Source organism: Ictalurus furcatus, chromosome 17 (assembly GCF_023375685.1).
Source record: "Ictalurus furcatus strain D&B chromosome 17, Billie_1.0, whole genome shotgun sequence".
Lineage (NCBI taxonomy): Eukaryota > Metazoa > Chordata > Actinopteri > Siluriformes > Ictaluridae > Ictalurus > Ictalurus furcatus.
Genome location: NC_071271.1, coordinates 25750478 through 25875807, shown reverse-complemented (window position 1 = coordinate 25875807; position 125330 = coordinate 25750478). Strand labels below are relative to the sequence as shown.

General features: G+C 39.9%; 12 protein-coding genes and 1 pseudogene across 12 annotated transcripts; 5 read left to right on the top strand and 8 right to left on the bottom strand.

The window, feature by feature from the left end:
• Positions 1 to 5278: 5278 nt before the first annotated feature.
• LOC128621216 (E3 ubiquitin/ISG15 ligase TRIM25-like) lies at positions 5279 to 14376 on the top strand. Its single transcript, XM_053646819.1, has 6 exons — positions 5279 to 5932; positions 6974 to 7069; positions 9601 to 9834; positions 10023 to 10182; positions 10565 to 10624; positions 10709 to 14376. The coding sequence occupies exons 1-6, from the start codon at positions 5333 to 5335 to the stop codon at positions 11233 to 11235; spliced, it is 1677 nt and encodes a 558-aa protein (XP_053502794.1). The 5' UTR covers positions 5279 to 5332; the 3' UTR covers positions 11236 to 14376.
• A 5634-nt stretch (positions 14377 to 20010) lies between these two features.
• On the bottom strand, positions 20011 to 21932 carry LOC128621079 (zona pellucida sperm-binding protein 4). Its single transcript, XM_053646558.1, has 8 exons — positions 21539 to 21932; positions 21271 to 21458; positions 21090 to 21187; positions 20862 to 21019; positions 20581 to 20773; positions 20353 to 20500; positions 20196 to 20271; positions 20011 to 20123 (listed from the first exon to the last, which is right to left on the bottom strand). The coding sequence occupies exons 1-8, from the start codon at positions 21816 to 21818 to the stop codon at positions 20011 to 20013; spliced, it is 1254 nt and encodes a 417-aa protein (XP_053502533.1). The 5' UTR covers positions 21819 to 21932.
• Positions 21933 to 26482: 4550 nt separating this feature from the next.
• LOC128621215 (tripartite motif-containing protein 16-like) lies at positions 26483 to 30562 on the top strand. Its single transcript, XM_053646818.1, has 6 exons — positions 26483 to 27155; positions 28525 to 28620; positions 28721 to 28954; positions 29143 to 29302; positions 29685 to 29744; positions 29855 to 30562. The coding sequence occupies exons 1-6, from the start codon at positions 26556 to 26558 to the stop codon at positions 30382 to 30384; spliced, it is 1680 nt and encodes a 559-aa protein (XP_053502793.1). The 5' UTR covers positions 26483 to 26555; the 3' UTR covers positions 30385 to 30562.
• Positions 30563 to 38437: 7875 nt separating this feature from the next.
• LOC128621078 (zona pellucida sperm-binding protein 4-like) lies at positions 38438 to 39903 on the bottom strand. The gene is given in 7 exon segments (XM_053646557.1): positions 38438 to 38521; positions 38605 to 38752; positions 38833 to 39025; positions 39114 to 39220; positions 39320 to 39425; positions 39509 to 39688; positions 39768 to 39903. Coding segments are annotated over 7 exon segments (954 nt in total).
• A 1970-nt stretch (positions 39904 to 41873) lies between these two features.
• Positions 41874 to 64718, top strand: LOC128621077 (uncharacterized). The gene is made up of 13 exons (XM_053646556.1): positions 41874 to 42527; positions 43581 to 43676; positions 43854 to 44087; positions 44276 to 44435; positions 44818 to 44877; positions 44974 to 45492; positions 50486 to 50616; positions 57490 to 58254; positions 59305 to 59400; positions 59606 to 59839; positions 60028 to 60187; positions 60570 to 60629; positions 60754 to 64718. The coding sequence occupies exons 1-13, from the start codon at positions 41937 to 41939 to the stop codon at positions 61278 to 61280; spliced, it is 3633 nt and encodes a 1210-aa protein (XP_053502531.1). The 5' UTR covers positions 41874 to 41936; the 3' UTR covers positions 61281 to 64718.
• A 321-nt stretch (positions 64719 to 65039) lies between these two features.
• Positions 65040 to 68710, bottom strand: LOC128621824 (zona pellucida sperm-binding protein 4-like). The gene is made up of 8 exons (XM_053647817.1): positions 68294 to 68710; positions 68026 to 68213; positions 67843 to 67940; positions 67617 to 67774; positions 67333 to 67525; positions 67105 to 67252; positions 66945 to 67020; positions 65040 to 66875 (listed from the first exon to the last, which is right to left on the bottom strand). Exons 1-8 carry the CDS (start codon positions 68571 to 68573, stop codon positions 66778 to 66780), a joined length of 1239 nt encoding a protein of 412 aa, XP_053503792.1. The 5' UTR covers positions 68574 to 68710; the 3' UTR covers positions 65040 to 66777.
• A 10980-nt stretch (positions 68711 to 79690) lies between these two features.
• LOC128621827 (olfactory receptor 1361-like) lies at positions 79691 to 81183 on the top strand. Its single transcript, XM_053647820.1, has one exon. It carries the CDS (start codon positions 80078 to 80080, stop codon positions 81077 to 81079), a length of 1002 nt encoding a protein of 333 aa, XP_053503795.1. The 5' UTR covers positions 79691 to 80077; the 3' UTR covers positions 81080 to 81183.
• Positions 81184 to 87138: 5955 nt separating this feature from the next.
• On the top strand, positions 87139 to 88173 carry LOC128621828 (olfactory receptor 52K1-like). The gene has a single exon (XM_053647821.1). The coding sequence runs from the start codon at positions 87182 to 87184 to the stop codon at positions 88157 to 88159; it is 978 nt and encodes a 325-aa protein (XP_053503796.1). The 5' UTR covers positions 87139 to 87181; the 3' UTR covers positions 88160 to 88173.
• Positions 88174 to 91578: 3405 nt separating this feature from the next.
• Positions 91579 to 92785, bottom strand: LOC128621826 (olfactory receptor 10A2-like). Its single transcript, XM_053647819.1, has one exon. The coding sequence runs from the start codon at positions 92639 to 92641 to the stop codon at positions 91604 to 91606; it is 1038 nt and encodes a 345-aa protein (XP_053503794.1). The 5' UTR covers positions 92642 to 92785; the 3' UTR covers positions 91579 to 91603.
• Positions 92786 to 96196: 3411 nt separating this feature from the next.
• On the bottom strand, positions 96197 to 97396 carry LOC128621825 (olfactory receptor 7A5-like). The gene has a single exon (XM_053647818.1). It carries the CDS (start codon positions 97394 to 97396, stop codon positions 96320 to 96322), a length of 1077 nt encoding a protein of 358 aa, XP_053503793.1. The 3' UTR covers positions 96197 to 96319.
• Positions 97397 to 108552: 11156 nt separating this feature from the next.
• On the bottom strand, positions 108553 to 109630 carry LOC128621514 (olfactory receptor 1M1-like). Its single transcript, XM_053647329.1, has one exon. It carries the CDS (start codon positions 109537 to 109539, stop codon positions 108553 to 108555), a length of 987 nt encoding a protein of 328 aa, XP_053503304.1. The 5' UTR covers positions 109540 to 109630.
• A 10133-nt stretch (positions 109631 to 119763) lies between these two features.
• On the bottom strand, positions 119764 to 120985 carry LOC128621689 (olfactory receptor 1M1-like). The gene has a single exon (XM_053647640.1). The coding sequence runs from the start codon at positions 120877 to 120879 to the stop codon at positions 119764 to 119766; it is 1116 nt and encodes a 371-aa protein (XP_053503615.1). The 5' UTR covers positions 120880 to 120985.
• A 2982-nt stretch (positions 120986 to 123967) lies between these two features.
• On the bottom strand, positions 123968 to 125288 carry LOC128621690 (olfactory receptor 52E4-like; annotated as a pseudogene).
• Positions 125289 to 125330: the final 42 nt, after the last annotated feature.

The following is a 125330-nucleotide window of genomic DNA, read 5'->3' as shown; positions in this document are numbered from 1 at the left end:
AGACTCGAGTGTAGAAATGTTTATAGCAATTGCAGTCCTAAATCCATCATCCCATAACTGTTCATATGAATTAAGGTCCAAAGCCATCTTTATTGTTTTTAAGAGGTACCATCCTCAGTAATCTCAATGATCTAAAAGTAAAACCCGCTCTGGCTGTGTTCGGGATGAACCACTTCCTGTACAGCCGAGAGGAAATGTCCTCGTGGAGCACGTGTGCGGTTTCCCCCACTCCTGAAAGTGGACGGTTCCTCTGAACTGGGGAAAAACTTCAAGCTAAATTAAAGCAGATCTGAATTCTCTCCATCCGTTTCTGTCCCCGAACTGCCGGTAAAACTGACCAGTGACAGAGCGCGTGAACGCTGCAGCAATAACCGACACCTACTTCCGGTTACAGATTTTAAACTAAAAGTGACGGTTACACTGGGATTTTAAAAAATGACAGCTCATGACATCTGTGCAAAAGTTTGTACACCTTTACATGAAAAGAACAAAGAAATGTATACCCTATAAAAGGAATCTATCATTATCACATCTAACAAAAATCATTAAACAGCGTGTGTTAAGTAAGTAAGTAAAATTTATTTGTATAGCACGTTTCACACAGCAACGCTGGCCAAAGTGCTGAACAAAGTACAGAAAGGAAAATAGAAACAGAATTAGACCAAATAAAAGCAGACAATAGACAATAGAAAAAAATCAATAAAAAAATTGTTTAAACAATTAAAAATTTGATCAAAAAGCCTGGTAGAAGAGATAAGTTTAAAGCCTATTTTTAAAAGTGGTAATAGAAGGTGCAAGGCGGATGTCCAGTGGCGGTTGATTCCATAGACAGGGGGCAGCAACAGAAAAAGCTCTATCCCCCTTTGTTTTTAACCGGGAACGAGGGACATGCAAAAGAAACCTATCAGAAGATCTTAGACATCTGTTTGATGAACGTGGATTAAGAAGATCCTGAAGATACGGAGGAGCTTGATTAAAAACAAACACCAGAACCTTAAACTGAATCCCAAAACGAACTGGGAGCCAGTGAAGCGATGCTAAAATTGGGGTGACACGATCAAACTTCTTTGCCCTGGTCAACAGCCTTGCAGCTGCATTCTGAACCATCTGAAGACGAGCCAGAGATGACTGAGGAAGACCCAAGTATAATGAATTACAGTAATCTAAGCGCGATGTGATAAAAGCATGAATAACCTTCTCCAAATCCTGGAAAGACAAAAATGTTTTGAGTTTTGAAATAATCCGTAGTTGATAAAAACTAGTCTTAACGGCCAAATTTATCTGCTTGGCTAAGCTTAATTCTGAGTCCAGAATGAAGCCAAGGTTCCGAACCTGGGAAGAAATTGAGGGAAAGTGTTTATGGAGCTCGTTAATGAGACCATCTCTCAATCTCAGGGGGCCAAAAACAATTATTTCAGTTTTGTCTTCATTAAGTCAGAGGAAATTATTTGTCAACCATTTTTTAATGTCATCCAGACAGTCCAACAATGGCTGAATGGAGTCACCAGCTTTCAAAGGAATGTACAACTGGGTATCATCAGCATATAAATGAAAAGAGACATTGTGAGCCCTAATAATATTCCCCAACGGCCGCATATATAAATTAAAAAGAAGCGGGCCCAGAATGGAGCCTTGAGGAACACCACTAGTAATAGGACTAGAAGAAGAGCAGAAATTACCCAACGCTACCGAGAAAGACCTGTCCTTAAGATATGAGCTGAGCCATTGTAGGGCAGTGCCCTTGATACTAAACAGATGCTCTAAGCACCAGAGAAGTATGTTATGGTCTACAGTATCAAAGGCAGCTGTAAGATCTAGTAGCATCAACACAGTATTTTTACCAGCATCCACTGTTAGTAAAATGTCATTGGACACTTTTAACAAAGCAGACTCCGTGCTATGAAAAGCAGTGAAACCAGATTGTAAAGGTTCAAATAACATAGCTGAGTTTAAAAACAGGAGTAATTGAGATTGCACCACTTTCTCAAGCAGCTTTGACAGAAACGGTAGCTTAGAGACAGGCCGATAATTATTAAGGCAACCTTCATCCAAACCCTGTTTCTTAAGCAAACGCTGAACAATAGCATTCTTAAAACAATTTGGGACCACCCCTGCATCCAAAGAAGAATTTATCAACACTTGGATACTGGGGCCAATTTCAGAAAAGCTTGCTTTCATAAGCACAGCGGGAACAACATCAAGTGGCATGGATGATATTTTCATCAGGTTAACCAGATCACACAGTTCCTTTAGAGAAACGTGTTCAAATTGATCAAATGAAACCGGTAAAGCCGGTGAATTCAGGGACAGGTCTGACAAATGCAAAGTGAAGGAAGAACGAACAGTAATTACTTTATCAGCAAAAAACTTTAAAATCTTCTCACAAAGTTCAGCCGAGGGTTCCCCATGGAATTGGCAACTTGGATTAATAATTGAATTTATCGTGGTGAATAAGATCTTTGGTCTATGACAGTGTGTAGCAATTAAGTCAGAGAAATACCTAGACCTAGCTGACTTTGCTGCACTCTGAAACTTAAACAAACAATCTTTAAAAATCTGGAAGGACACAGTTAACTGATCATGCTTCCATCTCCACTCAGCTCTACGACAAGCCTGTCTGAGAGAACGAGTATTATCGTCCAGCCAGTAATAAGATTTACGATTTGGTTGCTTCAGCTTAAAAGGGGCAATGGAGTCTAAAATATTGGAGCAAAATGTATAAAATAAGGCAATCAAATCATCAGGGCCAGAAGAAGACTCTGCAGCACTCAAGATAGATGTTTCAACAGCATTAGCTAGAAAACTTTCACTAAACTGAGAGGCAGTGAGTGAATTAATACAATGAGAATAATATCCTGAAGGCCTAGTCATAACGGCAGAGCTGGCAGCAGGGACATTAAAAACAATGGGCTTGTGATCAGAGAAGGAAGCATCTTCAATATTAACATCATCAACAGCGGTTCCATATGATAATATAAGGTCTAGTGTATGACCAAGGACATGAGTTGCCTGATTTATGTGTTGAATAAAACCAAAGGAATCCAAGATTTTACAAAATTCAGTAACCAAGGGTCGACCAGGGCAGCAGACATGCACATTAAAATCACCCAATAATAACAAACGATCATACAATGGAACAATAGAAGTTAAAAAATCACAAAAATCACTTAAAAAGGCATTGTCCGGGTTAGGTGGCCTATAGATCAAAGCACAGAACAGCGTGGACGAGGTCGACTCTAACACAACACACTGTACCTCAAACGACGAGTAACTCCCAACAGAAACTCTCCGAATGTTCAGTAACTGTTTAAAAACCATAGCAACCCCACCGCCCTTACCAGAAGGCCTTGGAGTACTAATAAAACAACAGTTCGGTGGACAGAGTTCCTCGAAGACGGTTGACTCACCAGGACTAACCCAGGTCTCCGTCAGGAATAAAATATCCAGGTTATGTCTGGTAGAAAAGTCATTTAAAATGAAAGTTTTGTTGCACACGGACCGAGCGTTAACCAGGGCCATCTTCATAGGAGACTGAGGTAGCGAGGTCCGATCCGGTGAAAGGAATTCCAGTTGTCGGAGATTTAAACAGTTCACTCTTCTCTGACGAATCCGTAATCGTGGAGGAGCAGAACAATTAGACGAGTGTAGGAAGTCCGGGAAAATAGGCAGATGAAAAACATATCTGTAATCCCATGACCGTCGTGTCAAGTGGAGCCCTTCCAAGCTTAAGGGAAACTCAATCGATTGTCTGGAGGAAGCGATTGTCCGTCTGATTCTCACCCGAACACCAGGACGATTCCCTCTCTTCCTGCGGCGCTTCCTAAGAGGAGGAAAGCAGCAAGGTAGCCGGCGAGCGCACTCCACCGCGGGTTGGCTGGACGAGGATTGAAAATGAGAATACAGAGTAGGACAACATCGCAGATGAGCTCCCATACAGCTTCTGATGTTAAGCAAAGCTTGACGATTGTAGGTCAATACTGAATCTACATGATACCAGTGTGACACGATACACAGTAAAAATAGCAGAGATGCCAGACGAACAGACAAAACAGATAGAACAAACTGTAATAGACGGGAAAGATAACAGAGACGGCATGCCGACAGGTACACTGGCGCCATCTTGGGAAAAAAAACGTTTTTTTAAGAAAAAAGTTAAGATAAAAGCAGTGAAACAAAAAATAAATTATATTAATGAACAGTTTAAATCTTCGTTTCTGGATTGTCTGCTTTAAATTTGTTGGCTTTGTACCTCAGTCTATCTATCTATCTATCTATCTATATATCTGGAATATTTGTAACTAAGCAGTGCTCATCACATGGCCAATTCCGTGTCTACTATGAAGCTTGGTGGTGATAGTATCCGTAATAAGATTAGAGATACAGGATGTGTGTGCTTAAATTTAGCATGCATTTTGTTTGAGTTAATCTAAAAATCATTGACTAAGTCCATGTGGGATGTGGAGTCACAACACAGGCAGGTAACATCAAACAAGGATAATCTACAGTATAATCTAGGAGAACAATGAAGAACACAAGACAGGGTGCAGAAAAGACATGACTCAAAATAAAATGCTCTGCTGGGATTCATGACAGGATCATGTTGTGGGGATGTTTTCCAGCAGCAGAGACTCTGAGACTTGTCAGGATTGAGGAAAAGATAAACAGGTCAAAGTTAAGAGATATGCTTGAGGAAAAATGCCCCAAAGCACCCAGGACCTCAGATTGGAGTGCATTTTTACCTTCCAACATGACAATGACCCAAAACACAACCAATACAATGTGCTGATATACAGTAGGTGTGTGAATGTTCTTGAGTGGCCTAGCCAGAGCCTGGATATGAATTCAAATGAACATCTCTGGTGAGACCTGAAAACAGCAGTACAGCGACACTCCCAAACCCACATGACAGATGTTGAAAGGCGCTGCAGACATCAAACAGAGAAGATCCTTTAATCCAGGTGTGCCAAGCTTGTAGCATCACACCTACAAAAACATAATGTACTGAGTAAAGGGTCTGAGTGCTGAAAATGTAATATTTCAGTGACTATATAAAACTACATTCAAATACACAACAAAATCAAATCAGATTTCAATGAATTGAAAGTTTAAATCAGAAAGAATCTCCGGCTATAAGGCTACACTTTTCCTTAAAAGCCTAAACTCTCTCTTTAAAGCCACGCCCACTCTGTCTGTCTGCCCATTCTCTCACGCCCACTCTGTCTGTCGCTCTATAACACACAGAACCAGGAAGTTCATTTCAGAGAAAACGAAACTCAGAGTCTCTCTCTCTCTCTCTCTCTCTCTCTCTCTCTCAGTGTGTGAGTGCAGGAAAATGGCAGAATCCAGTATTTCAGTAGCTCAGCTTTCAGTAGATCAGTTCAGCTGTCCAGTGTGTCTGGATCTCCTGAAGGATCCAGTGACTACTCCCTGTGGACACAGTTTCTGTAAGGTGTGTATTAATGGCTGCTGGGATCAGGAGGATGTGAAGGGCGTCTACAGCTGTCCCCAGTGTAGAGAGACTTTCACTCCAAGGCCTGTTCTACGCAGGAACAACATGCTGGCTGAAGTGGTGGAGAAACTGAAGAAGACTGAACTCCACGCTGCTTCTCCTGCTCACTGTTACGCTGGACCTGGAGATGTGGCGTGTGATTCCTGCACCGGGAGAAAATGCAAAGCTGTCAAGTCCTGTCTGGTGTGTCAGGCCTCCTTTTGTGAAGATCATCTTAAACCTCACTTTCAGTCTCCTGCCTTTAAGAAGCACAAGTTAGTGGAAGCCTGTGCAGAGCTCCAAGAGAAGATCTGCTCTCAGCACGACAAACTGATCGAGATCTTCTGTCGTACTGACCAAAGCTTCATCTGTTACTTGTGTTCGATGGATGAACATAAAGGTCATGATACGGTTTCAACTAAAGCAGAAAGAATGAAAAAACAGGTAAGACCTAGACATCATTATTCCCCAAACAACCTTCTCACAGCATTTTACAGCTAAAGTGCACACCTGAGTGTGTTAAAGCTCTGTAACTGGACATCATGGTGTTGAGGGTTACATTATTTACACTTTTCATTTGAGCAGAATTGTTTATTTTAGGTTTGTTAGTTACTGACCCATTTTAATTTAGACATGTTTATGTCTAGATTATATTTACACACACACACACACACACACACACTATATATATATATATATATATATATATATATATATATATACACATAGTGACTAAGGGATAAAGATAAACAGCTCTCATTTACAGAGGGTGCCAATATTAATGGAGGCCGCTGTACATTCATTCTAAACCTGGTGATAACTTGGGAGTCACCTTTCTTTCACATTGTATTTCTGTGCTAAAAATATGGATGGTTTAAAATGTTCTTGGTCCTAACAGTAATGAGACTGAAGTAATGCTCACTGGCCTCACCAGCTTCGTAAAACTGGCTCTTTAACCTGAACCTCGGATGGCTCCAGGACAAGTGGAGCACATACAAGGCTTTTAACCCATTACACCCCAAAACATGATCTCCGTTCCTCCAATTCCGGTCTCTTAACTGTCCCTCAGACTCGTTTACATACGATGGGAGATGAGGCATTTTCTTCTTATGCTCCAAAACTGTGGAACTCGCTCCCATCCGATCTTAGAGAAGTCCAGTCTTTTAGTCTATTTAAATCTTCTCTCCAAACTTATTTCTTTAGGATTGCTTTTACTTGATGACTTTGTTTTTTGTTATTAAACTATTAGTATTTCTGTTATTGTTAACAGTAAAGCGCCTTGAGAGGCCTTTTAAAGGCACTATATCAAATAAAGTTTATTATTATTATATTATTAGTGGTGAAAAAATGTGAACATAGAATTACTTTGCTTTGGGTCTCTTTATTTTAGTTAGTTCTAGAAGCACTATGTCTAGTTTTCATTTGAAATGTTTTTTATTTCCTTTTTTTGTAGATCATGATTAAATGTATTTTATTTGGTCTCAGAATGAGCTACAGGAGGAGCAGATGAAATCCGAGCAGAGGATCCAGGAGAAGCAGGAGAAGGTGCAGGAGCTGAAACAGACTGTGGACACTATTAAGGTGAAGAGTGAACACACACACACACATACACACATACACATACACACACACACACACACACACATACAGACACACATACAGACACACATACACACACACACACATACACACATACAGACACACATACAGACACACATACACACACACACACATACACACACATACACACATACATACACACACATACACACACATACACACACATACAGTGAGGGAAAAAAGTATTTGATCCCCTGCTGATTTTGTACGTTTGCCCACTGACAAAGAAATGATCAGTCTATAATTTTAATGGTAGTTGTATTTGAACAGTGAGAGACAGAATAACAACAAAAAAATCCAGAAAAACGCATGTCAAAAATTTTATAAATTAATTTGCATTTTAATGAGGGAAAAAAGTATTTGACCCCCTCTCAATCAGAAAGATTTCTGGCTCCCAGGTGTCTTTTATACAGGTAACGAGCTGAGATTAGGAGCACACTCTTAAAGGGAGTGCTCCTAATATCAGTTTGTTACCTGTATAAAAGACACCTGTCCACAGAAGCAATCAATCAGTCATATTCCAAACTCTCCACCATGGCCAAGACCAAAGAGCTCTCCAAGGATGTCAGGGACAAGACTGTAGACCTACACAAGTCTGGAATGGGCTACAAGACCATTGCAAAGCAGCTTGGTGAGAAGGGGACAACAGTTGGTGCGATTATTCGCAAATGGAAGAAGCACAAAAGAACTGTCAATCTCCCTCGGCCTGGGGTTCCATGCAAGATCTCACCTCGTGGAGTTGCATTGATCATGAGAACAGTGAGGAATCAGCCCAGAACTATACGGGACGATCTTGTCAATGATCTCAAGGCAGCTGGGACCATAGTCACCAAGAAAACAATTGGTAACACACTACGCCGTGAAGGACTGAAATCCTGCAGCGCGCGCAAGGTCCGCTGCTCAAGAAAACACATATACATGCCCGTCTGAGGTTTGCCAATGAACATCTGAATGATTCTGAGGACAACTGGGTGAAAGCGTTGAGGTCAGATGAGACCAAAATGGAGCTCTTTGGCATCAACTCAACTCGCCGTGTTTGGAGGAGGAGGAATGCTGCCTATGACCCCTGGAACACCATCCCCACCGTCAAACATGGAGGTGGAAACATTATGCTTTGGGGTTTTTTTTCTGCTAAGGGGACAGGACAACTTCACCGCATCAAAGGGACGATGGACGGGGCCATGTACCGTCAAATCTTGGGTGAAAACCTCCTTCCCTCAGACAGGGCATTGAAAATGGGTCGTGGATGGATATTCCAGCATGACAATGACCCAAAACACATGGCCAAGGCAACAAAGGAGTGGCTCAAGAAGAAGCACATTAAGGTCCTGGAGTGACCTAGCCAGTCTCCAGACCTTAATCCCATAGAAAATCTGTGGAGAGAGCTGAAGGTTCGAGTTGCCAAACGTCAGCCTCGAAACCTTAATGATTTGGAGAAGATCTGCAAAGAGGAGTGGGACAAAATCCCTCCTGAGATGTGTGCAAACCTGGTGGCCAACTACAAGAAACGTCTGACCTCTGTGATTGCCAACAAGGGTTTTTAAACCAAGTACTAAGTCATGTTTTGCAGAGGGGTCAAATACTTATTTCCCTCATTAAAATGCAAATCAATTTATAACATTTTTGATGTGCGTTTTTCTGGATTTTTTTGTTGTTATTCTGTCTCTCACTGTTCAAATAAATCTACCATTAAAGTTATAGACTGATCATTTCTTTGTCAGTGGGTAAACATACAAAATCAGCAGGGGATCAAATACTTTTTTCCCTCACTGTACACACACATACACACACATACACACACATACACACACATACACACACATACACACACACACACACACACACACACACATACACACACATACACACACACATACACACATACAGACACACCTACACACATACACACACACACACACACACACACATACAGACACACATACAGACACACATATACACACACATACACACACATACACACACATACACACACATACACACACACACACACATACACACACATACACACATACAGACACACACACACACACCTACACACATACACACATACACACATACACACATACACACATACACACATACACACACACATACACACACACACACATACACACACACACACACACACATACACACATACACACATACAGACACACACACACACACACACACACACACACACACACACATACACACACACACACACACACACACACACACACACATACACACACACACACACACACACACACACACACACACACACATACACACACACACACACACACACACATACATACACACACATACACACACATACACACACACATACACACACACATACACACACACACACACACACACACACACACACACTAAATGGATGTCTGCAGGGAGACTCGTTGTACTCTTTATTAAGGATAATTCAATCTCTGATTGTGTGTGTGTGTGTGTGTGTGTGTGTGTAACAGATGCGTTCACAGGCAGCAGTAGATGAGAGTGAGAGGATCTTTACTGAGATGATCAGCTCCATGGAGAAAAAGCGCTCGGAGGTGAAGGAGCTGATCAGAGCTCAGGAGAAAGCTGATCTGAGTCGAGCTGAACGACTCCTGAAGCAACTGGAGCAGGAGATTGCTGATCTTAAGAGGAGAGTCACTGAGCTGGAGCAGCTTTCACACACACACGATCACATCCACTTCCTCCAGGTAACACTCACTGTCTGATCTACAGAGGGCGCTGTTCCTCACAAAGTTTCCTCCTAAAAGCTCATTACTGCAACAATAAATGTTCCTGTCTGAGATCACAAGTGTGTGTTTGGTCTGATTCAGTCTGAGATTCATTCGTTCCTCTCCTTCACTTTTCTCCTTCTCTATTATGTGTTTCCTCTCTGTAGAGTTTCCCGTCTCTCTGTGTTTCTCCTGGATCTGAGGATTCACCCAGCTTCACTGTCCATCAACATCTCTCATTTGATGGAGTGAGGAAATCTCTCTCAGATCTGAAAAAACGAGTGGAGGAAATCTGTGAGGTGGAATTCAACAAAATCCGTCCACAAGGTAAACAAGCAAACATTTGTCATAACAAATATTATGAAGATTAGATAAGAACTGAGGCCTTAATTCCTACATAAAGTCCATGAGAAAATAAAACACACATATTGTCAGAGCTTCACCTGGGAAAAGTGTTTGCTTGTTCTCGTGGTTTAAGGTTTTGAGGTGTCGCTGATTCTTACATTCAAACGCTGCACAGTGTTGGGACATTTTTGACCAATAACTTGATGAAGCTCTAAATCCAGTAGAACTCCATGGAGACGTGTCTGACTAGGAGCAACGAAGTCTAATCTAATCTAATTTCAATTAAATCTCATTTTTCATTTTCATGCTTTAAACTGTTTCCACCTCATTTTCCCGTCTCCATTTTGTCTCTGTGTCTCCACAGCTGCAGCAGTTCAGATGATTTTACTCTCAGCACCAGAATACAGAGAAGATTTTCTGCAGTGTAGGTGTAACACACACACACACACACACACACATTATAAATCCTGTGATTAATATCTAACCTGTGGACATTTTATTGTTTTAGATTTCTGTTATCTGACTCTGGATCCCAACACAGTACATCATCACCTCATTCTGTCTGAGAAGAACAGAGTGGTGAAGCGCAGTGGGAGAAAACAGCGATACTCTGATCATCCAGAGAGATTTGACCCCTTGTATCAGGTGTTGTGTAAGGAGAGTGTGTGTGGACGCTGTTACTGGGAGGTGGAGTGGAGCCATGGTGTGTACATATCAGTCTCATATAAAGAGATCAGCAGGAAAGGACGGGGTGATGAGTGTGGGTTTGGACTCAACAGTCAGTCCTGGAGTCTGTGGTGTTCTTCTTCCTCTGTCTCTTTCTTCCACAACGACATTGAGACTGATCTCCGAGGTCCAGCGTCCTCCAGAATAGGAGTGTATGTGGATCACAGTGCAGGAACTCTGTCCTTCTACAGCGTCTCTGACACGATGAAGCTCCTCCACAGAGTCCACACCACATTCACTCAGCCTCTATACACTGGGTTTGGTATGTGGAGTTCTGACTCGACTGTGAGGTTCTGTGATCTGAAATGAAATGTTGGTAAAAGTTTTTAGCAAAATTATAACTGAGGTGATAGATTTATTTTCTCCCCGAGTTAGAATGGCACTTTTGTGTGCAGAAACTGTAACAGTGCTACATTATTATTATTATTATTATTATTATTATTATTATATTATTAAAATGTTTTGGATAAATAATTAATACATTATGACGGCGGTAAATCTATCTATCTCTATATCTAAAAGTATTGGAAAACTCTAAATCTCTAAAGCTATAAATTCATGCTAGCAACATACAAAATCATGCTAGCAACATGCTATTTCATGTGAGCAATATGCTAATTCATGCTAGCAACGTGCTAGCTACATGCTAAATCATGCTAGCAACATGCTAACATGTTAGCAACATGCTAATTCATGCTAGCAACATGCTAAATCATGTTAGCAACATGCTACTTCATGGTAGCGACATGCTAAATCATGCTAGCAACATGCTAGCAACATGCTAAATCATGTTAGCAACATGCAAATTCTTGCTAGCAAGAGGCTAATTGATGCTAGCAATGTACTAAACCACCCAGAACACCCTAGCAACTGCTTTGCAACACCCTAGTAACCAGCCAAAACACCCTAGCAACCACCTATAACACTCTAGCAACCACCAATCTGTCTGTCTATCTATATAATCAACTCTATAATGATGGTCACTCTGTCTATATTTCAGTCTCTCTTTCTCAAGCCAACATCAAAGTTTGTCGTGATGAACTTCACCTATCTAGTTTTATTTTATATCTTTAACCATTTTCTAGTCAGGAGTCAGGAAACACACAGTGCACTCAGAGCATAAACAACAATTTCGGAAGTTTTAAAAAATATATTAATAAGTAACTACTATATCTCATTGACACACAAGAATTCAGAGCCTTTACTGAGACACTTGAAACTGAGCTCAGGTGCATCCTGTGATCATCTTAGAGATGTTTCTACAACTTGATTAAAGTTCTCCTGTGGTAAATTCAGTTGACTGGTGTAGGGGAAATGGGTCTGTTTATACAGGAAGCACTAGAAATGTGGGGTACAGTCAGGTCCGTAAATATTTGGACATTGACAAAGTTATTGTTAATTTTAGCTGTCTACTACAGTGTATTGGAGATGAAATTAAAGAATGAATGTGAGCTCAAAGTGCAGACTTTCATCTTTAATTTGAGGATATTTACATCCAAATCAGGTGTAGGAATTACAGCACTTTTTATTATTCCCTCATTATTCCCTCATTCTTTCACTTACAAGTAAGCAGATAAAAGTGTAGAGTTGATTTCAGGTGTGGCGTTTGCATTTGGAATCTGTTCTTGTTAACTCTCAATATGAAGTCCAAAGAGCTGTCACTGCCAGTGAAGCGAGCCATCATTAGGCTGAAAAATCGAAACAAACCCAAAAACATTAGGTGTGGCCAAATCAACTATTCAGTACGTTCTTACAAAAAGAAAGAATGTATGTTTTGCATGTACAGAGGTCACATTTTCTCCAGGAATCTGTTCATCAGTGGCTCAAACCCCTCCTGCACTCTTAAAAAAAGTGCCACAAAGAACCAAACAGGGTGTTTCATAGCGAGGCCATAGAAGAACCTTTTTCGGTTCCACAAAGAACCTTTTAGTGGATGGTTCATTTAAGAACCATTTTTCCTTAATGCCACAAAAAATCTTTTCAGGTTCTACAAAGAACCAGTCAAAAAAAAAAAATGTTCTTTATGGCACCAATAGATCCAAAACTGCTTAAAATTAACTAGGATTTTTTCTGCAATGAAACAAATTTTCTCATATACATTGTTTAAAAAGAACTAGAGTAACAAGATTTGAAAAGATGATTATTTATTGAATTACAAGTCGATCTGTGTGTGTGTGTGTGAGAGAGAGAGAGAGAGAGAGAGAGAGAGAGAGAGAGAGAGAGTGTGAGTGAGTGAGTGAGTGTATATTAATACATAACATTTGTCTCAATTGTGACAATTTTAAGAACAATTTTAAATAATGCAGCAGATCTTTTTCTTGGCATCACATACTTATGTCAACCTTGAAATGCATTTCATTCTTTACAAATCAAGCCTAGTGGCCCTGTATTAAAAGAAACTGCTGAAATGTGACTACAACTTATTACCAGTCTGAAATGTTATTACAAGTTATCTTTCTTTCAGATTCTATTTATTATGGAACCATTACAGAAACTCTTAAAATTCTGTTTTTGTGATGAAGAGGTTTAAAATTAAATTACAAAGCTGACATAAACAGCAGCAACAAAGGACAAGATCAATAGTTTTAAGCAACTACAGAGAATTAAAAACCCTTTGTACAGGGACAGGTCCACTCCTTTTAAAGACTAAGGCCTGTTAATGTGAACACTGGAAAACACCTTCCATCCCATATTACTGAGCAATACATGCCTGTTTTGCGTGTCCCAGTGACACTTCATCAAGCCACTGGCAAACTTCTGCGACTGTCCAGTGCTCAGTCATGCCTGTAAAGCAGAACAAAGACATTCATGTTATAAAATGCACAATGTTAGTAAGTTGGATCTGCAATTTTACAACTGCACTTTAAAATTTGACACAGCTAGCTTGGCATGAATATTAACAATATTTTTTACTTTATATTAATTCAACAAACATCAAATTTAACTTAAAATAATATCCACACTGCAGTAAATTAATTTAAGATCATTTGAAAGTAATTCCATATGGTTTAGGATCTTCTCTGTTCTCATGATTCATTCCCCATTCAATTGTGTCTTCTGGTCCTACAAGTGGTCTCTCAGAGAGAGATTGGTTCATTTTTGTGACCACACAAACACATCATCCTTTCGGTCATGAAGGAAATGACTTGGGAGATGAACTAATCAATTCTGTTTCCTGTTCGTACAAGAGTCAGAATTGATTAGTGAATCTCCCGAGTCAGAACGAATCACTCTCGGTCTGTGTCCGAAATGGCGGACTACCCTACTACACAGTAGTACTTTGGTTTCATTAATTTATATGTTTAATTATTTATGAATTGATAATATTTGTGAAGTTCATTTTTTTGTTTCGCATTTATTTTTTATTTCATTTATTTATTTAGCTTAATGGTATTATCTTAGTATGGTTAGAAAAAATGACAATGCTGATGAATAAATGCTATAAATGTGTTGCTGATTGTTGCTTGATGTTACCTGAGGCACAGGTGTGTCTTATGAGAACGTTTTTGAGATGATGGGTCGAATAGAAATTCCACAACAAACACCATTATAATTGCATTGTTTTAATTGCTTCCATCAAAACTAATACATTTCCCATTACAAACATTACAATTTGAAGGCAGGGAATGAAAGTCAGTCCTATATGGGTTTCAAAGTAAACAAATTCACTTGCTGTCCATAAAGGAATGGCTCAAGAATCGCATATCCACCCCTGACCAAATGAGTGAGAGATGTTAGAAATAAAGGTGGAGTTGAGGTGAAGAATTGTCACGGGAGACAGGTAAGCAGCTGCTCATATATTCTTCAATTGTGATTGAAAGGATTAAATGATCAGACTCCTGGCAATGGTCGTTGGGACGTACTCGCTACGTTCCAGCAATGTACTATAAGCTATAACGTCACCATGACAAATATGGGATTCACAAGGTTACACAGCTGGACCGTTATTTGGTACGTCACTGTGACTAATATGGTCTGATCCGGGTACCGCTTTACAACATACCAGTTTAGTCGTTGGAACAAACACGCCACATTCCAACAATGTACAACTATAGCTCTTTAATGTTTTGGGGCTGCTTTTCTGCCAGAGGACCTGGACATTTTGTTAGGATACATGGCATCATGGACTCTATCAAATATCAACAGATATTAAATGAAAACCTGACTGCCTCTGCCAGAAAGCTTCAAATTGGCCGTGGTTGGATCTTCCTGCAGGACAATGATCCAAAACATACTTCAAAATCAACACAAAAATGGTTTACTGACCACAAAATCAAGGTCCTGGCATGACCATCCCAGTCCCCTGACCTGAACCCCATAGAAAACCTGTGGGGTGAACTGAAGAGGAGAGTCCACCAGAGTAGACCTCGAAATGTGAAGGATCTGGAGAGATTCTGTATGGAGGAACGGTCTCAGATCCCTCGCCATGTATTCTCCAACCTCATCAGGCATTATAGGAGAAGACTCAGAGCTGTTATCTTGGCAAAGGGAGGTAGCACAAAGTATTGACTAAAAGGGTGGCAATATTTGTTGCACACCTATATTTAACAAACTTGTTTTGTTTTGTTTGTAACTGTTTGATATCCATGAGAGCAGAGTATTTTTGTAATTTTTAAAAAACAAAATATCAAAAGGTTAAACAAAAAAGAACATTTTCACAGCCTTATTTGCCCATATTTACCACCAAGGGTGCCAAAATTAGTGGAGGGCACTTTATAAAGATAACCTAGGATATATACTATACATCTACAATTATATAGAGGGTATACAAAATACACAGTATAGAATAGAGCTACGGGATGATTACAGGCAGTAAAACATCAGTGGCCTGAAGGTGTAGTGTAGAGTTCAGCAGGGTGGTGGTTGTGAGGAAGAAGCTGGTTCTGGTGTGAATGTTCCTGTATCTTCTCCTGGAGGGAAGGAGGTTGAACAGTTTCTGACCAGGCTGAGAGGAGTCCCTGATGATTTTGCGTGCTCTACTCAGACATCTACTGTGAAGATGTTCACTGGCTGGCAGTTGTCACCAATTATGTGTCAGGCATTTTTCACTACCCTTTACAGGGCTTTGCACTCCTGTGTTGGTTTTAATGTCCATAATGCACAATGTGAATTTGGTGAAGATCTGAGAACATGACTCTTTTCCCTGCAAAAATTGTGAGGGGCCTTTGTGTTTTTGGGGCGAATCAAATCGGTGTTCTCCAATTTTCCCCAAATTCATACCGTGCATTAGGGAGGTCAAGACTGATACAGTAGTGCACTTAGTTTAGTCCTATCATGCTCCAGAGCTGACATCTGAGACTTATTTCCAATGTTACTCTCAATACATCAGTTAACGGACACATACGACTGGATGGAAATATATTATATACAGTATAAAATCATTTCGTATTTCAGTCCTCTCTGAGCTTCACCGTTTATGGATTTTTTTCATAATTCTTTTGGCTTTTAAAGAATAAGAGTTAAAGCTCAAAAATGTTTATAAACTGCTTGAATGTCTTACACCGTGTTACAGACATATTGAAATAGAAATTTAAATGGTAAATGTGATCATTTTTTGGTATCTGGTACCTTTTTGCTGGGTTTTAGTGAACGTTTCATGATGCTACACAAGCTTCAGAAGTGCAAGGGCACTTCCCACAGCGTTCAGCTAATGCAAAGTGGAGTTCCCTTTGAAAGGGAAAATTCTTAAATCCTTTTGCCTTTACTTATGGCTCTGCTTTCCTGTGATTGCTTCTGCAACTGTAATGTGTCTGTGAATGTATAGCTCACCAGTCTGAGTGCTTGTCCCCCGAAAACGCTGCTTGCAGCTTTAATTATTATTTTATTCATTACAAATGAATGTTGGAGCAACTGTTCTTTTTTTTTTTTTATTTCCCCCCACATTTTCCCCCCATATTCAGGGCCAATTCCCACCCATCGGGCAGCTCTCCCCATCACACAACAGCTACCAACCAGGGAGAATGTTTGATGTTTAGAGGAAAAAAGTGGTGACAGAAACATTTTCATCTGCATGTACTATTTAACAATGAAAGGGACTGAGCACACAGAGAGAAGGGCTTTAGACAAGGAGGTGACCAAGAAACTGAAGGTCCCTCTGAGGACAAGTACATCAGAGTCTCTAGTTTGAGAAGCAGATGTCTCACAGGTCCTCAACTGGCAGCTTCATTGAATAGTCTGAGACTGGCTAATAAAAGGAAGAGATTAAAAACACAGACATCGAACAAAGGAAGACTGGAAAAAGGTGTTATGGACAGATGAATCTAAGTTTAGGGAGATTCACACCTCAAAGAACAACATTTGTGAGACACAGAGAAACCACCATCTGTCAAGCACGGTGGAGGAAAGTTGATGGTCTGTTGGTGCTTTGCTGGTGCTAAAGTGGGAGATTTATACATGATAAAAGGGATCTTGAACAAGGAAGGCTATCAGTCCATTGTGCAAAGCCATGTCATACCTAATTCGAACCCTAACCCACGACAGAACAATGACCCAAGTCCAATCTACGCAAGAACTATTTAGAGAAGAAGTGTTCACCAATCTGTGATAGGTGCTTCAAGATGCATGGGGTGAAATGCCCTCAGATTACCTCAACACTACTGTACTACAGTACTGTTCTGTACTCCGCTACTCTGTCATACAACTGATAGAGCTTATAGAATTACTTCCTCTTACCTTACTCAGGAAGTTAAGCCTTCGTGCCTCTGGGCTCGAGAACCTTTGAAGTCCTTTCTCTTTCTCTGAAGATGTTGATAACAAAGGATTCTTACTAGGGATGCACCGAAATGAAAATTCTTGGCGCAGCCGAAACCGAATATAATGAAAAACTTGTCCGAAAGCCGAAGGCCGAATAGCGAACACGTTTTTTTTTTCGCATTTTTCCCATTTATTTTGCCATTTTTTTCACCATTGCATAAATTAAATAGTCAAAATGTACTTTTTACTATTTTGTCTTGCTTTTCAAAGAAAAAAATCAATTACAAAAACTACAATTTCAAAATATTTAACACTGAACATTTTTTTTCATTCCAGCAGGCATAGGCTACCAACAAGGCACAATGTAACTTTAAATAAATAAATGAGTAAAATAAAAATATAGTTATAGTTGTCAACATCCGAAGAGCTCCGAACGCGCTGCCGGAAGTGGCGGTCGTGACATTCGTGCGTCTCACTCTGGTTGCTAGGCTATTTGGCGAGTCATTAAACACGTCGTTGTTCGGTCAAATTTATTTGGCCTTTTCACTTAGCTGCGCTACTGAGAGCGTAACGAGTGTTTAACGAGTGTGAGTGGAAAAAGTTCAGAAAATGGTGCAAGGAATTTGACTACATGATTAGAATGGACTTCTTTTCCCCGGATGCGTACAGGCATAAATGGAGCAGTACATCTCTGCAATGCAAATACCGCATCAGAGCAACAAATTTCTGCAAGAACCAGGTTTCGCTGCACTGTGTTTCGGTATTAACCGGTGACGACACACCCCATCACAAAGAGATCATAATTATTGCTGCATGTTCTTTACCATATAGCTTTCCCATGAATACCAACCCAACCCACTATCCCCCCTCATCAGGTTGTTGGCTGTTTTCCCTGAGTCAGGCCTAGGTCAAAAAGGTCTATGATAATTATTGACACACACACACACGAACCTGTCTATAAAAGCGAACACTTCGTTAGTTGGAAAAATCAGCAAAGAGTCGAATAGTTCGAAGGGATCGAAAGAATTTCCAGACTTTATCCTTCAAAACATCCAAACACCATGGATTTCTCAGCAGGTAAGATGTATTTTAAACAATTGAAATAGTTAATTATAAATTGAAATACAATGTTTATTTAATTATCCATTTGATAGTGATAAATCTAAAACTATTCTTTCTGAATACAACAATCATCCTTATCTTGTCATTAGGTAAACAGGTACGATAGTATATCTAAATTTAATGTTCAATACACGTTCAACAACAACAAAAAAAATCAGCTTTACTTAAAATAAATGATTTTCTCAAATCATCATCCCAAGACCATTACTTTTCATTTGTTACCTTTTAATGCAAATACTTAATATCTTTATCCCAACATTTCACTGTTATACACATGCATTATAATGTGTTAAAGTGCACACACACACCATAGCTTTTGAAACAGAGCATTAACTTCCAAAGACATTTATTATTCTCATAGTCTCTTATTCCACTGGACATCAGACTATACATCTCTTCTCTACAACACACCAAAATGCTGCCCTGTTGAGTTACTGCTTTTTGTACAAAAGTACCGTTATAAAGTATGTTTAGCTTATTTTCGTTTGAATTTGTATGTCAGTTGTCAAAAAAATTAAGATTATCCTTCACACATGCTGAGAATGCCCATTTTGACCACTAGATGGTAGCAGATGTTTATCCACCTCACACATTGAAGGGTATACAACCTGTTTAAATCTGGTTTTATGAGCAGCTACCACACCCAACAGCTCAGGGACTTTAGGGACTTTCAGGGAATTATATTCTGATAATTGTTAGAATATATGAGAAATAAAACTTTCGGGGAGGGGGGGGGGGGGGGGGGAGAGAAGTGTGCTGAAGCAGGATTACTGTTACCACCCCACAGCCGATAATTTTTCTTTAACAGCACATCCCCATGCTAAACAAGTTCATGCCTGTTCTCACTTACATTATAGCAGCTATAAACAGGAGTTCTTCTCTTTCAGTTCTGGCCATTTTATCATTTATATGACACAAAGCCAGGCAGTAGAAGTTTACATTAGTCAGTCATCCTATGCATAGATGTACTTTTTATCCCCCTGCCCCCTCTATTTAACCAGGAAGGTTCCATTGAGGTTGTACTCTTCATGATCAAGCGAGCAACAGATTTGAGTTTCACAGTAAAAATTCACCCCCCGCAGCTGTAATCCAGCATGGCTTGCAGATATGAGTAAGCACCATGTGTAAGCCAGCACACTGAAATTACATGTAAATCATGAGTGTTACTCCAGTGATCACAACTCTGAACCCACCATACATGGTTATGCTAGACTCAGCTTGTGCACAACACATTTGAGTCAGACAGCCAGATTGAAAGTGAAAGATGCTTTATTCTCCATAGCTGTAAGCAAACTGAGGGGAGGAGCTTTGGGTAAAGATCACTCCTCCACTAGACACTATTCCTGAGGTGTGAGGAGAGCCTTCTGCGGCAGCATCTCTTCCTAATGAGGGAAGAAGAAAGTCCATAAGCCAGCCAAATGAAAAAGCAAACAGCGTTAAGGTGGTCTACCTACTTCTCCTGGCACATGTGGGTTCACAGGAGTCTTGTGCAGTTGGAAGACATACAGCTGTACTGCAGTGGATGTAGAGCTGAAGAAAGAAATTTAGTAGTCGAACCCATTTCATGTACAGAAGCATGTGCAAGAGCATATAGAGAACCCGAGCCTTTACCGTCTCATGCATTGGAGCCATAGAGTCTGGATCCACAAATGTGAACATCTTCAGGACAAAGCGTCTGTAATGGGTAGGGTATGCAAGTCCAGACATCACATTAACTGGCATCAGCTTGGTCAAATACCGATCATCCTTGTATGGACACCTTTGGATTACACAAGGGCATCACTTCCTGTTCAATACAGTCACTGGATTACACAAGGAGAAGACCTGTGAAGAGCTTACCCATTCACCAGGAGGTCCCACTGGGGAAGGCTGTAGGGGTTAGGGGAAGCAGTCGCCCAGCAGCCTCCCAAAACCAGGACAATATTTGGATCAGTTCTTCCCACAATGTGCACTTCAACATACACTGGTTCCCTCAGAACCTTAGTCACAGGGTAGTCAGCAGCACTGTAGTATGAGGTATAGGCTACTTCATCTGTAGTGTGGCAGAGGGGGGAATCAAATCCTGTTCAGACCATTCACAACTCAGACTACATGCTAATATCCAGACAGGAGTTTCTCACCTTCCACACACCCCTTTGCAACACAGTGACCATTTCCTAGTCTTAGTTCTACTTGGAGTGGTCCAGAAGCAACAATGGAAGGAGGATCAGCATTGGCTGAAGGGTCAATAGCCAGAGTGGCTAAGCTAACACCTGAATATTTACACTGGAAGTAAAGCCTACAAAGGAAACACAGTAGATCAGTAAAAGCCTTAAAGAAACCCCTGCCATGAGTTTTAGTTATCTTACTCATAGTGAGTGTCTCTGGTGATTGCGCCTCGGGGTCCAACACCAACTTCATAGGAAGAGAGCATCCTGTTTTCATAGACCACATAACCACCTTGGATCTGGACAGAGTGGAATAGTAGAGAGCACACCTTCCAGACATCTTAAAAATGAAAACCAGCTATTTGGGAACAATTAAACAAACCATCATGGTTGTCCCACAAGCAGTTACAGGAAACTGGTATATAGCAAAGGCTGTATTCGAGTCAACAGGACCACAGGGTCCAGTGTTTCCTCCCAACATGCTGATGGACTCCAGGCTTATCCTGGGAATTGTTGTATCTCTGGCCACCACCAGCACAAACTGGCCATCAAGGGTACACTGGACGGTCACTGGCAATACCAAAGAAAAGAAAGGTGTCAGTGAACAATTTTTAATCACAATAAAAGATCAGATAGGACTCCAATCTTACCCATTTTCCCATAATAGCACTGTTGACCATCAAAACAGCAGTTTATAGTGGTGCACTGATCACCATTGATGCCAGGTCCTCCACAAGGAACCCTTTCATAATCTTGCACTTGGCATTTTGCAACCTGGCCAGGTATCTGTGGCTGTAAAGTGGGCTTCCCAGGAATCTGAGGAGCTTGAGGTGGCATTTTCACAGCTTGTGGGGATGGAGGTGTACTGCTCACATAGTTGAAGACCAGAAAAAGCCACACAAGTGCTAAACTTACCCTTGTATTTGCCATTGCTCCCAAACTGCACACACCAATATTGAGACAGTTAGCAACAGTGGCCTTTTATTGTGTCTTTCTCCTAATTGTCTCTGGAGTCTCCTCCTACTCAACTAGTCATTAATAGTGTTCCAGCCGTGTCTCACCATTAACTGCTTTAATCACTGGGTTCATGTTAATGGCGGTCATTTTGAGAGGTGTTTGAAATAGATATTTGTTCAGTTACTGGTCACGTTAATTGTCTTTGAGAGTAATGTAATGCTAACACATGCAAACCTTAGTTATATAAATTAGATGGCAGCTAATCAACAGAAAAATTACACCCATTGTTTTAATGTATACATTTAAATTAAAAATACTTTTTTGTCTAAAGTTGAAATCAGTATTGTGAAAAGTTGCATAAGCTGAACACAAAATTGTAACATTAACCACAAACACTTCACATTTTAATTACTTCTAATGTTAAAAGTGCTGTGGTTTTAAAATGGCTAGTGCATTATTTATGCACTAGACGCTAGACATTATTTATTTCCCTCAATATTCACAACCACAATATTATTTTTTAGTCTTGATAGTGAAGATCTGATTGTAGCTTATGTTACTTTTATTTTGACTGAGTTTTGTTTCCTTGTAGGGTGTCAGTGTGAAGCTACAATCACAAAGATGAAGCCAGACAAAAATACAAAATAAAAGTTGCCCTGAACCACAAACCTCACTCAAAAGTTAAATCTATAATATGAATCCTCAAATTGCCTTTTCATGTTGGTTAGAAAATGAAATATCATGATTATAAATATATTTTATTAGATTATTAATAGCAATGATAATATTTAATCTATGTGACTATTAGTAAACATGTACTAATGCCTCCATTTACCAACTTTAGAATGTGTTACGGGTTCAACGTGATGGTTGTTTTATTTATATAGTTTATTTATAGATTTCTACCCAAGTAAACCGAGGGTTTTTCCTTAGTTCCATTTGGCCAAACTACGTATTATTTTACTCAGTGTGACGGTTCTTCCCTGCTAGCAGAAGACTCTCCTCACTCCCAACTCCCAGAATATTCAGGGTTCTTTGAGTGAAGCTTAAGGTTCTCAGAGAGCTCAGTGTTATTCTGCCCAAGCTGAGGGTCCTTCTGCACAAACCAAGGGTTTTCACATCCATGCTAAAGGTCCATCTTCCAAACTGTGGGTCCTTCTGATCAAACTGGGCGTTCTTCTGCCCAAAATGAGGGTTCTTTCACCCAGTCTGAAGGTGCCTAAACCATAGCTAAGGACAGTCTCAGTATAAATCAGGGTTCTTTCTGTGAAACTTTTTCCATCATGGGTTCTTTCACCCAAACTCAGGGTTGTACCATCCAAAATGTGTGTCCTTAGAGGGTTCTTCTGCCCAAAACGGGGGTCCAGTGAGTGTTTCTAAACTACTTCACTTTAAGGTTAAACACTGATGTACTTTTGATTAAGGATTAGTTATGGGATCACATTCATTTATATATTATGTAATTTTTCTCAATTCTCAAAATCTGAGGAGGAATGAATAAAAATATAAACTTATAAAAATATAAACTTACAATATATAAACTTGTAATATAAAGCAAAAAGAAATATATCACAAAACTTCAACAGTAAGATTTGCTAAAAAAGTGGTTGAAAAAAAATGTAAATCATTATTTTAAAAAATGTTTACAAGAATATAATTTATTACGATACAGTGTTGTCATATTTACCACTGTGATTCACTTTACAGTTAAACAATAATGTTATTAAATTATTAAAATGATTTAAAACATTTTTACTGAAACTCAACAATTGTTTTTCAAAACTATAGTTTACTTGAGTTACCCCGGTTCTCTGCTAGCATTAAGTGAGGTGTCTCACTATGGGATACGCCCCTTCTGCATATTCCTCAGAATCGTATCGTATCGTAACCGTATCGGCTGGCAGGCATGATGCTTGTGCCAGTATTTTAAAATCAACTTTGTCCAGCGGTTCAAAGGGAAACTCCAAAAGCGCTTCAAGTACCTAAATTAAATCCCATTCGAGACTGGCAAATCTCGCCGCACCCCTTCATAAAGCGGCATACTAACGGGTGCTGTCCCACTCTCTTACCATCAAAGCCTATGTGGCATGCCAAACTAGCATCCAGAAACACTTTTATGATTGAAAACACTTTCCGATGAACTATCAAATCTTGCAGAAAACAAAGTATCACTGCCACCGAACATGGAAAGGGGATCTCATGCTTAGCTTGACAAAAGGTCTGTGTAGCGGAAGAGACCACGACTCCTCGTAGAGAATATATATGATCTCCGCCAGCCAGTATTTCCCTGACCAACGTGGAATCATTAGTATTATATCAATCCCTCCTCTCTCACTATGTGGAGATAGAAGATATAAGCCATATATGACTTAATGACTTTTCTGGCCTGAACAAGACCCATGGGTACCATTGAGTCAAAAAGAATGGGCATCTCCACTGGCGCAGTGCCAGCACTGCTGTTGACGTCACTCTTACTCTCCTCCGAGAGTGCCCTAATGGGTCTAGTCTCAGAGACGCTACCCAGTGTTGGACTTCTCTCATGAATAACTGACCTTGGGGAATGACTATCAGTGCTGAAACCATCAGCCCTAACAGCCTGAGGCATGTGTGGAAGGAAACGCTGTTTTCCCTCCGAAACTCAGCCAGGCACTGAGAATTTTTCTCACTCTCTCCTCTGACAATCGTGCTCTGAATATCACCGAATTCAGTGACAGTCCCAGATATGATATTAACTGTGTGGGGATCAACACACTCTTTTCGGGGTTTAATTCTAAACCCAGTGTCTGCATGTGCCCCAAGAGCATCATGCTGCTCTCTCGCTTGTGCTCTGACTGAGCTCTCAATAGCCAGTCGTCTATATATGTAGCGATGTCTTTTTCTCTGAGTGGAGATAGAGCCGCTTCTGTGCACTTGATGAACACTCTCGGGCTGAGGGACAAGCTGAAAGGAAGAACTAGGAGTGGTCAGGAGTGAGCAGAGAGATTCAACACACACACACACACACACACACACACACACACACTAAACAGTTTCTCTATGTGAGTCTGTGCGTGCGTGTGTGTGTGCGTGTGTGTGCGCGTGCGCGGGGTTCAGTCCTGCTCGCCGATACAACTCATCTTCTACCGCTCTCACGTCCTGAAAGTCACAAACACACAAAACACAGCGGTCAGCACACATCTGATTTCATGTCTGAGTGGAAAAGTGTTTTTGGTACTTTAAAGCAGATCTGAATTCTCTCCATCCGTTTCTGTCCCCGAACTGCCGGTAAAACTGACCAGTCACAGAGCGCGTGAACGCTGCAGCAATAACCGGCACCTACTTCCGGTTACAGATTTGAAACTAAAAGTGACGGTTACACTGGGATTTTAAAGAATGACAGCTCATGACATCTCTCTGTGCAAAAGTTTGTACACGTTTACATGAAAAGAACAAAGAGATGTATAATCTATGAAAGGAATCTATCATTATCACATCTAACAAAAATCATTAAACAGCGTGTGTTAAGATAAAAGCAGTGAAACAAAAAATAAATTATATTAATGAACAGTTTAAATCTTCGTTTCTTGATTGTCTGCTTTAAATTTGTTGGCTTTGTACCTCAGTCTATCTATCTATCTATCTATCTATCTATCTATATATCTGGAATATTTGTAACTAAGCAGTGCTCATCACATGGCCAATTCCGTGTCTACTATGATGTTTGGTGGTGATAGTATCCGTAATAAGATTAGAGATACAGGAAGTGTGTGCTTAAATTTAGCATGCATTTTGTTTGAGTTAATCTAAAAATCATTGACTAAGTCCATGTGGCATGTGGAGTCACAACACAGGCAGGTAACATCAAACAAGGATAATCTACAGTATAATCTAGGAGAACAATGAAGGACACAAGACAGGGTGCAGAAAAGACATGACTCAAAATAAAATGCTCTGCTGGGATTCATGACAGGATCATGTTGTGGGGATGTTTTCCACCAGCAGAGACTCTGAGACTTGTCAGGATTGAGGAAAAGATAAACAGGTCAAAGTTAAGAGATATGCTTGAGGAAAAATGCTTAAAAGCACCCAGGACCTCAGATTGGAGTGCATTTTTACCTTCCAACATGACAATGACCCAAAACACAACCAATACAATGTGCTGATATACAGTAAGTGTGTGAATGTTCTTGAGTGGCCTAGCCAGAGCCTGGATATGAATCCAAATGAACATCTCTGGTGAGACCTGAAAACAGCAGTACAGCGACACTCCCAAACCCACATGACAGATGTTGAAAGGCACTGCAGACATCAAACAGAGAAGATCCTTTAATCCAGGTGTGCCAAGCTTGTAGCATCACACCTACAAAAACATAACGTACTGAGTAAAGGGTCAGAATGCTGAAAATGTAATATTTCAGTGATTATATAAAACTACATTCAAATACACAACAAAATCAAATCAGATTTCAATGAATTGAAAGTTTAAATCAGAAAGAATCTCCTGCTGTAAGGCTACACTTTTCCTTAAAAGCCTAAACTCTCTCTTTAAAGCCACGCCCACTCTGTCTGTCTGCCCATTCTCTCACGCCCACTCTGTCTGTCGCTCTATACACACACAGGACCAGGAAGTTCATTTCAGAGAAAACGAAAGTTAGAAAGCTCGGAGTCTCTCTCTCTCTCTCTCTCTCTCTCTCTCTCTCTCACTCACTCTGAGTGTGTGTGTGCAGGAAAATGGCAGAATCCAGTATTTCAGTAGATCAGCTTTCAGTAGATCAGTTCAGCTGTCCAGTGTGTCTGGATCTGCTGAAGGATCCAGTAGCTATTCCCTGTGGGCACAGTTACTGTAAGGTGTGTATTAATGGCTGCTGGGATCAGGAGGATGTGAAGGACGTCTACAGCTGTCCCCAGTGTAGAGAGACTTTCACTCCAAGGCCTGTTCTACGCAGGAACAACATGCTGGCTGAAGTGGTGGAGAAACTGATGAAGACTGAACTCCACGCTGCTTCTCCTGCTCACTGTTACACTGGACCTGGAGATGTGGAGTGTGATTCCTGCACCGGGAGAAAACGCAAAGCCGCCAAGTCCTGTCTGGTGTGCCTGGCCTCCTATTGTGAAGCTCATCTTAAACCTCACTATCAGTCTCCTGCCTTTAAGAAGCACAAGTTAGTTGAAGCCTGTGCAGAGCTCCAAGAGAAGATCTGCTCTCAGCACGACAAACTGATCGAGATCTTCTGTCGTACTGACCAAAGCTTCATCTGTTACTTGTGTTCGATGGATGAACATAAAGGTCATGATACGGTTTCAACTAAAGCAGAAAGAACTGAAAAACAGGTGAGAACTGGGCATCATTATTCTTTTAAAAGTCTGAATATATCTTCATAATCTAATTTCTATTTAGTTGATTTAATTGTTTATATGACTGTCATTCACTTTTATTAAAAGTCAGTGTTGTTGGTAAGGAAGTATTAAATAGATCAGACCATGCAGTGTACTTCAAACAACCAACAGCCAACCATCTTCTTACAGCATTTTACAGATAAAGTGCACAATGACCAAGTTACAACTCCATAAAAGTGTTATTATGGTGTTGGTGTTTAAATCATTTTAAATTATTTATTGTGTGTGTGTGTGTGTGTGTGTGTGTGTGTGTGTGTGTGAGAGAGAGAGAGAGAGAGAGAGAGAGAGAGAGCGAGACTACATACTGTGTAACATGACTGGAAAATGCAAAACGTTTTCGAAGTCTCATTTGTCATTTGTGAGTACACACCCTCAACTAAATGACATGAAGCGTGATTGTGGAATTGTAAAACGTGGGGAGAACTCTGGGAACTTGAGCTGGACCTCTGGGTGGCTTCTGCTTCGTGCTAAATAACCAGGACCCAAAGAGCTCCAAGTAAACTCATGTATTTTAGGATTCATTTCCAAAACCCTGTATCTGTTGTTCTGGATGTAGGAGTCCTGATCAGGGTTGAGGTGGATCTGGAACTTCTCCTAGTAACACCAGGCACAAAGCAGGAGAAGTCACCCTGTAGGCCACCCTGGAGCACAATGCATACACATTCTCACACTCATTCACACCTAGGGGCAATTTAATATAGCCAGTTCACATATCTGCATGTTTTGTGGGAAGTAGGAGGAAACCAGAGAACCCAGAGGAAACCCACACAACCATGGGGAGGACACACAGACAGTAACCCAAGCCCAGTATTGAACCCAGGACCCTAGAGCTGTGTAGCTGTACTGCCACCTACTGCATCAGTTGGGAATAACTAGGGTTCAGGCATGATGTTTATCACAACTTTTAGTTATTTCATAACCCCAATTCAATTTTCTGCAGGTAAAAAAGAGACCTTAATCTGCCTGAATGTGAGTGGATTCATGGTGTAGTTCAGTACAGTGAATACTGCTGAATTCTGTTAATGTTTCTGTAACAAAAACAACATTATTTCTGCAGCTGCCATTTTCACACAAAACTAAGCTTATTATGTAATAAGTGCTGAAGAAAATATGAACATAGAAGTGACTTTGTTTTGGGTCTCTATTTTAGTCAATGTAATATTTCTAGTTTTAATTTAATTTCTAGCACTAATGCTTTTTTACACAATTTATTTAGTATTTTTATATATATTCTTGTACTATAATCATGTAGAACATGAGCTCCTGATGCAGAAATAATGAAATGTATTTTATTTGGTCTCAGAATGAGCTACAGGAGGAGCAGATGAAATCGCAGCAGAGGATCCAGGAGAAGCAGGAGAAGGTGCAGGAGCTGAAACAGACTGTGGACACTATTAAGGTGAGGAGTGAACACACACACACACACTAAATGGATGTCTAGAAGGAGACTCTTTCTAAACATTTTCGTCTGTGTGTGTGTGTGTGTGTGTGTGTAACAGATGCGTTCACAGGCAGCAGTAGATGAGAGTGAGAAGATCTTTACTGAGATGATCAGCTCCATGGAGAAAAAGCGCTCGGAGGTGAAGGAGCTGATCAGAGCTCAGGAGAAAGCTGATCTGAGTCGAGCTGAACGACTCCTGAAGCAACTGGAGCAGGAGATTGCTGATCTTAAGAGGAGAGTCACTGAGCTGGAGCAGCTTTCACACACACACGATCACATCCACTTCCTCCAGGTAACACTCACTGTCTGATCCACAGAGGGCGCTGTTCCTCACAAAGTTTCCTCCTAAAAGCTCATTACTGCAACAATAAATGTTTCTGTCTGAGATCACAAGTGTGTGTTTGGTCTGATTCAGTCTGAGATTCATTCGTTCCTCTCCTACACTTTGCTCCTTCTCTATTATGTGTTTCCTCTCTGTAGAGTTTCCCGTCTCTCTGTGTTTCTCCTGGATCTGAGGACTCACCCAGCTTCACTGTCCATCAACATCTCTCATTTGATGGAGTGAGGAAATCTCTCTCAGATCTGAAAAAACGAGTGGAGGAAATCTGTGAGGAGGAATTCAACAAAATCCGTCCACAAGGTAAACAAGCAAACATTTGTCATAACAAATATTATGAAGATTAGATAAGAACTGAGGCCTTAATTCCTACATAAAATCCATGAGAAAATAAAACACACATATTGTCAGAGCTTCACCTGGGAAAAGTGTTTGCTTGTTCTCGTGGTTTAAGGTTTTGAGGTGTCGCTGATTCTTACATTCAAACGCTGCACAGTGTTGGGACATTTTTGACCAATAACTTGATGAAGCTCTAAATCCAGTAGAACTCCATGGAGATGTGTCTGACTAGGAGCAACGAAGTCTAATCTAATCTAATTTCAATTAAATCTCATTTTTCATTTTCATGCTTTAAACTGTTTCCACCTCATTTTCCCATCTCCATTTTGTCTCTGTGTCTCCACAGCTGCAGCAGTTCAGATGATTTTACTCTTAGAACCAGAGAGCAGAGAAGATTTTTTGCAGTGTACGTGTAACACACACACACACACACACACACACACACACACACACACACACACACACATTATAAATCCTGTGATTAATATCTAACCTGTGGACATTTTATTGTTTTAGATTTCTGTTATCTGACTCTGGATCCCAACACAGTAAATCATCACCTCATTCTGTCTGAGAAGAACAGAGCGGTGAAGCGCAGTGAGAGAAAACAGCGATACTCTGATCATCCAAAGAGATTTAACACCTGGCCTCAGGTGTTGTGTAAGGAGAGTGTGTGTGGACGCTGTTACTGGGAGGTGGAGTGGAGCAGTGAGAGCTGGCTGTACATTTCAGTCTCATATAAAGAGATCAGCAGGAAAGGACGGAGTGATGCGTGTTTGTTTGGACACAACATTCAGTCCTGGAGTCTGTGGTGTTCTTCTTCCTCTGTCTCTTTCTGGCACAATGACATTCAGACTGATCTCCGAGGTCCAGCGTCCTCCAGAATAGGAGTGTATGTGGATCACAGTGCAGGAACTCTGTCCTTCTACAGCGTCTCTGACACGATGAAGCTCCTCCACAGAGTCCACACCACATTCACTCAGCCTCTATACGCTGGGTTCTGGATGTATTATAACTCGACTGTGAGGTTCTGTGATCTGAAATGAAATGTTGGAAAAAGTTTTTATTAAAATTATAACTGAGGTGTTAGATTTATTTTCTCCCCGAGTTAGAATGGCACTTTTGTGTGCAGAAACTGTAACAGTGCTACATTATTATTATTATTATTATTATTATTATTATATTTTTGGATAAATAATTATATACATTATGACTGTGACATAGTGCCACGAAAAAAAAAAGAAAAAAAGAAGGTTAGGAGAACAAAGTGGTAATATTTTGAGAATAAAGCAAAAATGACACGGCGGTAAAGTTGGTTTTATATATGTATATATATATATATATATATATATATATATATATATATATATATATATGGACTAATACATGTTTTAACACACTGCTAGCATGAATTAAATATATAACTATCTGTCTATATCTATCTATTCAGGTATAAAAGTATTGGAATGCTGTCTAGCTCCAAAAGTATAAATTCAAGCTAGCAACTTGCTAAATTATGCAAGGAACTAGTTAGTTCATGCTAGCAACATGCTAATCCATGCTAGCAAGGTGCTGAAACATGCTAGCAAAAACGCTAATTCATGTTAACACGTTAGTGTGTTAAAACATGCTCATTCATGTAAGCAACATGCTCAACCATGCTAGCAACATGCTATTCCATGCTAAACCACCCAGAACACCCTAGCAACAGTCTAGCAACCACCCAGAACACTCTAGCAACCACCAATCTATCTATCTATCTATCTATCTATCTATCTATCTATCTATCTAATGAACTCTATAATGATTGTCACTCTGTCTATATTTCAGACTCTTTCTCAAGCCAACATCAAAGTTTGTCGTGATGAACTTTACCTATCTAGTTTTATTTTATATCTTTAACCATTTTCTGGTCAGGAGTCAGGAAACACACAGTGCACTCTGAGAGCATAAACAACAATTTCAGAAGTTTTAAAAATATATTAAAAAGTAACTACTATATCTCATTGACACACAAGAATTCAGAGCCTTTTCTGAGACACTTGAAACTGAGCTCAGGTGCATCCTGTGATCATCTTAGAGATGTTTCTACAACTTGATTAAAGTTCTCCTGTGGTAAATTCAGTTGACTGGTGTAGAGGAAATGGGTCTGTTTATACAGGAAGCACTAGTAATGTGGGGTATAGTAAGGTCCATAAATATTTGGACATTGACAAAGTTATTGTTAATTTTAGCTGTCTACTACAGTGTATTGGAGATGAAATTAAAGAATGAATATGAGCTCAAAGTGCAGACTTTCCTCTTTAATTTGAGGATATTTACATCCAAATCAGGTGTAGGAATTACAGCACTTTTTATAATTCCCTCATTATTCCCTCATTCTTTCACTTACAAGTACGCAGATAAAAGTGTAGAGTTGATTTCAGGTGTGGCGTTTGCATTTGGAATCTGTTCTTGTTAACTCTCAATATGAAGTCCAAAGAGCTGTCACTGCCAGTGAAGCGAGCCATCATTAGGCTGAAAAATCTAAACAAACCCAAAAACATTAGGTGTGGCCAAATCAACTATTCAGTACGTTCTTACAAAAAGAAAGAATGTGTGTTGTGCATGTACAGAGGTCACATTTTCTCCAGGAATCTGTTCATCAGTGGCTCAAACCCCTCCTGCACTCTTAAAAAAAGTGCCACAAAGAACCAAACAGGGTGTTTCACAGCGAGGCCATAGAAGAACCTTTTTCGGGTTCCACAAAGAACCTTTTAGTGGATGGTTCATTGAAGAACCATTTTTCCTTAGTGCCACAAAAATCTTTTCAGGTTCTACAAAGAACCCATTTCAAAGGTTCTTTAAAGAACCAGTCAAAAAAATACATTTTCTTTATGGCACCAATAGATCCAAAACTGCTTAAAATTAACTAGGATTTTTTCTGCAATGAAACAAATTTTCTCATATACATTGTTTAAAAAGAACTAGAGTAACAAGATTTGAAAAGATGATTATTTATTGAATTACAAGTCGATCTGTGTGTGTGTGTGTGTGTGTGTGTGTGTGTGTGTGTGTGAGAGAGAGAGAGAGAGAGAGAGAGAGAGAGAGTGAGAGAGTGTATATTAATACATAACATTTAACTCAATTGTGACAATTTTAAGAACAATTTTAAACAATGCAGCAGATCTTTTTCTTGGCATCACATACTTATGTCAACCTTAAAATGCATTTCATTCTTTACAAATCAAGCCTAGTGGCTCTGTATTAAAAGAAACTGCTGAAATGTGACTACAACTTATTACCAGTCTGAAATGTTATTACAAGTTAACTTTCCTTCAGATTCCATTTATTATGGAACCATTACAGAAACTCTTAAAATTCTGTTTTTGTGATGGAGGTTTAAAATTAAATTACAAAGCTGACATAAACAGCAGCAACAAAGGACAAGATCAATAGTTTTAAGCAACTACAGAGAATTAAAAACCTTTTGTACAGGGACAGGTCCACTCCTTTTAAAGACAAAGGCCTGTTAATGTGAACACTGGAAAACACCTTCCATCCCATATTACTGAGCAATACATGCCTGTTTTGTGTGTCCCAGTGACACTTCATCAAGCCACTGGCAAACTTCTGCGACTGTCCAATGCTCAGTCATGCCTGTAAAGCAGAACAAAGACATTCATGTTATAAAATGCGCAATGTTAGTAAGTTGGATCTGCAATTTTACAACTGCACTTTAAAATTTGACACAGCTAGCTTGGCATGAAAATTAACAATATGTTTTACTTTATATTAATTCAACAAACATCAAATTTAACTTAAAATAATATCCACACTGCAGTAAATTCATTTAAGATCATTTGAATGTAATTCCACAGCATTTCTACCAAATGTTCCTTTAGTCAAGCCAAGAAAGTTGGACGTTGAAAAATATATCCCGTATTTAATTGAATTAGCTATTTATAGTTTTATGAATTCACACTTACTGCTCACTTTTAGTCAGACCCTCAGAAAAAAAGGACTCTCAATCAGCAGGTGCAGAAATTAAAGTGAGAAGAAAAGACTCCAAACTACATCTGTTTACAAAAGAGAATTAAATTAGCTAATTTTTTTATCAGTTTAAAGAAAAGAAAACAACACGATGCACTGCCTGGCCAAAGAACACAAATATTTTACTGGACCAGCTTTATGTATGATTTAGGTAGGCATGCATTCATCATGAAATTGTTTCCACAAACTTATGGAACATCACAACATTTATTTCCATCAACAGCTGCATTCATTTCTGACCAAGATCTTGTATTGATGTTTCCAGATGTGGAGGGAGGAACATAGGATGGAAGTAGACGCCAACCCGAATTTTCAAGGTGTAAAAGTCACATTTAGCCAGAATAGTAATCCATATCGAACAATCATATAAAAATCCAACTAACATCGATACCAAGATTACATTTTCACAAGCGCAACGCGTTTTAAACTAGATTTTTATAAGCATTTTTAACACTTTAAAAAAACCTGAACATTGTACCACTTGCTAGTCATCCTGGATTTCATTAACATTTATTGGAATCTGTTATAAATATCCATCACGTTTTGAATCAATACATGTATTATTTGGATCTCTAGAATAATTTATGGTTTAGGATCTTCTCTGTTCAACCCGTTTGTGTAATGTGAGACAGCGCTTTCATTAAAAGCTTCAAGCAATCAGACTCTATTACATTCATTCCTAATCAGTGTGAAATACTATAGATATATTTTTATCATCCTGGGGAGGGTCTCTGGTTGCACAGTGGAAGAATCACAGTGGTTGCAGTCGAGAGGTGCAGGTCAGGCTACAGTGTAGGCTAGAGGACTGCATTGGGATTGGGATCCCGTGCGTCCCGCGAGACCCAACGCAAATCTTGCGGGAACAGGCGGTTTTACCTTTGCTGCGGGTAGGAGTGGGCGGTCAAAAAATATAGCGCGGGTCCTGGGATTTGGCACGTAACAAGAATGGAGTCAACAAATGAAGTTGAGAAGAAAATTAAAGCGGCCATTTACTTCACAAAAACAAAGCAAGGCAATGTCCAACATTTAGAAAAATTTTCAGTTACTGATAGAAATGGAAAAGAATTGAACTTTGTAAGTTGCAATAAATGTGCAAAAGTATTTGTTTACAACAGGCACAAATCTGGCACCTCTGGGTTGAGGCGACATATCCGCTCCGTTCTCCAGGGTGCATCCTTCGTTTCAGCACCAAAGCCCGTCAATGCTGAAATAGCCGAATATCTCAGCACCTGACTCACGGACAATCCAGATCCAGACAGTGTGTTTGAATGGTGGAAGTTCAACAGAGAGCGCTTTCCTGCGGTTTCAGTTTGAGTATCCCTGCATCCAGTATGCAGTCAGAGAGGGCATTTAGTGTGTGGATGTTGGAAGAAAGACACACAAGTCTGGGACCGCAGTCGAACAGTAACATTCTCTTTCTCCATAGCAATCTGGAGTAGGTTAGGCCAAGTCATTCATAATTTCATTCATTCCTTCAATAGCCTACGTTTAATGTTTTATAGTATTATTTATTTTATTTTTGCTATATGTTAATTAGCTACATAAACACCTGATATTTTATATTTTTATTTCCTATTTATTTTACTTTTTATTTTATTTGTTTTATATTTAATTTGTTTCATATTTATTTAGGCTATTTTATAAGTAATTCAATTAAATATTGTGCCTTGTTGGGTTACCAGAGTTTAACTATTAGGCTATTGTTAGGTGTGTGTGTTATGCATACGTTTAAATATTTAAATAAGTTTTTAGGCTCTGCTAGTTATGATGTTATAAAAGTTGATAGAGTTTTATAAGGCTAATAAAAAATTGGCCCAATGTGTTTGTCCTGTGTGGTGCTTTACTTGTGCTTTGTACTTGTGGTCAGTTTAATTAAACGCAATGTTTAATGTCTGTTATTCTGAACGTTTAGCATAGCCCTAACGTTTGTGTAAAATTTTCACATCTACAAGCTGTGACAGAATGTTTGCGGGAACGGGCGGTAATGGTCAGAAATTCAGCGGGAGTGGGATTAAGAAATCCGTCCCGCGCAGGGCTAGTGTAGGCTACTCCATAACCGCTGTAGACATGCAGAGTTTACGGAGTAGGTCTGACACAGAAGTTAGTGATGGAAAGATCAGATCGTTTAAATGACTTGGACCTTTGAATCTCTTTCATCAAAATGAAATGAACGAATCTTTATTTAGTTTTCAAATGAACGAAATGATGAATAAATTTGTAATAAACCTTTCTCTCTAATATATATATATATATATATATATATATATATATATATATATATATATATATATAAGATGTCTACCAGGACTTTATGGAATAATATTACTTTATTAACAATTGTATTAAAAAAAAAATAGAGCCATTAAAACATTCAAGGAAGTTCAAACATTTACTCTGTACGCCCTCACTAGGCCAAACGTCCATACACAAATAAAATGCTAACTCTGCACAGCACTGCCCTCTGGTGGTTATTACACGGCACAATAGAAATTGTGTTCAAACCCTAAACAGTGTAAAATAAAATAACAATTAAATAAAAAAGGAATCAGCCGCCAGATCAGTGCTCCAGAGAAAACATGCACTTTTCTTCAATTTGTTTCTGGTCATGAGTCCTCTTTGTGCATACAGTCCTTTTCAAACGCTCCTGGAAAATACAACCAGCGCTCCTAAATACCCCTAAATACCCCCCACCCTTATCTAACTATCTTCGCTGCCGGACAAACCCTAATGGTCTCGAACAACACAAAGCTTCCCAATCTTCCCCTGAGCGCAAAAAAACAGTCACGTTCCTCCCTCGAGCCCGTCTCCTCTCACCTCTTATCTCTCAATGATCCTCCACTCCAGGTGAGTCTAAATCATTCCTGCCTTCAGTCAATGGGAAGAGAACATGCTGTGGAAAGGTTCAGAGAGGCGGAGCCAATGCCAAACAAAGAGAAACCCCCAGTGTTCATCAGAAACTGTACCATTTTCAATAGCTGAATTCCAAAACATCTACTCACCATAGTTTCTATCATATTCCAATTAGGAAATCATGACAGAAATTATTAATTCCCCATTCAATTGTGTCTTCTGGTCCTACAAGTGGTCTCTCAGAGAGAGATTGGTTCATTTTTGTGACCACACAAACACAACATCCTTTCGGTCATGAATGAAATGACTTGGGAGATGAACTAATCAATTCTGTTTCCTGTTCGTACAAGAGTCAGAATTGATTAGTGAATCTCCCGAGTCAGAACGAATCACTCTCTGTCTGTGTCCGAAATGGCGGACTACCCTACTACACAGTAGGCAAAAAGCAGTACGTCAGAGGGGTGGTATGTCCGAATTCTCAGTAGGAGAGAAACACCCGGATGACGGACTGCTTCCGGTCAGATTTTGCAGCGCGCGAGTTAAAAAAAAAAAAAATGTCGGAAGACAGCGTCGGCTCTTTTTAAGTATTAAAGCGTGGTTAAACAGGACTTGTTGAACAATATCTGAATAAATCATTAACTTGTTGAAGATTTAAACAAGAAAACAGTTGTCACAGCGTTTGAAACATTTTTTATGATCTCCATCATGACTTAGCGGCCAAGCTAACGGTAACAAATTCACCTCAGCCCGTTAACCCCGCCCACATTACATCACTAATTCACTTCACTTTCCTGATGTTACTTTGGTTACATTAATTTATAAGCTTAATTATTTATGAATTGATAATATTTGTGAAGTTAATTTTTTTGTTCCATATTCATTTTATTTCATTTCTTAGGCTTCATGGTATTATCTTAGTACTTGTAGAAAAAAATGACAATGCTGATGAATAAATGCTATAAATGTGTTGCTGATTGTTGCTTGATGTTCCTTGAGGCACAGGTGTGTCTTATGAGTACATTTTTGAGATGATGGGTCAGATAGAAATTCCACAAGCACCATTATATTTGCATTATTTTAATTGCTTCCATCAAAACTAATACAATTTCCATTAAAAACATTTGAATTTTGAAACTGAACATAACTGCCAAAGACAATCTTCATTTTAAATTATTTTATCTTTTATTCCACTTGAAATCAGACTGTACAACTCTTCTATAAAACACACCAACATGCGGCCCTGTTGAGTTACTGATTTTTGTACATGTACCATTATAAAGAATATTTGTTTATTTCCTTGTGAATTTGTATGTCAGTTGTTAAAAGATAAATAGAACAATATTTTTCCTCACATGCTGAAAATGCTCATTTTGACCATTAGATATTTTTCATCCACCTCACACACTGAAGGGAATAAAATCTGTTTAAATGAGTAGCTACTACACCTGCATGACAGTCCATGGACTTTAGGACTGTATTCTCATAGTTAGTTGGATAGGAAGAAAACACTTCTATTGTAAAGTCATCTACACAGGGCAGTGGGCTGAAGCAGGATTACTGCTGCCACCCCAAAGCTGATTATTTTCCTTTAACAGCCTGTCCCCATGCTAAACAAGTTAGCTCCTGTTCTCACTTACATTATAGCAGCTATAAACAGTCACCCCCCTCTTCTCTTGCACAAAAGCTTGTCATGCTACTCTTTATGATGCAAAGTCAATCAATAGGTTTACATTAGTCAGTCATCCTATGCACAGATGTGCTTGTTATTCCCCCCTTTATTTAACCAGGAAGGTTCCATTGAAACTGTACTCTCCTAAATCCTGAGCAAGGCAGCAACACATTCAAGTTTCACAATAAAAGTCACCCCCCCCTGCAACTCATGCTGGATTAGAGCTACAAGTAAGCACCATGTGTAAACCAAAACATACTAAGTGACAAGATCACTAGAGTAAATGTTACTTCAGTGATCACAACTCCGAACCTAGACTCAGCTTGTGCACAAGACATCTGAATCAAACAGCCAGATTGAAAGTAAAAAAAATGCTTTATTCTCCATAGCTTTAAACAAACTGAGGTGAGGAGCTTTGGGTAAAGATCACTCCTCCACTAGACACTATTCCTGAGGTGTGAGGAGTCTTCTGCAGCATCTCTTCCTAATGAGGGAAAAAGGAAATCCATAATCCAGTCAAATGAAGAAGCAAACAGCGTTAAGGTGGTCTACCTACTTCTTCTGGCACATGACAGTTCACAAGAGTCTTGTGCAGTTGGAAGACATACAGCTGTACTGCAGTGGATGTAGAGCTGAGGAAAGAAAAATTAAGCAGTCAAACCCATTTCATGTACAGAAGCATGTGCAAGAGCATAACGAGAATTCACACTTTTACCATCTCATGCATTGGAGCCATGGAACCTGGATCCACGAACGTGAACATCTTCAGAACAAAGCATCTGTAATGGGTAGGGTATGCAAGTCCAGACATCCCATTAACTGGGATCAGCTTGGTCAAATAGCGGTCATCCTTGTATGGACACCTTTGAAGTAGACAAGGTCATCACTTCCTGTTCAATACGGTCACTGCTCTACACGAGCAGGAGACCTGTGAAGAGCTTACCCATTCACCAGAAGGTCCCACTGGGGAAGGCTGTAGGGGTTAGGCGAAGCAGTCGCCCAGCAGCCTCCCAAAACCGGGACAATATTTGGATCAGTTCTTCCCACAATGTGCACTTCAACATACACTGGTTCCCTCAGAACCTTAATCACAGGGTAGTCAGCAGCACTGTAGTACAAAGTATAGGCTACTTTGTCTGTTGGGTGGAAAAGGTTTGAATCAAATCCTGTTCAAACCATTGACAATTCAGACTGCAAGGTAATATCCAGACAGAAGTTTCTCACCTTCCACACACCCCTTTCCTAGTCTTAGTTCTACTTGGAGTGGTCCAGAAGTAACAATGGATGGAGGATCAGCATTGTCTGAAGGGTCAATAGCCAGAGTGGCTAAGCTAACACCTGAATATTTACACTGGAAGTACAGCTGACAAAGGAAATACAATAGATCAGTAAAAGCCTTAAACCCCTGGTATGAGTTTTAGTTATCTTACTCATAGTGAGTGTCTCTGGTGATTGCCCCTCGGGGTCCAACTCCAACTTCCTAGGAAGAGAGCATCCTGTTTTCATAGACCACATAACCACCTTGTACCAGGACAGCGTGGAATAGTAGAGAGCACACCTTCCAAACATCTTAAAATTGAAGACCATCTATTTGGGAACAATTAAACAAACCATCATGGTTGTCCCACAAGCAGTTACAGGAAACTGGTATATAGCAAAGGCTGTATTCGAGTCAACAGGACTACAGGGTCCACTGTTTCCTCCCAACATGCTGATGGACTCCAGGCTTATCCTGGGAACTGTTGGATCTCTGGCCACCACCAACACAAACTGGCCATCAAGGGTACACTGGACAGTCACTGGCAATACCAAAGAAGAGAAAGGAGTCAGTTAATCATTTTTACCACTATCAAAAATCAGATAGGACTCCAATCTTACTCGTTTTCCTATAATAGCACTGTTGGCCATCAAAACAGCAGTTTATAGTGATACACTGATCACCACTGATGCCAGGTTCTCCACAAGGAACCCTTTCATAGTCTTGCACTTGACATTTTGCAACCTGACCAGGCATCTGTGGCTACAAAGTGGGCTTCCCAAGAAGCTGAGTAACTTGGAGTGGCATTTTTATAGCTCGTGAGGATGCAGGAGTACTGCTCACATAGTTGAAGACCAGAAAAATCCACACAAGTGTTCAACTTTCCCGGGGAGTTACCATTGTTCCCAAACAACACACACCACTATGGAGAGAAGTAGCAACAGTGGCCTTTAATAGTGTCTTTCTTCCTAATTGTATCTGGAGTCTCCTCCTACTCAACTAGTCATTAATAGTGTTCCAGCCGTGTCTCACCATTAACTGCTTTAATCACTGCGTTCATGTTAATGGCGGTCATTTTGAGAGGTGTTTGAAATAGATATTTGTTCAGTTACTGGTCACGTTAATTGTCTTTGAGAGTAATGTAATGCTAACACATGCAAACCTTAGTTATATAAATTAGATGGCAGCTAATCAACAGAAAAATTTAACCCATCGTTTTAATATATACATTTAAATTAAAAATACATTTTTGTCTAAAGTTCAAATCAGTATTTGGAAAAGTTGCATAAGCTGAACACAAAATTGTAACATTAACCACAAACACTTCACATTTTAATTACTTCTAATGTTAAAAGTGCCGTGGTTTTAAAATGGCTAGTGCACACGTTATTTATTTCGCCAAATATTCACATCCACAATATAATTTTTTTTACTCTTGACAGTGAAGATTTGCTTGTAGCTTAGGTTACTTTTATTTTATTTATTTATTTATTTATTTTTTAATGAGTTTTGTTTCCTTGTAGGAAGCTACAATCACAAAAATTAAGCCAGAAAAAAATACAAAATAAAAGTTTCCCTGAACCACAAACCTCACTCAAAAGTTAAATCTATAATATGAATCCTCAAAGTGCCTTTTCATGTTGGCTAGAAAATGAAATATCATGATTATAAATATACTTTAGTATATTATTAATAACATTGATAATACTTCCATGTAACTATTAGTAAACATGTACTAATGCCTCCATTTACCAACTTTAGAATGTGTTACGGGTTAAATGTGATGGTTGTTTTATTTATATAGTTTATTGATAGATTTCTACCCAAGTAAACCGCTGCATTTTGTTTGAGTTAATCTAAAAATCATTGACTAAGTCCATGTGGGATGTGGAGTCACAACACAGGCAGGTAACATCAAACAAGGATAATCTACAGTATAATCTAGGAGAACAATGAAGAACACAAGACAGGGTGCAGAAAAGACATGACTCAAAATAAAATGCTCTGCTGGGATTCATGACAGGATCATGCTGTGGGGATGTTTTCCAGCAGCAGAGACTCTGAGACTTGTCAGGATTGAGGAAAAGATAAACAGGTCAAAGTTAAGCGATATGCTTGAGGAAAAATGCTGAAAAGCACCAGGACCTCAGATTGGAGTGCATTTTTACCTTCCAACATGACAGTGACCCAAAACACAACCAATACAATGTGCTGATATACAGTAAGTGTGTGAATGTTCTTGAGTGGCCTAGCCAGAGCCTGGATATGAATCCAAATGAACATCTCTGGTGAGACCTGAAAACAGCAGTACAGCGACACTCCTAAACCCACATGACAGATGTTGAAAGGCACAGCAGACAACAAACAGAGTAGATCCTTTAATCCAGGTGTGCCAAGCTTGTAGCATCACACCTACCAAAACATAATGTACTGAGTAAAGGGTCTGAATGCTGAAAATGTAATATTTCAGTGATTATATAAAACTACATTCAAATACACAACAAAATCACATCAGATTTCAATGAATCAGACAGTTTAAATCAGAAAGAATCTCCTGCTGTAAGGCTACACTTTTCCTTAAAAGCCTAAACTCTCTCTTTAAAGCCACGCCCACTCTGTCTGTCTGCCCGTTCTCTCACACCCACTCTGTCTGTCGCTCTATAACACACAGAACCAGGAAATTAATTTCAGAGAAAACGAAAGTTAGAAAGCTCGGAGTCTCTCTCTCTCTCTCTCTCTCTCTCTCTCTCTCTCTCTCTCTCTCTCTCTCAGTGTGTGAGTGCAGGAAAATGGCAGAATCCAGTATTTCAGTAGATCAGAATCATTTCAGCTGTCCAGTGTGTCTGGATCTCCTGAAGGATCCAGTAGTTACTCCCTGTGGACACAGTTACTGTAAGGTGTGTATTAATGGCTGCTGGGATCAGGAGGATGTGAAGGGCGTCTACAGCTGTCCCCAGTGTAGAGAGACTTTCACTCCAAGGCCTGTTCTACGCAGGAACAACATGCTGGCTGAAGTGGTGGAGAAACTGAAGAAGACTGAACTCCACGCTGCTTCTCCTGCTCACTGTTACGCTGGACCTGGAGATGTGGCGTGTGATTTCTGCACCGGGAGAAAACACAAAGCTGTCAAGTCCTGTCTGGTGTGTCTGGCCTCCTTTTGTGAAGATCATCTTAAACCTCACTTTCAGTCTCCTGCCTTTAAGAAGCACAACTTAGTTGAAGCCTGTGCAGAGCTCCAAGAGAAGATCTGCTCTCAGCACGACAAACTGATCGAGATCTTCTGTCGCACTGACCAAAGCTTCATCTGTTATTTGTGTTCGATGGATGAACATAAAGGTCATGATACGGTTGCAGCTAAAGCAGAAAGAATGAAAAAACAGGTAAGACCTGGACATCTTTTTTCCCCAAACAACCTTCTTACAGCATTTTACAGCTAAAGTGCACACCTGAGTGTGTTAAAGCTCTGTAACTGGACATCATGGTGTTGAGGGTTACGTTATTTACAGTTTTCATTTGAGCAGAATTGTTTATTTTAGGTTTGTTAGTTACTGACCCATTTAATTTACACATGTTTATGTCTAGATTATATTTACACACACACACTATATATATATATATATATATATATATATATATATATACATACACATAGTGACTAAGGGATAAAGATAAACAATAAAGACAATTTTTCACAGCCTTCTTTGCTCTTATTTACAGAGGGTGCCAATATTAATGGAGGGCGCTGTACATTCATTCTAAACCTGGTGATAACTTGGGAGTCACCTTTCTTTCACATTGTATTTCTGTGCTAAAAATATGGATGGTTTAAAATGTTCTTGGTCCTAACAGTAATGAGACTGAAGTAATGCTCACTGGCCTCACCAGCTTCGTAAAACTGGCTCTTTAACCTGAACCTCGGATGGCTCCAGGACAAGTGGAGCACATACAAGGCTTTTAACCCATTACACCCCAAAACATGATCTCCGTTCCTCCAATTCCGGTCTCTTAACTGTCCCTCAGACTCCTTTACATACTATGGGAGATGAGGCATTTTCTTCTTATGCTCCAAAACTGTGGAACTCGCTCCCATCCGATCTTAGAGAAATCCAGTCTTTTAGTCTATTTAAATCTTCTCTCCAAACTTATTTCTTTAGGATTGCTTTTACTTGATGACTTTGTTTTTTGCTATTAAACTATTATTATATCTGTTATTGTTAACAGTAAAGCGCCTTGAGAGGCCTTTTAAAGGCACTATATCAAATAAAGTTTATTATTATTATATTATTAGTGGTGAAAAAATGTGAACATAGAATTACTTTGCTTTGGGTCTCTTTATTTTAGTTAGTTCTAGAAGCACTATGTCTAGTTTTCATTTGAAATGTTTATTTCCTTTTTTTGTAGATCATGATTAAATGTATTTTATTTGGTCTCAGAATGAGCTACAGGAGGAGCAGATGAAATCCCAGCAGAGGATCCAGGAGAAGCAGGAGAAGGTGCAGGAGCTGAAACAGACTGTGGACACTATTAAGGTGAAGAGTGAACACACACACACACACACACACACACACATACACACACACACACACACACACACACACTAAATGGATGTCTAAAGGGAGTCTCTTTATACTCTTTATAAAGGAGAATCTATCTCTCTTTGTGTGTGTGTGTGTGTGTGTGTGTGTGTGTGTGTGTGTGTGTAACAGATGCGTTCACAGGCAGCAGTAGATGAGAGTGAGAAGATCTTTACTGAGATGATCAGCTCCATGGAGAAAAAGCGCTCGGAGGTGAAGGAGCTGATCAGAGCTCAGGAGAAAGCTGAACTGAGTCTAGCTGAACGACGCCTGAAGCAACTGGAGCAGGAGATTGCTGATCTTAAGAGGAGAGTCACTGAGCTGGAGCAGCTTTCACACACACACGATCACATCCACTTCCTCCAGGTAACACTCACTGTCTGATCCACAGAGGGCGCTGTTCCTCACAAAGTTTCCTCCTAAAAGCTCATTACTGCAACAATAAATGTTCCTGTCTGAGATCACAAGTGTGTGTTTGGTCTGATTCAGTCTGAGATTCATTCGTTCCTCTCCTACACTTTTCTCCTTCTCTATTATGTGTTTCCTCTCTGTAGAGTTTCCCGTCTCTCTGTGTTTCTCCTGGATCTGAGGACTCACCCAGCTTCACTGTCCATCAACATCTCTCATTTGATGGAGTGACGAAATCTCTCTCAGATCTGAAAAAACGAGTGGAGGAAATCTGTGAGGTGGAATTCAACAAAATCCGTCCACAAGGTAAACAAGCAAACATTTGTCATAACAAATATTGTGAAGATTGGATAAGAACTGAGGCCTTAATTCCTCCATAAAGTCCATGAGAAAATAAAACACACATATTGTCAGAGCTTCACCTGGGAAAAGTGTTTGCTTGTTCTCATGGTTTAAGGTTTTGAGGTGTCGCTGATTCTTACATTCAAATGCTGAACAGTGTTGGGACATTTTTGACCAATAACTTGATGAAGCTCTAAATCCAGTAGAAGTCCATGGAGACGTGTCTGACTAGGAGCAATGAAGTCTAATCTAATCTAATTAAAATTCAATCTCATTTTTCATTTCCATGCTTTAAACTGTTTCCACCTCATTTTTCTGTCTCCATTTTGTCTCTGTGTCTCCACAGCTGCAGCAGTTCAGATAATTTTACTCTCAGAACCAGAGAGCAGAGAAGATTTTCTGCAGTGTAGGTGTAACACACACACACACACACACACACACACACACACACATTATAAATCCTGTGATTAATATCTAACCTGTGGACATTTTATTGTTTTAGATTTCTGTTATCTGACTCTGGATCCCAACACAGTAAATCATGACCTCATTCTGTCTGAGAAGAACAGAGCGGTGAAGCGCAAGGGGAGAAATCAGCGATACTCTGATCATCCAGAGAGATTTGACTTCTGGCCTCAGGTGTTGTGTAAGGAGAGTGTGTGTGGACGCTGTTACTGGGAGGTGCAGTGGAACGGTGTTGGTGTGTTCATATCAGTCTCATATAAAGAGATCAGCAGGGAAGGACGGGGTGATGAGTGCAAGTTTGGACTCAACAGTCAGTCCTGGAGTCTGTGTTGTGCTTCTACTTCTTCTGTCTCTTTCCAGCACAATGGGATTAGGACTGCGCTCCGAGGTCCAGCGTCCTCCAGAATAGGAGTGTATGTGGATCACAGTGCAGGAACTCTGTCCTTCTACAGCGTCTCTGACACGATGAAGCTCCTCCACAGAGTCCACACCACATTCACTCAGCCTCTATACGCTGGGTTCTGGCTACCTTTTCATAACTCAACTATCATGTTTTGTGATCCAAGATGAAATGTTCAGTGATTCAATCAGTAGGGTAGGGTTCATAAATGAAATTTGTTTTGGCCTGAGAGAGCCTGTTAAAATGCTTAAAGAGCTGATTAAACAATACTACAATGTACCGATTGTCAGTACGTGCTGTGACTCTCCATATGCTTAACAGCTCCCGGTACGAACAGTGCTGCTTCTGTGCGTTTGAGTTCCTGTCATGATGTGATATTTTTTGAATCTTGCTAAACATTATTGTATTATTATTGGTTGCTCTCCTATTGTGTCATGATTGTGTGCACCTGTTTTGAATAGATTCCTGGTTAATTTGATGGCTTTAATGCCTTAAAGCCATTAAATTCATAGCAATGTTTCCAATCATGCTTTTCTTGTGTTTCTAGTTGGATATTTCCTAGTTCCATGTTTTCCGCATGTTCTAGTTTGACTTCTCTCTTTTTAAAATAATCTCTGCCTGTTTATTTGATTTATGATTATGGATTGTTCATGTGTGACACTGCCTGCCTACCCCTATGGATTATGATTATCATTTGTGGATTACCCCAATAAAAAAATATGATGAGTTTATGTCTACTTGCGTCGTGCCTTCTTGATTACATACAGTGATTCAGTGTTATTGGTGATAAAATATTAAAACATTGAGCAGTTAAAATGTTTCACTGCTGAAAGGTTATGATAAAATGTTAAAACGACGAAACCATCTGGTTGAAGGTTAAAACTAGAGCTTAATTGACACATATTGATATCAGGTATTGGCCTTACGCAGAGCCCGTTTAGACGCATGTGTGTTCCCGAATGATGCCCTGATGGTGGCACCTGATACGAGATATTATGTGAAGTGAGACTAGTGCATGCTGCAACACTAATGAACAGGTGACATGAAATGACAGTGATCGGGATGTGACAGAACTATCAAAGAACAGGATGTTGGCTCTATCAAATCAACAATCTGTCATTAGCCATAAATTATGATGCTAATTGTAAGTGTTACAGTAAAGTACATCTGTTCCATAGGTTAATGGGTTACATACAAATATAACTGGACAATGGTGTTTAGAGGAAAAAAGAAGGGGTTTAGTCAAGGAGGTGACCAAGAAACTGACAAATTTTTTTTAAAATTCTCATATCTTTTATTCCACTGGACATCAGACTGTACAACTCTCCTCTAAGAGATAAAACACACCAAAGTGCTGCCCTGCTGTTGAGTTAGTGCTTTTTGTACATGTAACTTTATAAAGAATATTTCTGTTTTGCTCATTGTCTTTTGGATTTGTCCAATAAATAGAAAGATCTTTTTTCTTCTCACATGTGAAAATGCTCATTCTGACAACTAGATGGGAACAGATGTTTCCCATCCCCCTCACACAGGAATAAAATCTGTTTAAATCTGGTTTGATAAGAAGCTACTACACCTACATTCTGTATTCTGACAGTAGGATCTATGAGGAATAAAACACTTATTGTAAAATCATCCACAACAGGGCAGTGGGATGAAGCAGGATTACTGCTACCACCCCAAAGAGGATCATTTTCCTTTAACAGCCTGTCCCAATGCTAAACAAGCTAGTTCCTGTTCTCACTTACATTATAGCAGCTATAAACAGTCATCCCTCTCTTCTCACAAAAAAAAAAGCTTGTCATGTTACCATTTATGATAAAAAGCCAATCAATAGAGGTTTACATTAGGCAGTCATCCTATGCATAGATGTACTTATCCCCCTTTATTTAACCAGGAAGGTTCCATTGAGATTGTGCTCTTAAATCCTGATCAAAACAGCAACACATTCAAGTTTCACACTAAGATTCACACCCCAGCCATCATCTCTATGTCACACTGGATTAGAGTAAGCACCATGTATAAGCCAACATATACTGAAATTACATGCAAAATATCACAAAAATGTTACTCCAGTGATCACAACTCTGAAACCATCATAGATGGATGTGATGGACTCAGCTTGTGCACCAGACATGTGAATCGAACAGCCAGATTGAAAGTAAAAAACGCTTTATTCTCCATAGCTTTAAACAAACTCAGGGGAGGAGCTTTGGGTAAAGATCACTCCCCCACTAGACACTAATCCTGAGGCATGAGGAGAGCCTTCTGCAGCAGCATCTCTTCCTAATGAGGGAAAAAGAAAATCCATAAGCCAGCCAAGTGAAAAAGCAAGCAGTGTTAAGGTGGTCTACCTACTTCTTCTGGCACATGTGGGTTCACAAGAGCCTTGTGCAGTTGGAAGACACACAGCTGTACTGCAGTGGATGTAGAGCTAAGGAAAGAAATTTAGTAGTCGAACCCATTTCATGTACAGAAGCATGTGCAAGAGCATAAAGAGAACTCAAGCCTTTACCGTCTCATGCATTGGAGCCATAGAGTCTGGATCCACAAACGTGAACATCTTCAGGACAAAGCGTCTGTAATGGGTAGGGTATGCAAGTCCAGACATCCCATTAACTGGCATCAGTTTGGTCAGATAGCGGTCATCCTTGTATGGACACCTTTGGAAAACACAAGGTCGTCACTTCCTGTTCAATACAGTCACTGGTTTACACAAGCAGAAGACCTGTGAAGAGCTTACCCATTCACCAGAAGGTCCCACTGGGGAAGGCTGTAGGGGTTAGGGGAAGCAGTCACCCAGCAGCCTCCCAAAACCAGGACAACATTTGGATCAGTTCTTCCCACGATGTGCACTTCAACATACACTGGTTCCCTCAGAACCTTAGTCACAGGGTAGTCAGCAGCACTGTAGTATGAGGTATAGGCTACTTCATCTGTTGGGTGGCAGAGGGGGAAATCAAATCCTGTTCAAACCATTGCCAAGTGAGACTGCATGCTAATATCCAGACAGAAGTTTCTCACCTTCCACACATCCCTTTGCAACACAGTGACCATTTCCTAGTCTTAGTTCTACTTGGAGTGGTCCAGAAACAACAATGGAAGGAGTATCAGCATTGGCTGAAGGGTCAATAGCCAGAGTGGCTAAGCTAACCCCTGAATATTTACACTGGAAGTAAAGCCTCCAAAGGAAACAATAGATCAGTAAAAACCTTAAAGAATCCTCTGCCATTAGTTTTAGTTAACTTCCTCATAGTGAGTGTCTCTGGTGATTGCACCTTGGGGTCCAACACCAACTTCATAGGAAGAGAGCATCCTGTTTTCATAGACCACATAGCCACCTTGTACCTGGACAGAGTGGAATACTGGAGAGCACACCTTCCAGACATCTTAAAATTGAAGACCATCTATTTGGAAACAATTAAACAAACCATCATGGTTGTCCCACAAGCAGTTACAGGAAACTGGTATATAGCAAAGGCTGTATTGGAGTCAACAGGACTACAGGGTCCAGTGTTTCCTCCCAACATGCTGATGGACTCCAGGCTTATCCTGGGAACTGTGGCATCTCTGGCCACCACCAGCACAAACTGGCCATCAAGGGTACACTGGACAGTCACTGGCAATACCAAAAGAAGAGAAAGGGGTCAGTTAACAATTTATCACAATGAAAGATCAGATAGGACTCCAATCTTACCCATTTTCCCATAATAACACTGTTGGCTATCAAAACAGCAGTTTATAGTGGTGCACTGATCACCATTGATGCCAGGTTCTCCACAAGGAACCCTTTCATAGTCTTGAACTTGGCATTTCACAACCTGGCCAGGCATCTGTGGCTGTAAAGTGGGCTTCCCAGGAAGCTGAGGAGCTTGAGGTGGCATTTTTACAGCTTGTGGAGATGCAGGTGTACTACTCACATAGTTGAAGACCAGAAAAAGCCCCACAAGTGCTAAACTTACCCTTGTAGTTGCCATTGATCACAAACTACACAATATTAAAAACACTACCAATATTAAAACAATCAGCAACAGTGGCCTTTTATTGTGTCTTTCTTCCTAATTGTATCTGGAGTCTCCTCCTACTCAACTAGTCATTAATAGTGTTCCAGCCGTGTCTCACCATTAACTGCTTTAATCACTGTGTTCATGTTAATGGCGATCATTTTGAGAGGTGTTTGAAATAGATATTTGTTCAGTTACTGGTCACGTTAATTGTCTGTGAGAGTAATATAATGCTAACACATGCAAGCCTTAGTTATATAAATTAGATGGCAGCTAATCAACAGAAAAATTTAACCCATTGTTTTAATATATACATTTAAATTAAAAATAAATTTTTGTCTAAAGTTGAAATCAGTATTGTGAAAAGTTGCATAAGCTGAACACAAAATTGTAACATTAACCACAAACACTTTTTATATTAAACATTTTAATTACTTCTAATGTTAAAAGTGCCGTGGTTTTAAAATGGCTAGTTCAGACATTATTTCTTTCCCTCAATATTCACAGCCACAATATTATTTTTGAGTCTTGATAGTGAAGATCTGATTGTAGCTTAGGTTACTTTTATTTTGACAGCGTTTTGTTTCCTTGTAGGGTGTCAGTGTGAAGCTACAATCACAAAGATGAAGCCAGACAAAAATACAAAATACAAGTTGCCCTGAACCACAAACCTCACTCAACAGTTAAATCTATAATCTCTCTCTCTCTCTCTCTCTCTCTCTCTCTCTCTCTCTCTCTATATATATATATATATATATGAATCCTCAAAGTGCCTTTTCATGTTGGTCAGAAAATGAAATATCATGATTATGAATATATTTTATTATATTATTAATAGCAATGATAATATTTAATCTATGTGACTATTAGTAAACATGTACTAATGCCTCCATTTACCAACTTTAGAATGTGTTACGAGTTCAATGTGATGGTTGTTTTATTTATATAGTTTATTTATAGATTTCTACCCAAGTAAACCGAGGGTTTTTCCTTAGTTCCATTTGGCCAAACTACAGGTTATTTTAGTCAGTGTGACGGTTCTTCCATGCTAGCAGAAGACTCTCCTCACTCCCAACTCCCCGAATAATCAGGGTTCTTTTGTGAAGTTTAAGGTTCTCAGAGAGCTCAGTGTTATTCTGCCCAAGCTGAGGGTCCTTCTGCACAAACCAAGGGTTTTCACATCCATGCTAAAGGTCCATCTTCCAAACTGTGGGACCTTCAGATCAAACTGGGCGTTCTTCTGCCCAAAATGAGGGTTCTTTCACCCAGTCTGAAGGTGCCTAAACCATAGCTAAGGACAGTCTCAGTATAAATCAGGGTTCTTTCTGTGAAGCTTTTTCCATCATGGGTTCTTTCACCCAAACTCAGGGTTGTACCATCCGAAATGTGTGTCCTTAGAGGGTTTTTCTGCCCAAAACGGGGGTCCAGTGAGTGTTTCTAAACTACTTCACTTTAAAGTTAAACACTGATGTACTTTTGATTAAGGATTAGTTATGGGATCACATTCATTTATATATTATGTAATTTTTCTCAATTCTCAAAATCTGAGGAGGAATGAATAAAAATATAAACTTATAAAAATATAAACTTACAATATATAAACTTGTAATATAAAGCAAAAAGAAATATATCACAAAATTTGAACAGATTTTAGTAAGATTTGCTAACAAATGTCACGATTCCCCCTTGAAGCAGCATGCTCTAAGCGCGAATGCGCGAGCACCTGCTTTTCCGTTGTTGACCGTAGTGACATCTGGACACGTGTGTTTTGTTTATGTTTCTGTCATGTCTCCTCCCTGTTCTGTCATTGGCTGGGATTTCACGTGGGTCTGTATTGCTCTCAGCTGCTAGCAGTTTAGACGCTGATTATGTCCGCATATATACCGCGCGCCTCCCAGCACACAGCGCGGAAGATTAATAATACTTTAGAGTTAGTTTAGTTCGTAGCGTATTCATAGTCACGGTCCATGTTTAGAGTTAGTTTCGTTTGGATCATAGTCATAGTCACGGTCCATGTTTAGAGTTAGTTCGCGCTGGATTATCCGCTTCCAGTCCCTCGTCATAGTTCGTTTCTTGTTTTGTTTATCGACCTAGATTCCTGCCTTGCCCCGTGTATGCCTGTTTGCCAATCGCCTGACCTCTTGCATGTTTGTGGATTACGTTTTGGATCACGTTTTGGATTTGTCTGCCTGTCTCTCTTTCTAATAAACAACTGTTCATCCAGCACTTGCATCCGTCCTATCTCTGCTCCGTCACGATTCGTGACAGAATCTTCCGCCAAAACATGGATGCAGCAGGAGAACGGAGGAGACGCAGAACCCGGAAGTCGACACCAACCGTCCCCGCTATGGACTCCGTCCACTTCCCACAATGGACATTTATGGAGCTTCCTGATCCATTTGACGGATTTTTTGGTGCCCCTGAATATTTTCTGGTAGACTGTCAATACTATTTCGCCAGCCTGTTAGACCCTAAGCCAGAGGAGAAGCAATGGCTCCGATTCATGTGGTCCCGGTTCTTTGGACCGGCCTGTCAATGGGTGCAGCTCAAACTGGATAAGCACTGTAGGAACCTGGACGGTGTAGAACAGTTTGTGGGGGAATTCATGGTGCGATTCGGGAGTCCGGAGGCGAAGGACGAGCTAGAACAACTTCTCAGGGGGGTAAGTCTGGCAGGCGAACCTGCCCTGCCGTTTACCTACTACTACAGGCAACTTCATGCAGAGCTCAACTCTGAAATCCAAGTCAAGTCTCAAGTCCCTGAGATCCAAGTCAAGTCTCAAGTCCCTGAGATCCAAGTCAAGTCTCAAGTCCCTGAGATCCAAGTCAAGTCTCAAGTCCCTGAGATCCAAGTCAAGCCTCCAGTCCCTGAGATCCAGGTCAAGCCTCCAGTCCCTGAGATCCAGGTCAAGCCTCCAGTCTCTGAAATCCAAGTCAAGTCTCAAGTCCCTAAGGTCCAAGTCCAAGTCAAGCCTCCAGTCCCTGAGATCCAAGTCAAGCCTCCAGTCCCTGAGATCCAGGTCAAGCCCCCAGTCGCTGAGATCCAGGTCAAGCCCCCAGTCCCTGAGGTCCAAGTCAAGCCCCCAGTCCCTGAGGTCCAAGTCAAGCCCCCAGTCCCTGAGGTCCAAGTCAAGCCCCCTGTCCCTGAAGTCCAAGTCAAGCCTCCAGGCTCTGAAGTCCAAGTCAAGCCTCCAGGCTCTGAAGTCCAAGTCAGGTCTCAAGTCCCTGAGATCCAAGTCAGGTCTCCAGTCTCTGACGTCCGAGCCAAGCCTCCCATCCCTGAGGTCCGAGCCAAGCCTCCCGTCCCTGAGCTCACGTCCAAGCCTGCTGATCCAGTTGACCAAGCTCTGCTAATATCTCAGCCTAATGACCAAATGCTGCTCATGCCCAAGTCTACCGACCCGGTCGCCCAAGTTCAGCCCACGCCCAAGACTACTGACACGCACAGTCAATTTCTGCTCACGCCCCAGTCTGCGGACACGCACAGCCAAGTTCTGCTCGTGCCCCAGTCTGCGGACACGCACAGCCAAGTTCCGCTCGCGCCCCAGTCTGCTGACACGGCCAGCCAAGCTCCGCCCGCGCCCGAGTCTGCTGACACGGCCAGCCAAGCTCCGCCCATGCCCAAGGTTCACCTGGTGATCTCAGAGCCTCAGCCTCCCTGTTCAGCTGTGGACGTCGCTCAGCCTCCCTGTTCAGCTGAGGACGTCGCTCAGCCTCCCTGTTCAGCTGAGGACGTCGCTCAGCCCGCCTGTTCAGCTGAGGTCGTCGCTCAGCCCGCCTGTTCAGCTGAGGTCGTCGCTCAGCCCGCCTGTTCAGCTGAGGTCGTCGCTCAGCCCGCCTGTTCAGCTGAGGTCGTCGCTCAGCCCCCCTGTTCAGCTGTGGTCGTCGCTCAGCCCCCCTGTTCAGCTGAGGTCGTCGCTCAGCCCGCCTGTTCAGCTGAGGTCGTCGCTCAGCCCGCCTGTTCAGCTGAGGTCGTCTCTCAGCCCGCCTGTTCAGCTGAGGTCGTCGCTCAGCCTCCCTGTTCAGCTGTGGTCATCGCTCAGCCCCCCTGTTCAGTTGAGGTCGTCGCTCAGCCTTCCGGCTCCATGGCAAACGTCGTTCCCCCCTACTGCTTCGAGGAGACCCACGCTCCTCTCCCTGGCCGCACGGAGACCCACGCTCCTCTCCCTGGCCTTACAGGGGACTTCGCTCTGCCTTCCAGTTCAGCTGGGGTCGTCGCTCCGCTTTCATGCTCCGCCGAGGACTTCGCTCAGTCTGCCTGCCCTGCTGTGGTCGTCGCTCTGCCTTCATGCTCCGCCGAGGACTTCGCTCAGCCTGCCTGCCCGGCTGTGGACGTCGCTCTGCCTTCATGCTCCGCCGAGGACGTCGCTCTGCCTTCATGCTCCGCCGAGGACTTCGCTCAGCCCGCCTGCCCTGCTGTGGTCGTCGCTCTGCCTTCATGCTCCGCCGAGGACTTTGCTCAGCCTGCCTGCCCGGCTGTGGATGTCGCTCTGCTTCCCTGCTACACCAAGGACGTCGCTCCGCTTCCCTGCACCGCCAAGAACACCGTGCAGTTTCCTGGCTCTGCCTGGGACATTCAGTCCAGGGGGCCGGGTCCGCCAATTAAATGGGAGGACTCATGGCACTCCGGGAGGAGTGCCTTTGGGGGGGGGTTCTGTCACGATTCCCCCTTGAAACAGCGTGCTCTAAGCGCGAATGCGCAAGCACCTGCTTTTCCGTTGTTGACCGTAGTGACATCTGGACACGTGTGTTTTGTTTATGTTTCTGTCATGTCTCCTCCCTGTTCTGTCATTGGCTGGGATTTCACGTGGGTCTGTATTGCTCTCAGCTGCTAGCAGTTTAGACGCTGATTATGTCCGCATATATACCGCGCGCCTCCCAGCACACAGCGTGGAAGATTAATAATACTTTAGAGTTAGTTTAGTTCGTAGCGTATTCATAGTCACGGTCCATGTTTAGAGTTAGTTTCGTTTGGATCATAGTCATAGTCAAGGTCCATGTTTAGAGTTAGTTCGCGCTGGATTATCCGCTTCCAGTCCCTCGTCATAGTTCGTTTCTTGTTTTGTTTATCGATCTAGATTCCTGCCTTGCCCCGTGTATGCCTGTTTGCCAATTGCCTGACCTCTTGCATGTTTGTGGATTACGTTTTGGATCACGTTTTGGATTTGTCTGCCTGTCTCTCTTTCTAATAAACAACTGTTCATCCGGCACTTGCATCCGTCCTATCTCTGCTCCGTCACGATTCGTGACAACAAAGTGGTTGAAAAAAATGTAAACCATTATTTTACAAAAATGTTTACAAGAATATAATTTATTACGATACAGTGTTGTATCATAATAAATTACAAAAAAAATAAAGCCCCTTCTGCATATTCTTCAGAATCGTATCGTATCGTAACCGTATCGGCTGGCAGGCATGACGCTTGTGCCTGAGAGTGGCTCCCTTCTCCAGTATAAGAGGAGCGGCACAACGTCATTCCAGTATTCAAAACAAGCACACCTCTCCCTCGCTTCGCTGAGGCCCGCACTAACAGCAGTGCTGTCTTAATCGACAGTATTTTAAAATCATCTTTGTCCAGCGGTTCAAATGGAAACTCCAAAAGCGCTTCAAGTACCTAAATTAAATCCCATTCGAGACTGGCAAATCTCGCCGCACCCCTTCATAAAGCGGCATATTAACAGATGCTGTCCCACTCTCTTACCATCAAAGCCTATGTGGCATGCCAAAATAGCATCCAGAAACACTTTTATGATCGAAAACACTTTCCGATTAACTATCAAATCTTGCAGAAAACAAAGTATCACTGCCACCGAACATGGAAAGGGGATCTCATGCTTAGCTTGACATCAGGTCTGTGTAGCGGAAGAGATCACGACTCCTCGTAGAGAATATATATGATCTCCGCCAGCCAGTATTTCCCTGACCAACGTGGAATCATTAGTATTATATGAATCCCTCCTCTCTCACTATGTGGAGATAGAAGATATAAGCCACATATGACTTAATGACTTTTCTGGCCTGAACAAGACCCATGGGTACCATTGAGTCAAAAAGAAGGGGTATCTCCACTGGCACAGTGCCAGCACTGCTGTTGACGTCACTCTTACTCTCCTCCGAGAGTGCCCTAATGGGTCTAGTCTCAGAGATGGTACCCAGTGTTGGACTTCTCTCATGAATAACTGACCTTGGGGAATGACTATCAGCGCTGAAGCCATCAGCCCTAACAGCCTGAGGCATGTGCCGAAGGAAACGCTGTTTTCCCTCCGAAACTCAGCCAGGCATTGAGAATTTTTCTCACTCTATCCTCTGACAATCGTGCTCTGAATATTACCGAATTCAGTGACAGTCCCAGATATGATATTAACTGTGTGGGGATCAACACACTCTTTTCGGGGTTTAATTCTAAACCCAGTGTCTGCATGTGCCCCAAGAGCATCATGCTGCTCTCTCGCTTGTGCTCTGACTGAGCTCTCAATAGCCAGTCGTCTATATATGTAGCGATGTCTTTTTCTCTGAGTGGAGATAGAGCCGCTTCTGTGCACTTGATGAACACTCTTGGGCTGAGAGACAAGCTGAAAGGAAGAACTAGGAATGGTCAGGAGTGAGCAGAGAGATTCAACACACACACACACACACACACACACTAAACTCTTTCTCTATGTGCGTCTTTGCGTGCGTGTGTGTGTGTGTGCGTGTGTGTGCGCGTGCGCGGGGTTCAGTCCTGCTCGCCGATACAACTCATCTTCTATCGCTCTCACGTCCTGAAAGTCACAAACACACAAAACACAGCGGTCAGCACACATCTGATTTCATGTCTGAGTGGAAAACTGTTTTTGGTACTTTAAAGCAGATCTGAATTCTCTCCATCCGTTTCTGTCCCCGAACTGCCGGTAAAACTGACCAGTCACAGAGCGCGTGAACGCTGCAGCAATAACCGGCACCTACTTCCGGTTACAGATTTGAAACTAAAAGTGACGGTTACACTGGGATTTTAAAGAATGACAGCTCATGACATCTCTCTGTGCAAAAGTTTGTACACCTTTACATGAAAAGAACAAAGAAATGTATAATCTGTAAAAGGAATCTATCATTAGCACATCTAACAAAACTCATTAAACAGCATGTGTTAAGATAAAAGCAGTGAAACAAAAAATAAATTATATTAATGAACAGTTTAAATCTTCGTTTCTGGATTGTCTGCTTTAAATTTGTTGGCTTTGAACCTCAGTCTATCTATCTATCTATCTATCTATCTATCTGGAATATTTGTAACTAAGCAGTGCTCATCACATGGCCAATTCCGTGTCTACTATGAAGCTTGGTGGTGATAGTATCCGTAATAAGATTAGAGATACAGGAAGTGTGTGCTTAAATTTAGCATGCATTTTGTTTGAGTTAATCTAAAAATCATTGACTAAGTCCATGTGGGATGTGGAGTCACAACACAGGCAGGTAACATCAAACAAGGATAATCTACAGTATAATCTAGGAGAACAATGAAGGACACAAGACAGGGTGCAGAAAAGACATGACTCAAAATAAAATGCTCTGCTGGGATTCATGACAGGATCATGCTGTGGGGATGTTTTCCAGCAGCAGGGACTCTGAGACTTGTCAGGATTGAGGAAAAGATAAACAGGTCAAAGTTAGGAGATATGCTTGAGGAAAAATGCTCAAAAGCACCCAGGACCTCAGATTGGAGTGCGTTTTTACCTTCCAACATGACAATGACCCAAAACACAACCAATACAATGTGCTGATATACAGTAAGTGTGTGAATGTTCTTGAGTGGCCTAGCCAGAGCCTGGATATGAATCCAAATGAACATCTCTGGTGAGACCTGAAAACAGCAGTACAGCGACACTCCCAAACCCACATGACAGATGTTGAAAGGCGCTGCAGACATCAAACAGAGAAGATCCTTTAATCCAGGTGTGCCAAGCTTGTAGCATCACACCTACAAAAACATAATGTACTGAGTAAAGGGTCTGAGTGCTGAAAATGTAATATTTCAGTGATTATATAAAACTACATTCAAATACACAACAAAATCAAATCAGATTTCAATGAATTGGACAGTTTAAATCAGAAAGAATCTCCTGCTGTAAGGCTACACTTTTCCTTAAAAGCCTAAACTGTCTCTTTAAAGCCACACCCACTCTGTCTGTCTGCCCATTCTCTCACGCCCACTCTGTCTGTCGCTCTATACACACACAGAACCAGGAACTTCATTTCAGAGAAAACGAAACTCAGAGTCTCTCTCTCTCTCTCTCTCTCTCTCTCTCTCTCTCTCTCAGTGTGTGAGTGCAGGAAAATGGCAGAATCCAGTATTTCAGTAGCTCAGCTTTCAGTAGATCAGTTCAGCTGTCCAGTGTGTCTGGATCTGCTGAAGGATCCAGTAGCTATTCCCTGTGGACACAGTTTCTGTAAGGTGTGTATTAATGGCTGCTGGGATCAGGAGGATCTGAAGGGCGTCTACAGCTGTCCCCAGTGTAGAGAGACTTTCACTCCAAGGCCTGTTCTACGCAGGAACAACATGCTGGCTGAAGTGGTGGAGAAACTGAAGAAGACTGAACTCCACGCTGCTTCTCCTGCTCACTGTTACGCTGGACCTGGAGATGTGGAGTGTGATTTCTGCACCGGGAGAAAACACAAAGCTGTCAAGTCCTGTCTGGTGTGTCTGGCCTCCTATTGTGAAGATCACCTTAAACCTCACTTTCAGTCTCCTGCCTTTAAGAAGCACAAGTTAGTGGAAGCCTGTGCAGAGCTCCAAGAGAAGATCTGCTCTCAGCACGACAAACTGATCGAGATCTTCTGTCGTACTGACCAAAGCTTCATCTGTTACTTGTGTTCGATGGATGATCACAGAGGCCATGATACGGTTTCAACTAAAGCAGAAAGAATGAAAAAACAGGTAAGACCTGGACATCATTATTCCCTAAACAACCTTCTTACAGCATTTTACAGCTAAAGTGCACACCTGAGTGTGTTAAAGCTCTGTAACTGGATATCATGGTGTTGAGGGTTACATTATTTACACTTTTCATTTGAGCAGAATTGTTTATTTTAGGTTTGTTAGTTACTGACCCATTTTAATTTACACATGCTTATGTCTAGATTATATTTACACACACACACTATATATATATATATATATATATATATATATATATATATATATATATATATATATATATATATACATAGAAGACAATTTTTCACAGGCTTCTTTGCTCTTATTTACAGAGGGTGCCAATATTAATGGAGGGCGCTGTACATTCATTCTAAACCTGGTGATAACTTGGGAGTCACCTTTCTTTCACATTGTATTTCTGTGCTAAAAATATGGATGGTTTAAAATGTTCTTGGTCCTAACAGTAATGAGACTGAAGTAATGCTCACTGGCCTCACCAGCTTCGTAAAACTGGCTCTTTAACCTGAACCTCGGATGGCTCCAGGACAAGTGGAGCACATACAAGGCTTTTAACCCATTACACCCCAAAACATGATCTCCGTTCCTCCAATTCTGGTCTCTTAACTGTCCCTCAGACTCGTTTACATACTATGGGTGATGAGGCATTTTCTTCTTATGCTCCAAAACTGTGGAACTCGCTCCCATCCGATCTTAGAGAAATCCAGTCTTTTAGTCTATTTAAATCTTCTCTCCAAACTTATTTCTTTAGGATTGCTTTTACTTGATGACTTTGTTTTTTGTTATTAAACTATTATTATTTCTGTTATTGTTAACAGTAAAGCGCCTTGAGAGGCCTTTTAAAGGCACTATATCAAATAAAGTTTATTATTATTATATTATTAGTGGTGAAAAAATGTGAACATAGAATTACTTTGCTTTGGGTCTCTTTATTTTAGTTAGTTCTAGAAGCACTATGTCTAGTTTTCATTTGAAATGTTTTTTATTTCCTTTTTTGTAGATCATGATTAAATGTATTTTATTTGGTCTCAGAATGAGCTACAGGAGGAGCAGATGAAATCCCAGCAGAGGATCCAGGAGAAGCAGGAGAAGGTGCAGGAGCTGAAACAGACTGTGGACACTATTAAGGTGAGGAGTGAACACACACACACACACACACACACACACACATAAACACACACAAACACACACACACACATACAGACACACACACACACACACACACACTCAGTGGATGTCTAAAGGGAGTCTCTTTATACTCATTATAAAGGAGAATTTATCTCTTTTTGTGTGTGTGTGTGTGTGTGTGTGTGTGTGTGTGTGTGTGTAACAGATGCGTTCACAGGCAGCAGTAGATGAGAGTGAGAAGATCTTTACTGAGATGATCAGCTCCATGGAGAAAAAGCGCTCGGAGGTGAGGGAGCTGATCAGAGCTCAGGAGAAAGCTGATCTGAGTCGAGCTGAACGACTCCTGAAGCAACTGGAGCAGGAGATTGCTGATCTTAAGAGGAGAGTCACTGAGCTGGAGCAGCTTTCACACATACACGATCACATCCACTTCCTCCAGGTAACACTCACTGTCTGATCTACAGAGGGCACTGTTCCTCACAAAGTTTCCTCCTAAAAGCTCATTACTGCAACAATAAATGTTCCTGTCTGAGATCACAAGTGTGTGTTTGGTCTGATTCAGTCTGAGATTCATTCGTTCCTCTCCTTCACTTTTCTCCTTCTCTATTATGTGTTTCCTCTCTGTAGAGTTTCCCGTCTCTCTGTGTTTCTCCTGGATCTGAGGACTCACCCAGCTTCACTGTCCATCAACATCTCTCATTTGATGGAGTGACGAAATCTCTCTCAGATCTGAAAAAACGAATCGAGGAAATCTGTGAGGAGGAATTCAACAAAATCCATCCACAAGGTAAACAAGCAAACATTTGTCATAACAAATACTATGAAGATTAGATAAGAACTGAGGCCTTAATTCCTACATAAAGTCCATGAGAAAATAAAACACACATATTGTCAGAGCTTCACCTGGGAAAAGTGTTTGCTTGTTCTCATGGTTTAAGGTTTTGAGGTGTCGCTGATTCTAACATTCAAATGCTGCACAGTGTTGGGACATTTTTGACCAATAACTTGATGAAGCTCTAAATCCAGTAGAACTCCATGGAGACATGTCTGACTAGGAGCAATGAAGTCTAATCTAATCTAATTTCAATTAAATCTCATTTTTCATTTTCATGCTTTAAACTGTTTCCACCTCATTTTCCCGTCTCCATTTTGTCTCTGTGTCTCCACAGCTGCAGCAGTTCACATGATTTTACTCTCAGAACCAGAATACAGAGAAGATTTTCTGCAGTGTAGGTGTAACGCACACACACACACACACACACACACAACCACACACACACACACACACACACACACACACACATTATAAATCCTGTGATTAATATCTAACCTGTGGACATTTTATTGTTTTAGATTTCTGTTATCTGACTCTGGATCCCAACACAGTACATCATCACCTCATTCTGTCTGAGAAGAACAGAGCGGTGAAGCGCAGTGAGAGAAAACAGCGATACTCTGATCATCCAGAGAGATTTAACTCCTTGTATCAGGTGTTGTGTAAGGAGAGTGTGTGTGGACGCTGTTTCTGGGAGGTGGAGTGGAGCGGTGTTGTGTACATATCAGTCTCATATAAAGAGATCAGCAGGAAAGGACGGGGTGATGAGTGTGGGTTTGGACTCAACAGTCAGTCCTGGAGTCTGTGGTGTTCTTCTTCCTCTGTCTCTTTCTTCCACAACGACATTGAGACTGATCTCCGAGGTCCAGTGTCCTCCAGAATAGGAGTGTATGTGGACCACAGTGCAGGAACTCTGTCCTTCTACAGCGTCTCTGACACGATGAAGCTCCTCCACAGAGTCCACACCACATTCACTCAGCCTCTATACGCTGGGTTTGGTATGTGGAGTTCTGACTCGACTGTGAGGTTCTGTGATCTGAAATGAAATGTTGGTAAAAGTTTTTAGTAAAATTAAAGCTGAGGTGTTAGATTTATTTTCTCCCCGAGTTAGAATGGCACTTTTGTGTGCAGAAACTGTAACAGTGCTACATTATTATTATTATTATTATTATTATTATTATTATTATTACTATTATTATTATTATTAAAATGTTTTGGATAAATAATTCATACATTATGACGGCGGTAAATCTATCTATCTGTATATCTAAAAGTATTGGAAAACTCTAAATCTCTAAAGCTATAAATTTATGCTAGCAACATGCAAAATCATGCTAGCAACATGCTATTTCATGTGAGCAATATGCTAATTCATGCTAGCAACCTGCTAGCTACATGCTAAATCATGCTAGCAACATGCTAACTCATGTTAGCAACATGCTAAATCATGCTAGCAACATGCTACTTCATGGTAGCAACATGCTAAATCAGGCTAGCAACATGCTAAATCATGTTAGCAATACGCTAATTCATGCTAGCAATATGCTAATTCATGCTAGCAACGTGCTAGCTACATGCTAATTCATGCTAGCAACGTGCTAGTAACATGTTATTTCATGCTAGCAACATGTTAATTCATGCTAGCAACGTGCTAGCACATGCTAAATCATGCTAGCACGTGCTAAATCATGTTAGCAACATGCTACTTCATGGTAGCAACATGCTAAATCATGTTAGCAACATGCTAATTCATGCTAGCAATGTGCTAAACCACCCAGAACACCCTAGCAACTGCTTAGCAACACCCTAGTAACCAGCCAAAACACCCTAGCAACCACCCATAACACTCTAGCAACCACCAATCTGTCTGTCTATCTATATAATTAACTCTATAATGATGGTCACTCTGTCTATATTTCAGACTCTCTTTCTCAAGCCAACATCAAAGTTTGTCGTGATGAACTTTACCTATATAGTTTTATTTTATATCTTTAACCATTTTCTGGTCAGGAGTCAGGTAACACACAGTGCACTCTGAGAGCATAAACAACAATTTCAGAAGTTTTAAAAATATATTAAAAAGTAACTACTATATCTCATTGACACACAAGAATTCAGAGCCTTTTCTGAGACACTTGAAACTGAGCTCAGGTGCATCCTGTGATCATCTTAGAGATGTTTCTACAACTTGATTAAAGTTCTCCTGTGGTAAATTCAGTTGACTGGTGTAGGGGAAATGCGTCTGTTTATACAGGAAGCACTAGAAATGTGGGGTACAGTCAGGTCCGTAAATATTTGGACATTGATAAAGTTATTGTTAATTTTAGCTGTCTACTACAGTGTATTGGAGATGAAATTAAAGAATGAATATGAGCTCAAAGTGCAGACTTTCATCTTTAATTTGAGGATATTTACATCCAAATCAGGTGTAGGAATTACAGCACTTTTTATAATTCCCTCATTATTCCCTCATTCTTTCACTTACAAGTAAGCAGATAAAAGTGTAGAGTTGATTTCAGGTGTGGCGTTTGCATTTGGAATCTGTTCTTGTTAACTCTCAATATGAAGTCCAAAGAGCTGTCACTGCCAGTGAAGCGAGCCATCATTAGGCTGAAAAATCTAAACAAACCCAAAAACATTAGGTGTGGCCAAATCAACTATTCAGTACGTTCTTACAAAAAGAAAGAATGTGTGTTGTGCATGTACAGAGGTCACATTTTCTCCAGGAATCTGTTCATCAGTGGCTCAAACCCCTCCTGCACTCTTAAAAAAAGTGCCACAAAGAACCAAACAGGGTGTTTCATAGCGAGGCCTTAGAAGAACGTTTTCAGGTTCTACAAAGAACCCCGTTTCAAAGGTTCTTTAAAGAACCAGTCAAAAAAAAAATGTTCTTTATGGCACCAATAGATCCAAAACTGCTTAAAATTAACTAGGATTTTTTTCTGCAATTAAACAAATTTTCTCACATACATTGTTTAAAAAAAACTAGAGTAACAAGACTCAAAAAGATGATTATTTATTGAATTACAAGTCGATCTGTGTGTGTGTGTGTGTGTGTGTGAGAGAGAGAGAGAGAGTGAGAGAGAGAGAGTATATTAATACATAACATTTAACTCAATTGTGACAATTTTAAGAACAATTTTAAACAATGCAGCAGATCTTTTTCTTGGCATCACATACTTATGTCAACCTTAAAATGTACAGGGTTTGCTAGTAAGCAAGCTAACATTCCCAATTTGATGATTTTTTTGCAGTTCGTTTCCAAATTCAGTTATTTATTCCCAATATTGTGTTCATTCTCTGTACTCAGGACAAATTTCATTTGCATGATTTCACTGCTAGAGGGAACAAAAGATGAAATACGTAACATATTGAATTATCTTGTGAGCTTCAGCCAGAAAGCCCTTGTAGTTCAACGACCACCAGATGGAACAGAAATGAATTATTAAAACGATAAAGAAGAGTCCCCTGATTTGGAATAGACATTGTTGTTTAGAAAGACAGTTAGATACCTTACTCAGTCATATTAGATAGAAAGCTTGTTGAGATCAGTTATGAGCTCAAGTGATAAATAATGCGTGATTGCCCAATGACTGAATTTTAAATTTCCCAACATTATGTATTTACTCCTCTGGCTACAAAATATTTCTTACACACACACACACACACACACACACACACACACAACAGCAGTCGTGGCTTCATGAGAAAGAACCTTATCTTAACGTCTTCATACTGGGACAAAAGGGTTCTGTGATCCTTCCGTTGTTGCTCCCGCTCCTAGAAGACAACCATGAGGAAGAAGAGGTTCAAACTTAATGAGTGCTTAATGTTCACATCAGCAATTGTTTTGAGTTTGCAGGTATTTGTTTTACTTTTGGCCATACGATTGTAAAAATCTCTTTTTATTTGCACCTCTAAATTGTTACTAATTCTTTTCTCACTTATGTTCAGAATCTCTTCATAAATCCTTTGGGTCTCATGGAGTTATCCCTCAAACTTCTCCACTGACCCTTGCAATGTTTGTACCTGGTCCTTCAGGAAGACGCTGTCGTTCTTCAGAGTACTCTGAGCACATGAAATTGATAAGGTTTTCAGACAGTACAAATTACCAACATTAGTATTTTGTTGTACTCTGTTGTACTCCATACATGTTTATATTAGAAGTACAAATTAATGCAAGGCTTAAAATAACTTGACACCTTTCCTGTGAGTCTCACACAGCTGTTCCTTCAACTTCTCCATTGAGTTGTGCAGTGTTTTCCCCTGCTCCAACAGAATGGAGTTCTTGTACTCCAGCTGAACGTTGGACTCTAGAGTAATCTTATCTTTCGCCTCAGTTTCAGCCAGAGAGGACTGGACATTCAACAAAAAATGTTATCAGCTTTATTTACTTAAAATAAATAAGTTTCTCAAATTATCATCCCAAGACCATTACTTTTCATTTTTGTTACCTTTTAATGCAAATACTTAATATCTTTATTATCCAGACATTTGACTCTGTTATACATGTACATGCATTATAATGTGTGTAAACAAGTACGCACACACACACAAAATCATAGCTTTTGAAAGTGAACATTAACTGCCAAAGACTTTTTTAATTCTCATATCTTTTATTCCACTGGAAATCAGACTGTACATCTCTTCTCTAAAACACACCAAAATGCTGCCCTGTTGAGTTAGTGCTTTTTGTACAAAAGTACTGTTAAAGTATATTTATGTTTTGCTTATTTTCGTTTGAATTTGTATGTCAGTTATCAAAAAATTCAAAAGAAAGATATTATCCTTCGAACATGCTGAAAATGCTCATTTTGACCAGTAGATGGTAGCAGATGTTTAGCCACCTCACACACTGAAGGGTATACAATCTGTTTAAATCTGGTTTTATGAGTAGCTTCTACACCTAACAGCTCATGGACTTTAGGACTGTATTCTGATAATTCGTCTTTAATTTATTTATTCATTTTCATATAACTCATTTACATGTGATTCATTTACTAACTTGCTTCACTTTAAATCCAGTTTTAGACTGATATTACAAAGGTCTTTCCAGATTACTTGCTACACTATGAGATAACCCCAGTAAAATTGCCTGAATTCTATAATATAATTTGTTCACCATGTTAGGTTTAAATCCTCTAAAAACAGATTCTCAATTAAATAACACTACTCTGTTCCAATTCACATCCTTCAAAGCATTGGCATGTTCTGCTTACTCTCACAATCCACCAAACACCCATCTCCATAAACAAATGAGAGCAGTGTATCCTACAGAAACCGAACATTGCCAGCATTATGAAAACAACTCCCAGTGTAAGCTGAACTAACCAACAAAATTACCAAGACAAAAAGTTCCAGTAAGAGAAAAAGCCCCTACTGACTTCAAGTCTGATAAACAGTCTGCACGCAATAACAAATAATGTCCTTAACTTTTAAAGACTTGTAACAAATAATATAACACTGTAGCACATAAAGCCGAGGAGATAACACTAATAAAATTAAATAAACAGAAACTCTAACCTGCTCAGAGCATCAAAACAGAGAATCACATTAATACAGAAGTAAATTTTAAGGAGCAAGGTCCACAAAATCTAGGCAAAGTAATGCAACGCCAATATCTTCAATAAAAATCCGAATTCTGTAGAGCTGGAAGGCCGAGTGCAAAAAAAAATAGAAGAGCGAAAAAGACTCCACTGTGTAGGTGATGCAATTCACCCCGATATCAAGAGTTTAACATAGTCTCCTGTTTCCTCCGCTGAAACAAAGTCCATCTGAACACCGTTATATGTAAGGCAAACCCGAGCTGGGTGAAGTATTCCATAGTGAGCGCCCTCAATACCACAAGGTTGAGGCCAAACCTCGTTAAAAGCAGCCTGGGCCCCGGCTGTCTAGTCAACTATTCTGATCATTCCTTAGTAGGGTATATGAATAAGACACTTTTATTGGAAAAAAAAAAAAAAAAAAAAAAAAAAAAACCAACCACAACAGGGTGGGATGAAGCAGGATTACTGTTACCACCCCAAAGCTGATCATTTTCCTTTAACAGCCAGTCCCCATGCTAAACAAGTTAGTTCCTGTTCTCACTTACATTATAGCAGCTATAGACAGTAATTCTTCTTTTCTCTCTCAGTGCTGGAAATTTTTCCATTTATATGATTCAAAGCCAATCAATAGGTTTACATTAGTCAGTTGTCCTAGGTATAGATGTACCTTTTATCCCCCCCACTTAACCAGGAAGGTTCTATTGACATTGTACTCTCTTAAATCCGATCAAGACAGCAACACATTCAAGTTTCACAATAAAAATTCACCCCCCAGCCATCATCTGCAAGTCATGCTGGATTACAGCTATGAGTAAGCACCATGTACAAACCAACACACTGAAGTTACATGTAAAATCACAAATGTTACTCCTGTGATCACAACTCTGAACCCACCATAGATGGATATGCTAGACTCAGCTTGTACACAGAACATTTGAATCAAACAGCCAGATTGAAAGTTAAAAAAAAAAAAAAAAAGCTTTATTCGCCATAACTTTACACAAAGTGAGGTGAGGAGCCTTGGGTAAAGATCACACCTCCACTAGACACTACTCCTGAGGTGTGAGGAGAGCCTCCTGCAGCAGCATCTCTTCCTAATGAGGGAAAAAGATGATGCGTAAGCCAGTCAAGTGAAGCAAACAGTGTTAAGGTGGTCTACCTACTTCTTCTGGCACATGTGGGTTCACAGGAGTCTTGTGCAGTTGGAAGACATACAGCTGTACTGCAGTGGATGTAGAGCTGAGAAAAGACACATTAAACAGTCGAACCCATTTCATGTACAGAAGCATGTGCAAGAGCATAAAAGAGAACCCAACCCTTTACCGTCTCATGCATTGGAGCCATAGAGTCTGGATCCACAAACGTGAACATCTTCAGGACAAAGCGTCTGTAATGGGTAGGGTATGCAAGTCCAGACATCCCATTAACTGGCATCAGTTTGGTCAAATAGCGGTCATCCTTGTATGGACACCTTTAGAAAACACAAGGTAGTCATTTCCTGTTCAATATGGTCACTGGACTACACAAGCAGAAGACCTGTGACGAGCTTACCCATTCACCAGAAGGTCCCACTGGGGAAGGCTGTAGGGGTTAGGGGAAGCAGTCGCCCAGCAGCCTCCCAAAACCAGGACAATATTTGGGTCAGTTCTTCCCACCATGTGCACTTCAACATACACTGGTTCCCTCAGTACCTTAGTCACAGGGTAGTCAGCAGCACTATAGTACGAGGTATAGGCTACTTCATCTGTTGGGTGGCAGAGGGGGGGAAAATCAAATCCTGTTGAAACCATTCACAGTTCAGACTGCATGCCAATAGCCAGACAGAAGTTTCTCACCTTCTGCACATCCCTTGGCAACACAGTGACCATTTCCTAGTCTTAGTTCTACTTGGAGTAGTCCAGAAGCAACAACGGATGGAGGATCAGCATTGGCTGAAGGGTCAATAGCCAGAGTGGCTAAGCCAACACCTGAATATTTACACTGGAAGTAAAGCCTACAAAGGAAACAATAGATCAGTAAAAGCCTTAAAGGAACACCTGCCATTAGTTTTAGTTATCTTACTCATAGTGAGTGTCTCTGGTGATTGCCCCTCGGGGTCCAACTCCAACTTCATAGGAAGAGAGCATCCTGTTTTCATAGACCACATAGCCACCTTGTACCTGGACAGAGTGGAATAATGGAGAGCATGCTTTCCAAACGGCATAAAAATTAACACCAGATATTTGGAAACAATTAAACACAGACCATCATGGTTGTCCCACAAGCAGTTACAGGAAACTGGTATATAGCAAAGGCTGTATTGGAGTCAACAGGACTACAGGGTCTACTGTTTCCTCCCAACATGCTGATGGACTCCAGGCTTATCCTGGGAACTGTGGCATCTCTGGCCACCACCAGCACAAACTGGCCATCAAGGGTACACTGGACAGTCACTGGCAATACCAAAAAAAGAGAAAGGGGTCAGTTAACAATTTTTGTCACAATGAAAGATCAGATAGAACTCCAATCTTACCCATCTTCCCATAATAGCACTGTTGGCCATCAAAACAGCAGTTTATAGTGGTGCACTGATCACCATTGATGCCAGGTTCTCCACAAGGAACCCTTTCATAATCTTGCACTTGGCATTTTGCAACCGGTCCAGGCATCTGTGGCTGTAAAGTGGGCTTCCCAGGAAGCTGAGGAGCTTGAGGGGGCATTTTCACAGCTTGTGGAGATGCAGGTGTACTACGCACATAGTTGAAGATCAGAAAAAGCTCCACAAGTACTAAACTTACCCTTGTAGTTGTCATTGCTCATTGCACTGAGCACACCAATATTAAAACAGTCAGCAACAGTGGCCTTTTATTGTGTCTTTCGTCCTAATTGTCTCTGGAGTCTCCTCCTACTCAACTAGTCATTAATAGTGTTCCAGCCGTGTCTCACCATTAACTGCTTTAATCACTGCGTTCATTTTAATGGCGGTCATTTTGAGAGGTGTTTGAAATAGATATTTGTTCAGTTACTGGTCACGTTAATTGTCTTTGAGAGTAATGTAATGCTAACACATGCAAACCTTAGTTATATAAATTAGATGGCAGCTAATCAACAGAAAAATTACACTCATTGTTTTAATGTATACATTTAAATTAAAAATACTTTTTTGTCTAAAGTTTAAATCAGTATTGTGAAAAGTTGCATAAGCTGAACACAAAATTGTAACATTAACCACAAACACTTCACATTTTAATTACTTCTAATGTTAAAAGTGCCGTGGTTTTAAAATGCTTAGTGCATTATTTATGCACTAGATACTAGACATTATTTATTTCCCTCAATATTCACAGCCACAATATTATTTTTGAGTCTTGATAGTGAAGATCTGATTGTAGCTTAGGTTACTTTTATTTTGACAGAGTTTTGTTTCCTTGTAGGGTGTCAGTGTGAAGCTACAATCACAAAGATGAAGCCAGACAAAAATACAAAATACAAGTTGCCCTGAACCACAAACCTCACTCAACAGTTAAATCTATAATCTCTCTCTCTCTCTCTCTCTCTCTCTCTCTCTCTCTCTCTCTCTCTCTCTATATATATATATATATGAATCCTCAAAGTGCCTTTTCATGTTGGTTAGAAAATGAAATATCATGATTATAAATATATTTTATTATATTATTATTAGCAATGATAATATTTAATCTATGTAACTATTAGTAAACATGTACTAATGCCTCCATTTACCAACTTTAGAATGTGTTACGGGTTCAGTGTGATGGTTGTTTTATTTATATAGTTTATTTATAGATTTCTACCCAAGTAAACCGAGGGTTTTTCCTTAGTTCCATTTGGCCAAACTACGTATTATTTTACTCAGTGTGACGGTTCTTCCATGCTAGCAGAAGACTCTCCTCACTCCCAACTCCCAGAATAATCAGGGTTCTTTGTGTGAAGCTTAAGGTTCTCAGAGAGCTCAGTGTTATTCTGCCCAAGCTGAGGGTCCTTCTGCACAAACCAAGGGTTTTCACATCCATGCTAACGGTCCATCTTCCCAACTGTGGGACCTTCTGATCAAACTGGGCGTTCTTCTGCCCAAAATGAGGGTTTTTTCACCCAGTCTGAAGGTGCCTAAACCATAGCTAAGGACAGTCTCAGTATAAATCAGGGTTCTTTCTGTGAAGCTTTTTCCATCATGGGTTCTTTCACCCAAACTCAGGGTTGTACCATCCGAAATGTGTGTCCTTAGAGGGTTCTTCTGCCCAAAACGGGGGTCCAGTGAGTGTTTCTAAACTACTTCACTTTAAAGTTAAACACTGATGTACTTTTGATTAAGGATTAGTTATGGGATCACATTCATTTATATATTATGTAATTTTTCTCAATTCTCAAAATCTGAGGAGGACTGAATAAAAATATAAACTTATATAAACTTACAATATTAAACTCTGAATATAAAACAAAAAAAATATATCACAAAACTTGAATAGATTTTAGCTATATTTGCTAACAAAGTGGTTGAAAAAAAATGTAAATCATTATTTAAGAAAAATGTTTACAAGAAAAATTTTCACTTTACAGTTAAACAATAATGTTACTAAATTATTAAAAAGATTTAAAACATGTCTTTTACTGAAACTCAACAATAATTTTTCAAAACTATAGGTTACTTGCGTAACCCCGGTTCTCTGATAGCATTAAGTGAGGTCTCTCACTATGGGATACGCCCCTTCTGCATATTCCTTAGAATCGTATCATATCGTAACTGTATCGGCTGGCAGGCATGACGCTTGTGCCTGAGAGTGGCTCCCTTCTCCAGTATAAGAGGAGCGGCACAACGTCATTCTAGTATTCAGAACAAGCACACCCTTTCCTTGCTTCACTGAGGCCTGCACTAACAGCAGTGCTGTCTTAATCGACAGTATTTTAAAATCAACTTTGTCCAGCGATTCAAATGGAAACTCCAAAAGCGCTTCAAGTACCAAAATTAAATCCCATGAGGGAGAAAGCGGTTTCAAGATTGGCAAAGCGCGCCGCACCCCTTCATAAAGCGGCATACTAACGGGTGCTGTCCCACTCTCTTACCATCAAAGCCTATGTGGCATGCCAAACTAGCAACTTTGTACATGTCTAAATGACTTGAAAAATGAATGAATTAAGTAACTGAAACAAATGAATTATCTTGATGCTGCGGTGCTGTATGTTATTCTCAATTACATTACCACTTCATGTGCAGTAAATGCTCTACTTGCTGTTAAAGAGATCACTGGTTCCACAAATGCAGCTTAGTTATTAATTTAGCTATTTTATTTATTTAAAAAAAAAAAAAATCCTTCATTGTGTGATTTGACACCTATCTCTGATTTTGTGTGATAAATGGGAAAAACATTTCTTTCAGTCAGAGAGTGACTAATAATATTGTTATCTTCAGGTTATTCATGTTTTCATTCCCGCAACCATTTCTCTTTATTCATCTTGTTCCCAATTTGACTGCATCCCTAATTTTCCATATGTGTTGAGGAAAAGCAGCATTGGTTATTTGAGCCTTATCAAGCCTAACTTATTTTGGCATAGCAGTCAGGTTGAACATATTTAGTGCCTCTTGTCTTGATCTAAATTCACTCAATTCATATTCATGCCCATTAATACTGTTATTAACTGTATACTGTTAGTGACTAGATGGTTGTGAGATCAAATCTCAGTGCTGCCAGAGAGCCAACATTAAGCAGTTAAGCAAGGCCCTTAATCTTTAAACTGCTTTAATTGTCTGTTTGTATAAATATTCTGCCAAAGAAATATATGAAAATGTAAATATATCAGCACTGGAATTTGAATCATATATTACTTTACATATATTACAATGAAAATGTTGTGACTGTTATTATAGTTATGTATTTAGAACTACCACTCTTCTGTATAGTACATTACGGAGTTGACAGCACAGATGAAGAATAACAGGTTAATGGGGCGAACACACTATGACATAATGTAGAGGTGCATCTAAAAAAATGAGAATATCATGGAAAAGTTCTTTTTTTCCCCCGTAATTAAATTCAAAAAGTGGAACTTTCATATATTCTAGATTCATTACAAATACAGTGAAATATTTCAACCGTTTTTTGTTTTAATCTTGATGATTATGGCTTACAGCTCATGGAAAATGAAAAACCCAGTACCTCAAAATATTAGAATAAAGAATTTATAATACAGAAATGTCGACCTTCTGAGGATGCACTCGATTACTGCATCAGTGAGGTGTTGCATGGAAGCAATCAGCCTGTGGCACTGCTGAGGTGTTATGGATGCCCAGGTTGCTTTGATTTGAATTGAATTACAGAAAAAAAAAAACTTTTCCATGATATTCTAATTTTTTGAGATGGTTGTATGTACATAAATATGTTAATTAACATTAGCACTGATTTTTGTGGCGATGTCTGAGATCTTACAATTAATTATTTTATATAGTTTACAAGAGTGTTTGGTTATTTTAAAGGAGTACAGTAAAAGGGAAAACATCATTACATACTAAGGATTATAGTTTATCGATGTATATGATTATTATATACATTATTTATAGTTCATAGGATTTATAGGATTATTATATACATCAATTAAGAAACTATTAATAGTGTTTTGAAATAATCTTAACACATAAAATATCTAAATACTTTATGTATTAGGTTTATAGTTTAATCAAGTTATTAGTTCAGTAGTGTTACTTTTGCCAAGGAGCATTAGACACATTTTCCTTGATCAACACTCTGATGGATGTCACCAACCAATTATGCATTTATTTTTTACAAAATTACACCATCAGTACTTATACCATTATCAGGAGACTCGTTAAATGTTATTCTCACTTGACAACCCCTTTATGTACAGTAACATAGTAACACTTTTTTTGTTGTTCATTAGGTTAATTATTGTAGCTTGTTTATGTGGTTGTCATGTGTCATGGGCATCTCTCCTGAGCATACCACCATTTCTGTAAACCATGATAATGACTCTTGAGGGAATTAATTGTTTAAAGAGTTACATTCTCCAAAGAGTGGTATGAGATGAAAGACTCATATATGTAACTTGATTGTGTGATGTTGGGAATGTAATGCTAAACACTCTCCTAAATATTGATTGTGTACTACTGGTTTGACTAGCTACATATTTAAAGCAAAAAGAAAACATTATTATTATTATTATTATTATTATTAGTAGTAGTAGTAGTAGTAGTAGAAGTAATACTAGTAGTAAACAAATTAGATTAAAGCAAATTAGATTAAATCTGGCTTGTGTAAATATTATACAGTATCTCACAAAAGTGAGTACACCCCTCACATTTTTGTAAATATTTGATAATATCTTTTCATGTGACAACACTGAAGTGAGTGTACCGCTTGTGTAACAGTGTAAATTTGCTGTCCCCTCAAAATAACTCAACACACAGCCATTAATGTCTAAACCGCTGGCAACAAAAGTGAGTACACCTCTAAGAGAAAATGTAAAAATTGGGCCCAAAGTGTCAATATATTGTGTGGCCACCATTATTTTCCAGCACTGCCTTAACTCTCTTGGGCATGGAGTTCACCAGAGCTTCACAGGTTGCCACTGGAGTCCTCTTCCAGTCCTCCATGACGACATCACGGAGCTGGTGGATGTTAGAGACCTTGTGCTCCTCCACCTTCCGTTTGAGGATGCCCCACAGATGCTCAATAGGGTTTAGGTCTGGAGACATGCTTGGCCAGTCCATCACCTTCACCCTCAGCTTCTTTAGCAAGGCAGTGGTCATCTTGGAGGTGTGTTTGGGGTCGTTATCATGCTGGAATACTGCCCTGCAGCCCAGTCTCTGCTTCAGTATGTCACAGTACATGTTGGCATTCATAGTTCCCTCAATGAACTGTAGCTACCCAGTGCCAGCAGCACTCATGCAGCTCCAGACCATGACATTCCCACCACCATGCTCGACTGTAGGCAAGACACACTTGTCTTTGTACTCCTCACCTGTTTGCCGCCACACACGCTTGGCACCATCTGAACCAAATAATTTTATCTTGTTCTCATCAGACCACAGGACATGGTTCAGTAAACCATGTCCTTGGTCTGCTTTTCTTCAGTGGACTGTTTGCGGGCTATCTTGTGCATCATCTTTAGAAGAGACTTCCTTCTGGGACGAAACCCATGCAGACCAATTTGATGCAGTGTGCGGCATATGGTCTGAGCACTGACAGGCTGACCCCCCACCCCTTCAACCTCTGCAGCAATGCTGGCAGCACTCATACATCTATTTCCCAAAGACAACCTCTGGATATGACGCTGAGCACGTACACTCAACTTCTTTGGTCGACCATGGCGAGGCCTGTTCTGAGTGGAACCTGTCCTGTTAAACCACTGTATGGTCTTGGCCACCATGCTACAGCTCAATGTCAAGGTCTTGGCAATCTTGTTATAGCCTCGGCCATCTTTATGTAGAGCAACAATTCTTTTTTTCAGATCCTCAGAGAGTTCTTTGCCATGAGGTGCCATGTTGAACTTCCAGTGACCAGTATGAGGGAGTGTGAGAGCGATGACACCAAATTTAACACACCTGCTCCCCATTCACACCTGAGACCTTGTAACACTAACAAGTCACACGACACCGGGGAGGGAAAATGGCTAATTGGCCCTAATTTGGACATTTTCACTTAGGGGTGTACTCACTTTTGTTGCCAGCGGTTTAGACATTAATGGCTGTGTGTTGAGTTATTTTGAGGGGACATCAAATTTACACTGTTACACAAGCTGTACACTCACTACTTTACATTGTAGCAAAGTGTCATTTCTTCAGTGTTGTCACATGAAAAGATATAATCAAATATTTACAAATATTTACACACCTCAGTGGACCTCATGAACCTGGATGGTTTGGTATTTTCATGTTTGTATTTCTGACAGGTGGTATACGTTTTCACATACTCCCAGACATCCTTTTGCACTGTTGGCCACCAGGCTACTTCCAGCACCCATAGCAGGGTCTTCATCTGTCCTAGATGGCCCCCTAGTGGGCTAAAGTGGAAATAGTGTAAGAAACGTGGGATCAAGCTTAGTGGCACTATGAGTTGCTATTTCTTTCCTTAACCTTTTAGTGGGAGCTTCCTATACAATATGCCTTGTTGGTCATGAAAGCTGACTAGGTGTTCTTTGATGTAGTGTAGCTTTTATTTGTTTCACTGTGTCATCTTTGTCCTGAGCTTGGGCAGTTTCACCCAAGGAATGGGGAAGGTCAGTTTGGTGGTGGTTGACGACGTTCAAGCATGGAGCTATATCCAGGGAGGGAGGTTTGAAGGCCCTTGTCAAAGCATCCGGTCCGGTGTTGAGACAACCCTTTCGATCTTGCACTTTGAAGGTGAATTGTTGCAGCTGCAGGATCCACCTTGTCAGGCGTGAGGAGGTCTTTGGGCAGTTGAACACCCAGGCCAAAGCTACATGGTCAGTAAAGACCTCAAATCCACTCCTTCCAGGAAATGTCTCCACTTTTCTACAGCCCAGACCACAGCCAGACACTTTTAATGTCTTTGATGCATATGTAGTAACCTTCTCACCCTCCTCAGATTGCTGGGTTAAGATGGCCCCTAGTCCCAGCTCACTGGTGTCGGTGTGAACTTAGGAAGGCAGGACAGCGAAACCCGGAATGAGCTTATGGTACCATCCTGCCAACCCCAAGAAGTGCTGCAGAGACTTAAAGTCTGTTGGTACCGGATAGTCTGAATCCACTTTTCTCTGCATCCACTTCGGCTCCTCACCCTGAGACGATATGGCCCAAGAACTTCAGCTATTGTTTGAAGAAGTGGCATTTTTTCATATTGAAGGTGTAGTTGGCTTGGGTGAACTTCTGCAGTACAGCACTGATGTCTTTGGTGTGTTGATTGTAGGTCTGGGAGTATATGATTATGTCATCAATGTATACGAAGCAAATCATTCCTCTCAGCCCACTTAGTACTTGTTCCATCAGCTGTTGGAAAGTGGTAGCTGCGTTTCATAATCCATATGGCATTTTCTTGAGTTGGTATAGACCTTTGCTGCTAATAAAGGCAGTCTTCTTTTTGCTCTCCTCTTCCATCTCCACTAGCCAGTAGCCGGATTGCAAATTCAAGGTCATGAACCAGGAAGTGCCTTCCAAGGATTCCAGGATGTCATGCAATATGGTCATTGGATAAGCATCCTGTAATCGATACAAAACCAGTATGATTGGTCCGGTTTTGGCACTAGAACCACAGGTGAGGACCATGGTGATGAGAAGGGCTCTGTAATGCCATCTCATAACATTTTCTCCACATGATCTTCTGTAATGTTCATTTTCAACGGTGACACTCTGTATGCTCTGCTTTTTACTGGTACTTCATCCAGGGTGGAGATACAGTGCTTCACCACTGACCCAGAGTATTGGACGTGATGAACGTCCATGCTTCCAACAGCTTCCTGAGCTCCTGCTGGTAGTCAGATATACACTGGGAAGAAGACTTGTCGTGAAACCATTATTCCTTCAGCAGTGAAGACTTTAAAGAACGTGAAGATAATCCCCAGCACATGGAATCTCTGAGTTAAGTGTGCTCCTTCTACTGTCTCTACACCGGTTTATGTTTACTTCCGTAAACAACATGCGCCAATACGTGATGATATAACTGGAGGTGAGTCCACATAGAGTCTCATGATAACGTGAGCATAAAGCCAAACACAATGCTGATAGTGGCAACCAGACAGTGTGATAATTAACATGTGATGTTAATTAAACATAATTAAACACACAGATATTTAAAACATGGACATTATGTGGCAGTACTACAAAGTCCACCTTTTGAATGGCTCAAAAGGAACAAAATTAGGGCTCCTGAGTGGTGCCATAGAAAAGATCATCCAGAGATTATGAGTTTGAATCCCAAAAATGCTACAGCCATCCATGGCCAGGAGTACAAGAAAGCTAAATTGGTCCTGCTGTCTGGGTGGCATACTCTCTTCCCTGTCAGACACAGCAGCAGTGTGCAGAATGGGCAGATATCACTTTCCTCTAAGTGTGTTACATCCCATAATGCAGCATGAGCAGTAGTCTGAGATGCAGTTGTTACAACCCGCTATCTTGGGGGGGGGGGGGGGGCGCATGGGTGTTTGTGCTGTGACATTTTGTGTGCAGGACCAAACTCCCTCCCACACTTTCCAGCCTGCCCTAGCCTGCCTTGCTCTGGCCTCCAGGATGACCTCACTGAGTGGCGGCCATTCTTAAAGAGGAAGATGGAGTGAGAAGTGGTGGGATGTTGGAGGTGTTTGTGTGATTTGTTAGGAGATTGCTTGATTTGTGTGCTTGCCCTTGTGGCTAAATACTGTATTTTGACTGTTGTTCTGGTTTTGACTTTGGCTTAGTTTTGACTTTGAGTTTGGTTATCCCTATATCTATTTTGTGTATTCTCTTCACTTGTGTGTGTGTGTGTGTGTGTGTGTGTGTGTGTGTGTGTGTGTGTGTTCAATTGGTTCACTGGCAGTAGGGGTGTCTGCCATTTCTTTTGGGAGAGGGTTCCTTTTGTCTCTGTTTCTTGCTTAGGTAGTTAGGGAAAGAATATTTGTATTTTCTTTTCTTTCCTTTTAGGTAAGCTAGCTACCTAATCATAGGATCCTTTTGTTTATTATTTTGGCCTTGGCCCACTCTGAAGATACGCCTGTTTTGGTTAATTTGTATAGTTATATGTATATATTGTCTGACATAATATACCACAACCTTTTTGAACCACCTTGTTGCGTTGTTATTCCTGGCTCCCTCATTTACTCTTTAAAGATCAATCAACTTGAATCCCGAGCTGGTTACTCTGTGCGGCCCAACCTAGACTGGGCCGTAACACAGTTGACTGGGTTCATGTGTCTCCGAGAAAGCTTACATTTTGTTTGCTGCCTTTTAAATAAACATTTAACACATGCACTTTCATCCGTACCTCCATTGTGTTACAGTACCTTTATATCAGTGTAAGAACCAGTGTACTCATGCATATACATATAATAACAATAATAATATAATAACAATAACATATTTGAATGCATGAACCATATATGGCCAAGGGATTGTGGACACTTGCCCATCAGACCCATACATGATTTTTGAACACCCCACTCCAGATTTAGTCCTCCTTTGCTGTTGTAATAACCTCCACTCTTCTGCGAAGGTTTTCCACTAGATTTTGGACCGTGTCTGTGGGGATTTGTGCCCATTCAGCCACAAGAACTTTAGTGAGGTCAGGCACAGATGGCAGGCATGGAGGACTGGGGTGCAGTTGGCATTCCAGTTCACAAAGGTGCTCAGTGTGGTTGAGGTCCTGTGAAAATATGTTGGCCTTTTTTCAGCTTTACTATTAAGCACTAGCCCAAATAAATAGATAATAAATAAATAAATAAATAAATATTCATTGCTTGTTGCTCCAGTCCTGGGGCATATCATAAAGGAACTCCATAAAGTATAAAAAAAAAAAATAGAATTAAAATGTATAAAACCTATGTGTAAAGAGTCATGAAACCAGGCTCACTCTCACATCAGGACTCCCTGAAATTAAATGTACTATTGAATTAATTTCCGCTAATTAATGGTGGATTGCACTAATGCATGACGTAATGAATCATGTCCCCTCATACTGTATCTGTACACAGTCAGTAACCCCAAGAAAATTATCATTAGGTTAGCTTCAACCTCTTCTAATCTGACTTTGTCCTTGGTGACACATGTATAGTTTTCCTAACTTAAGTTCAATTAAATTTTATTTATATATAGAGGCTCTGACAATGGACATTGTTTACAGAAATCTGGATGCATTCCTGGCATGATATGAGGAAGAAACTTTGAGAGGAACCAGAGAGGAACCCCAGATGGAATGCACTACAGTTCCTATTGTTGTTGACATATCTTCCAAGATGTGCCACCTAGTACCACTAATGGGATTACCCTCAACCCCCCAAACAAAAGAATGTTTATTTAACTTTTTTGATTATTCAATCTTCCAGAACACACCGTTTCTGACCAGGAGTGGCAGTTCATCTCCTATTTATGGAAAGCTATGTTTTACGTGTGTCAGGCAATTATATGTCAGACTATCACCCCCAGTCTAATGTCAAGTGGAGAGATGGAATCAAGAGCTAGATCATTACTTGTGCTGCTATTGTAGTGATCAACAGGGAGACAGGTCAGGGTGCATGGACTTGGACTGAGTATGTCCAAAATTTGTTAAGAAATGTGCCCAGATATGGATGTTGATATGGAGAAAGTCTAGTATTTTAGGCACTTGCATTTGAATGCTTCTTTGCTCTATATATCAAGAAGAAAATTTTCTTTTGTGAAAATTTAAGCACAAAGTAAAGTGACAAGTTCAATCGATCACATTATTCCACTGCTGGCTCCATGAGGTGATAGCTTTCAGACATGATGTGGACTATACTTTAAAGCAAACATTAGACCAACAGTTTTAAGTGGACCAACGATCAATATCCTGCACTGCACACAGGTGGAAAAAATATATTTCACACTTGATCAAATGTAATTGTCAGTGACCTTGAGCTTAGAAAAATTTATTAATGTTAAAACTCCTTAATGGGGTGTTAACATTTTAATGTAATAACACTACAATTATGCAGTACTATAAAACTTAATGCAGTTAATAATGCAGTTATTTCTCTAGGAAAATCATAAATATTCTATATCATTGAGTGTATGGATAAATATAGTAATGTTCTTTTTTACTGTTTTTTCCCCCCTTATTTCAGTATTTTGTAAATGCTGAAACATGATTATTCTCTAACAATTATTTATGATCTCTGTTATGTGAAGAGAAACATGACAAGCACATAGTGATCCTTTTCTTTTGTGTAAATGTCACATCAGTGAGTATTTCTGGTGTTGTATTTGTGCACAAAAATGATACATTTACCTGCTCTTTAACTGGTTCAAAAATATGTCAAAAATAATGACTACTAAATAGACAATTAACCCTATTTATGGTGAACTGTAGTTCGTTATGCTCTAATTAGGTACTCAAGAGAAATGTGTGGTATAATTAGGTGAACTACTGCAAAGCTAATTGTTTCTTTGTTTGTACACACAGTAGCTAATTAATCCCAAATCACCATTTACTTTTTTGTCAGCACTTTATATTTGTGATTATAACTGGGTCTTTTGGCCAGGTTCAGTGGACTAATTGTACTTGGATTGTAAGTCAAGCTTCTGTTATGTATTGCATGTAATAGAGCATTGTAGGAAGCATTATATAATTTAGCTTTTCCTTACTTTGAAATGTCATGTGCATGATGTTTTTTTTTTTAATGTTTAATGAAATTAAAATTGTGTTATTTTTCCAGGTGTAAAGAAGAATTTCAAATGAATAGCACCAATAGCACAGATTCATTTGATAAAGGATTTTATCTAGTTGCTTACAATTCTTTGGGCAATAAGAACTACTTGATATTGGCATTAGGAATTATCTACCTGATCACACTGCTATGTAATTTTACTCTTCTGGCTATAATCCTGATGAACTCCAGTTTACAGAACCCCAAGTTTCTTGCGGTTTTTAACCTCGCTGTAGTTGACATTTCTATAAACAGTGTTATTATTCCACAAATGGTTCCTGTGTTTGTATTTAACCTTAATCACATCAGTTTTGAATCATGCTTCTCCCAGATGTTTTTCATGCACTTTTTTGGTGACATGGAGTCCTTTTCACTGGCTCTATTGGCTTATGATCGCCTGATTGCTATCTGCTTTCCTTTACGCTACCCTACTATGAATACTAATGTGCGGATGGTGCTCATCATAGCCAGCCTGTGGTGTCTGGTTTTTTTGATTGAGCTTTACCCTGTAGCTCTGGCCAGTGGCCTCTCCTACTGTAGATCAAGGGTGGTTCCCAGCTGTTGTTGTGAGCATGGCCCAGTTTATAATCTAGCCTGTGGAGATATTTCTTATAACAAGAGACTGGCACTTGCTAAAACGTTAGTTGTCCTGCTTGGTCCTTTGACTTTCATCATTTGCTCGTATGTCATAGTGGTGGTGGCAGTCTTGCGAATTGCGTCTCCGACACAATGCTGGAAGGCCTTCAACACCTGTCTTACTCACATGATCTTGGTCCTCATTTATTATCTGCCAATCATTTTGGCTTACATACTAGGGAACTTGAAATTACTGCAATCAGCTGATCTTTACACAGCAGGTCTAACAGTCTGTGTCACATTGCCAGCAATGTTAAACCCTATCATATATAGCTTAAAGACTGAGGAACTGCGCGACAAGTTGCTGAAATTTATTAAGCCGCAAAAAGTGTCAAATACAGTCTAATAAACAAGAATGAATCAATCAGGGAATGGCTTTAGAGGAATTCATTATACTTCATGACACATACGACTGGTACTGTGATATTTTAACTTACTACAAATATTTAAATGGAACCATCTGTTGCATGAACCATTGTATGGAAATGTGATGCATATTAGCAGTTGAATTATCTGCATTCTAAATATGTTTGTACAGGATGCATAGACTGAACATGTGCACAATAAATAATCACAATTTCTATCCTAACTGTATTTGTGTGAAAATCCAAGCTTGATCATTGACAATGAAATATAAGCAAATATGATTATTTGCAACAAATTTCAGAAACAAGTTTATTTTTCAGTAAGCTGTCTTTTATTTGCAGTTCAAGATTAGGAGTTCAGCTGTTGGACAATAATGTAAGGATTAGCCTAGTAGGGCTATAGAATTGATTCTTTGACCTAAATGGTTGACAATGGAATTCAAATTCAAAGCATTGTAATGCATACAGAAAAATAGTTTCATACATTCTAACATGAAAAAAGTAACACAAATGTCACAAATACTATGCCTAATTTATGCCTACCATGTATGCATTTATATATCCATCCATTTTCTATACCGCTTATCCTTTAGGGTTGCAGGGAACCTGGAACCTATCCCAGGGAGCATCGGGCACACCCTGGACAGGGTGCCAATCACATATACATTCACACACTACGGACACTTTAGACATTCCAATCAGCCTACTATGCATGTCATGGACTGGGGGAGGAAACTGGAGTACCCAGAGGAAACCCCCGCACCACGGGTAGAATATGCAAGCGTCACATACAGGGCAGCAGTGGGAATCGAACCCCCAACCTTGGTGGTGTGAGGCAAACGTGCTAACCACTAAGCCACTGTGCGCCCTGAGCCTGTACAAAAACAATTTTCCAAGCATAAATTAAAATGTTTGTATGTCAGTAAAGAACAACAAATGTAACAGACCACGTTTCAGACAAAAATCATAATGGAGGCTGCTGGCATTTGCATGCAAAAATCCAGTGTAACAAAGTCTCCAGAAATACTGTGGCAGATACTCCAAGATGCTCAGTAAAACTCAGTAAGCTAATTTCCATATACATATACTAATATGACTTGAATATATATATATGCATGAGACTTTTTTTTAAGCAAAGGGTTGTCACACCAAATATTGACTTTTCTAAGTTTATTACTGTTTACTGTTCTTTTTAGTAATTGCATGTCATTCTTTCTGAAGGCATCTTTGCTTTACAGCATTTCTTTGCATGTGCATAATATTTCTGTACAGTACTCTGTGTGGCTGTGAGAGAGAGAGAGAGTGAGAGAGTGAGAGAGAGTGAGAGAGAGTGAGAGAGAGTGAGAGAGAGTGAGAGAGAGACAGTGAGAGAGAGTGAGAGAGTGAGAGAGAGTGAGAGAGATGGTTCTAATTGTATTAATTATTATTATTATTATTATTATTATTATTATTATTATTATTATTGTTGTTGTTGTTGTTGTTGTTGTTGTTATTATTAGGATTCCTCCGTTAGGAGGAAACCTATTGTTAGTATTCTTCTTCTTCTTCCTCTTCTTCCTCTTCTTCTTCTTCTGCTTCTTCTTCTTCTTCTTCTTCTTATTATTATTATTTTCCTTATCTCCCTAAAGTGCCCAGTGAATAAGATCTGTATGGTGAAAAGTTTCTGCAATGATACATTTTCCGGTACATTGAAAATTTGTCCAAAACTACAAAAATCTTCTCCTCATGAACTGTAGGTCCGAGTGACTTGAACTGTGGTACGTATGTGTGGGATACATGTTTTTCTATAGGGTGATAAACAATAAGGAATCAAATAAAAATTGGCCAAACTATTTAAATATTGGTGAACTGACAACTGTTGCACATATTTCTTGTGTCCATAAATCAATGGAACATTAACCTATGGACTTGATCTGTGCCACACACAAACAGGACACTACAGTTTGTTACCATGTGCGATGACAACCTCATATCTCCAAAAACAATGACTTTAAAAGGAATAATAATTTATTGCTAATGGTAAGATAATGATTTACACACCCACTAGTCATAAATCGGATACTCTGATTCAATCACCAGTTCATATGAAGACTCTTGACAATGTTGGGTAACAAATCTGAGAAATGAATGAAAGATGAAAAATAGATTTATTGTGAATATCTGAAATATGCATGCTTGGCTAAATGCTAGTGCACTCTGCCAGTGGATATCTCTCTTCCTCCACAGTCCACGCATGCTCCAAAATTCTCACTGATGTCACAGGCTCTTTACATGCATGTGAGCTTGGGGCCATTCACACACATCCATGGCTTTCTGGCAAGGGTGGGCTGCCTGTCTATTAGGCAGACATTCTGTGGCTGATTTGACCACAGCTAATGCTAACAGAAATAGTAACTTTTCTTGTCCAGATCCATGAAGCTTGGTCAATTTTGATCAAGTTTACTGTGGCACACTGAAATGGAGACTAGACTTACACTTCTCAGAAAGCATGGGCATAAACAGAGTATAGGGGGCACTACAGGACACGCCTCACAGTTGACACATTCAAAATAATGGCATTTCGACCCTGCCAGGCCAAAATGTCTAAAAGTTTGAATGCATGCCTTATTGCTCATGGGGAACAAAAAGGTTTCAAGAACCCATAATGTCCACATGATGGATTTTTCTCTACAATGATTATTTGTAGAAAACTACAAAAACTAACTTAAAATCTGCCACTGATCCAAATGCATTGAAATGTTGTATAAGACGGATACATTTCTCTACCATGTCAATTTTGAAATGGTCCATAATCTTGAGGAGGAATCTGCCATTGCTGCTTGCAGCTATATTATTATTATTATTATTATTATTATTATTATTATTATTATTATTATTATTATATCTCCATGATTCTTTCTAAATAATATAAGCAGAATTAAATTACATTACAAAATTACCACTAGATGGAAGCAAATATCCCAAAGAAGAAGTTTAACACAAAAATTTTAAATGTGGACTGGTTGTATGTAGAATGGCAAATATGGGTTAGTTTATTGCTCCCTTTTAATTAGACAGTTAGTCTGCTTCAATTATCGTGAAACCATTGGCTTGTGTTTTCCCTGCTTTGCTTGATTGTTTATTTATCCATAACACTTTATATTGCTTACCTGCTTCAAGCACTTTACAGTGCTTTAATCTAAATCAAGACTCAAGAATGTCTCAAAAATCTGTTATATATGATGACAGTACACTAGGACAGTATTTGATATTTGAATAGTAACATTATGATAATTGGCATTGGCATAAAATTTCATTGGCAAAATTGAAAATATTAGACAAAAACTATTCATTGAAAACCACAGTCTTATTAACTAACCCTGTAGATAATGATATAACAATTTCAGATCAATGATTAGAATGTTTTACTCCCCTTTGAGAGACCAAACTAATTTCATTACTTTCTTAATTAAAATTGTCAACTTGTATACTAGATCCCTTATCTACATGTTTCTTCAAACAGATTATTCCATAAGTAATCAAATCCCTTCTAAAAATGATCAATTCTTCCCTTAGCACTGGCTATGTGACTAAATCATTTAAACTAGCAGTTATCAAACCCCTGATTAAAAAACCTGATCTCGACCCTGTCTGTCAATTGTCCAAATATAAGCCAATATCAATTCTTCCCTTTATCTCCAAGATCTTAGGAAAAGTTGTAGCACACAGCAGCTATGCTCATAACAGGATTTAGGCCTCTTCATCACTAGTTAAACACTAGTTAAAGTAGTAAATGACCTACTACTGGCCTCTGATCAGGCTTGTGTCTCATTGTTTATGTTGCTTGACCTTAGTGCAGCTTTTGATAACACTGATCATACTATTCTCCTTCGTAGACTAGAAAACGTTGTTGGCATTAAGGGAACGGCCCTCTCTTGGCTTAGTTCATAGATGTAAATGGTGACTTCTCTATACATAATGAGGTAAAGTTTGGTGTTCTGTTTTAGGCCCACTGCCTTTTTCTTATATATATATATATATATATATATATATATATATATATATATATATATATATATATATATATATATGTCTTACCCTGTCCAGGATGTACCCCGCCTTGTGCCCGATGCTCCCTGGGATAGGCTCCAGGTTTCCCGTGACCCTGAAAAGGAGTAAGCGGTTGAAGATGGATGGATGGATGGATATATATGTCTTGTCATATATGGGCTGTCTTGTCATATGGCCTAAGGGGTGGGTTTTCAGCAGCACGTGCACTACCATGGTCATCCATGATATCTGGTTAAACACCAAGACTATTTATTTGTTTGTTATTAAGATATATTTATATAAAATCTATATCAGATAATATTCACAGCATTGATCTCTTCATTACCAGTGATGCAGCCTTTCTGAAGCAATTATACTGTAATGATGCCATGTATCTCTAGCCACATCATTGATTTATCATGCGTATGTTTCATGTGTACTGTTAGGCATTACACCACAAATATCTTTGTATGCTTTTTGGCAGTTTAATGTATTATGGGTGGCGTTCATTCAAACATCATTAACTTTGATGTAGAGAAAGTTGAGCAACTGCAATGCTTCAGAATGCTTTAGAAATAAATTATTAATTGTTCTTATTAATATTTATTTATTATAATCATTTTATTTCTTTAAATAAAAAAATAATTTGTTTGTAAAAGTATTTGTTCTCTATGCTTGCTTTACTGGTTTGGTCAAAGCTGTAAATAATTTGAGTTCTACTCATTTTATGCCTTCTTTGCTCTATATAAAAAGAAGACATTCTCTCTTCTCTAAAAATCACATCCTTTTCCTTTCATTGTGAAACAAAATAATACGACAAGTTAAAGCAAAGACCTTATTTAACACTTCACTTGATGCAGACCTAAGATCAATTCCTTGAATGCAGATTTGAAAACAACTTTCATACTCAAACAAATCTCACAGTGCCAACAGCTTTGGGTCTAGAAAAAAAATACCTGAGTGTGAAAACTCCCTGAGATACTCAATTACTTACTCACTCACTACCAATAGCCACTTTATGCTGGTCAGGGTCATAGTGAATCTGGAGCATGAGCTAGAGTTACATCCTGGATGGTACACCTGTCCATTGCAGGGCAACATGTACATATGTTCACACACTCATTCACCCTTAGGGGCGATTCGTCTTAGCCTATTGCCATGTTTTTAAGAGGTGGGAACCAAAGAACCCACACTGACAGTAACCCAAGCTCAGGATTGAATCAAGGACCCTGGACATATGAGCTGGCAGTGCTGCCGTCTGCACCACCGTACCACCATATAGTTATATAGAACTAGCAATATGACATATTATTCAAATTGAACAAGTAATGATAGGTATTCATATAATAAAATATAAACTAAGTACAGTAAATAAAACACTATATAGATAAACATATACATAAGTATAATTAAACAATTATAATGGTATTTTTACTTTTCTTTTTCTGTGGGGACAAATAATGTTTTGGTTACATGGTTATTCCTCAGTGGTTATCTGTTATATGAGGAGAAAAATGACAAGCACTTAATTATTCTAGTCTGTCCCCTAAGGGTCATATCAGTGAGTTGTTCTTTAACAGGTTGGAAACGTTAAAAGCTAACATTGATAACTACTAAATAGACAATCCTGTTTATGCTCTAATTAGGTACTTGAGAGAAAGCTTAATTGGTATAATTAGCTGAACTACAAAGCTAATTGTTTATTTGTTGGTACACACAGTTACTAATTATTCCCAAATCACCATTTTACTTTTTCCTCAACTCTTTATATGTGTGATATTCACTCTGCCTTGTGCCATGGTTGAGTGGAGTCTGGACCTGGTTTGTAAGTCAAGATTCTAATATGCATTGAATATAATTGAACATTACATGATAACTGAAAATATGAACTGAAATATTGATAAAGTCTAGAACCCAATGTTTAATTTAGCTTTTACAAGTTTTAGAAACACACACACACACACACACACACACACACACACGTATATATAATTGCCATTTTAATCTAAAAAGTATTAATTGATTTTTTTTCCAGGTGTGAAGAAGCTATTCAAATGAATTTAAGCTTTAATAGCACCAATGGGACGGACACATTTGCTGATGGATTTTATCTAGTTGCTTTCAATTCTTTGGGCAATAAGAACTACCTGATACTGGCATTGGCAATTATTTACCTGATTACTTTACTATGTAATTGTACCCTTCTCTCTGTAATCTGGATGAACTCCAGTTTACAGAACCCCAAGTTTCTTGCGGTTTGTAACCTCGCTGTCGTTGACATTTCTATGAACAGTGTTATTATTCCACAGATGGTTCCTGTATTTGTATTCAACCTCAATCACATCAGTTTTGAATTGTGCTTCTCCCAAATGTTTTTCATGCACTTTTTTGGTGACATGGAGTCCTTTTCACTGGCTCTATTGGCTTATGATCGCCTGATTGCTATCTGCTTTCCTTTGCGCTACCCTACTATCAATACTAATCTGAGGATGGTGCTTATCATAGCCGGGCTTTGGCTTCTGGTTTTTTTGATTGAGCTTTACCCTGTAGCTCTGGCCAGTGGTCTGTCCTATTGTAGATCAAGGGTGGTGCCAAGCTGTTGTTGTGAGCATGGCCAGGTTTACAAGCTAGCTTGTGGAGATACGTCATATAACAGGAATCTGGCAACTACTAAGACGTTAACTGTTCTGTTTGGCCCTCTAACTTTTATTATTTGCTCGTATGTCATAGTGGTTGTGGCAGTGTTGCGAGTTGCATCTACAACCCAACGCTGGAAGGCCTTCAACACCTGTCTTACTCACATGGTTCTGGTGCTTATTTATTATATGCCAGTCATTTTGGCTTACGTACTAGGGAACTTGCGATTAGTGCAATCAGTTGATCTTTTCACAACAATTCTGACAGTGTCCACTACACTGCCGGCCATGTTAAACCCTATCATATATAGTCTAAAGACTGAGGAACTGCAAGACAAGTTGCTGAAATGTTTTAAACCACGTAAAGTGTCACCACAGTTGATGAAAAAGTGTTAATTATTCAAGCAAAGTTTTTAGAGCAGTTCATTATAATTATAGACCATATTTAATATCATGTGTCTTAGATGTAAAACAGGAACTGCAATTAGAATATTGTATTAATTGTTGGTTGCACACACCTTTGTGTGCAAGTGTACTTGATGAGATTTTTTATACACTTAGATTACATGAACACAATTAAAATACAGTCACATTGTTTATTTCTTCTGTGTATTTGTATGAACATCCAAACCTGACAACTGTCAAAGGAATAAAAGTGAAAAATATTGTAAAGTTGTTTAAATTTCATTTCACAATGTAGAGGAAGTCTACCAGAAATTCCAGAATTTTATTTTAATTTGCATTAACTGTTCTTAATTTTCAGTAAACTCCACTCTTATATAATTCAGCATTAGGGGTTTATTAAGAATAACATGTAATGGCTAAAGTATACTGTATTTGTTGTTGCTTTATTTGTTTAAATAAACAGTGCAGCTGGACACTCAGTACAGTATGTGGAGTACTGAAACCTCTTTCTGCTGAATAAATAAACAACTGCCATCAATCCATTCATTTACAGAAGTAGATTTTATACACCCAAATCACCTAAAACATTGTAGATAATTCAGTCTGAACATTTTACAGAAATTATTTGTCATTCTCTAATTGGCTACTAGGTTAATCTGTCCATTACCCTCCTACCATACCTAATCCCCAGCTTCATTATATATTTTATTTTAACAGATGACTGAATAGACATTACTTATATATACCATCCAAATTTTATATTTAAGCCAATTACATATTTATTATATATAACTCGAGCAAAATGAACCACTTTTGATTGTCACATAAGTGCAACCTACAATCACAAATGAGTGACTAAATATGAGAACTACACATGATAAAGTTTCTTTGTGTGGTGACCTGGGAAAATCCATTAAATTGCCCTGTGGTTGAATTCTGAATTGACAAAAATCAGGAACCAATAGTTTTTCTGCATATAACATTCTTTAACATATCCACTTTAAGAAAACATACATATATTTGTCCAAAATATTTAGAAAAGGTTTACCTATTTTCAAAACTTCCCTAAGCCTTTCCATGTACCCAATACAGGGAGGAAAAATACTCCTACTACCCAGGGGTGTAGCGCCAAATGTTGGGCCCTGGTCACAGAACCAAGGGGTGGGCCCCTCACTACACCAAATCCTCCCCAACCCCATTTTAAATGCTACAATTTTAATTAATATTTTAAATAATTAATTTTAAAATAAATAAATAAATAAACAAACAAATAAATAATAAAACAACAGACTGCTTTATTTTCATGACTTTTTTTTTATTTGCACAGTCTATATTCAAAGGGTCAAAAACAAACTAGCAACATATTAACATAATATTAACAGAATATACATGACCCGCATATATTCTTTGAATCAAGCAATTCAAAAATAACTTAGACTAAATAAGTTTATTTAAAGTATTAAATAAACTTTAAAACGTATATCCTTGGCACATACTAGAGGGTTTACAACTTGGTACAGCTGCATGCTACCATTTATTTTACAAAGCCCACTGGCTAGATTTCATGTTGGCAATTTGAGCTGCCTATCAGCAAGTACCAAATTAAGTCAGTACTCTGTACTACCAGTACTGCAGAAAGGCTGGTATCGTTATATTTTTACAATTTCAGTATCGACTTGCTTCTGATGTACCGGTACTTTTGACAACACTACTATACTGAGAAAAAAGGGATCCGAACAGTTTTTCTCTTGCAAGTTGCATAACAAAGGCTCACTTTTCTTCTGAAAAAAAAAAAAAAAAAACTTGCCAGATACAGCTTTCTTTCCCTCTCTCTCCACTCCTTTCTTTTTTGATAACCCAAATTAGGCTTCATGTTTTGTAGTCCAGGTCTCCTTCCTACACCACAAGCTGAATTTGAGCGAGAGTGAAAATTTTATTCCTATTGTTAGCATGTCATTATACTAGCTATGTATCCATAGTCATGATGGATTATCAGTATACATTTTTGGGCCCCCCTCCGTGAGGGCTCCTGTTACTCCTGTTAATAGATGCACTGTTACCCCCTGTTCAACACCCCTGCTACTACCACCAAAGGCAAAGGAGAAGCATTTTTTTAATGATTTAAGACAGTCCTGCAGGTTTCTTTCATACACTACATGAACAGCTAAATACATCTATGCAATAAGTAGAGTAGAATTGACATAGGATTACCTTTATTTCTTTCTTTTTTTTCACTACATAGGTGTACAGCGAAGGCCTCCCACAAATTACATTATTTTACACTTTGACTTTCTCTCCTGTAGTAATGGAGAACCATGCTACATGGAAGAGATTTTACCACAAGATGGCAGCAATAGACCAAAAAAACATTCTTTCTCAACTTTTGCATTATCCTGTACAGACATTAATTGATACAGACACTCACATGCAATTGTGTTTTCCAACTTTGTGGCAAAAGTTTTGGAAAGGCCTACATATGGGTGTGATGGTTAGTTGTCCATAAACCTATGGCCATATAGTGTACCTACATGTGCATAGGATATAGTTAGAAGCATATACATACAGTATTTGCATTAAGGTCAGATAAGACATATTAGGATATCACTTTATTTATAAATATATCACATTCAGATGTATGTCAGGTACATATTTTGCATAGTTTTATGGATAAAATATCAAATGATAAAATTTCCAAATACATAGAAAGGTCTAAGAACCAGCAAAAAACACCCCCACCACCACAAAAATAAGAATTCAAAAATATGAATCATTATGTCATCTCACTACACATGTACTGTATGTCAGTGTTATAAGCTTAAAAACCTTACAAACTCCTATTGATCATCTCAATGTCTACCTAAAAAGCATAAAAAGTACTACTAAAGTTAAAGCACTTATATCAATAATTAGCACATTGTAAACATAGTGTAAGGTAAGAATGTGGGTCGAAAACAGGTGTTTGTTTCATTGTTTGTTTGTGTTGCCTGTGTTTGCTGGTCTTAAGTATAGAGCAAACTGGTGTACCTTCTGTGAAAGGTCTATGAAAGGGAACCAGTTATGTTGGAAATGTTGAGTTCATTCAAGTACACAGTTTTCTAACTACACCTTTCTTACTTCAGTACTTGAAAGAAAGAAAGAAAGAAAGAAAGAAAGAAAAGTTCCGTGACTCCTTATATAACCCCTGATGGTGTGAATGTGTGGGTTTAAACAGGGGAACTACTAAAAGTTTTAATTTCAGCTAACTTGAACTCACAATTGAGTCATTTACATATCAAAACCAAATGATTAAACAAGTGTAATCAGGCAGGCTCCTGCTTGACTGGAATTAAGACCTAAAGACACACTGGGCTTTTGCAGGTACATTTGAATAACTCTGCGCTGTACAGTCCTTTGGCAATTGAGCTTTAAATGTAGAAAATACTAAACTGTTTCATATCACTTTGCTAAAGTATGCACTTGGGAAATTTTGGTGGTTTTCTTTTTAAGCATTTTCACTATAAAGACTCTGAAATCCTTTGTGTTCAAAACATAAATAATGGGATTTAACATGGGTGGAATAGTTCTTGATAGTGAAGTATTAATTATCCTAGCATTAGGATGGAGAGAGAAAGTTAATGCAGCAAGGTACGTACTCACTATAGGTAGGAAAAACACTCCTACTACCAACAGGTGAGAGATGCAAGTTTTGAGCGCTTTAAGACGACTCTCCCATGTTGTAATCTTAGTTAAGGCCAGCAGAATGCCTATGTATGATAAGACTATAGCAGTCAGTGGTGCATAGAGGTATACTGCAGTACACAGCTTAGCCATGAAGGAATTTATGCTGTTGTCATTACAAGCAATTGTATAAACTGGCCCATGGTCACAAAAAAAGCTCTTTATCTCATTGGTTTTACAGAATGAAAGTCGTGTAATAAAAACTACAGTTGTGCCAATTATAACAAGATTAAATACCCATATTGCTGTTAAAGTTGCAAACATGAAGGAGTTATTTACAATAGCATGGTATCTCAGAGGTAAGCAAATGGCAATAAAACGATCATATGCCAGGGCAACAAGAGTTAATGCCTGTCCACCAGAAAAGAAAAAAGTAAAAAACATGTTAGTCAAACAAGCATCATAGGATATGTACTGTGAATCAAAAAACAAAGTCTTCACAAGGCTAGGAATCAGTGCATTTGTTTCACCAATGTCGGACAGTGCTAAATTAAAAATCCCCATGTATTTTGGAATATGCAGAGTTCGGTCAACTAATATCATGAAAAGGACTATTGAGTTACCACACAGTGAGATAATATAGATAAAAATTAAAAAAACAAAATAGTATTGGCTGAAAGGAATTCCAGAAAATCCACTGATGAAAAAGTACTCTGGACGCACAAATGATGCATTTTGTAATAAACTGGAGTTCAAGGCACTCATGATGAAGATGTAGATTTTGTTCACGTCTTTCCAGCCTAAAATAACAGACATAATGAAGTAAAACAGAAATAAGCATACACATTCAGCATACCTCAATTTGTTTACATTTACAGTATACAGTTATAAACATGACAGCATGAAATGGTCATTAACATTTCCAACACATATTAGTGGAGCTGTAGCAGTGAAAATTAGTTTTAATTATCAAATTATTATTGCTTTTTATTCAGCTCTACCTTATACCTTGTTGTACTGTAGTTTCAAGTTGGGTACATGCATTATATTCAGAGATGTTGGACCATATTTTCTCACGTGACAGCTCAGACCGTGATGTAAATATTGTACAACCCACCTGCTAGTGTTCTTATTTCTCTGTTGGGAACCAGGGCCTGTGCACATACCACAAATGCAAATTTATTTCCTACCTTACAGGAATGTAAACACCGCAAAAAAACATATCTAAGCAAGTGAAGCTATATTTAATAAAGGAAAAGTTATGTCATATTCACATTATTATATTATTATACAGTCCCCTCTGAAACTATTGGAATGGCAATGCCAATTTTTATGCAATCAAATATTAAGTGTTATTTACTTTAATATATTTCAAGACTCATCTGTTACTATAGTTTTGCTCGCCTAAAAATTGGGCAGTCTGCTATAAAAGGTTCTATGTTGTATGTTGTTTACATATTTACTAATTTTAAGGTTTACATTATCTTGTTCTGTTGGCAGATATTAAAATAAGTAGGTATGGATAATAAGGGCGCAAGGTGGCTTAGTGGTCAGCCTCACACCACCAGGGTCGGGGTTCATTCCCGCGGCTCTGTGTGTGTGGAGTTTGCATGCTCTCCCTGTGCTGCAGGGGTTTCCTCCGGGTACTCCGGTTTTCTCCCCGGTTTCCTCCCAAAGACATGCATGGTAGGCTGATTGGCGTGTCTGTAGTATATGAATGTGTATGTGATTGTGTGCCCTGCGATGAACTGGCACCCTGTCCAGGGTGTACCCCGCCTTGTGCCCGATGGGATAGGCTCCAAATTCCCCTGCGATCCTGAAAAGGAATAAGTGGTTGAAGATGGATGGATGGTATGGATAATAAAGAGAAATTTTAGTTGAATTTGCCTATATCTTTATTGCTCAGAGATATATGTTATTGTAGTCAGGTATCATTAAATAAATCTTCAAGATCAGCAACAGTTGACTCAGGAGGTAAAGTAAGATCTGGGAGATCAAGAAATGTATTGTAGAACAATAAAAGTTGCAAATAAAAATAAAAAAAAAATTGTACATTTACATAAGGGTGTGCAGAACATGCAGGCTTCAGAAATCACAGTTATAGAATTGCCAAGCATCATTCTTGGTATGCTGTTGACCTCATTGTAATGCACTGCTCATGCATAATAGGTTTATTGTGGACCTATTGATAGACATTAGACTTTAGTTCCCATATAATATTGTGAACTTCAATCAGATATTTCTCTTCACCAGACAAGAGTTTCTTATTAATAACATGGTATACAAATGAAGAGTAACTGATTAAATTATATGTTCAGATTGCCTGATGCATGCCCGATCGTGCTTCCTTCTAAGGCATATGACTAACAGCTTGAGTAGTGTAGAATAGCTAATATTGATTGATATTTTATAACATGATTGTATGTCCATGTTTAGGAGAATTTGTTTTAACATACATTACTCTTACAAGCATTGAAATCCTGGAAATCTCCAGCTCAGACTGAATGAACCACTGACTGAAATGATTATCTGAAATAGAGGGGAGTGAATCTCAGGCCATCCTTCGCATCCTCTCTACACTGAGGTGAGGAGGCTCAGGAGCACATTCAGCCACAGATTCATCCAGCCACATGCCTCAAAACATCTGGGGGGGCTCTTTCGTGCCATCAGCTATCATACTCCACAATGCAACAATACCTAGTACCTCATACTCCACCGATTGAGTCTTACAGAAATACACACTCAACAGTTAATTGTCATTTCAAAGATCTTAAACATGTATATAAATACTGAGGATACTGCACATGTACTTATACAAATAGAACTCTAGAATATGTACATACACACAGATCTGTTTTATTGTTTCTATTATTTCTATTGGATAAATATTTATGGAAATTATTTTCTTTCTTGATCTTACTCATCCTACTTGTGCTGCTGTGTCAACTTGAATTTCCCCTACGGGGGTTCAATAAATGTACATCTTATCTTATCTTATCTTATATCACAAATTATACAGTACATGAAAAAGAATTTTATGAGTGTCCTAAGCAATTTTCTAATTCAAAATCTTTGAAAAGAAAGAGTCTTTGGTGGTATAAAATGAGATCCTTGCATAAGTTTCTGTGCCTTTCTGTGACCACTTTGAAAGGGAATGTCTGGGTTACACATATAACCTTGTTCCTTGAGAAAGGAATGGGATGTTGCATAGCTTTCTCATACTGGGGCATGCCTGTGAATTGTGTCTTGGCATCAGATAATAGAGGCTGACTGCACTGTTCACAGGTGTCATTTTTATATCATGCGACGTGCTTAACTGCCACGTCACCTGGGCGCTGCAGCCCTATAAATAGGCATGATGTTACACAAGCTTCAGATACTGGTCATGTGCGAGGGCGCTTCCCACAACATGAAGCTCACGCAACGTCTCATTCCCTTCTCAGGGAACAAGGCTACAAATGTGCTGTATGACTTTTTTGTATTGTCAAGGAACTCCATGGTTGAACTTGCATGCAGCATGTGTTCCAAAAAAGTATTGTTGTACAATGTTGTGAAATTGTGGTGCCAAATTACATTGATATCTGAAAATATGCAACCTAACCCAGGCCCTGGTTCGCAGTGTCTTCAAATGCATTCCACATCAAACTGTGAAATGTGGTATACTGTAAAATTTGTCATGGTATGGTTCATCTAAATGTTGAGATTCTTTCATTTACTATATTTAATAGTAATAAAAGAAAAAGTAATCAAATAAGGTGAAGTATTTTCATTTCCATAGTTTTTAAGTTTACTTAATAGAAAGTCCTTTTTGTCAAATTTCCCAGAATAACTACATATAAATAACTATATCGTTACCATGAAATAAATTCACTCATACCATGAAATAGAATTTTGGTCATACCGTCCACCCCTACTTCATGGAAATATTAATAGATAGTGGCAAAGTAAAAAACAGAACTGTGTCATTCATAAAATAAATTACTGAAGACTGATCAGTTGTTCAGAATACAATACATTATACAACAGGGATCCAAATCTGGCGAATTCTGAACCAGTTGTTTAAGAACATTTGCAGCATAGTAAAATATTAGAAGCAGCCATGTAGATACATTCATGCACATCCTGTGCTCTATGATGCATTCAGGAGCAATTACAAGTTTGCATCTGATAGCACACATCAGGATATCAGTTTATTAACAAATAAAATTGGAGAGACAAACAGTAAATTTATACAGTAGAATCAAAAAGGACGGGCTCCCCAGGGCTAGGAATCAGAACTTTTCTTTCACCAAAGTCTGATGGAGCTGAATTAAAAAAAAAATAGAGTTGTGCTAGTTGTATGTTACAGAGTTGGGATAAATATATTTTTAAAATAAGGTATATTAATAATTAGCACATTTTCACATAGCTTTAACATACGTATAACATGTTGAAGTAATAAAGTTGGGAATGGAAAATAGGCTTTAAATGTAGAAAATACTAAACTGTTTCATATCACTTTGCTAAAGCATGCACTTGGGAAATTATGGTGGTTTTCTTTTTAAGCATTTTCACTATAAAGACTCTGAAATCCTTTGTGTTCAAGACATAAATAATGGGATTTAACATGGGTGGAATAGTTCTTGATAGTGAAGTATTAATTATCCTAGCATTAGGATGGAGAGAGAAAGTTACTGCAGCAAGGTACGTACCCACTATAGGTAGGAAAAACACTCCTACTACCAACAGGTGAGAGATGCATGTTTTGAGCGCTTTAAGACGACTCTCCCATGTTGTAATCTTAGTTAAGGCCAGCAGAATGCCTATGTATGATAAGACTATAGCAGTCAATGGTGCATAGAGGTATACTGCAGTACAGAAGTATGCCATGAAGGAATTAATGCTGTTGTCATTACAAGCAATTGTATAAACTGGCCCATGGTCACAAAAAAAGCTCTTTATCTCATTGGTTTTACAGAATGAAAGTCGTGTAATAAAAACTACAGTTGTGCCAATTATAACAACATTAAATATCCATATTGCTGTTAAAGTTGCAAACATGAAAGAGTTATTTACAACAGCATGGTATCTCAGAGGTAAGCAAATGGCAATAAAACGATCATATGCCAGGGCAACAAGAGTTAATGCCTGTCCACCAGCAAAGAAAAAAGTAAAAAACATGTTAGCCAAACAAGCATCATAGGATATGTACTGTGAATCAAAAAACAAAGTCTTCACAAGGCTAGGAATCAGTGCATTTGTTTCACCAAAGTCTGACAATGCTAAATTAAAAATCCCCATGTATTTTGGAATATGCAGAGTTCGGTCAACTAATATCATGAAAAGGACTATTGAGTTACCACACAGTGAGACAATATAGATCAAAATTAAAAAAACAAAATAGTATTGGCTGAAAGGAATTCCAGAAAATCCACTGATGAAAAAGTACTCTGGACGCACAAATGATGCATTTTGTAATAAACTGGAGTTCAAGGCACTCATGATGAAGATGTAGACTTTGTTCACGTCCTTTCCAGCCTGAAACAACAGACATAATGAAGTAAAACAGAAATAAGCATACACATTCAGCATACCTCAGTTTGTTTACATTTACAGTGTACAGTTCTAAACATGACAGCATGAAATGATCATTAACATTTCCAACACCTATTAGTGGAGCTGTAGCAGTGAAAATTAGTTTTAATTATCAAACTATTATTACTCTTTATTCTGCTCTACCTTATACCTTGTTGTACTGTAGTTTCAACTTGTGTACATGCATTATATTCAGAGATGCTGGACCATATTTTCTCACGTGACAGCTCAGACCGTGATGTAAATATTGTACAACCCACCTGCTAGTGTTCTTATTTCTCTGTTGGGAACCAGGGCCTGTGCACATACCACACATGCAAATTTATTCCCTACCTTACAGGAATGTAAACACCGCAAAAACATATCTAAGCAAGTGAAGCTATATTTAATAAAGGAAAAGTTATGTAATATTTTGCATTATTATATTATTATACAGTCCCCTCTGAAACTGTTGGAATGGCAGTGCCAATTTTTATGCAACCAAATATTAAGTGTTATTTACTTTAATTTACTTTAATTTTAATATTTTACTATACTTTTGCTCACCTAAAAATTGGGCAGTCTGATATAAAAGGTTCTATGTTTTATGTTGTTTACATATTTACTAATTTCAAGGTTTACATTATCTTGTTCTATTGGCAGATATTAATATAAAGAGGAAAGGATAATAAAGATGTTATGCCAGTAGCACAGCTAGTCAACCTCGTTGCTACCGGGTGAGTCCTATCCAGTTAAGTAATTCTCATGTCTTTGTCTTACCTGTGGTGATTGGACATTCTGGCCAGTCTTTTGTACTTACAGCGCTCATCGACTCCGGAGCAGCTGAGAACTTCGTAGATGAGCGGATGGCGCGGACTCTCAGCCTCCCCATACGGCCCATTGCTTCAGCCTCGTGAGGTTAAGTCCATCGATGGGTCCCCAATAGGAGGTGGGGTAATATCACACTGCACAGCGCCGTTCAACCTACAAGTCAGTGCCTTTCACCATGAGACCATCGTCCTCTACGTTACAGTTTCCACTAGGCACCCCATCATTCTCGGTCTCCCTTGGCTCGAACATCACAACCCTCAGTTATCGTGGGAGGACAAACAGGTTACCAAGTGGTCCCCCTACTGTCTACAACACTGCCTGATGGGCCCTCCGGTTCCTGTGGCCACCACAACAATGGAGAGTCCTCTAGCTCATGTCCCTGTCACAGTCCCGCCAGAATATCATGACCTCAGCGAGGTGTTCAGCAAGGAAAGGGCAAGTGGCTTACCACCACACAGACCCTACGACTGCGCCATAGACCGCCTCCCCAGAGCTAGCCCACCACGGGGCCGAATATACCCTCTCTCCCAAGCAGAACATTGGGCCATGGAGGAGTACATTCAGGAGGCTCTCCAGGAGGGGTATATTCAGCCATCCACGTCTCCCGCGTCCACTGGGTTCTTTTTTGTAGAGAAAAAAGGGGGGCCTTTGGCCATGCATCGATTATCGGGGTCTCAATCAGGTAACAGTGAAGTACCGATATCCCCTGCCTCTAGTGCCTGCAGTCCTTGAAAAGCTAAGGTCCGCGACCTTTTTCACGAAACTAGACTTACACAGCGCGTACAACTTGATCCGCATCAGGGAGGGAAACGAGTGGAAGACGGCCTTTAGCACCACCTCTGGGCACTACGAGTACTTGGTCATGCCGTATGGGCTCGCTAACGCCTCCTCCGTATTCCAGAACCTCATCAACGACGTCCTGAGGGACATGCTGGGGTGGTGCGTTATCGCCTATATTGATGATATCCTAATTTACTCGACATCCATTGAGGAACATACCAAGCATGTCCGACAAGTGTTGCTCTGCTTGCTACAATATCGGCTGTATGTAAAAGCTGAGAAGTGCGAGTTCCACCAGCGCACCATCTCTTTTCTGGGGTATGTCATTAGTCCGAAAGGGGTCGCCATGGGCAAACGCAAAGTTCAAGCAGTGGTGGAATGGCCCACTCCCCGAACCATCAAGGAATTGCAACGTTTCCTTGGCTTCGCGAACTTTTATCGGCGATTCATACAAGACTTCAGTAAAATAGCATGACCCTTGATATCCCTCCTGCGGTGGAAACCATGGCGACTCCTTTGGGACCCCAACGCCCAGGAGTCTCTGGATAAGCTTAAGCGGGCATTCACTACAGCCCCCATTCTCCGACACCCGGATCCCTCCAGACCTTTCATCGTGGAAGTTGACACGTCTGAAGCGGGGGTGGGGCCATTCTGTCACAGAGGTTCGGGGACAGACCCAAGCTACACCCTGTGGCCTTCTTCTCACAGAAGCTGTCGCCTGCTGAACAAAATTATGATGTGGGGAACCGTGAACTCCTGGCCGTTAAATTGGCCCTAGAGGAGTGGAGACATTGGCTGGAGGGTGCCGACCACCCGTTCCTAATCTATACAGACCATAATAATCTAGATTACCTGAGAACCGCCAAACGGCTCATGCCCCGCCAAGCACGCTGGTCTCTGTTATTCTCCAGGTTCCAGTTCACTCTGTCATACAGACCAGGAACAAAGAACACGAAGGCCGATGCTCTGTCCTGAATCCACACTCCTGAAATTCGGGCGGGTCATGAAAATTATATTGTGCCCCCCTCATGTATTGTTGGCACCATAGAGTGGGTTCTGGATCAAGCCTTAGCTTGCATCCCCAGGTCATGAGTTCCGACAGCCTGTCCTCCAGGGAAACAATTCGTGCCAGAACGTTACCGTCTAGAACTGGTCACCTGGGCCCACATGACACTAACGGCGGGGCATCCGGGAGCTCGTCACACTTACCAAATGCTGGCCGAGAAATATTAGTGGCCCCAAATGCCTAGGGAGGTCCAGAGCGTCGTGTCCTCATGTTCCACCTGCTCTCAATCGGAAGTGCCACGTGCCCTACCAGCCGCAAAATTGGTACTTCTCCCCATACCCGTATGCCCGTGGTCACATCTAGCACTGGACTTCATAACGGACCTACCGGAGTCACAAGGTAACACGGTAATACTGGTGGTCATGGATCGGTTTTCGAAATCCCTACGCCTGATTCCACTTTCCACATTCCACATTCCATCTGCCTATGCCACAGCCGAATTAATGTTCCAACATGTATTTCGATACTTCGGCATCCCGGAGGAGATTGTGAGTGACAGGGGCCTGCAATTTACGTCTCGAGTTTGGGCCAGTTTCATGGAGAAGATGGGGGTTACTGTCAACCTTACGTCCGGTTATCACCCCCAGGCCAATGGACAGACAGAACGGGCCAATCAAGAAATCATACGATTCCTCCAAACCTTTTGCACCACCAATCCGGAGGACTGGAGTCATTTCCTCCCGTGGGCGGAATATGCACAAAACTCTCTGCGACATTCTGCCATCCAGCTCACTCCTTTCCAGTGTGTCTTAGGTTATCAGCCACCTTTGTTCCCCTGGAACGCTTCCCCCACTGACTCACCAGCAGTAGATGAGTGGTTTCGCCGGAGTGAACAGGTCTGGGAACGCCCCCATCAACAGTTGGTACAGGCCGCCCGCACCGCCAAACAAAGGGCGGACAGGCGCCGTGGGAGTCACCACAACTATCAACCTGGAGACAGGGTATGGCTTTCCACGAAAGACCTAAAGTCGCCACTCCTGAGCAGTAAACTGAGATCCAAGTATATTGGCCCCTTCCGGATCCTGAAGCAGGTTAACGAAGTCACGTACCACCTGCACCTGCCCAAACACAGCCGTAACACCCCATTGTTCCATGTCTCCCTCCTCAAGCTAGTGATACCAGGTCCCCTGGCCACTGTGGTTCCGGAGAACTCCCCACCGGAACCGCTAGAGATTGAGGGCCGCCCAGCATACCGAGTTCGCAAGATCTTGGACTCCAGACATAGGAGAGGAGGACTCGAGTATCTGGTGGACTGGGAGGGGTACGGCCCAGAAGAGCAGTGTTGGGTCCCATCCCGGGACATTCTGGACGCAAACTTGCGCGGAGACGTCCATGCTGCTCCCCCAGATAGACCGGGACCCCGGAGAAGAGGAAGACCTTGGAGGGATTCAGCTCCCGGAGTGAGCACTTTGGGGGGGGGGGGGGGGCTCTGTTACGCCACGGCGAACTCGCGGTCACAGAGCCGACGAGAACTACATTTCCCAGCCACGCCTGCGCTTGAGTTCGCGAGAGTACTGAGTGCGAACACCTGTGTTACACCCAAGGTTATATAAGCCCTTGTTAGCGACAGCACGTCGCGAAGTAAAAGCTCAGTACCCTTAATGCTGCCGTTGTACCAAGCCTTAGATCTACGCATTGGATTTTCCCGGTTTACGGACTTACTTCTCGTTTTCGCATTACGATTCCCGGGATAACCCCTTTTGATATTGTTTTCGGACTTCGCACTTTGTTGTGATCCTCGTCTTCCGGTTGCTGAAATTTTAGTTGAATTTGCCTATATTTTTGTCTATATCTTTATTGCTCAGAGATATATGTTATTGTAGTGAGGTATCATTAAATAAATCTACAAGATTCAATAAAAAGAAATGTATTGTAGTACAATAAAAGTTGCAAATAAAAAGAAAAAAAAATACATGGACAGGGAAATTGTACCTTTACATTAGGGTGTGCAGAGCATGTAGGCTTCAGAAATCACAGTAATAGAATTGCCCAGCATCATTCTTAGTATGCTGTTGACCTCATTGTATAATAGATTTATTGTGGACCTATTGATAGACATTAGATTTTAGTTCCCATATAATATTGTGAACTTCAATCAGATATTTCTCTTCACCAGACAAGAGTTTCTTATTAATAACATGGTATACAAATGAAGAGTAACTGATTAAATGATATGTTCAGATTTGTTCAACAATTTGTTAAGTTGCATGCTTTGTACAAATGTACAAATGCATGCCTGATCGTGCTTCCTTCTAAGGCATATGACTAACAGCTTGAGTAGTGTAGAATAGCTAATATTGATTGATATTTTATAACATGATTGTATGTCCATGTTTAGGAGAATTTGTTTTAACATACATTACTCTTACAAGCATTGAAATCCTGGAAATCTCCAGCTCAGACTGAATGAACCACTGACTGAAATGATTATCTGAAATAGAGGGGAGTGAATCTCAGGCCATCCTTCGCATCCTCTCTACACTGAGGTGAGGAGGCTCAGGAGCACATTCAGCCACAGATTCATCCAGCCACATGCCTCAAAACATCTGGGGGGGGGCTCTTTCGTGCCATCAGCCATCATACTCCACAATGCAACAATACCTAGTACCTCATACTCCACCGATTGAGTCTTACAGAAACACACACTCAACAGTTAATTATCATTTCACAGATCATAAACATGTATATAAATATTGAGGATATTGCACGTGCACTTACACAAATAGAACTCTAGAATATGTACATACACACAGATCTGTTTTATTGTTTCTATTATTTCTATTGTATAAATATTTATGGAAATTATCTTTCTTGATGTTACTCATCCTACTTGTGCTGCTGTGTCAATTTGAATTTCCCCTACGGGGGTTCAATAAACGTACATCTTATCTTATCTTATCTTATCTTATATCACAAATTATACAGTATATGAAAAAGATGTTATGAGTGTCCTAAGCAATTCTAATTCAAAATCTTTGAAAAGAAAGAGTCTTTGGTGGTATAAGATGAGATCCTTGCATAATTTTCTGTTCCTTTGACCAAGTGTGATGTCCACCATAGACAGTTTTCCACAAAGCTACCAGAGGGTTCTCTCCCATGTATTTTTGAACTTCTTCTTTGTTTATCTCATTCATTTCCTGTGTTCAGTTTCTTGCTATAGGCCTTGTCCAAAATGACTCACTTCATGTAGACTTGTGGTCTCGTGGCCGTCAGTTGCACGTGCTCACAAAGTCTACGAGTACGTAGTGTATCCCATTTCTGATTTTAGCACTAGTGAGGGTTCTCGCGAGTGCCCTCGATGCGGTCTTCAATGAAGCCCGCACTGCTGCAGGCTCATGGCAGTCTGCTACCCAACAGTCCTTGTGATAGGCCAATAAGAAAGCAGAGGAGGAGTTTTGTTGACACGGGAAGCAGAGGAGGAGTTCGATTGCAGGTTGTAGCCAACATGACAGAAGAGTATTTTATGTGTATGTTTTTGTTTTATAATTAATAATGATTTACAATGTAACTCAACTGTAGCTCTAGCTTTTAGCAATATCTCATTATATAGTTTGAAGATAAAAATGTGAAATTATAACCAATTAATATGGAATGGAACTTCAGGTTATGACTATTGTCAATGGTTATCTGATAAAATAATTCTGATGTCTCTGCATAGCAAGTCATCTGGCTAGCGTCACAGTGAAAACAACAACAACCTGCAACATCTTCCTCTTTCCGGCGTCACGACATTGTGTCCATCCCAAAGCCGTCTATTAATAACCACATCTACCTCCTGGACTCGCACCTTAGCACCCCATAGGTCTGCATTAGCTGACATCACCAAAGTGTGGAGTTGGAGGAGGTCCACAAAGGCGGAGTGTGCCATTTGTGACAGGACCATAGTGTCCCTATATAAATTCTATGTTTTCATTCCTTACTTGCTCCTCAATCTTTAGCATCACTGTAGACTGTTTTTGCTGCTACTCGCCTATGTGCCATATCATGTGATTATTTTGGTATGTAGTTCTTGATTTGCTCAGTATATGTATCTTGCTGTATTTTTATTTAGGTTGTATTTTATTTAATAAAGAAAAGCCTTCATTTGCATCCGTCTCTGAATTGTTACACCAAGCTTCTTGGAGACACAGCCTTATCTTTACAGTTTCATTGTTTAATTGCTTACAGACTGCACTTTCTGGTCCAAGATGGCAGCATATCAAGCTTGTCAAATTGTTTGTCTGTGAAGTGTAATCAGTGCACTGTAAATGTTATTACAGTTTAGCAAACCGTTTTTTCTGTTGTCAAAGAAAACTCACTTCATCCTTGAGTATTTTATTGAACTTTTTCAAGCCTCCATTTTCCAGCGTTATGGGAAAATCACTTTACATAGACTGAACTGGAGAAACACTTAACCTGGGCTGTACTGGAGTCAAACGTTCCCGGAACTGTTCTGGAACAACCCCTCCCTGGCTGGCTTGGGCCAAATCCTCAGTTCCCTTCATGGAGTGTTGCGTCTTAACTGTTACATTTTCCTGTCTACCTGGCTGTAAACTGCTCCTCAATATCTCTCTAATGCCTGTCCTGTTTGCTGAGCCTCTGCCTGCAGTTTGTGTTGCTACTCTGCATACTGACTTTGGTGGACCCAGGAAAAAATGATTGTTGTCGCTAGGTGAGCAATTCTGACAATGTACTCTCCCTTGTGGTAGACATTCCATCTTTGGGAACTTGTTTTTTAATCGCTAGGTCTATTGGCTCAAGTACCTATGCAATTGTGTCAGGATTTGAATATTATAAACCTTATGGTTCCCTTTCAAAGGGAACTCAACATTGCATGAGCTTCACGCTGTTGGAAGCATCCTCACACGTGACCGGTATCTGAATCTTGTGTAACATCATACCTATTTTTACAGGCCTGCTGTGATCAGGTGACGTGGCAATTAAGCGTGTCGCATGATATAAAAACGGCACCTGTGAACCGTGTCAGTACCTGTGAACCCCAACATCAGCCTTATTATCTTCAGTGAGACTGCATGTCAGTTGTGTGTGTAACATGCACAAAAAGACTCTTCAAAAAAGAAAGAAAAATCTCTTTACTTTTCTGTCCCTTTAAAAAAGAGAGCGAAAAGTATGAGTGAGACAGAGATCAGGAAGTGTGTCATGCTTTGCTCCTGTTCCATCACAGACAGACAGACAGACACACTTAATGTGTGAAGTGTCTAGGGGTAGAGCACGCCAGGGCAGCCCTCGAGAGGTCTGACTGTGTGGATTGTGAACACTTTACAATCAGGCAGTTCTGCTCACAGTTCACTCTCTTCTCGGCCAAAAGGAGCTGGGTTTCAGAGCCTCGCAGATCTGGGCCGGCCGCTGCCAAGGCAGCCAGCCGGCTCAGGTCCTGGGGATCTCCTATGGATCTGGAAGAGGAGTTGGAGATGAGGTCTTGCTCTGTCTTCTGGGTCCAGCTCTTTTGGAGCTCGTGTCCTGACTCCTCCTTCCATTATGACTATAAAATGAAAAAAAAAATTGGAGGGCAAGGCCTATGTGGCAGCAAGTCTCTTGTGTGTCACTGCATACAATGGCAGTGTTGCAGGCTTACCAAGCAGACCTGCTGAGTGAGCTCGACATATGGCGATGTTCAGCCACGAGTGGAGCCAGAGCCACTGGGAGCCCGTGCAAGGGAGGCACAGAAGACGAGTGTGGCAGCCTGCCTCCCCCGAGGGAGAGCAAGGGGGACCAGGTGGTGGAGTCCAAATGGCGAAGGTTTGGCAAATCAGAAGTGGATGTGTTCACTGCCGAGGAGACAACACACTGCCCACTGTGGTTCGCCCTCACTGCTCCCGCACCATTGGGGCTGGACGCTATGGTGCACACGTGGTTGAGGTCATGTCTGTTCGCTTTTCCCCAATCGCTCTGCTCCCACATGTTCTAGCAAGAGTTCCCAAAGACTGTCTACGTCTGCTGCTAGTAGCACCTTATAGGCCAGCTTGAATATGGTTCTCAGAGATAATTTCCCTGCTAGATGGCACTCCTTTGGAGATTCCCGTCTGCAGGGATCTACTGTCTCAAGCCGGAGTGCTGATTTATCAACCTCGGCTGGAACTATGGAAACTGTAGCTATGGCCTCTGAGGGGCACCAGCTCATAGATTCTGGTCTCGCAACTGAGGTTGTAGAGATCATATTGAATACTAGAGCACCATCCATGAGGAAATCGTATGCTTTCAAGCGGCAACTTTTTGTCTCAAGTTCATACAAGGATGTTTTTTCAGTTTGGTTGGCTCCTTCTACAATCAAGGTCTATGTGGCCACCATTTTGGCCAGCCATGCACCTATTCATGGAGCCTCTGTGGGGCAACATTCTCTAACATCTCACCTTCCTGGGACCTTTCTGTGGTACTGGAAGGTCTGTCAGGTGCCCCATTTGAGCCCTTAGAGTCAGCCTCAGAGAAGATCCGGACACTAAAGGTAGCTCTTCTGCTGGCCCTGACACTTCTCAAGTGAGTAGAGGATCTACAAGCTCTCTCTGTTGCCACTTCCTGCCTTGACTTTGCCCCTGGATTAGCCAAGGCCTCCCTTTATCCTAGGCTGGATTATATTCCTAAAATGCCTACGTCTGCTGCCCAGCTGGTAGTGTTGCAGGCTTTCTGCTCTTCTCCATTCCTTACACCGGAATAAGAGAAATTGCACCTACTGTGATCAGTAAGGGCTCTCTGTACTTACATCCACTGCTCTGGCCAGTGGCCTAAGTCTGATGAGTTGCTGGTCTGCTTTGGTGGTGACAGTAGAGGTGATGCTATGTCGAAGCAGCGCATCTCTAATTGGATAGTGGAAGCAATCTCTATCACTTATGAGGCATGCGGTCTCGCTACGCCTCTGGGCATAAGGGCTCATTCCACTAGGGCTGTCGTGTCCTCGAAGGCTTTGTCCAAAGTGGGTACCCTTACAGGATGTGTATGCTGCGGTAGGGTGGTCTACACCGAACACCTTCATTCAAGATTATAGCCTGAATATACATTCCACCCCGGGCTCAAGTGTCTTGCAGTGAACCTCGGGCTCGGATCTTTTGAACAGGCCATGCCCTCAATGTGACGCAGTGGGTATTCTTATTCCCACAGCATGAAGCTCATGCAACATTGAGTTCACTTTGAAAGGGAATGTCTGGGTTACACATATAACCCTGTTCCTTGAGAAAGGAATGAGATGTAGCATAGCTTTCTCATACTGGGGCATGCCTGTGAATTGTGTCTTCGCTTCAGATAATAAAGGCTGACTGCACTGTTCACAGGTGCCATTTTTATATCATACGTGCTTAAATGCCATGTCACCTGAGCACTGCAGGCCTATAAATAGGCATGATGTTACACAAGCTTCAGATACTAGTCACGTGCGAGGGCGCTTCCCACAGCATGAAACTCACACAATGTCTCATTCCCTTCTCAGGAACAAGGCTACAGATGTGCTGTATGACTTTTTTGTATTGTCAAGGAACTCCATGGTTGAACTTGCATGCAGCATGTGTTCCAAAAAAGTATTGTTGTGCAATATTGTGAAATTGAGGTGCCTAATTATGTTGATGTCTGAAAATATGCAACCTAACCCAGGCCCTGGTTTGCAGTGTCTTCAAATGCATTCCACATCAAACTGTGAAATGTGGAATACTGTGAAATTTGTTATGGTATGGTTCATCTAAATGTTGCGATTCTTTTGTTTACTATATTTAATAGTAATAAAAGAAAAAGTAATGAAATAAGGTGAAGTACTTTTCATTTCTAAAGTTTTTAAGTTTACTTAATATAAAGTCCTTTTTGTCGAATTTTCCAGAATAACTACATATAAATAACTATATCGTTACCATGAAATAAAATCACTCATACCATGAAATAGAATTTTGGTCATACCGTCCACCCCTACTTCATGGAAATATTAATAGATAGTGGCAAAGTAAAAAACAAAACTGTGTCATTCATAAAATAAATTACTGAAGACTGATCAGTTGTTCAGAATACAATACATTATACAATAGGGATCCCAATCTGGTGAATTCTGAACCAGCTGTTTAAGAACATTTGCAGCATAATAGAATATTAGAAGCAGCCATGTGGATACATTCATGCACATCCTGTGCTCTATGATGCATTCAGGAGCAATTACAAGTTGCATTTGATACCACACAACAGGATATCACTTTATTAACAAATAAAATTGGCGAGGGGGATAAACAGAGCCAAACAGTAAATTTATACAATATCAAAAAGGACGGGCTCCCCAGGGCTAGGAATCAGAACATTTCTTTCACCAAAGTCTGATGGAGCTGACTTAAAAAATAGATAGATAAATAAATAAATAAATAAATAAATAAATAAATACAGTTATGCTGGTTGTATGTAAGAGAGTTGGGATAAATATATTTTTAAAATAATGTATATTAATAATTAGCACATTTTCACATAGCTTTAACATATGTATAACATGTTGAAGTAATGAAGTTGTGTATGGAAAATAGGCTTTAAATGTAGAAATTCACTTTGCTAAAGCATGCACTTGGGAAATTATGGTGGTTTTCTTTTTAAGCATTTTCACTATAAAGATTCTGAAATCCTTTGTGTTCAAGACATAAATAATGGGATTTAACATGGGTGGAATAGTTCTTGATAGTGAAGTATTAATTATCCTAGCATTAGGATGGAGAGAGAAAGTTACTGCAGCAAGGTACGTACCCACTATAGGTAGGAAAAACACTCCTACTACCAACAGGTGAGAGATGCAAGTTTTGAGCGCTTTAAGACGACTCTCCCATGTTGTAATCTTAGTTAAGGCCAGCAGAATGCCTATGTATGATAAGACTATAGCAGTCAGTGGTGCATAGAGGTATACTGCAGTACACAGCTTAGCCATGAAGGAATTTATGCTGTTGTCATTACAAGCAATTGTATAAACTGGCCCATGGTCACAAAAAAAGCTCTTTATCTCATTGGTTTTACAGAATGAAAGTCGTGTAATCAAAACTACCAATGTACCATTCATAACAACATTAAATATCCATATTGCTGTTAAAGTTGCAAACATGAAGGAGTTATTTACAATAGCATTGTATCTCAGAGGTAAGCAAATGGCAATAAAACGATCATACGCCAGGGCAACAAGAGTTAATGCCTGTCCACTAGAAAAGAAAAAAGTAAAAAACATGTTAGTCAAACAAGCATCATAGGATATGTACTGTGAATCAAAAAACAAAGTCTTCACAAGGCTAGGAATCAGTGCATTTGTTTCACCAAAGTCTGACAGTGCTAAATTAAAAATCCCCATGTATTTTGGAATATGCAGAGTTCGGTCAACTAATATCATGAAAAGGACTATTGAGTTACCACACAGTGAGATAATATAGATAAAAAATAAAAAAACAAAATAGTATTGGCTGAAAGGAATTCCAGAAAATCCACTGATGAAAAAGTACTCTGGATGCACAAATGATACATTTTGTAATAAACTGGAGTTCAAGGCACTCATGATGAAGATGTAGATTTTGTTCACGTCCTTACCAGCCTAAAATAACAGACATAATGAAGTAAAACAGAAATAAGCATACACATTCAGCATACCTCAATTTGTTTACATTTACAGTGTACAGTTCTAAACATGACAGCATGAAATGATCATTAACATTTCCAACACATATTAGTGGAGCTGTAGCAGTGAAAATTAGTTTTAATTATCAAATTATTATTGCTTTTTATTCTGCTCTACCTTATACCTTGTTGTACAGTAGTTTCAAGTTGTGTACATGCATTATATTCAGAGATGTTGGACCATATTTTCTCACGTGACAGCTCAGACCTTGATGTAAATATTGTGCAACCCACCTGCTAGTGTTCTTATTTCTCTGTTGGGAACCAGGCCTGTGCACATACCACACATGCAAATTTATTCCCTACCTTACAGGAATGTAAACACCGCAAAAAAACATATCTAAGCAAGTGAAGCTATATTTAAAGGAAAAGTTATGTAATATTTTGCATTATTATATTATTATACAGTCCCCTCTGAAACTGTTGGAATGGCAGTGCCAATTTTTATGCAATCAAATATTAAGTGTTATTTACTTTAATATATTTCAAGACTCATCTTTTACTATACTTTTGCTCGCCTAAAAATTGGGCAGTCTGATATAAAAGGTTCTATGTTTTATGTTGTTTACATATTAACTAATTTCAAGGTTTAGATTATCTTGTTCTATTGGCAGATATTAAAATAAGTAGGTAAGGATAATAAAGAGAAATTTTAGTTGAATTTGCTTATATTTTTGTCTATATCTTTATTGCTCAGAGATATATGTCATTATAGTGAGGTATCAGTAAATAAATCTACAAGATCAGCAACAGTTGGCTCAGGAGGTAAAGTAAGATCTGGGAGATCAAGAAATGTATTGTAGTACAATAAAAGTTGCAAATAAAAAGAAAAAAAAACACATGGACAGGGAAATTATACCTTTACATAAGGGTGTGCAGAACATGAAGGCTTCAGAAATCACAGTAATAGAATTGCCCAGCATCATTCTTGGTATGCTGTTGGCCTCATTGTAATGCATTGCTCATGCATAATAGGTTTATTGTGGACCTATTGATAGACATTAGATTTTAGTTCCCATATAATATTGTGAACTTCAATCAGATATTTCTCTTCACCAGACAAGAGTTTCTTATTAATAACATGGTACACAAATGAAGAGTAACTGATTAAATGATATGTTCAGATTTGTTCAACAATTTGTTAAGTTGCATGCTTTGTACAAATGTACAAATGCATGCCTGATCGTGCTTCCTTCTAAGGCATATGACTAACAGCTTGAGTAGTGTAGAATAGCTAATATTGATTGATATTTTATAACATGATTGTATGTCCATGTTTAGGAGAATTTGTTTTAACATACATTACTCTTACAAGCATTGAAATCCTGGAAATCTCCAGCTCAGACTGAATGAACCACTGACTGAAACGATTATCTGAAATAGAGGGGAGTGAATCTCAGGCCATCCTTCGCATCCTCTCTACACTGAGGTGAGGAGGCTCAGGAGCACATTCAGCCACAGATTCATCCAGCCACATGCCTCAAAACATCTGGGGGGGCTCTTTCGTGCCATCAGCCATCATACTCCACAATGCAACAATACCTAGTACCTCATACTCCACCGATTGAGTCTTACAGAAACACACACTCAACAGTTAATTATCATTTCACAGATCATAAACATGTATATAAATATTGAGGATATTGCACGTGCACTTACACAAATAGAACTCTAGAATATGTACATACACACAGATCTGTTTTATTGTTTCTATTATTTCTATTGTATAAATATTTATGGAAATTATCTTTCTTGATGTTACTCATCCTACTTGTGCTGCTGTGTCAATTTGAATTTCCCCTACGGGGGTTCAATAAACGTACATCTTATCTTATCCTATCTTATATCACAAATTATACAGTACATGAAAAAGAATGTTATGAGCATCCTAAGCAATTTTCTAATTCAAAATCTTTGAAAAGAAAGAGTCTTTGGTGGTATAAGATGAGATCCTTGCATAATTTTCTGTGCCTTTGACCAAGTGTGATGTCCACCATAGACAGTTCTCCACCAAGCCACCAGAGGGTACACTCCCATGCATTTTTGAACTTCTTCTTTGTTTATCTCATTCGTTTCCTGTGTTCAGTTTCTTGCTATAGGCCCTATCCAAAATGGCACATTTCATGTGGACTTGCGGTCTCGTGGCCTTCAGTTGCGCATGCTCGCAAAGTCTACGAGTACGTAGTGTATCCCATTTCTGATTTTAGCACTAGTGAGGGTTCTCGCGAGCGCCCTCGATGCAGTCTTCATCGACGTCCACACTGCTGCAGCCTCATGGCAGTCTGCTACCCAACAGTCCTTGTGACAGACCAATAGGAAAGCAGAGGAGGAGTTTTGTTGACACGGGAAGCAGAGGAGGAGTTCAATTGCAGGTTGTAGCCAACATGACAGAAGAGGATTTTAAGTGTATGTTTTTGTTTTATGATTTATAATGATTTACAGTGTAATTCAACTGTAGCTCTAGCTTTTAGCAATATCTCATTATATAGGTTGAAGATAAAAATGTGAAATTAGAGCCAATTAAAATGGAATGGAACTTCAGGCTGTGACCATTTTCAATGGTTATCTGATAAAAACAATTCTGATGTCTCTGCATAGCAAGTCATCTGGCTAGCGTCACAGTGAAAACAACAACAACCAGCAACATCTTCCTCTTTCCGGCGTCACGACATCGTGTCCATCCCAAAGCCGTCTATTAAGCTGACATCACCAAAGTGTGGACTCGGAGGAGGGCCACAAAGGCAGAGTGTGCCATTTGTGACAGGACCATAGTGTCCCTATATAAATTCTATGTTTTCATTCCTTACTTGCTCCTCAATCTTTAGCATCCCTTGTTTTTGTAGACTGTTGCTGCTGCTACTCGCCTATGTGCCATATAATATGATTATTTTGGTATCTAGTTCTTGATTTGCTCAGTATATGTATCTTGTTGTATTTTTATTTAGGTTGTATTTTATTTAATAAAGAAAAAGCCTTTATTTGCATCCGTCTCTGAATTGTTACACCAACCTTCTTGGAGACACAGCCTTATCTTTACAGTTTCATTGTTTAATTGCTTACTGACTGCACTTTCTGGTCCAAGATGGCAGCATGTCAAGCATGTCAAATTGTTTGTCTGTGAAGTGTAATCAGTGCACTGTAAATGTTATTACAGTTTAGCAAACCGTTTTTTCTGTTGTCAAAGAAAACTCACTTCATCCTTGAGTATTTTATTGAACTTTTTCAAGCCTCCATTTTCCAGCGTTATGGGAAAATCACTTTACATAGACTGAACTGGAGAAACACTTAACCTGGACTGTACTGGAGTCAAACGTTCCCGGGACTGTTATGGAACAACCCCTCCCTGGCTGGCCTGGGCCAAATCCCCAGTTCCTTTCGTGGAGTGTTGCATCTTAACTGTTACATTTTCCTGTCTACCTGGCTGTAAACTGCTCCTCAATATCTCTATAATGCCTATCTTGTTTGCTGAACCTCTGGCTCCAGTTTGTGCAGCTACTCTGCATACTGACTTTGGTGGACCCAGGCAAAAATGATTGTTGTCGCTAGGTGAGCAATTCTGACAATGTACTCTCCCTTGTGGTAGACATTCCATATTTGGGAACTTGTTTTTTATCGCTAGGTCCATTGGCTCAAGTACCTATGCAATTGTGTCAGGATTTGAATATTATAAACTTTTCTTGTTACCCAAGCCTTATGGTTCCCTTTCAAAGGGAACTCAACATTGCATGAGCTTCACGCTGTTGGAAGCATCCTCACATGTGACCGGTATCTGAAACTTGTGTAACATCATACCTATTTTCACAGGCCTGCTGTGATCAGGTGATGTGGCAATTAAACGCGTCGCATAATATAAAAACGGCACCTGTGAACCGTGTCAGCACCTGTGATCCCCCCCATCAGCCTTATTATCTTCAGTGATACTGCATGTCAGTTGTGTGTGTAACATGCACAAAAAGACTCTTCAAAAAAGAAAGAAAAATCTCTTTACTTTTCTGTCCCCTTAAAAAAAAAAGAGAGCGAAAAGTATGAGTGAGACAGAGATCAGGAAGTGTGTCATGCCTTGCTCCTGTTTCATCACAGACTGACAGACAGACATACTTTCTGTGTGAAGTGTGTAGGAGTAGAGCATGCCAGGGCAGACCTTGAGAGGTCTGACGGTGCGGATTGTGAGCACTTTACAATCAGGCAGCTCTGCTCACAGTTCACTCTCTTCTCAGCCAAAGGGAGTTGGGTTTCAGAGCCTCGCAGATCTGAGCCGGCTGGCTGCCTTGCCTGGGGATCTCCTATGGATCTTGAAGAGGAGTTAGAGATGAGCAGATGAGGTCTTGCTCTGTCTTCTGGGTTCAGCTCTTTTGGAGCTCATGTCCGGACTATTCCTTCCATTATGACTTCAAAACAAACAAAAAATTGGTGGGCAAGGCCGATGTGGCAGCAGGTCTCTTGTGTGTCACAGCATACAATGGCAGTGTAGCAGGCTTACCAAGCAGACCTGCTCAGTGAGCTCGACATACGGCGATGTTCAGCCGTGAGTGGAGCCCGAGCCACTGGGAGCCCGTGCAAGGGAGACACCGAAGGCAAGTGTTGCAGCCCGCCTACCCCCACGGAGAGCAAGGGGGACCAGGCGGCCACAGTCGCAGCCTGCTAAAAAGCCTGATCTGAGAATGAGAACAAAGGCCAAGCAGACAAAGAAGGAGCAGTCCTGAGGGGCCGCAGAGGGATGTATCAGGGGACATGAGGTTGTAGGGATTCCTCTAGCCAAGGCTGCTCCAATTTTTCAGTCTTCTCTGGTCAATGAGCTGTCACAGGGCAGTGGAAATCTGATGCTTTCCCTCCAACAGAATGTGGAAGAGCTAATGTCACTAAAAGACCATCTGGCAGCATGGAAACTACTGCCAAATGTGTCTCTATGGGTTCTGTCTACTGTAGAAAAGGGTTAACAGGTCCAGTTCAGAGCTCAATCCCCCCATTTCAAATGTGTGCTCACTACAGTAGTCAGCACATAGCAGAGCCCAACATTAGCGCAGGAAGTAAGATCCCTCTTGGACAAAGGGGCCATAGAACATGTACCCTGTTCCCTGAGGGAGGGAGGTTTTTACAGCCGTTATCTCCTTGTCCGCAAAAAATAAGGGAGTATGCGGACAATTTTAAATCTGCGTCATCTGAACTGTACTTTTCGGATATACAGATTCAAGATGCTGATGCTCAAATTTATCGTTCCACAGATTGAGTTCGAGGACTGGTTTGTTACAAAAGATCTAAAAGATGCATATTTCCACACAGAAATATCACCCTGTCACAGGTACTTCCTGAGGGTCATGTTTGGAGGCAATGCATACCAATATCAAGTTCTTCTCTTCGGGATAGCTTTGTCCCCTCACACCTTCCCAAAGTGCATAAATGCTGTTCTGGCTCCCTTGCGACTTCAGGGCATCCATGTACTAAACTACTTGGACGACTGGTATATTCTAGTACGATCCAGGGAACTGGTGATTCAACATCGAGATGTTGTTCTTTCCCACATGAAGGGCTTGGGGCTCAGGTTGAACTTCAAAAAAGTATGCTTTCGCCTGTGCAGAGGACAATTTTTCTAGGGATTATATGGGATTTTACTATGATAAGGGCGATTCTAACCCCAACATGCGTAGGGTCAATTCTATCAACATTGAGCAAGATAAAGCTGGATCTGGGCATCCCCTCCAGTCTCTATGACAGACTGTTGGGGCTTATGGCAGCAGCAGCCAATGTCATACCGAAGGGCTTATTGCACATAAGACCATTTCAGTGGTGACTGAAAAGTCAGAGGTTTTGTCTGAGGAGGAAACCTCTGAGAGTAATCAGTATCATGCAGAGATGCCTACGTGTTTTGAGAATTTGGAGGTGTCCCCGGTTTCTAGCTTCGGGTCACACTCTAGGGCTGTCTCCTTATTGCAAGATGGTAATGACAGATGCCTCCCTCACGGGCTGGGGCACAGTCTTAGACGGCTGTCCAGCTCAAGGTCTCTGGAGCAGCCCTCATCTGAAGTGGCATATAAATCGCCTAGTAATGCGGGCACTGAAGCACTGAAATTCTTTCTTCCTCAATTGAGAGGTCATAATGTGTTAGTTGTGACAGACAATACAGTGGTGGTTTTATATATCAACCACCAGGGAGGGTTATGTTTGTGCCCCCTGTTCAGGAAGGCGCAACTAATTGTTCTCTGGGTTGAGGGAAAGTTTTTGTCAGTAAGTGCAATGTATATTCCAGGCAACCAGAATGTGGGGGCAGACATCCTGTCAAGGCAGGGGCTGAGGCTGGGGATTGGAGGCTCCATCCACAAGTGGTGGAGTCCATATGGCGAAGGTTTGGCAAAGCAGAAGTGGATGTGTTCATCTCCGAGGAGACAAAACACTGCCCACTGTGGTTCGCCCTCACTCCTCCCTCACCATTGGGGCTGGACGCCATGGTGCACACGTGGTTGAGGTCACGTCTGTTCGCGTTTTCCAGATCACTCTGCTCCCACAAGTTCTAGAGAGAGTTCCCCAAGACCGTCTACATCTGCTGCTAGTAGCACCTTATAGGCCAGCTTGAATATGGTTCTCAGAGATAATTTCTCTGCTAGACACCACTCCTGTGGAGATTCCCATCTGCAGGGATCTACTGTCTCAAGCCGGAGTGCTGATTTATCAACCTCGGCCGGAACTATGGAAACTGTGGGTATGGCCTCTGAGGGGCACCAGCTCATAGTTTCTGGTGTCGCAACTGAGGTTGTAGAGACCATATTGAATACTAGAGCACCATCCATGAGGAAATTGTATGCTTTCAAGTGGCAACTTTTTGTCTCGAGTTCATACAAGGATGTTTTTTCAGTTTGGTTGGCTCCTTCTACAATCAAGGTCTATGTGGCCACCATTTTGGCCAGCCATGCCCCTATTCATGGAGCCTCTGTGGGGCAACATTCTCTAACATCTAACCTTCCTGAGACCCTTCTGTGGTACTGGAAGGTCTGTCAGGTGCTACATTTGAGCCCTTAGAGTCAGCCTCAGAGAAGATCCGGACACTAAAGGTAGCTCTTCTGCTGGCCCTGACATTTCTCAAGCAAGTAGGAGATCTACAAGCTCTCTCTGTTGCCCCTTCCTGCCTTGACTTTGCCCCTGGATTAGTCAAGGCCTTCCTTTATCCTAGGCTGGATTATATTCCTAAAATGCCTATGTCTGCTGCCCAGCTGGTAGTGTTGCAGGCTTTCTGCTCTCCTCTGTTCCTTACACCAGAACAAGAGAAATTCCACCTACTTTGACCAGTAAGGGCTCTCTGTACTTACATCCACCACTCTGGCCAGTGGCCTAAGTCTGAGAAATTGCTGGTCTGCTTTGGTGGTGACAGTAGAGGTGATGCTATGGCAAAGCAGTGCATCTCTAATTGGATAGTGGAAGCAATCTCTATCAATTATGAGGCATGCGGTCTCTCTATGCCTCTGGGCATAAGGGCTCATTCCACTAGGGGGGTCACGTCCTTGAAGGCTTTGTCCAAAGGGGTACCCTTACAGGATGTGTATGCTGTGGTAGGGTGGTCTACACCGAACACCTTCATTCAAGATTACAGCCTGGATATACATTCCACCCCGGGCTCAAGTGTCTTGCAGTGAACCTCGGGCTTGGATCTTTTGAACAGGCCATGCCCTCAGTGTGACGCAGTGGGTATTCTCATTCCCACAACATTGAGTTCACTTTGAAAGGGAATGTCTAGGTTACACATATAACCCTGTTCCTTGAGAAAGGAATGAGATGTTGCATAGCTTTCTCATACTGGGGCATGCCTGTGAATTGTGTCTTCGCTTCAGATAATAGAGGCTGACTGCACTGTTCACAGGTGTCATTTTTATATCAAGCGACGTGCTTAATTGCCACGTCACCTGAGCACTGCAGGCCTATAAATAGGCATGATGTTACACAAGCTTCTGATACTAGTCACGTGCGAGGGCACTTCCCACAGCATGAAGCTCACGCAATGTCTCATTCCCTTCTCAGGGAACAAGGCTACAGATGTGCTGTATGACTTTTTTGTATTGTCAAGGAACTCCATGGTTGAACTTGCATGCGGCATGTGTTCCAAAAAAGTATTGTCGTGCAATGTTGTGGAATTGAGGTGCCTAATTATGTTGATATCTGAAAATATGCAACCTAACCCAGGCCCTGGTTTGCAGTGTCTTCAAATGCATTCCACATCAAACTGTGAAATGTGGAATACTGTGAAATTTGTTATGGTATGGTTCATCTAAATGTTGTGATTCTTTCGTTTACTATATTTAATAGTAATAAAAGAAAAAGTTATGAAATAAGGTGGAGTACTTTTCATTTCTAAAGTTTTTAAGTTTACTTAATATAAAGTCCTATTTGTCAAATTTTCCAGAATAACTACATATAAATAACTATATCGTGATGTATATCGTTACCATGAAATTAAATCACTCATACCATGAAATAGAATTTTGGTCATACCGTCCACCCCTACTTCATGGAAATATTAATAGATAGTGGCAAAATAAAAAACAGAACTGTGTCATTCATAAAATAAATTACTGAAGACTGATCAGTTGTTCAGAATACAATACATTATACAATAGGGATCTCAATCTGGTGAATTCTGAACCAACTGTTTAAGAAAATTTGCAGCATAATAGAATATTAGAAGCAGCCATGTGGATATATTCATGCACATCCTGTGCTCTATGATGCATTCAGGAGCAATTACAAGTTTGCATCTGATGCCACACATCAGGATATCACTTTATTAACAAATAAAATTGGAGAGAGGGATAAACAGAGCCAAACAGTAAATTTATACAATATCAAAAAGGACGGGCTCCCCAGGGCTAGGAATCAGAACATTTGTTTCACCAAAGTCAGATGGAGCTGACCCAAAAAAAAAAATAAAAAAAAATAGAGTTGTGCTAGTTGTATGTAAGAGAGTTGGGATAAATATATATTTAAAATAATGTATATTAATAATTAGCACATTTTCACATAGCTTTAACATACATATAACATGTTGAAGTAATAAAGTTGTGTATGGAAAATACCCAAATTTTCAAGGAATTTGACAGATTGCTATGCTTTCTGTGGAAGGTCTATGAAAGGAAACCAGTCTTTTGTGTCTACTGCATTAACCGTATAGGATTATAGAATATTAATTACTCTAATGAATGTAAATGCTGAAAATACTAGTACACAGTGTCCACACTAAACTCCTGGAAAGACAAAAAGTACTCTGACTGTCCTGATTTACTTTTGAGAAAGCTTATTTACCCCTTGATTGACTAAATGTATATGCTTAAACAGGGGAACTGATAAATCTTATCCAAAATTGGTTGGTCTGGGTGTAGGTTTTCATTCAACACAAATTTTACATACACCTAAGAGTTGCTTCAGGTCTGGCTAGTACTTGACTGGAATAATATACCCGAAGACACACAGGCCCTTAGCTGATTGGTTTGATGACCCCTGCACTATACAGTTCTGTGGTATTCAAGATCTAATGTGGAAAGCACTAAACTGTGTGGTATTACTTTTCTAAAGCCTGCAGCTGGGCAATTGTGCTATTTTTCCTTTTTGAGCATCTTCATTAAAGCCTCTGAATTCCTTTGTGTTCAAGACATAAATGATGGGATTTAACATAGGTGGAATGGTTACCGATTTTGAAGTATTTATTATCCTAACATTACAATGCAGAGGCAAAGTTACCACAACAATATACATACTTGCTACAAGAAAGAAAAAATGCACACACTATCAACAGATGAGAGACACAAGTTTTTAGTGCTTAAGACATCCTTCCCATATTGTAATCCTAATTAAGGCCAACAGAATGCCTAAGTATAATAAGACAATGTTGATGTCATTACAACAGCATACATTCCTTGTCATTAAAATGATTGTCTTTGATTGTATGAATGTGGGTTTAAACAAGACAACCACTTAATTAGGGATCTCCAATCTCATCTGAAACTGGTTAGTGTGGTTAGTGTGCAGGATTTTATTCCAGCCAAATCTAACATATACTTAGAAGTTGTTTCAGGTGTGGCTCCTAACTGACTGAAATGAAAACCTGCAGAACCCTGTAGGTTTTGTCTCACTTTGCTGAAGCCTGCACCTGAGAAATTTTAGTTTTCTTTTTAAACATTTTCACTATGACAATTCTGAATTCATTTGTGTTCAAGACATAAATGATGGGATTTACCATGGGTGGAATTGTTACTGATAGTGAAGTGTTAATTATCCTAGCATTAGGATGGAGAGAGAATGTTACAGCTGCAAGGTACGTACTCAATACAGGAAGGAAAAATATTCCTACTACCAACAGGTGAGAGACACATGTTTTGAATGCTTTAAGACGACTCTCCCATGTTGTAATCTTAGTTAAGGCCAGCAGAATGCCTAAGTATGATAAAACTATGGCAGTCAATGGTGCATAGAGGTATACTGCAGTACAAAAGTTAGCCATGAAGGAATTCATGTTATTGTCATTACAAGCAAGTCTATAAACTGGCCCATGGTCACAAAAAAAGCTCTTTATCTCATTGGTTTTACAGAATGAAAGTCGTGTAATCAAAACCACCAATGTGCCAATTATAACACCATTAAATACCCATATTGCTGTTAAAGTTGCAGACATGAAGGAGTTATTCACAATAGCGTGGTATCTCAGGGGTAAGCAAATGGCAATAAAACGATCATACGCCATGACAACAAGAGTTAACGACTGTCCACCAGCAAAGAAAAAAGTAAAAAACATGTTAGCCAAACATGCCTCATAGGATATGTATTGTGAATTAAAAAGAAATGTCTTCATAAGGTTAGGAATCAGTGCATTTGTTTCACCAAAGTCTGACAGAGCTAAATTAAAGATTCCCATGTATTTAGGAATATGCAGGCTTCGATCAACTAATATCATGAAAAGGACAACCAAGTTCCCACATAGTGAGACAATATAGACAAAAAATAAAAAAACAAAGTAGTATTGGCTGAAAGGTATTCCAGAAAATCCACTGATGAAAAAGTACTCTGGACGCACAAATGATGCATTTTGTAATAAGCTGGAGTTCAAATCACTTCTGATTTTGATGCTGTTCAAGTCCTTTCCAGCCTGAAATAACAGACATAATGAAGTAAAACAAAAATGAGCACAGATATTGAGTGTAACTGAATTTGTTAAACAAGTTATCACATAACAACATGAAAGGACCATTTACATTAAAGACTTTTAAGCATGAAGCTGTAGCAGTGAAAATGTGATTTAATAAAAGTGTCTTTATTAGTTGTTTAAATACTCTTTTTTTTCACCCTACCTTGTACCTTATTAGCTTATTTTTTTTTTTTCAATTTTACTTCTAGATTCAACTTTTGAGCATGCATTATATGTAGAGATATTGTACCATATTTTCTCATGTGATAGATCAGACAGTGATGTTAATAGAGCCCACTTGCTAGTGTTGTAAGAGCTTATATCCCATTTCTTTGTTATGTTTTGATTCCCCTCTGCTGGGAACCAGGGGAGGGGCAAATACCATCCATGTGAAAAGAGACAAGTTCCAGATATTCAGCAGTTTAAAAAAAAAGACAAAATGCTTCCACAGCTTGTCAAGCAAAGTGCTTTTGACATTTGATGGTTTTACTAGTAATATATTATCTACAAAATTGCAAAGTTCTTTCCTACACTACAGGAATAGCAAATGTAATTGTAGCGAGGTGGAAAATAGTGTCATTATTTAAATTGATTCATTCATAGAATAAGTACTTACATAGTTGTTTGGGAAAAATTACAGTCATAAGGAGTTTAATGCTGTAATAATATTGTGAGGTGTGTACAGAAAAAAGGGATGTAAAGGTGTAAGTTTATGTTTATGTGTTAATGGACCAATCAGGAGGGAGTTACAGGTCACCGGAAGATCGAGGAAAAAAACAGCAAGAGAGGGAGGAGGGAGAAGCACGTGCATGTGGAACGAGTGTGAATTCACTAGCTACGGGTTTTTTGTTTCTTTCAAGTACCATCACTGCAAGTTAAGTGGTCAACCAGAGCACTATATGTGACTTTAGTGGTGGAATAAGCTATCTGTGGAGAGTATAACCTCAGAGAGACATATTACCTGATGCTGATATTTTCTGGAATCCATTCTTCCATCTAGCTGTCTCTTGTGCCAATGGCTGCCACACAGCCCCAAAGCATAATAGTTCCACCCCGTTGCTTAATAGTTGGCAAGGTGTTCTTTTCATCAAATACTGCTCATATTGTTTCTTCAAAAATATCTTTGGTAATTGTGGTAAAAAAAATTCAATTTTTACTTAATCAGTTCAGCATTTGTTTTCAAAATTCTTCTTATCTAGATTTTTTTTTCACATACAGTCCCCTCCGAAACTTTTTGAAAGGCAAATTCAATTAATTTGTTTGTGCTACTGCATACACCAATGACGTTTTGGATTTTAGATCAAAAGATGGATATGAGATGAGAATTTAGGATTTCAGCTTTTATTTCCTGGTATTTATATCTACATGTGTTAAACAACATAAAGTATTTTATATCAGACCACCCAAAATTTTAGGCGAGCATAAGTGTAGGAACAGATAAGTCTTGGTTTGGTTGCATATCCCTTGCTTGCAATAAATGCATCAAGCCTGTGATTCATTGATGTCAACAAATTGCTGGTTTCTTCTTTTGTGATGCTTTTGCAAGTTTTTACTGCAACCTGTTGCAGTTGTTGTTTGTTTTATGGGGTTTCCCCCTTTCAGTCTCCTCTTCAGGAGGTGAAATGCTGCTAAGTTGGGGTAAAGTCTGGTGATTGACCTGGCCAGTCTAAAATCTGTCAGTCAGCCCCCCCGATAAAGTCCTTTGATGAGTTGGTAGATATGTTTTGGATCAATGTCTTGCTGCATGATAAAAGTTCCTCCTGATTAATTTGGATGCATTTCTCTGTAAAGTGGCTGACAAAATGTCCATATAAACCTCTGAATTCATTCTGCTGCTACCATCATCAGTTATATCATCAAGAAAATATTAGTAAGCCTGTTCCAGAAGCAGCCATGCAGGCCCAAGCTATGACACCACCTCCACCATTTTTCACAGATGAGCTTGTATGTTTTGTATCATGAGCAGATCCTTTCTTTATCCACACTTTGGCCTTTCCATCACTCTGGTAGAGGTTAATCTTGGTTCCAGAACGTTTGTGGCTCATATCTGTACATCTCTGTATCTGACGTTCCAATTCTTACTGCTGATGAGTAGTTTGCATTTAGTGGTATGGACTCTATTTCTGCTCTTCAAGAAGCTCTCACAATGTTTGAGACCTATTCGGTGTCTGTTGCTCAGTACTATAGTGGGTTTTTTTTTTTGTTTTTTGTTTTGTTTCTTTTTTCCCAGGACATTCTAAATTGTTGTATATACTATGCCCATTATTGATGCAATGCCTCTGATTGATTTTCCCTCTTTTCTCAGCTTCAGACGGCTTACGTTTCTCCCATAGACAGCTCATCTTCATGTTGGCTTATCCTTTATATCCTTATCCAGTGATACTGAAGGCTAAAACCAAGACTAGATTTTCAGAGGCCACCATAGTAGTTCTATCTAAAGTTTTTCTTAGTCTTCCAAATCTAGCCTTGACTTCCACAGTTCCACTTAACTGCCATATCTTAATGACATTTTGGACAGTGGAAATTGTGAGCTGGAAGGGATTTCCTATCTCAGTTAGATGCTTAGAGTAGCCCATGGTTGTTTAGTGTTAGCACAAATTTTGAAGAGTCATATAATATATTGTGCTCTGAACTTGTTACTGCTAATGACAATTCTTTATCTGCCTAAGAAGTCATTTTTGAGTCAATTAAGGTCTAACAAGCTAATTAAGTTCTGAGAATTTACAACTTTAAGCGTGTCTAAACTTTTGCACAAATACTATTTTCTTTCCTATTTTGAAATGCATCAAATGTAACAAAAAAACAAAACAAAACAAACAAACAAACAAAAAAAAAAACAGTTTGCTTCAGTTGCATTTACTTTGCATTTACTTTGCATACTTTGCATTTACTTGAATATATATATATATTTACACACACACACGTGCACACACACACACTACTGAATCTATTGAATCTGCTCATGTGTTAAATCGTTTGTTCAGATTTTCAGTTGCATAGTTTGCCCAAATGTTCTAAAATGTGCCCAAATGTGTAAAATGACTAATGATCATTCATTTGTGTTATATGCTTGTACGTCTGTGTTTAAAAATAAAAACATTAAATAAACCACACGCGCTTTATTAAAACCACTGAAACATTGTAAATCTCCAACTCAGATTGACTGAACCACTGACTAAACTATTTCTATGAATGAGAGAAGAGTGAATTATGCAGTTGCAAATGAACACCATTAAGTTCGGGATCTCCAATCTCATCCGAAAATGGTGAGTGTGGGTGCAGGTTTTTATTCCAGCCAAATCTAAGAGTGGCTCCTAACTGACTGGAATGAAAACCTGCAGAACCCTGTAGGTTTTGTCTCACTTTGCTGAAGCCTGCACCTGAGAAATTTTAGTTTTCTTTTTAAACATTTTCACTATGACAATTCTGAATTCATTTGTGTTCAAGACATAAATGATGGGATTTACCATGGGTGGAATTGTTACTGATAGTGAAGTGTTAATTATCCTAGCATTAGGATGGAGAGAGAATGTTACAGCTGCAAGGTACGTACTCAATACAGGAAGGAAAAATATTCCTACTACCAACACGTGAGAGACACATGTTTTGAATGCTTTAAGACGACTCTCCCATGTTGTAATCTTAGTTAAGGCCAGCAAAATGCCTAAGTATGATAAGACTATGGCAGTCAATGGTGCATAGAGGTATACTGCAGTACAGAAGTATGCCATGAAGGAATTAATGCTATTGTCATTACAAGCAATTGTATAAACTGGCCCATGGTCACAAAAAAAGCTCTTTATCTCATTGGTTTTACAGAATGAAAGTCGTGTAATCAAAACTACCAATGTGCCAATTATAACAAGATTAAATACCCATATTGCTGTTAAAGTTGCAAACATGAAGGAGTTATTTACAATAGCATGGTATCTCAGGGGTAAGCAAATGGCAATAAAACGATCATACGCCATGACAACAAGAGTTAACGACTGTCCACCAGCAAAGAAACAAGTAAAAAACATGTTAGCCAAACAAGCATCATAGGATATGTACTGTGAATTAAAAAGAAAAGTCTTCATAAGGTTAGGAATCATTGCATTTGTTTCACCGAAGTCTGACAGAGCTAAATTAAAGATCCCCATATATTTTGGAATATGCAGGCTTTTGTCAACTAATATCATGAAAAGAACAACCAAGTTCCCACATAGTGCGACAATATAGACAAAAAATTAAAAAAACAAAGTAGTATTGGCTGAAAGGTATTCCAGAAAATCCACTGATGAAAAAGTATTCTGGACGCACAAATGATACATTTTGTAGTAAACTGTAGTTCAAAGCACTCATGATGGAGTAAATTTTAATGTCGTTTGTGTCCTTTCCAGCCTGAAATAACAAACATAATGAAATTCAGTTAGTTTAAATTTACACTATACAATTATTTAAGCATTAACAGCATGAAATGACCATTTACACTCAACACTTTTAACAGTGAAGCTTCAGCAGTGAAACTTTTA

Coding starts and splice junctions, on each gene's coding strand:
- LOC128621514 (XM_053647329.1), bottom strand. CDS start 109,539: ATGAGTGCCTTGAACTCCAGTTTATTACAAAATGTATCATTTGTGCAT.
- LOC128621827 (XM_053647820.1), top strand. CDS start 80,078: ATGAAATTAAAATTGTGTTATTTTTCCAGGTGTAAAGAAGAATTTCAA.
- LOC128621689 (XM_053647640.1), bottom strand. CDS start 120,879: ATGGTCCTTTCATGTTGTTATGTGATAACTTGTTTAACAAATTCAGTT.
- LOC128621828 (XM_053647821.1), top strand. CDS start 87,182: ATGAATTTAAGCTTTAATAGCACCAATGGGACGGACACATTTGCTGAT.
- LOC128621216 (XM_053646819.1), top strand. CDS start 5,333: ATGGCAGAATCCAGTATTTCAGTAGCTCAGCTTTCAGTAGATCAGTTC. Junction 10,183..10,564: donor CAACAAAATCCGTCCACAAG/GTAAACAAGCAA, acceptor GTGTCTCCACAG/CTGCAGCAGTTCAGATGATT. Junction 10,625..10,708: donor CAGAGAAGATTTTCTGCAGT/GTAGGTGTAACA, acceptor TTATTGTTTTAG/ATTTCTGTTATCTGACTCTG.
- LOC128621824 (XM_053647817.1), bottom strand. CDS start 68,573: ATGACAACTACAAGGGTAAGTTTAGTACTTGTGGAGCTTTTTCTGATC. Junction 67,775..67,842: donor ACCAGAGACACTCACTATGA/GTAAGATAACTA, acceptor TTTCCTTTGTAG/GCTTTACTTCCAGTGTAAAT. Junction 67,526..67,616: donor TGCCAAGGGATGTGCAGAAG/GTGAGAAACTTC, acceptor GCCACCCAACAG/ATGAAGTAGCCTATACCTCG.
- LOC128621826 (XM_053647819.1), bottom strand. CDS start 92,641: ATGTCTGTTATTTTAGGCTGGAAAGACGTGAACAAAATCTACATCTTC.
- LOC128621079 (XM_053646558.1), bottom strand. CDS start 21,818: ATGGCAAATACAAGGGTAAGTTTAGCACTTGTGTGGCTTTTTCTGGTC. Junction 21,459..21,538: donor GTGCTATTATGGGAAAATGG/GTAAGATTGGAG, acceptor TGGTATTGCCAG/TGACCGTCCAGTGTACCCTT. Junction 20,501..20,580: donor TGGGACCTCCTGGTGAATGG/GTAAGCTCTTCA, acceptor TGTAATCCAAAG/GTGTCCATACAAGGATGATC.
- LOC128621215 (XM_053646818.1), top strand. CDS start 26,556: ATGGCAGAATCCAGTATTTCAGTAGATCAGCTTTCAGTAGATCAGTTC. Junction 27,156..28,524: donor CAGAAAGAACTGAAAAACAG/GTGAGAACTGGG, acceptor ATTTGGTCTCAG/AATGAGCTACAGGAGGAGCA. Junction 29,745..29,854: donor CAGAGAAGATTTTTTGCAGT/GTACGTGTAACA, acceptor TTATTGTTTTAG/ATTTCTGTTATCTGACTCTG.
- LOC128621825 (XM_053647818.1), bottom strand. CDS start 97,396: ATGCTGAATGTGTATGCTTATTTCTGTTTTACTTCATTATGTCTGTTG.
- LOC128621077 (XM_053646556.1), top strand. CDS start 41,937: ATGGCAGAATCCAGTATTTCAGTAGATCAGAATCATTTCAGCTGTCCA. Junction 58,255..59,304: donor CAGAAAGAATGAAAAAACAG/GTAAGACCTGGA, acceptor ATTTGGTCTCAG/AATGAGCTACAGGAGGAGCA. Junction 59,401..59,605: donor AGACTGTGGACACTATTAAG/GTGAGGAGTGAA, acceptor TGTGTGTAACAG/ATGCGTTCACAGGCAGCAGT.